The sequence below is a fragment of the Cupressus sempervirens genome, chromosome 11, assembly GCF_028749045.1.
Source record: "Cupressus sempervirens isolate cs-2001-9-10 chromosome 11, ASM2874904v1, whole genome shotgun sequence".
Taxonomy (NCBI): domain Eukaryota; kingdom Viridiplantae; phylum Streptophyta; class Pinopsida; order Cupressales; family Cupressaceae; genus Cupressus; species Cupressus sempervirens.
The window spans coordinates 779,180,034-779,324,212 of record NC_143128.1 but is presented as its reverse complement, the minus strand read 5'-3'; positions in this window follow the sequence as shown (position 1 = coordinate 779,324,212).

The following is a 144,179-nucleotide window of genomic DNA, read 5'->3' as shown; positions in this document are numbered from 1 at the left end:
AATAGACAAAAAAAATTATAGAGACCACCAAGTTTGACCTCATTTCAAAGGCTTTTAAGCCATAAAAATTGAGCTTGAAGTTTTTATACCAAAAATTTATACACTAAATCTGCAATAACTTTACTAATACATATGATATGGAAATAAAAATGATCTAGTAGGCTGGTATATCTAAGATGAACCTCCACCTATGAAATTAGAACATTGTGATCTCTTATGACCAAATTACTAAAAATAAAATCTTCTACAAATAGAAATGTTCCACTATAATAGCCATTATTGAAAAGACAAAAATTGAAATATTTTTGGGTGATGCAAGATTTCCCTTACACTAAGATGCTCCTACATAATTAAGTTCATAAAATAAAAATAAGTAAATATTTATTATTTAAATACACCAAAAAATTTTAATGATCCATGGAAGCCTTGGATATTAAATGGGTCCTAACTAAGGAACAAAATTATAGTGTTTACAATTTAGGACACTACAATAGCTATAAAAAATATATAAATGGTTTACCACTCACATGGTATCATGTAAAAATTCCACAACCACCTTAGACCATCCTATAATAATATAAATTATATCAATAACATCACATGGAATTCACATGGATGCAATTAAATACAACCCAAGATATTAAACATAACCTCAAGGAACTTTGATGTCACAAATTATGTGGGTCTTGTCAATTATATATTATTCACTACTCCTTGATGTTAGTGCATAGAATTTAGAAACTACATCTAAAGGATAGTACATATATACATAATAAATTAATTCTTAGTAAGCTAATAAACATATAAGGACACTTTACAATTGTGTCGAGGATATATTATTTATACATACGATGAAAAGGTAAATGGAAAATTAATCATAGCATTCTACCAATTTATAGGTTGTATATTAAAAATTCATCCATATGTAAATAACTACTTATGATTATTAAGGGGTGTGACCTTTCTAAACCAAGAGAACTTATTCATGGTCATTTAATTTGTAAGTGAATTTTCAAAATTAATAAAGCATCGACCTTATGTAACAAGACCTTATGATTCTCAACTATTTTTCATATTAAGTAATTCAAGAAAAAATTCATAGTATATGCATGATACATATGGTTTAACAAATAGTACTCTAATATCACATATGATTATAAAAATTTGAAAACCAATACTCATATTATCATTGTAACTAAAGCAACCTCTTTAGATGCATATATGGTCATGATGTAATCAATATACATGCATAATAGGGAAAAAAAGGTTCCAATTTAAGTAGGTAAATCAAATCCCTCCATTTTCTATAATCATTACATTTGGAAGGAAGGCTCAAGAGTCTCATAAAAAACTAATTGGGGAAAATAGTCCCTAACTAAAATGATAATTTTATTGGAGAAAATAGAGTGATAAATGGATGTAATTATGGAGATTTAGATACCAACTAGAAGAAGATGTAAAAAATTATAAATAATAGATAGAACCACACTTAGATGGGGTATAAAGTTACATATCTAGGTAACATAGATGAGAAATGGCCCATGGGATAAGTTAGAGAAGAAGATATTAGGAAGAGGCTTCCAATGATGTTCTTTTCCAAGAAGAGGTTTCCAATTGAAAATTTTTATAGGTAAAATAGGATGAAACATTTAGGGGTCTTTTATCTATACCTATACCATCTGATCCTAAATCCATAACTCCATAACCTACCATACATATAAAAATGGTGTTTCCTTGGTTAAACTCCTATTTATGGATCAATCTTGATATGAAATAAATTTCATAAATAATGAATGTTAAAAGGTGAATTTTTGGTTTACATTGTGTAAAGCCACATGAATGGATGTAGAAATTCCTCATATTCATGAAGCTTATTAAATGTTCATGGAATCCAAATATTTTAACTTAGAATGTGATTTAGAATCAAGAACTCCTTAAAAAATGTATGGATGCATGATTTCCATTCCTAGATCTTGAATGTTGATATGCCTAATAATGCTTGCAAAGAAGGAGAGAGAAGGTGGACAGATGAATAGATCTTCTTGATTGAATTGAAAATTCCTCTACTTATCCATCATGGGACAAAAACTATTAGAATGTTTAGAATAAATGAGGTGGGGGGGGGGGGGGGGGGGAGGGGATCAATTACTCAAGGTCCATTAGTACCAACTGGACAAACAAAACACTTAAACAATTTTCTATCTTACTTATCCTGCTGCAACTTAGTCTCTATTGTAATCTAAATAACAATATTAACTAGTAGAACTCATTGTCCTAATATAAAAAACTTATTTAATGTAAACATTTGAAATGTAAAACATCATAAAATATTCAACACAAGTTTGACACTAGGATTTTAACATGGAAACCCAATTTGGAAAAAAACACCAGCAACATGTCACCACTTTTTCACTCTTCTAAAGTGAGTCCTATTAGGAGCCAACCCTGTTAAAGGTCACAATACATACTATTAAATGTGACCTTGTTAAAGGATTTGATCATCCTGTTAGGAGTGGCCTTGTTAGAGGACTTTAGAACATTCCTTTAGAATGTCACCCAGTTAAAAGATTTACATAGATTGTTAAGTCCTTAATGATTGTTAGGTCAACCTTTGATTAAAAGGATTTCAATAAAAACTATTTAAAATGATTATAAAGAAAACATTAGGTTTTGATTTATATGATTATAACTCACTTTCCAGTTTTAGATCTCTATTCAGTTCATGTGTTGATTCTCTAATAAGCCTCCCTTATCATCTTGGTCCTTGAATTTCTTGGCAATCCTTCAAGCATTCACCCTTCTCTTCACAACAAAATTAAGCCTTCTTCTTAGATTTCCTTATCAACCTTAGCATATTTGTTCCATCTTATTGGATTTTTTGTTAACATGCACAACTTCTCCACTCTCTTCTTTTTTATGCATGTCTCTCTGGCATTCACTTAAATAGATAATTATGGTCCTTTTCCATTTTTTACAATCACCATAGATCTTATGGTTTATGATCTAATCCATCAATTTCATTACATCTATTCATCTCTATTTCTTTTAGAAACTTCTCATGCAATACATTCATTAGGTATCTTACCTAATCATCTCCTTGAATTAAATGATCCAACATGCCAACCCTTATCTTTAACACACTTCTTTTCATAACCCAAGAAATCAACTGAGTTGGCTTTAATATTATGATTTTTCATACACATTCAAAATAATGTAACTAGTTTGTTACTAAGTTTAGATACTCATTCATTGCTACTTTGCTCGGTCACTATAGAGCTTCTAGCTCGGCATCAACACTGTCACTCGATTGATATTGATGCTTGGTCAACAATAAATTTTCTCAATACTTATTGTGGCTCCATTGACACTAGTATCACTCGACATGAACTTCAAGTTCCTTAATCTTCTATTGTATTTGTCTGTCAAGCTTAAGAAGTCTATCAATCTCTTCTCATGTCTTTATAATGTAAACAATAAAATTATCTTGTCAAAGTCTAACTAATCAAACATCCATTGTAGCTTCCTTTTCATAATTCAACCTTTCCTCTAGGTACTTTTTTATGAGAAACTTCTTAAATCCTCTTCATTAATCAAATAGATAGGACATTTATACTAGATAGCAACATGTCTCATCAATAGATTTGATATCAATATCAACATAACAATTGTTTCAAATGTAGTTTCCAACAAAAACTTGCATCAATTGAAGAAAATTTCCTTTGAGTTGATTGATATTAAAGAAATAGAGACTTTGGAGATCTTGAATTGGGTGCTTGCCTTCAAATATTGAATCCAAATCCTTAATAAATCTTTCTTGAAAACTTGATGGCTTGATTTCTTGTTGGATATATTCAACTTGGTTGATTTTTTTTTTTTTTAAATAGTGCACTTGATTATGGATGATAAAACAAGGGGAGAATAAGGCTTTTTATACTTTACCCCTTCATTTCAGGATTCAAATTTGATCTAGGTTATCCAAAAATTAAGAAAACCCATTAAAACCCTAACATTGTCACTTGAGTAAAGTTTGGGCCAATATTACCAAAAAAATAATGTCATTGGAAGCCTCTTGTAGGGAGATGTCACATATGGTTGTCTTTTCCTTGGAAAATGTGTCCAAAATTTTAAGGGATGTTAGGAAGAAAGAAAGAAAATGGAGGGAGAATATACATATTTTTGTAATCAAGCATAATAAATAGTTTGAGCTTGAAATTGTAAAATGGGGCCTACTATGTCCAAAATCATCTAATTAGGGGTTCTAACAATTAGAAAGTAAAGTCCACCAAGATAACTAGGGGGGAGTGAATCAATTATGCAATTAAAATGGCTCTTAATTGTGTGTATGGATTGTAGCCTTAGGAGATAATTTAATTTAATTAAAGTATAAGTACTTAGAATTAAATTAAATCTTAATCAATAGGTTTAATGTGACTAATTCAAGTCAATACTTTAGGAATTAAATAAATAACACTATTAATGCAGATTAGGGTTTTTTGCATTTGACAATTGAGTCAAGCAATGAAAATCAAAATGAGAATTGCCTAGTGAAATAGGACTTTAGAATTGATCAAAATAGACTAGAATTGGTTGTCATGGTAATGAGCCATTTTGGGGTATTGCATTTTGCCTCTCTTTGAATGAATGTGTGAACAACACGTTCAATTCAAAGAAAATCAAAAAGCTTGATGCATAGATCAAGAGATAAGATTGGTTCCAAAATTGATTTCATGGAGATCAATTGATAAGCTTTTAAATACTATCTCTAGAAAAGAGCTTACTCTTAAGGGATCCAAATAGAACACCTAGATACCTAGATTAATAAGCATTTTAATGATTTTATCCAAAATGAAGCTTAACCTTAAAGGATCCAAATAGAAAACCTAGATACCTAAGATGAATAAGCTTTTAAAGATTATCTCTAGAATGGAGCTTAACCTTAAGGGATCCAGATAGAACATCTAGATACCCAAATGAATAAGCTTTTAAATATTATCTCTAGAATGGAGCTTAATCCTAAGGGATCTAGATAGAACACCTAGATACCTGAAATGAATAAGCTTTTAAAGATTATCTCTAGAATGGAGCTTAATCCTAAGGGATCCAGATAGAACACCTAGATACCTAAAATGAATAAGCTTTTAAAGATTATCTCCAGAATGGAGCTTAATCCTAAGGGATCCAGATAGAACACCTAGATACCTAAAATGAATAAGTTTTTAAAGATTATCTCCAAAATAGAGCTTAATCCTAAGGGATCTAGATAGAGCATCTAGATACCTAAAATGAATAAGTTTTTAAAGATGATTTCCAGAATGGAGCTTAATCCTAAGGGATCCAGATAGAACATCTAGATACCTAAATTGATATAATTAGCTAATAAACAGATGAGATATATGACAAAGATGCTAGAAAAAGGGGAAAAAGATGCCCATAGTAATGAGATGCCCCAAGTGGTGAGGACATAAGATGGGAACAAGATGCCCCAAGCAATGAAGATTCAGATTGATTTGAGATTCAAGTTCAATGATGTAATCATCTTGCCCCCTCGAGAGCGAAATCAAAAGATGACACACCAGAAATATGATGTAAAATACTAGATAAAGATATATGGAAGAAATATACAATTTAAAAGGTTATAGAAGAGATCAAAACAATTAGATGAAAATGCATAGTTGATTTAGCATGATTTGGAGGTCCAGAAGACCAAGTTTGACCAATAGTTGACCAAATTTGACCCTGGATGACTTTGTTCAGAATAATTTTTTAGAAATTTGAAGAATTTTGAGTTAAAAAGATTTTAAGATTCACAAAGTATTAGAAAAATTTAGAATGCACAAGCATTCAATTGTGTTTGTCCCAAAATTTTAAAATGCATTTTTGAGCTACTTAAGTGTGTCAGATTTCGAATTCAATCCCAAAAATGGATTTAGAGTAGTCAAATTAGCTGGTAGTATTTTGCACAAATCAGAGCACTTTGAAAAAGTATGTCAAAACCTATATATGGGACCAAAGGGTCTTTTTCAAATCATTTGTGCTTTTGTGTTTAGTGAAGAAGAGAGCTTTGAGGCTAAGATGGTAGTTCCTATGTGTATGCATTGATTTGAGCACTCTCGATGACACAACTGGCTAGCAGACTACGAACTTCTAGTGAGTAGTTGATAATCTTGCTTCACATTTAATTTTTCACACTTTTCTAGGTATTTTTGTATTTTTTTTTACATTTTCAAATTTGGGTTTGCAATTCTCATGCGAGGGTTTCATTCCTTGCACGAACCCAATTTATCTTCGCATGAAGATACACCAGATTGGTGTTTCTTTATGCATGCTGGTGGGGAATCTTTCTTGAGAGATACCCACCTCTCGCACAAGATGTGCAAGATTTTGGTCACATATCACCCACTGTTTCTTTGCTTCTCATGTGAGAATATGCTTTCTCGCGTGAAGATGTGTAATCTCACGTGAGAATGCACTTTCTCGCATGAAAAATTGGTGTCACTTTCAACATTTAAAGTTCAAATTTTGTTGTTTTGTTGGATTTTATAGCAACAACTAACTATTTTCCTGTTTTCATTGGTTGTGTGTGTAGGTTCTCTTCAATGAAATCACATTTAGGTCCCATTATCTACCCTACAAAGCTTTGTTGCAGAGTTTGGATGATGCCAACATGCCACATATTGATAGATTAGGGTTATCATATCTATGCTGGATCCTAGCAATGTTGGTAAATCATAGCTTATTGACTGCATTGGTAGAGCATTTCAATTCAGAGATGAACAATTTCTACCTACCCCAGGGAGAGATGACCATCACGCTAGAGGACATCTACCAAATTCTATATATACCATTCCATGGGTCATGATTGGTCTATGACACAATCTTGAGAATAGGTACAGAGGCCCTATGGACCATCTTCTAGAGAGACTTGGCTATAGGGTGAGCCATCACATGGGACAAGCTAGTCCATACATATTGACCCACTCACAAGTTGGCCTCAATTTTGGTGATCTTCATCATTTGTTTCCTAGTGCTAGACAGAGGGCAACATGGGTTGGAGTGTGATTGGGGTGTGATGCTGCAAAGGATGCTAGATGCTCTTGAGAGATTTTGGTGGGGACTGTGCATGCTCACCCACATGTCCATGAGATGCATGAGATTATGTACCATGAGTAGAGGAGTATGGCTGTTGGAGTCTATGTTTTATAGATCTAGGCATGGGAGCACCTGCCAGTCACTAAACCCATTTTTGATGATGCACGAGACCTCATGGAGCCATACATTTTCAATTATAGGGGCCAACTTACCCAGATAGGTCTGGGAAAGATTGAGCACTGGAGGGCATGTCTCGATGACTTGGTATCCATCATATGGTAGCCCTAGAGAGAGACTGAGGACTAGGATGATGCTCCTCAGGAGTGGAGCCAGATGTTTGTATCGTGGCCACTAATAGGCTAAGCCACATAGATTATTAAGAGATTTCCTATCGCTCACATATGGTGATAGTATAGGCTACCACAAGACATCTCACAGGAGTATTATTTATATGCTCGATTAGCCAGAGATGTGGAGTGAGGGCGGTTGATGAGATTGGACCTAGGGAGGTTGATGATCGATGTGCGCAACCTAGTTGTGACATAGTGGGGCTATCTTCTAGTTATAACAAATGCAGGGATGATGCCTACTTGCTAGGTGTATTTTTTCAGCCCTCCCTTCCCATGGTTTATAGATCCATTGGGGCTAGAAGCTCCCAAACTAGAGATACCTTAGCAGGCACCATTATAGGTTCCAACACAACAACCACCATAGGGACCACCATAGTAGGTGAGGTATCGAGTGAGGTAGGTACAGATTCCCCTTGATAGATGGGGTTAGATCCAAGTGCTAGTGGTAGGGCAGAGTAGGGTCAGTGATAAAGATCATGCATGGAGGAGTAGCCGTCGAATGAGCAGTAGGTTGAGCAGTTAGATGAGGAGATGTAGGACTATCCTGCTATCGAGCCCTAGGACACACTAAGAAGGGCCAGAGAATAGATTTGGTAGTCTTTTTAATAGCTAGGGGAGTTGTAGATATAGGTGGCCATTCATGACACTCAGATAGTAGAGTGGGATTGCAAGATCCTTAGTTTACGAGAGTAGTTATAGGTAGCTAAGTGGAGGGTAGAGTAGCTATAGGACAAGGTCTATTTACAGGTGGCTCGAGGAGCCTATTACTTTGTAGCTTACTCCATAGTGGTGCTTGATGAGGCTCAACAGGTACTTAGGTATTCCCAGTATGTGCAAGAGTCAGGGGGTGCGTGACCACCAGCCATGCTAGACATGTCGCTACCTCCTCCTCCTCCTCTAGGAGGTGAGGATATTGGATAGAGCTAGACTTAATGTTTTGTTTGTCTTTGAGTTTTGATCTGTCTATGTGTCAATTGGTGTGCTAGCACCATTTCATATCATTTTTTATCGACAGTACTCGAGTAGCGCTCATTTTTTTGTACTAACATATTCATTGATGTTGATATATATATATATGAGATTCTGAATCGAGTATCCTATGTACATGTCATTGTTAGTGTTCATCTTTTAATTTGATGTACATGAGGTGTTTATGTTGTGATTATAAGATGCAAAAAATGAAGTGATGTATGGATGCACATTTGATTTGATTTAGAGATGTTGTGTAGATGAGATAAATGATGATGTTATCTATGGAATGCAAATGTGAATGGACTGACACCTCATGTAGTGTTCCATGTTTTTGCTTGATAGTGATAGGTATTTCATCGAGGAGAAAAAGGACTAACCAAAGAATCAAACGCTTGTGAAGCCATGAAGAAACATAATACTTTGAAGATACCAACAATCCCTCATCACGAAGGATAGAAGTAGATTTGTAATCGAGCCATGTGCTTAGCCAAGCGAATTATGCAATGCAAACCTATGCTAGATTGAACCCTAGGTCTGGTTACCAAGCTTCAAAAAGTTTTTATCACTAAGCATATAGTGAAACCCCATATGTCATACAACTCCCATTGACATTGCAATCATGGAAATATGAATAGGACATATGTTCTAGTTTTGTTGGGATTAAATGTAAGCATTCGAGGCATAGGAAGCCAGAATGACTAGAACATTTGTCCCTTTTAATGTAGCAAGTTATATTTAGCATAAAAGTAATTCAAATTCTAACCCCCATAATGAGGAATTAGGAGCCTCTTATATAGAATTCTTGAAATCAATTAATGGTTGAGATCAACTCAGATCAATGGTCAAGATCGAAGCTAAGATTCGGTCAAGATGGAAAATTCCCAGAGTAGAGAGAGTTAACTCCTTCTAATCTTGAGTGTAATGAGAATTTAATTAAAATTCACTTAAGTATGAGAATGAGTGAATTAAGTTGATTCTAATTTGCGAGGTAGATAACTTGGAATTTCCATTTTTGAATTGAAGAGTAGAATTTGGGAAAGTTGTTTAATTTAATAAAATAAGATAGGATCTCATAAATACCTTTTTCATTTAATTGAATAGTCTCATTCAATTAATAAAAGTGAGCATAATTATTAAATACAATATTTTTAATTCCATAATACATTAGCCTTAGGAGATAATTTAATTTAATTAAAGTATAAGCACTTAGAATTAAATTAAATCTTAATCAATAGGTTTAATGTGACTAATTTGAGTCAATACTTTAGGAATTAAATAAATAGCACGATTAATGTAGATTAGGGTTTTCTATATTTGACAATTGAGTCAAGTAATGAAAATTAGAACCAGAATTGCCTAGTGAAATAGGACTTTAGAATTGATCAAAATGGACTAGAATTGGTTGTCATGGAAATGAGCCAATTTTGGGTATTACATTAATATCCTTATTAATTCTAAAATATATAAATAGTATATGTAGCAACCATAGAAAGATAAGCACACACAATAACACTAAATCTATTAACTAGGGAAACCCTTGATTAGAGGGGAAATCCTAGTGGGGGTGGTACCTACAAAATGTTGTACTAATATAAAAGTTCCTTGTGAAAGGACGGACCTTATCAGGAGTTAATAAAATACATTCAATACATATGAGTCCTTGTTATGAGACTTTGAATCCATGTTAGGAGATTCCAACCCCATTAGGAATTGTGCCAACCTTGTTAGTAGTTGAAAGGAAGATAGATGGATCCACTGTCCAAAAAACTTCAAAAATATCCTCACTGAATAATACAAATGTACATAACCAATTTTCCAACATAAACTTGTCTAGCCAAATGTAGTTCCTTCTAAGATCATCATGCCTCAACTACACCAATCTCTTCTCTAATCCAAAATATGTTTGCATGTAAGCTCACACAATACATAACATATCACATTATCTACACTAGATACTCTCTCAAGTTCATATCTTATAAAAGTGATTGCATTGATGATTACAACCAAGGAAAACATCTTTCCTTTATACCAAGTCCTAAAAAATTTATTGAGTTGGCCTTGAGGATTTCCTAATTTACAATAGTAATATAGGACCAACTTAACATATGACATTACATGTTACATTACAACATTACATCTTTTCACAATTAGAAGCAATATCTCAGGTCATAGTCTTCATAACTTGATATTCACTGATAATTTGAATGTGCATGATCAGCAAAAGAATCTTCAACATGTCTTCAACTTCTATCTAATATTTCTCATCCAGATTTCATATATGTTAGGAGATATAATAAAAATATTAGCACTTACTTTCCAGAAATGATCTTTGAAATTTGCCTTCACCATATCCTTTATAACACTATCCAGTCTTTATATCTCTATACACTCTCTTAACTTTAGCATCTAGGCATATTATAGAACATAATTCCAATTGTGCATAAGCTAATATTCAATACTTAGATTGTGTGAAGCCAAACATTGTCTACTGCTCTACCAGTCTTCACAAAATAACTAGTATGTTGACATCAATGACAAAATCTATCATGAATACAACACACAACCACTAAAAAATGTCTCCAACACTTCTAGGATACTCCACAATAGGAATACCATCAAAATTAATGCCAACACTAACTTCTTAGGAAAATACATCTAGGCCACACTTTATTTGTAGTATGAAAATCTCATATTCATGGTAAAGTATATCAATTCATTAAAAAAAATAGCAAGGTCAAGGAGACAAAGAAACATCAAGCCCCCAAGTGACTAAATTCTTCATCAAATCCAAAAAGAAAGATGAGAGAGGAATTGATTGAAAAAGAATGGAGAGAGAGAGAGAGAGAGAGAGAGAGAGAGAGAGAGAGAGAGAGAGAGAGAGCTTACTATGGATTAGTCAAAAGGGAAGCACTACAAAAGTTGACATTAAAGATTAAGAAACATGAAAGGTCAGTCCTTAAGGAAATCATTTGTCTCCATTTTGGGATCAAGAAAAGTGATCATAACTAAGAAAATAATTGTCTCATTAGGGATCAAAGGAGGATCAATCCTTAAGAAAGTATTATATCCATTAAGGGATCTAATGAAGGATGAACACAGGGAAATAATTATCTCCCTTTTCATATGAAAGAGAGGTTCCATTAAATTTTTTTGCACTTGTGTCAAATGTGAAATAATGAATGAAGTGTATGCTCCAATATTAAAGTGATTGAAAATACGTTTATAGGAGAAATGTCTTTAATGGAGCATGTTTTCACCCATAAGAAAAATTTCCACTGTGATATGTCCCAAAGAAAGGAAAAATCAAGGGAAATAAACACATGAAGAAAGAGATAACGAAAGGGAACTACTAAATTTTGGGTCAATATGACCATATTATAGTATGTGAGATATTATAATAAAATGAACTTTCATCATTACTCAAAGATAGTATAACTATAAGAACAATGGAATAATGACACAAAAGAGTTATGAAGGAGAGTGATTTTGGAATGACATCATGAAGACCAAAAATAATAGGAAGCTAGCATTTTGCATCATCCCCAATTAGACAACACAAAATGCACATTTAAATATAACGGTACATGCACAACATAGCATGTAGCAACATATAGAAGAAATGAGATACAAATAGAGGAATGTTTATTAAATATCAATTTCTTTATTACCTTGCACTTATGAAGTGACAAGGGTTTCTTACATAAGTCTAAAAAAAAATATAACATGAAGCACATCATAGGGGAAAAACATTACAATAAAAATGCATATAATCCACCACACAAGAGGATCTAGTCAAGCATATTGTCTACCCCTCCATCTCAGTTGTAGTGTTTAGGGAAGGTTAAAAAAATACAAGAGGAGTCATGTCAAAAATGATAGATGGAGGGATATAAAGTTACAAATAAGAACCATGTTTTGAATATGGTCACTTTTTTCAAAAGTGCAACTAAAAGATAACTACTATGAAAATATAGCTAGTAAATTATGATTAAAATGAATAAGTTAATACATCTATAATATGAATATCATTGTTAGTTTTATAAAAATATGCATCATCAAGAGTATCTTCTTATCCAAATTAACTTTAATAGGATCTACAGTATCAAGAAAATCATCGTATTTATTTAATTTAATTTTTTAAAATGAACTCTTTGCTTTGGGTTATGCATTGGTTGGCCAAAGGGGATCAAAATAGCCATAGGTATTTTTGGTGGATCATGATTTCAAAAAGCATATTAATGAGCTCTAGCATGAAATTTATGATGATGGTAATGAAGACAATGGTTAAATTTGGTTTTTATAGAAATTGGGTTTGGTTCAAAATCAATCAACATTGAGCCCCTTTCCTCTCTAGGAGGAAGAACATAAGGAGCCTCAATAGGAAAAGTGATGTAGGATCATATTGGGAAATTTGAAAATCTTGTATGTCAAAGTAGTTTTAACCTTGGATTTAGAGAGCTTAGTTGAAGAAAAGGTGATGCTCGATCATTATGTGGTCATTCTTTAGGAGTAGTATTGCCCAAGGAACTTAATGACTAAAGGAGATTGATAAATATTATGGTGCTCGGTTGATATTATTCTTGGTGGAACTTGTGCTCATTTTTTTGGCTCATTGAATGGTGTTCTTGTTAGATAATTGAGAGGGATGGGTGGGGGGAGAAAATTAGTTATGTCCAATTATATCATAGTCCCTTTCAAAAATTTCAACACCATCAAAGAATCATAAACATCAATGGTAATAATTTCAACTACTTGATATGAACATCCAAATTAATACATAACTTTTTTATTCACTTCTTTCCAAACTATTATCAAACTATTCCATACATTACTGACTGATAGTGAAATTCTAGTTATTACCTAGTGATATATTAGTTATTCCTGAGTTGTAGTAAACTATAAAACATGTAAAAAAACTTGCAACACAAATAAAAATCACATAATTAATACCATGATCTTAATGTAGAAACCCCATTAAGGGAAAAATATCAACTTGGGATCAGACACCCAAAAATTTCACTCTTTTGAAGTGATATTTGCTAGGAGACAACCTTGTTAAATGTTACATACACTTTTTTAAAGTGACCTTGTTAGAGGGCTTCATCTAGACCTTATCACTCCTTTTCCTTGACTAAAAAGAGTGGACAAATTTAAAAGATTTACAAACACCACTAATACATGTTACCATATATAATTTAATAGACTTGTTAGGTCTGCTTGGTACTTCCAATATTTTATGCTACAATGGTTAAACAATAATAGTATAAAGTGATTTGTTAGAATAGAACTACCTTTTCTTATTCAAATCTTTGTTCTTTCTCTTTCATCATCTTTGCCTCACTTGACTGATTCTCCCTTTCACCAATTATGTTCCTTATCTTTTCTCTTCTTTTCTCAGTTCACATGTCTCAACACTTTACTCCTTTTCATTCAATAACTTCACATTCACAACAATCTTCAATCAGATCTCTTTCAACTTCATCAAATCTTAACATCACAATGAAATCAACAACAAATTTAGACTAGCTCAAAAACTAGTAACCTAAAAGTGTCTCATTCTCCTCAAATAGTTTTTTGAATGCTTCCAAATCCTTCCATATTTTTCCACTTAATCAACATCATCAATATTAGGTTTATAACAAAATTCCTTCATACAATGAACTTAGGCACTTGTCAAATAGAAATTTACATAGAACTTTGTCTCTAACCTTATTCTCCTTCAATTTCTTTCATCAGATCCTTCTTGAGTTTTCTCAACTATAGATCTCTCAACAAATTTTGACTCATGCTTTATACCTTCTTAAACTTTCCAAAATTCTATCAAAATTCAGCCTTAATTTCTAATTTTCCAAACGTGTTCATCCCATTGTCACTCGGTAAACATAACATTTACTCAAGAAACATAACACTAAGTTAATACTGGCTCACTTGGGTAACATTATAATTTCCTTCTTCTTTTACTAATAGATCATACAATATTGTAGTCACTCGGTGAATAAAATTTCCCTTCATTACCCTTATGACTTAGTTAAGCTTGTGTTCTTCAATACATAGCACTAAAAGATGATTGCAAAATTATCAAACTAATATTACATTGTAATTTTCTAACTCATTGAAGTACCCATTGAAAACCTTACATATCACTTATGTCTTTATCATAATTTCTTCAACTCTTCTTCATCAATCTAATGATATGGTACTCTATTGAGTTAGCATATAGTCTAGCCAACTAATACTTTGACATAATTGACATTATAATAATTGATATGACTCTTTTACATATAGTCATGACATCATCACCTAACAATGTTCCATTATATATTATAATATCAATTGGGACTAATAGTTTTTGGCACATTGATTGGTTGACTTGGTGCATTTAATGTGCATAACATGTGATCATGGCATAGAGTGATCATATAGATGTGTGTGGATGTATTTGGGTCTTGTTTAATTGTCCTATGTGTATTTAAAGATTTTTGTAAGATGGCATATGGCATATGACATATTGGTTCTATTTGGGATCTAGATGGTTCAAATTACAACATGATGACTTGTGGCTATGCAAGTTTATAAAATGGGCTTGGGTAGAGTCATAGGCATTCAATTAGAACATAGAAAAGATTTAAGAAAGAATCTAGAGTTGAAAATTTGTAAGAAGAGCTAGTAGCTATGGTTTAGGAAATCAGGAGATTTCTTGGTGGCATGCAAGCCTAAGTTTAGATATTGCGTGGAGTTTCTACTAGATTTAATTTATGGGCTAGCTACAATTTGGGTTGGATCTTGCAAACCTATTACTTTATTTATATTTTTCCATAACTAGGAAGACCTTACAACTTGACACATTGCATGTAATTAGTTGCTTTAATGAATACATAGTTGAATTTGGTATCAAATCTTGCATTTGTGTTGTATTTATGATGTGTAGTGTTTTTTGGGAACTAAATCACCTCTACTGGGGGTACATCTAGTTTTGTGCTACATCAGGTGGTATCAGAGCATGTTTTCCAATGTGTATAGATAAATTATTGAAGGTGAGGTAGTTTACACCAGGACCCTAGGTTGGGTGAAATTTATTAGAGTGAAGGTTGATCTGGGTGGTGATTTATTGCCTTGGGTTTATGAAGATCTTGGAAGATGTCTTAGAGAAGATTGGACCCTAGGGAAATTATAGATCTCTATGATATTGTGGAGTCAAAGATTACAAAGAAGGTTTATCATATTTCAGATCTAAGATGGAATTGATGAAGAATGTTATGATCGGTAAGACCGTGAGAGATATAGTTGGTGGAATGAGGAATTTGGCTATTGAATATGGTTATGAGAAAGTTGATGAAGACTTTAATGTTTCTAGATCTAGTGGTGAGGATAGAGCTGATCAGATGGATATATCTATGGAAGATAGAAGTAGTTGGTTGGATAGATCTGACACTCAGTTGAAACTAAAAAATAAGATAGATGTTTCTAATTTCTTAGGTATTTTGAATCATGAAGACTTGATTGATTAGGTTAGTGAGTAAGAAGACTACTTTGAGTAAGAGGATATTGGTGATCCTCTCAGAGTAAGGTTGGCATGGACTAAGTTGAAAGAACAAGCTATTTTATGGTGGAAAGAATTGTAGAGAGATATAGAAGAGGAAGGTGAAATAAAAATCACTTAGTGGAGATTGATGGTGACTAAGTTAAAGGCTAAGTTCATTCCTATTGATTACAAACTTGATTTGTTTGAGAGGTTGCAAAATCTGAAGCATGAGAATTTGTCTATGAAGGATTATATTGGGGAGTTTTACAAGTTTACTATTCAATCTAGACATAAATTTTTTTTAAAGGAAAGGTGACTAGGTAAATTAATGGTTTGAGATTAAATATTCTTGATGAGATTGGTACACTAAAGATTGCTTCGGTTGAGGATGCTTATCAGTATGCTCTGAAGGATGAAGATACTTTGAAGAGAATACATCAAGGTGGTTCTTGAGGAAGGAAAAATAGGATCACTCAACAAAGGATAAACTAAGTGCAAAAGGTCAACCAAAGTTTGTTGAGTAGAATAGAAGAATAGGTAAGGTTGCATTTAAAGGTACTTTTTTTCATTGTGGAAAAGAAAAAACAAAGAGCTTTTGAATATTCCTAGAAGGATGTTGATCAAATAACTTCTATGGTGTATGAGACTATAGACTTGGTGAATGAAGTTGAGAAGGAGGGGGATAACTTATTGGTTTAATAGGTTTTTCTTATGTTGGAACCTTATCAGGGGTGGAATTTGTTCAAGACTCATTATAAGTCTAGAGGTAAATGTTGGAATGTGATTGTGGATGGTGGTAGTAGGGATAACCTTTTTCAATGAGGAGATGAATCAAAAATTTGGTTTAGAGAGAGTAAGACATCATTTTCCTTATAGTATTAGTTGGTTGCAAGATGAACATGCTTTGGAAGTGAGGGAGTAGTGCCTTGTTAATTTTTAGATTGGGTGGTATAAGGATTAGGTGTTGTGTTATATTGTGGACATGAATAGTTGTCACATTACTTGGTAGATCTTGGCAATATGATTATATGGAAATGTATGATTGTGTCAAGAATGTGTTTACCATTGAGAAGGGAAAAATGAAGTTTTCACTAATTACTTTGTAGGATAAAGAGCTTGGTAGAAGGAACTTAAGTTTTGGTAGATGAGTTGAGATGAAATTTTGAAAGGGTTAGGGGTCAATGCAGAAAAAAATATGTGGAACACCAAGGAAAGATGCAAAGAAGAAGATAAAATAGTTGTATGTTGCTAGAAATGATTCACATAAATGGAAGAAAAGGAAGAGAATGGAAGTTGATGACGCATGGTGGACATGCATGTCAAGAACTAGTTTGGAGTCTATGTGGTGAATCCTAGAAGATGTTGTTCAAGCTACTAAGAACATCTTTTCGCTCCTAGGGTGTCTAATGTAGGAGCATCCTAGGGAAGTTGGTAATCTTGTATGTTGTAGTAGTTTTGACCTTTGAATTAGAGAACTTGATTGAAGAAGAGGTGCCTAGTCTTTATGGGGTCATCCTTGAGGTGTAGTATTTCATGAGGAACTCAGTAACTAAAGGAGTTGAGTAAAGCTTGTGGTACTTAGTTGATATTTTTATCAGTGGAATGTGTTTTTGGTTATGGTTATGGGAGCTTGGTAAACATGCTTTCTCAATGATGCTTGGTTTTCTTAGTGGTTTTGTTGATGCTCAGTGGTTAGGCTCATCAAATGGCGTTCTTGAGAGATTGATTGACCAATTTGGTGCATTTAATGTGCATAGCATATGATAGTGACATGGAGAAATTGTAGGGATCTGTGTGGACCTATTTGGGTCTTGGTTATTTATCCTATGTGTATTTAATTATTATTATAAGCTAACTTATGGCATATTGGGTTTATTTGGGATCTAGATGGTTTTGATTGCACCAGGATAGCCTATGATTGTGCATGTATATAAGGAGAGATTGGGTAGATTCATAGGCATTCCTTTAGGAGGTAGAAAATATTTAGGAAATAATCTAAAGTTGTGAATTATAAGCAGAGCTAGTAGTTATTGCTTATGAAATAAGTAGATTTCTTTGTGGCTTGTGAGAACAGGTTTTGATCTTTCTTAGAGTTTCTACCAGATTTGTGTTCTCAACTAGATAGGGTTTGGGTTGGATCTTGAGGGATCTTGTAAAACTATTACTTGCTTTTTATTTAGCCATAATTGGAAAGGCCTTACAACTTGGAACATTGTTTGTTTAGTTTATTTGATGTTCATAAATTTGAGTTTGGTATCAGATCTTGCATTTGAGGTGTATTTTTTTTGTGTAAACATTCATTGGGAACTAGATCACCTCCATTGGGGGTACATCTAGTTTTGTGTTGCATTAAAAGGAGATACTATTGGTCAATATTCTTATAACATATAGGAGGTGGAAAAAAGGAATATATTGGGGGTGTAGGTGAAGTAGGGAGAATTCCAAGCTCATTGCAAGGAGATGGAACATCCTTAGAATTTCTTAGCTCACAAATATTTTGGATTTTATAACTTTGATATAATTGTAATAGATTATCTCTATGAGATTTTTTGGATTGAAATATACAAGGATATAAGAAATAAATATCAATAGAATCTCATGGTATAGAAGGTTGATAAAGATAATCATTAATAATCATGATATTTCTAATATGGAAAATGTTAATCACATTTGAATTGTAGCTGTTGTAGATTTCGTCAAGATAACCCAAGACCTAGTTTGAATTGGAATTGATCAAAAGTAAGGATGAAAATAAAGGTGACATCTAAAGTTTTATCACCAAATTCTATATAAAAATAAAGTGGATTCATAGGTAGGATAAAGGAAACAATTGCAAGTTTGGATCATAACATCATAATTATCATAAGAATCACATTGCAATTTTTTTCGTAAAAAAGATGTTCTTTAGTTATCCCATCCATCATAGAGGTAGGATAGGTAAGGATACTACAAGAATATAGTCCATTAACCTTTTCACCAATATAAAGAGGACCACTAGGTTCTTTAATTGTCTCAGCTAAGTCAAAGGTAGTAGAAAGCTTAGGCTTAGATTTAGGTTTAGGTTTAAAGGAGATTGATTAATGAGGTTTATAATGTTATTAAATTCAACAAAAGTAGAATTATAGTAAAAAATGAGTGTAAGAAGGAAAATATTGGGTAGACTCAACAATATTGGTCAAATAATGTGGAAAAGAGATGGTATAGATTTGCCTATTTTGATTAGGAGGTGTTACAGATTTGATTCCTTAATTATTAAAACCCTTAATAGATATGGTATTAGAAACAATTTGGTCTTTAATAATAGATTTCAAATGGTAACATGTTTTAGTATCATGATTGTGTTGATAAAGGTATTGGAAAAAATGTTTTATGATCAAAGTGTTCTTGGTCATAAATAGTTTTGACATTTGAATGTCAACACACTTAATCACTTTCTATGGTGAAGTCAAGTACACTATGTATGTTGAGCCATAGTGTGTGCCGAGTCAAAATTCCAACAAGTGTCAAGTGACTTCAAGTGCTGGGTAGTATATAAGTGTCGAGTGATATATAGGTGTCAAGTCATAGTTGATGCTGAGCAAGCCATAATGCTTCATATGTTGAGTGAGTCAGAATCATACATGTGCCGAGGAAGACAGAGTGTAATAGGTGCTGAGCAATCTAGGATAGTATGTGTGCCAAGCACCAGTAGTCCAGTATGTGTCGAGTTATAAAAAATTAGTATATGAGTTTGTGCCCTCACAAACTTAGATGTAAACTATTTTTGGAGCCGACATAGAGAGACTTCAAAAGAGAAAAAGGATAAGGAAAAATCTTTTACATTCCTTATACAATTAGCATGTAGCTAATAAAAAAAAATTGGAGAAGGCATGCAACCAATGAGAAAAATGCAAGGAATGAGTGAGAATTTGAGATTCAATATGGATATTAGATCCATACCTAACCCTAAGTCTTCACAATCTTTAAAAGGAGGTCAAAAACCCATTTGCATGTGTGGATGAGAATAGTGTATGGGGAGATTATAGTGAAATTTAGTGTGAAGGAAGAAAGACTTAGAGGAACAAAGCAACAATTTCATAATCAATTGATTAGAATAACACAAGAGACAAGGGACGCGATTAGATATCAAATCTCAGAGGATCAAGATCATAGAGAGTAGATCAAGTGCCTAAATCCAGCAATTAGAGATTGCATACCATTAGGTTTATTGTTCTAATACTTTTTTTTCATTGTATTAGAAGATGGAAATCCTATATTGATAGGTTAGCTTAATAGCTAGGTAAAAGAACCTTTGGAGAAGGTGATTGAAAATCCTATTGTATTAGGTGGGTTTAACAACCTATTGTAAATCCTTTAACTAGGTCACTATTGACATAGTGTAAAGCCTTTAACAAGGCAGGCCTTTCACAGGGTAGACCATCATAAGTGGTCAAACATTTATTATTGTAGTAATTTTTGTGGGTATCATCCCCACCCTAGTTTTACCTTCTTATTCTTGGAGGGTTTTTGGGTTACCAAATCTGGTGTTATGTGTTACTTTATGTTCATTTATATGTTTACATGCATGTAGTTTATTTTTCAACTATTTGATTTAAAGGATTAAAAAAAGGTTAAAAGTGTGGTACTTTTGATTCACCACCCCCACCACTCTCCCATTTTGAACATTCCAAAAATTGGTATTAGAGCCAAGGTTCTCACAAGGACAAGCCTAAAAACTTTGAGAAAAGGTTTGAAGATGGAAGACTTCAAACTTGGGAAGATCATAGACAATCAAGTGATTGATGTGCACCTAGCTCTACAAAAAGTCGAAGAATCCAAAGAAAAATTGAGAAAGTCCTTAAAAAGAAGGAAGGAGATAGCCATAGCTGAAAATGACATACACTGCAAGGAGATTGATACCAAACAAGTATTGTCAAATGGAGACTCCAAGGAATTTGATGCAGTAATAGCAAAAATGATGGAGAAAAATAGAGCACAAGATGAAGAAATCATATTACTCAAGCTTGAACAAGAATCACAAGCTATAATGCTTTGTGAAGTGACTGAACAAAAGAAGAGAGCTATTGAAGACAAGGCCATGATAGAAGATGACAAGATAAATCTTACCAATAGACTAGAAGAGAAGACAATTGAGTTTGACAAGATCTCAAACATGCAGCTAGACACCTTAAGGTAGATGATGAATGCTCATTATGAGCTAAACATCAAGAACATTGAGATTTCCACCTTGAAGATGCAGAATGAAAAATTATAGAATGAATTGAAAAGAAAGGAGGAGATAGAAAAAAGTTGCAAGAAACCCAATGAGGCTATCAAATACTTTGAGCAACTACTGAAATCACCAAGGGCTAGTAATGACACTTTAGGACTTGGCTACACTGACACTGAACAAGAAGAATCATCCAAGACTGCAGAAGAAAGGAATAACAAAGGTAAGAACTCTAAACCTACTTGTCATTTATATGGTAAAAGGGACATACCTCTAATGTGTGCAGGAGTAAAAATAGTCATCAACATGATAAGCCCAAAAATGTAAGCTTTTGTCACAAGTACAAAAAAGAAGAACATCAAGCACATGAATGTAGAACCAAGACTATGAGGACACCAAGACTTGAAGGTCATTGCTACAATTGCAAAAAGTATGGAGATAGAGCATTTGAATGTAGATCAAAGCCTATGTGGACACCTAATCAGTGTGTAAGAGGAAACAACCATGGTCATCACTAAAGTTGGGATTACAATACCAAGTATAGCTATATTGTTAGGAGTATGGACACATTCCTGAAAATTACAAAAGGAAACATTTTAGAGGAAGTTATGACAGATGGCCAAGCCAAACTACATGTTTCAGTTGCTTGAAAACTAGTCATATCAGTAGGAATTGCCCAAAAAAGTCAAAAGCACCCAAGACAAAAGTCAACAAAGGAAAAGAGAAGGTTTTCATTGAACAAATAAGAGGGAAAATGAACAAAACTTGGAAAAAGAAAGATGAGTACAACACATCAAATGGAGAGATCACTTCATCCAAATAAGTAAAAGAAAGGCGTATGAGACTGACATACAAAGTTGAATCCTACATCAGTCCCAAAGAACAAAGGAGTACTATAGAGAAGAAATCAGCATGAGAAAAGATGCCAAACAAAATTTTGAAGAAGCTTCTGAGTTACTCTTAGATGCCAAGTAAAGTTTCAATGGATGTCGAGTTTCTAATAGAAATCGAGCTGATAGTTGAAGCCAAGTGAAGTGAAAAACTAGTGGAAGCCAAGTAAATGAAATAAAATAGGAGTTGAGTCATGGTCAAACCTTCAAGTGATGATTTTACAGCTATATGCACGAAGCATTTAATGCTAGGTCTTTGACAGGTATAAGGTCAATTTTTGTTCATTTTCATGCCATTTAAGTGTAGAGCAAAGATGAGATGAGCAAAGAAGTGATCCAGAAGAAACTTAACAGCCATTTACATAGATTCCAATAGAAACTTAGCATAAACTCATTGATTAAAACGTATTTATCAAAGTGTTGAGCTATGCAAAGTCAAAGTTGTTAATACTTTTAAAACCCTAGTTCGGTAAAATGACTTCTAGCTCAAGAAATCCTAAAGGAAAAGAGAGTCATGAGATTCAACTAGTTAGTAATGAGGTCAAATAGCCTGAATTTAAGCCAATCCCTAAAGTTGCCTATAGAAATGACCTAGCTGGTGCATTATCCATCATTCCACCTAAGGTTGTCATGGTGCAAGATGTAAGAAAGTGCTACAACTACAAAATTGGTGCCATAGGTGATCTAGAAATCTTCAATGCCTATGATAAGCTATGTGACAACAAGATATTGAAAGATAAGTTCCAAATTGTTGGGAAGAAGGGTTTGACCAAAACCCTAATCTTTCCTACAGTGTTTAAGAAAGAATGGACTCGCATCATTCTGAGTTGAATTCATGATGGATATCTATGGCTGGAAATAAGATCTGTCAAGATCATAAAGAGAATACTTCATAGGGTTGCTGGACTCCCAACCCTAGATCGGCCAAAGACCTTGAGAAGTGACAGAAAGGAGGTCATTGAGAAGAATATAGGTGCAAAATGGAATGATAGGGGAATGACTATTGACACTATAACTAAACCCCTACTTGAATTTGTTGTGAAAATAATCTCACACAAATTTTATCAATCTAGTAGACTAAATAGTGCACCTTGCATAGCTATTGATGTAGCTTACAAGTTGGTGAAGAAAGATCATATCTATGATCTAGCAGAGCTAATGCTTCAACAAATTAATGAAAATTTGGGAGCAATAAGAAGATCCAAGGGAGAACAATGTAAATTTGGATCAGTATTAGTCTACATATTCTTTTATATAATGGAAGAATTCCCTTGAATTGGAAAGGTAAAATGGAACTCCATCAAGTCAGCAGTCACCCAAATTAATGAATTCATTGCTCAGATGGGAGATAACTTTGAGGCCCAGATGACTAGTTACTTTGAAGACTTTAAAAAGTCTATGAAGTAGAGAATGAGGATACTAGTTTCATTGGTAGAGAAACATGTATGTTTCTTGGTTGACATTGATTACACCTACATCCAAGTAGAAATACCAAGGGTAATATGGCTAAGGCCATTAGGATATGAACTTGATGTAGATGAAGCCTCAGTTGCAATCACAACATTGCTAGTAGAAGAAATAGACAAGAAGGCTCCTCACTGTGGAACATATGATGTTGTTAAGTCCAAAGTTGAGATTGAATTGAAAACAACCTTTGTTATCAAAAAGAAGGACAAGATGGTAAAGAAGATAAAGAAGCAATTCAGAGCAAGCATAGAAGGAGAAGTAGGTGAAGAAGAAGAAGTAGAAGAAGTAAAAGGAGACAGTGAGGAAGAAGATGAGTAAGGGAAAGGCCTAGAAGAGCTAACACAAGGCCTAGGAGAAGACAAGGAAGAAGGTGCCAAGGGAGAAGAAGCTAAGGAAGCACCTACACTTGCCAAACAAAAGAAGAGAAAGCCATAAACTTAGCTTGCAGCTCAGCCCAAGCGTAAAAAGGTTACCAAAATAGCTCTAGCAACAAGGGCCACTACAAGAGCATCTACTCAAAAGGATAAAGAGGCATAAAAAAAGAAGAAGAAAGCCACTACATAGCCTACTAAAGAACCCAAGAAGAGAAGAAGGTATGTGGCACAGTCAGATATAGATGATGAAAGAAAAAAGTCAGAGGACATTAGCCAGTTTAAAGTGGTAAGTCACCCTCTAAAATCTGCAATTGACAAACTTTCTGATAAGATTAAAAATTTAGATTTGAATGATTTAAAGTCTCTTAATTTCAATAAGCTCAGTAGGGAAGAGCAGAGTAAAGTAGAGGAATCTGTGTATGCCATGATGGTAGAATTTAAGAACACACCCCTAGAGCTTGACAATACTATGCCAAAGGAGCTATATGAAATAATTGAGAATAAGTGGCATTATTGTTTAAAGATGGAAAGGGAGATTAGAGAATCTACCCTAGCTCAAGTGAAGCTTGACATGACAAAGGCTCAAATAACCAAGGCAAACAAGAAACATAGTGGCAAGTTTGCACATAGGTATAGAACCTTTTGCATCCTTCAAAACAAGGTTGAGGATGTTGTGAATAAATCCACACAATTGTGGAAAATAATTTACAAGATTACTGATGATAAGGTAGAGGAAGCTAATAAGGCAAAAACTAGTGCAAAAGAGAAGGTAGAGGAAAAGAAAGAAAAATAATAGAAAGGAGAGGTAGAGGCAAAGGAAGCAGAGAAGAAAGAAGAAAAAAAGAAAGATGAGGAAGAGAATAAGGAGAAATAAGAAGAGGAATCAGCTAAAGGAGAAGAAATGGAAATAACTGATCAACAACAAGAAGAGGAATAGAGTGTGCAAGACACACAACTGCCACCTCCTAGCCCTCCTCACACAACCACTACACTTGTAGAGATAATAATCATTAAGGATTTTCTTGACAAGTTAGCTTAGAACATCAATCCACTAACTGCAGAAGATCTCTCCAAGATCCTTCACCAATCTACTTTACAAGCATAGTTATGCACAAGCCCTATACTGATGAGTGTAGATGAACTCCAAAAGGTAGTAGCTACACCACAAAGAGAAAAGGTGAAACCAAAGGTGCCACCTTTCACATACACAGCTACTAGGACCAAAGTTTTGATACTTCCACCACCACCTTCACCAAGTGCAACAAGTGATACTGATTAGATGCCAAGTGCAGAGGAAAGGAAGTCAGATGAAAAAGAGGATACAACAAAAGAAAAGGAGCAGGCCATAATTCAAACATTAGTAGAATTATCAAAGATTGGAACTCCTACTAAGACCATTTAGAAGCTGAGCATTGAAGCCATCCCCTTGCAATTTTCAACTCCAGGCTCGAGCTCAACCAAAGTGGCTAGGGTACTTCATTATGGAGACCCTTAATTAGATGAAGAAATTGTTATACACTCCTATGATTCAAAGACTATCACAATAGCACAAATGAATAAAATGCAAAATCCATTGGATAGAAGGATGAGGCAGGAGATATTGAGGAAGGAATTCAAACATAAGCAATCACTTTATGACATAAAGGACATCTTTTTGGATGCCTTCAGCTTGTAGTCACCAGATGAAGCAAACCCAATAATTGAGCAACTATTAGATATAGTTGACCAGGAGATAAATGAAGACCAGGATACCAATGTTAAACTCATGGAATAGTCAAAGAGAAAGTTTCAAGGAAAAGTGAATGAGAAGATATCAAGTGGAATAGCACTTGAACAAGTTGAGCTAGCCAAGAAAATAGATAAGGTCAATATTCTCCTTGAATTTTTTTTTTCATTATATAGGAAGCTGTGTAAATTTTCCAATTTCACACAAGAAACTAATCAAAGAATAATGAGCTTGGAAAGAAACTTAAAAATCTCTATCATGCAATTACCTAGAGATCCAACTCAAAGTGAGAAGCATTTTTCATAATCACTTCACACACAAAAGGAGTTAGCTATAGTAATAATAGAGGAGGCCAATATTAAGGCAAAATTGATGCAAATTCAGTCCTCAATAACCCCTCATTCAGAAGTCCTCCACAAGGAGCAAGTTTATCCTGAAATAGTTTTAAAGAAATATCCAAATATTTCTACACTTGATGGACTTGTACACCTTGCTGTAGAGACTGCCATCTAGCACAAGTCACTTGACATAGCTTTAGAGAATTGGGATGTAGCTCTGAAAACAATAATCAAGGTAAACAGTAATTTTTTGGCTAAGTATGGTATTGTTCCTTAGAGCCCTTTGACATAAGTATTAAAAAGGGGGAGATAATAAGATAGGGGGAGAAATAATAATAAGGAAAGGGGAGATATATGCTTTAAGGAAGATATAATAGAAGGGGAGAATACAATTTTGATAGCCAAGAGGGGGAGATACAAAATTTTGGCAATTATATGGATGAAACAACACATAGGTATAGAATACATGAACAGGGTAAAGGAAAAAGAGAATCAAACACATTCAACATAGAATTTTGATTGCAATAATGACAAGGAACAATCAACTCAGGGAGACTTACGGTATTTTGAACAAATTTTGAAATTTTGAGGATAAGGTACTCATAAGGACAGATTAGTAATGTCTAGTTAAGTGTTTTTGACAGTCATGTCAAAAGGGGAGATTGTTGGTCTTAAATAGTTTTGACATTTGAGTGTCAACACACTGAATCACTTTCTATGCTAAAGCCGAGTATATTATGTATGCTGAGCCATAGTGTGTGCCAAATTGGAATTCCAACAAGTGTTGAGTGACTTCAAGTGCCAAGGAGTATATAAGTGCCTAGTGATATATAGGTGTTGAGTCATAGTTGATGCCGAGCAAGCTAGAATGCTTCATATGCCTAGTGATTCAGAATCATATATGTGCCGAGCAAGACAAAATGTAATAGGTGCTGAGAAATCCAGGATAGTATGTGTGCCAAGTACTAGTAGTCCAATATGTGTTGAGTTATATAGAATCAATCTATGAGTTTGTGCCCTCACAAACTTAGATGTAAATCATTTTTTGAGTTGACATAGAGAGACTTTGAAAGAGAAAAGGGATAAGGATGAATCTTTTACATTCCCTATACGACTAGCATGTAGCCAATAAAAAAAAATGGAGAAGGCATGCAACCAATGAGAAAAATGCAAGGAATGAGCAAGAATTTGAGATTCAATATGGATCATAGATTCATACCTAAGCCTAAGTCTTCACAATCTTTAAAATGAGGTCAAACACCCATTTGCATGTGTGGATGAGAAAAATGTATGGGGAGATTATAGTGAAATTCAATGTGAAGGAAGAAAGGCTTAGAGGAATAGAGCAGCAATTTCATATCCAATTGATCAGAACAACACAAGAGACAAGGGACACGATCAGATATCAGATCTCAGAGGCCCAAGATTAGAGAGAGCAGATCAAGCACCTGAATCCAGCAATTAGAGATTACATACCATCAGGTTTAATTTTCTAATACTTTCTTAACATCATGATACCACATTGATCCTAGTAATCACTAGAACAAACCTCAATGAGCCATATATCACATCATAATCTCATAAATCAACCACAAGCATAAACAAAGCAACTGAAATAGTAACACAACTCCAATCACCTCAAGGGTGTAGACCACTCATGGTCCTAATCATGATCACTCACCAAACAAGATCATCAAGGTTGCATCCATTGGGATGACTTAGAAAAATCAAATGGGAGAGGCACTACATAAGTGGACACAATAGGAATATAAGTAGGGATAATGTAGGTATCAACACTTAAGTATGTGGGATAAGACCTAGGTATTAAGAAAAATATCTAATAAGTTTTACATTACTATAAATGAATAAGAGATACTAAAAAATATACTAACTTAATGCTCATCATTGTGAATTATCTTCCTTAAACCTTTTACAACCATTGTGATGTCAATATTTGAATTTTCTTGCCTAACCATTGTTCAAAATTTTCAAGATCATTCGAAAGGTCTTTAACTTGTATAGGAGATACTCTTAATGCCTCATATTCATCATAAGAATAATCATGGTAAGAGCTTTTTTAAGTGATAGGATTGATGTCACGAGGATGCATGTTGGTCTTATCAAGACTCCTAGAAAAGAAAGAAGACTAAGGATCAAAGGAACCCATAACTCTATAGCTTCTCCTAACTAAAATTATATAAGTAGGACTCAATGTGATAAAAATAATGCACAAGGGAAAGAAATATAAATTTTATCTAAATGCTAATGGTTTGATTTGAAAGAGATATGAAAGTTTAGAGAAAATGAAACTATAAAAACACACCTCACTATCAAGCTTAGAAATCTAGTGTAAAGCATATGAAGTATGTCTAAATCTAACTACCAATATGGGAAGTATGTCATACACAATGTTGAAGTTATTTCTCATAAGGAACATATCAAGTGGGTTTAAACTTAATACCAGGAAACAATAAGACATGGACAAGCCTAAGGAACAACTAAATCCTATATTTAGCAGGGCTAAATCTTAGTTTTGGGCCAACATTAACAGAGTCATCAAGACTAACTTCACTTTAGGCTCTACAAGGCCAAGGAAAGAAAACCTTAGGGATTAATCTTGCTAATTTGATGATCTTGTTCTTTAAAGATTGTTCCCTACAGTAGAAATGGTCAATATTCTTCTATGATTTGCGAAATAATTTTTTTCGACATAGTAGCTAGCTATAACCAAAAACTAGATGCAAATAAATAATGACCAACACTCTAGTTCTAAGTACATAAAATGGTAAATTGATTTGTTTGCTATGGATTTTTTGCAATCAAGCGAATCATCAACTTGTTCTTAAAATTTTAATAGACCAATGTCTTATCCATTGGGATACAAAGGCAAAGATTAGCAAACTTGGACCTTTTTAATCAACTTGTGATTAAAATTGTCAACTTTGAACTCTAAATTTTATTCTTACCATATCCTTTTCACAAACCCTAAACCTTATTAATTACAAAAAATAATTACCTAATTCTTTAAATTAGCAACAATCAGTAAGAGATATACAATTAGTGTGAATTGCATTAAACTGAATAAAACTTGTTCATATCAGTCTCAAGATTATGAATACATGAGAAAGGAGAAAAAACTCAAAGACAATGATATTTAAGGGAAATTTCTTCTTTTGAAAATGTTTGTAATACTAATAGAGACTCAAAATAAAACTCAGAAACAAGCCATTGGTACCAAATATTCACTTTTTATATTCAAGTATGCAAGAACTAAATTCATTCACATAATTATAGAACAAATGGACAAACTATAAAATAAAACATGATCTTGAGAAAATTCTACAGATAACCGACCTCTACTCCTCATCTTGGAAATCCATATATAGGATTGTAACAAGCTACATATGAGAGGAGGACACATGTCAAAACAAGAATGGATACATAGAAGATATATAGAACATTCTTCAAAAGATCAATCAGAAAAAGAAAAGTAGTTGAGATAGTAAGTTTTTGATTTTTCTCTTCTTTGTCCTTCAGTATCCTTAATGAGAAATATCTCAACTACTTCCTCCCGGCAAGGCTCTAATCTCTCCTACCAGCTCCCAAACATAAATTTCCCTTTTTGTGGGCCACTCTATTGTTTTGACCTCTTGTAAATCTTGAGTGGCTTTGGTCCTCCTAGCATCCATAATTGCTTTAGATTCAACAAAAAATGTATTCAAATATATTTCTGCCCTAAATAGGGAATCAATTAATTTATTGTATGGGACATCAGAAGTATCTTCAAAAACTAAAATTGTGGCCTCTTGAGTTAAAATGGCACCAAAAGAATTAGACCATTCCTGCCAATCTATCATTGTGTTAGTAGCATCAAATACTGATGGTATACATGGTTGTATTCCCTGAGATAAAACTTTTAATATTCCTTGTATAATCTATAGTTTACCAGTGAAGAAACCAATCAATTCCTTAACTATCTCCAAAACCTCCTTCACTATGATTATTTTGTTAGGAAAATCTAACTTCTTAGCCATTAGTACAATGGGCCTCTCCAAGAATCATGTGTATGACCCCAAAAGATTAAATGTGGGTGATAGCCATGAAAGTTCCTCAGTGCAAAATTGCTCAACACTTTGTAAAGAAATGTAAAAATTATGAGCCTGTTGTGACATATTTTTCAAAATTTCAATCCTATGGCTCATCAAGCTCTTAAGGATAGCTATCCTTATCTCATCTCCTTGCTGAGTAGATGGAGAATCAATGCTCATTCTCCTTGGTTCTATTGTATCCTATTTCCCTAAATCAATTGTTTGTGTTGGGGCTTCAATTGTGTTCCTAGTTGGCCATTTTTGATCTTCATGTTTCTATCCCTATCTTCCAACAAATACTTGCTCAGCCTCTACAAGTTGGTCTCCAAGAGATGCAACCTCATTCTCAAGTGCTTGGACCTTAGTCTCAAGCTCTCTAATCTTCTCCCTATACACATGACTCTTTCTAAGCTCATTTTCATAGAGTTTGCTCACATCAATTTAATCATGCATGGACTTAGAAAGTCTAGTCTCATTCTCCTCTACCTTGGCTTAATTCATAGATGAAAAATGTTTCATGGTCTTAGAAATCTCTATGTCAAAGGTGCCTTGTTGAGTCCATACAATCATGTTACCCTATTCAGTGATCTATACATCCATTAACTTTGGTTTATTTGATGCTAGAGCCATACTCCAAACTACTAAAGATTTAGTATCTATATTAAAACTTTTTCCTCATTGCAATACATCAATACCAAATGCTTCATATGAAATGGAATTTTCTCGCCTTCTTATTTGATCAAGCATAAAATCTTGCTCCAGATCCCATCCATGTGCTAATAATATGCCACTCCTGTATACAAAATCTCTTGCCTCCTCTAAAGTCATGTTCTCACTCTTAGGATCATAGGCCTATAACTTCCCCACCAGTTCTAGCTTCTGCTCATCTAATTCTCCTAGCTTCATCTTTAGTACCAGCTCACTCTATTTTATCTTGTATAGATTTTTTTTGAACTCAGTAGATTTGATGAAATCATCATCTTCTAGGAACTGTTGGGCCTGGATGATCCTACCATCTAGCTTTTCGACTACTAGTTCTATGTTAGTGAGTGTACCCTCAGCTACATTAATCCTATCTTGGAGGTAGTTCTACCTTAAGTTAGCAAAATATTGACTATTGCCAGGTAAAATCTGCAAAGTCCTATGTTTCACCTCTGCAAGGATATAGAAATTTTTTGTCTTTTATTTCCTTTTGTGACCCATGATGCTTCAGGGACATCATCTTATTCTATTTCTAGGGTCACATCAAGTTCAGGGCTATCTAGGCATCCCCTCTCTTCCTCTTCTATAGGTCCTTCAAGTATCTTGGCCATAATCTCAACATGGTTAGTGACCATCTTCCTAATCCTCTGAGGATAGGGGATATCCATATAGAATTCCATAAATTGGGAATTTTCTCTCTTCATTTCTCTTTCCACCCTCAAGACATCATCTAGCTTTGCTAACCTATCAACTGTCTCACCCTCTACAACTATGTTTGGAATAACATCTTCATGTGGTAATTCCTTGTTGCTAGGTAGTACATAATTTCTTATCTCTTTAAGGGTGAACCTCATCCAATTGTCAGGATCATACATTCTATAAGGACCAATTGATAGATTGTAATAATGGAGGAAAGCATGGATCTGGTCAAGGGCCTCTTTTCCAATTGTAAAATCCTCCACCATAAAACATCTACGCAAGAAAGTTCCCTTATGCACTTTGGGTCCTAGATACTCCCTATTGACCATAAAAAATTTCCATATGCATTCTATTATACCCAACCTAGGGGGGATAAACTTTGGTAATATATGGGGTGGTTGAGGAGAACCATAGACTCTCATTAAAGAAAAAGTTGGAAATAAGAAAATGTCCCCCCATTTATGATCTAACCTTTTACCCTTAAGAAGTAGGGCTGGTCTTAAAAGTCTTTTTAAAATCTCAGGTGCCCTAAAGTAACTTGGATCTAACATTCTCATTATTATAGCACTAAAATTATAAAAGAATAAAATAGAATCAAAAAAATGATAATTTCTATCCAATACCCATGTCCATAACTAAACTAATAGATCTCCATTTCCATCAAAAGTATGATCAATGATATTAGAACTCACATACCCTACATTCTTGTAGAGGATTAGGTGCATCAACAGTGAATAGTGATGGAACTTGAAATCTTTTAATTCTCCACTCTAAGCTCGGGCAATGTTTTCTTTCATCACCTCCAAAATGTAGTTAACATAGTCATACTCCCCCCCATGGTAGGAGTCGTGCACATCTCTGGCAATTATGAGTTTAGCTCCATATACCATGTTAGTTCCATCTTTCCCAATTACCTTGTGGACACCATATACTATTATTACAAAGTAAATTTTAAATTTGTCCAAAGGCATCATTTTTTCTACCTTCTTAGGGTAATCACCCACATTCTTTAAATCCATGGGAATATGTTGTAGCATAGAATTCCCAGTGTAGGCCTTGGTGTTCTCCTCAAAATTCCTCTACAAATCCTTCAAATCTATAGGCTGGCCCATGGCCCCATCCAATCCAAAAGCTTTAATGAATGATTCATGGTCAAGTGTACAAAGAATAGTTCCATCTTTCCTATGGAAATATTTGGTGGCCAGATTGTAGCAACTAAATAGGGCCTTCATCAAGTCTATGTCCACAAAAACTTTTGGAAAAATTAATTTAGCAAAGTTCTTCTTCCATGGATTACATATAGGAATCTTCTTCTCTCTATTATAGTAGAAATACTTGAAAAGTTTGGAACCAGTGACACTAGGGCATACATCATCTTTTCAAAGAGCATATGGGTCGACAAGGCATGGTTGTCTACAAGATTCGTGTTGGAAGAACCATGAAAAAACTTAATCCATTCTTCAACAAACCTATTAGGTTTCCTTTGTCATGATTTTCTTGCCTTAGAAGTTGAAGTCTTTGCAACTCCCGCATCCGATGCTTGAATTTCTTCTACCTTTTTATCATACATCTTGATAATATGCTAGCAAAAAATAGTATGGACTCCACTCTCAAGATCTAAAATCAATTATCTGTATACACTAAAAGCTCTAAAACTACTCAAAATCTCTTTCTCTATTAACAATGAAATACAATTGACAAATAGGAAAGCCTTTATAACTTAATGCATACTATCAACATCCATCTTTGCATTTATTTTTAGCATGCTTGAAACATAAGATCAACTTATTCTATCACCTTGGGGAGTGTCACCATTACTATCCAACAATGCGCTTTTTGTACCATATTCAAATTTGATTGTCTGAGAAGCTCATTGTTGCTTCTAGCTCAGAAAATTGACTAGAAAATTTCATGTTTGAGTTATGGTCTATGATATTGTAACCACCATTGAAGAAAATTAATCCTTGTATTATCTTATAGCTAATTTTTTTTTGCATGATGTTACAAAACCCTTGAAAGAACCCTTATTGGACAATTAGAAGCCATGGAAAAATCTTCTATGATCTTTTGGCACATTAGTCATCATGGCATTAGAGTTGACTACTTCTTCCTTTATGGTCTTATGATAGGTGGATTATATTGAAACAACATAGCATCTTACATCAACTTGGTTTACCTTACGATCTTATGATCATGGTCATCTATCATTTTGTAACATCTCTAGTTACCCTTCAAACTCTTGCGATACTATGAGAAACTATTACCTTTCTCTATCATAGCATCATGGGCCATGTCTTTTACATTAACGATCTTACAATCATGTCTTTTTTATAGAATCAAAGTATTTTATTTGTTAGCCTAAGATTTTATGATAAACTATCTATTGTAAAATTAGAGATCACATTATGTTTCATAAAAAACTTATACGACATAAAATTCTAGCCCCACTGGTCCAACTGAGCATCCACCTGGTGTACGTTTGATAGTTGGTCAATTAGAACTAGACACCTATCACCTATCTAAAAATTTACTATTAGTTTTCCCTATCATTTATCACCTTATTATCCTATGATCATAAGTGTCTTGTAGCATCACAACATCAAAAAATTACCTTCATGACCTTATGATGCCCATAGTTTCATAATATTGTAACACCTTGTTTCTCAATCCCTGATATCCCAATCACCTTCCTTGTCATAACATCATAGATGAAAAATTGGAAACTATTCAAAACAAAATACGATCATACAATACAAAGGAAATAGTTACATCAAGAATTCTAACTTTCTCATCCATGATGTTCTGGCACACAGCTCATCATAAGATTAGGACACTAAAAACATTTCACTGCAATCCTCCCCTAATCTCTTTGTTGTAACATCATAGAATATGATGTAAAAGAAAATTAAACTCATTTCTTAGCTATAAAACCTAGGGTTAGGGATAGATTCAAAAATTTACAAAGATCTCAAGAAAATTGTTGGAAAAAAGATCTTAGGGCACCAAAGAAAAAGTAGGGCGATAAGAAAATTAATTGGATTAGGGAAAAACCATGCTAGGGTTTTCCTTTGTAGATGAAAATAAATAATATATAACTCTAACATCAAAAAACTCCTTGCTTTTTAATATATTTTCACCATAAAATGGAAAATTTAAACTTAGTGAAAATATAGGCTATCACACACAATGTAGATCTAATAAGAATGATAAGAATGCAACGTATATAAGAAGATCTAGAAAAAAAATAGATAAACCTATTTATCTATATGTATACTATGTGATGAAAGTAATGATTAAAAAAATATATACAAAGTAAGTCTAGAAGTATAAAATGCATACAAAGGACATCTAACTACCAAAATCAAAAGAGGGAATGGAATATGCCAGATTCACCAAAAATTCATGGGGAAAAGGGTGCTAATGTAAATAAGTAGATCAAATCACCTCCCTTTTCTATAATCATTATTCTTGGAAGAAAGATGTCCCCAATAGGGTCAAGATGATACTAAAGCACTCATTAAGGAAAATGACCCTTCACTACAATGATAATTTTACTAGAAAATAAGAGTGTTAAAATAGATTTAATTAAGGTGATTTAGATACCAATTATAGAAGAAGGTGCAAAACAAATATGAATAATTGATGAAAATAGATTGAGAAAAAGTAGAAATTTATAGATATGGGTAGTAGAAATGAGCACTAACCCATATGTAATTCTTGAGAAAATAATAATAGGAGGAGACTACCAAATAAATTATTTCCTATGTAAAACATGTTGAAATATTTAGGGATTCTCCATGTGTACTTGCACTATCTAATTCCAAATACATGGATTTTTATCCTACCTTTAAACACATAAAAATGGGGAAATGGTTGAGCAAAAGGTTTTCCTTAGTCAAGCTCCTATTTAAGAATTAACCTTGAGATATTAAATAAATTGAAAAAATGGATGAATGTAAAAAGGATAATTATTGATTTACTTTCATAAACCCCCACAAAGGGATGTATAAATTTCTCACATTCATGAAGATGCTTCAATCATCTTGGAATCCAAAGAGTTGATCATGTAATGTGATGTAGAATCAAGGATGTCCTCACAAACACGTGGCTCTATGATTTCTACTCCTAGATCTTGAATGTTGATATGCTTGAAAATACTTGCAAATAAGGAGGGAGAAAGTATATGAATGAATAAATCTTCTTACTTGAATTGATAATTCCTCTACTAGGCTATCACATGAGAGAAGTTGTCATTAGTTTAAGAAGATTTAATTTTACTTTATGGATCTTGAAGAAATGGAGACTTCAGAGATCTTGAATTAGGTTATTTTCTTCAAATCTTTAATCAAAATATTCAATTTCTCTTCCCCAAGAACTTGATAGCTCTTAATGTCTTTATGGATAGTTTGCACTATATTAATTTTCATAAGCTTGCACTTCATAATTGATGATCAAATAAGGGGAAAATATTTCCTTTTATATTGTACCCCTTCATTTTAGTATTCAAATTTTATCCAAAATGACTACAAATCAAGAAATCACATTAAGTACCCAATGTTGGGCCTTGAGTAAATTTTGGGCCCAAAAGGCCTAAAAGAGGATGCCATTTGTGACTTCTTGGAGACAAAGACTGCTACCTTTAGCATGTTCCTTATAAAATAGGTCCAAAATTTTAGGGGATTCTAGGAAGGAAGAAAGAAAGTAGAGGAAGAAAATATAGGTTGTTGTAATCAAGAATAACAATAATTTCAATCTCAAAATTTCCAAAATGGGGCCTAATATATCTTCCAAAGTATCCAATCATAGGTGATAAATTTTAGGATAGTATAATATGATGAAAAAGGGGATCATATTTGACTTTATCAACATGCTACATCTTGAAATAGAGAAAAAATACAGCTTTAGAAAATATTTTATTGTGGAATTCACCTACCCTATTTGCATAAAAAAATATTTGCATGTCTAATGAATTTTCCAAATTACTAGTACCAAAATAACATGAAGAAAAAAATATTCCACCCAAATATAAAAACAACATTTTCAAAAAAAATCATAATGCTCTAGAAAAAGGTTAGACACAAACTAGCTAGAAACTCTCACTACTTGGGTGATTTTTCATCTATAGAAAACCATTGCATACACCAAACTATAAAAATTACTAATGTAAATCATGTTAGAAATCCCTAAACAATCATGAAATTTTAGAGACAAGTCTAAAGAAAGATTAATACCAACATAGAGTTTGATACACAATAGTTTACAACCTTGAATATTAAAATGTCACATAATGGTCTCCACATACTTCAACTTAGCCAAAGCTTTCTATATACTTCATCCCTTTTGATCTTCATCTCAATTTTTTTCTAATTTTTAAGCTCCTTGTTAAGGACATTTATATTTGTAGACACCTAAAATTGTCCAAATACCCTTAACCTGACCAATTAAATAAATATTCATTATTTATATAATTCCCCTACCTTAATTAAATAAATTTTACATTTATTTAATTATGTTTGCCTTACCTTGATTTAAATAAACTAAGGTTTATTTAAATCCCGACCCATTCACTTTAATTAAGTACTTCATTTACTTAATTAATCCCTTTCCTAATCTCATTTGGAATTAAATATCATGTTTAATCCTATTTGAGCACATGGCTCCTACATTTAACCCTCACCTAACCTCACTAGCCTACTTAACCCATCATGCTAAACCTACCCACTTCCTTAATCATGCTTGATTTGCATAATCATCCTAGCTAATCTCCTTTTAATCCTAAGTGTGTGCTCACACATGTGTGAGAGATGTTCACACTTTCCTCATCCCTCATGTCTTACATGCCTCTTGCACACTTGTCCTCTTGCATGAGATTCAAGTTGTCTCACACATGTGTGAGAAGCCATGCCTTCTCACACCTCTTGCACACTTGTCCTCTTGCATGAGAATCAAGTTGTCTCACACATGTGTGAGAAGCCATGCTTCTCACACCTCATTGATCATGTCACCATTAGAGGTTTCTCACACATGTGTGAGCATATGTCCCCCTTTGAATGGTTAAAACCCTAATCCACTTGGAGTTTACTTGGCCTCCACCTCATGGACACCTTATCGATCCTGAGAGATCCTTGCCCTTCATCTTACATTCAATCTCAACCATCCATTGCATCTCATTTCCTATAAAAGGAGAGCTCTCTCCTCATTTCCATAAGCACTATCTAGCCTATTGTTATGCTGCAATATTTGTGCGCAACCACATCCCACAACAATGTGAAATCATCAATCACTTGGTGATTTCATGAGGTTTGCATTGGTGCTATTTTCAATAGTTTAATGCTATTTTCATTTCATGTTATCTTTGTTTACATGTTTTCTTACATATTTTGAGGTTTGCATAATCATGTAGGAAGATGCATTAGTTGCTTAGTGTTATTCCTCTTATTACATTTTTATGCAACACTACCCTCCCCGCGGCCACCAACTGCAACTTCCTCCGCCATTCCACTGCAGACACCCATCATCCGCTCCACTTACACCACCCTCCTCTCTACTTAACCTCCCCATGTTGCTATCCTTCCCTGCATTTTCCAGCTGAGCTCCACCCTCTGCATCTGTCGAACCAGCCGCTCACAGCAAGAAACCCTCCTCTACAACTAGTAACCCTTCGGCCCTACCTCAAACTCCTCAGCCCGTAGCCTGAAAACCACCACACCTCTGCTCAACTGCCAAAACACAACCACCTGCACTTGCTGCCCACTTCTTTCCTTTATTTATTTATTTTTTTTAATCTTTTATATTTAGATTAAACTCATACAGCTTTAATGGTTTTTTAATTTTAATTTTATTATTTATATTTTTTAAAAAACCAAAAGAAAAAATTCATCTTTTTAATAAAACTTGTGGTTCTCACTATTTTTTTTAGCAAAAACATCAAAAAACAAAAAAAATTTTTCCCGACGTGCTCCTAACCGTCAAATTTTTGCTTGCAGGTCACTGATGTCAACACTACATCAGCAGTCTACATGTCCTTCTAAGTCATACGGAGTAGCCTTTGGTTTTTTGTTCATAACTTGAGCATATGAGCTCCATTTTATCAAAATGAAATATCGCCGAAAAGATGATTCTGAGCCCGTCGTCATGGTGCTGGTTTCATGAGGTTTTGATGTTGTTTATATCTCTTTTTTTCCTATCAAAGACAAAACTTTGTGCTAACTCTTTCATTGTAGGGTTGTTTCATGTTTGTCCTACATTTTTGCTGCCCTAACTTGTGTTTTTTGCAGGGATATTTTGATCACTAACCATATTGCTTGCAGGTTTTGCTTTAAGTTTATTTTGGAATGAAATTGTATGCTTAAACACTCATCTTTGAATGCATGATTAAATGCTAAAACAATCAAATTCAATCTTGAACGCCTTAAGGGAACTGGCATGTATGTTTAGGCTAGCAAACATTTGGAATTGGTGCTTAAAATGAACTCACACAATCTTGAATGACTTAAGCAATTGATTTCATTTTCAACAATTTTGCCTATGCACATGCTCAATTTACTTTCTTGTTGACGAATCCACACTTTCATTTATGTTGACGACAATTTCAAGTTGGAAAGAACATTGTATGCTTTAAACACATGTGTCTTCAAGTAGATTACAAAATCTAAAGTTTCATTAGGAAAGAACGCGTGTCTTTTCAACCCCGAGGCCACTTATGTATTCTCTCCCCTCGCGTCTTCGAGTGATCTTGGGTACACAAAAAATAAGTGGTATTCTTTTTCATTTTTAGGAGGTCTGCTTGGGGATTTCATCACCCCTTGGGATGACCTCAACTCTAGTGTTCTGGCAGAGTATAAATAGCGGGAGGTGAATCAAAAGACACCTCTCTTGGAAGTAAAATATTGTCACTCTTGGCTAAGCCCCAAAGAACTTTATGCCTTTGGGAAGTGAAGGAGGAGATTTCGGTTACCATCTCCCCTCGGCTATGTGGTAGTATTTTCTTTCATCTATAGATCTGGGCCTCACGTACCTTGTGTATATCGAGGACACCCTCTAGTTGATCCTTGTTTATCCTAGTCAAAACCTTATAGAATTGTTGGTGTGTTTGACATTCTTGAGTGTTTGAAACACACTTGCCTTGTAAATATTTCATTGTATATATTTTGCATCTCAAATTTGAGAATCCAAAAAACATCATAAAACATAAAAATCCAAAAAATCATAAAAGTTCAAAAATCCAAAAAAATCAAAACAAATTTCAAAAACAACAAAAACAAGTCTTGGTTTAGCTCCTCTTAGTCAAGTTGTCCACATCAATTCCACGTCACTTCTTCTTTCCATCAAAGTCATCACCCTCATACATTTCGTCTTCATCATTCAAACCATTCCTCCACATCTTAATCATCTCCATTTGTCCACATCATTTCCTCATCATTCAATCTCATTCCTCATCTTCATCCTAGTCATGCTTCATCATCATCCAGATCCAATTTCCTTCGCCAATCTCATAATGCATTCTTAGTTCATTCCTCCACATCATCATCCTTCTAATCCAATCCCTTGTCAAATCCAGTAATTTCTAATCAATTCTTAATTCAATCCATTTACATCTTCATCCATAATCAATCTTTCTAATCTCATTCATTCAAGTCTTCTTCTAATTCAATTTTGCATCACATCTTCTACTTTGCACATAGGAGCATTGTCATCACCATTGGACTTTCATTCAAATCTCACATTCACTTGTTCACAATCTCATAGGGTTTTTATCAAATCAAATCAAACCCTCATCCAATCAAATCAAATCAAATCAAATCAAAATCAAATCCAACCAATATCAAGTCAAATCCAATTTGAATCAAGTGACAATCCAAGGCTCCTAGTCCTAAGTTCATATCAAATCTTTCGTCACTCTTCTTCTAACATCTATGGATTTGAATTTGCTTAATCAAATGGTTGACAATCTTCAAAGACAATATGGAGTTCTACCTCTTGTTCAACCTGCATATCAAATCTATCCTCAACACTTCATATCTAACTCTAATCCATCTCATGTTCATCATTCTTCTACCTTTGACAAGGGAAATCCACCTCATTATCCTTCATCTACATACACTTCTATTCATAGCCCACACACTTCCTCCAACACAAATACCCTTGCCATGGAAATGGAACAATTAAAGAATTATCTCTTAGAAAGTCAACAAAAAGAGTCCAACTTCCATGCCATGTGTCCTCTTCCCCCATGTTTCGAAGACCATAGTCCTCATGTCCCATCCAACGTCAACCCTCCATGGAATCCCCTACCCATAGTTACACCTTCACACAATCCTAATCCTCCAAAATCCACATCATCCCCACCTCGTAAGGGGTATTTCCCATCATTCTTGGCAAAGTATAAAATACAAAATGAAGTAGGTCAATCATGCAAAGTGATACCCCCAATTCCATCTCAAGAACTTCCTCCAAAGCATGATATTATAGATGCCTCTTCTCCTCTAGATCTAAGAATTTTTGCATCCCATTGTTCCCCTATCCCTCAAGATCCATTTATCCCTCCTAGTGCATCTCATGATTCCCCTTCTAACCAAGATCAAGACATTCCATGTACCACACACATTACCAATTTCTCTCCATCTCAAGAGTTAGCATCCTTCCATCCTCTACTTCATGAAGAGGTTCATTTCACTCCATCCACCAATATTCCCCCATGTCAAGATCAAATCACTCCATCTCATGATCCTCTTCCATCTCATGATCCACTCATTCTACTACATGATCCTCTTTTAAGTCAAGATAAAAGCACCCATTCCTTTTCCTTTCATGATCCCACTCCATCTCCAAATCCTATTATCCCCCATAATCCCCTTCATGATCCTAATCCTCCACATGATCCTATCCCACCTATCCAATCCACTCATGAACCCCATCTACATGGACTCGCATCTTGTGTTGAAAATAATAAATATCCCATTAATAAAATAACGTCTCAAGATGTTGGTACACCTTCCACTTCTCCCAATCCCACAATTCCTCCTTCCAAACCTAAAGCTTCCCATCATTCCTCTTCCAAATCCATTTTAGGACCTTATATCCATATTCCCATTCCTTCCTCACTTCTGTCCATTCTAGGTCCTTTTGTTTCCTCGTCAAAACCTTCATCCCTTCCATCCATTTTGGGTCCTTACATACATTCATCCACCATATCCATGTCTCCCACTTCATCCCCTCATGCTTCTCCTAATTAAGATCAACAAAGGCACATATCCTTGAATTCATTCCAATGTCCACCATCCATACATTCTCCATCTCATTTACCTTCATGCATCCATACCATGGCCAATGAAAGCAAATTGGATGCCAAATAAAAAGAAAATAAAGCTAAAAATCCACAAAAGCCCAAGGATCAACATGTCCCTTCTAAATGACATGTTCAACAAAAGAAAAATCTGATCCAAGAGCAAATCAAAAGGCCACAAAATCCAAAAATCAAAAATGAAAAAATTTTGTGGATCCCAAAGCTACTTAATGTAGCAATGAATCTCAAAAGAAAGATTCCAAATAACATCCAATTTTGCTAATCCAAAGGCTTCCCTCATTCATAAATCACCCCAGCTTCAATTTTCTAAATCCATTTTGGGTCCTTATGCCCCAAAATCCACCATCCTAAATCCATCATCTCCTTCATCTATTTTGGGTCCCTATGTCCCAAAATTCAAATCCACACTTTCCCCTACATATCCTCCACAATTTCCTCCTTTCCAACACCCTTCAAGGTGTGTGCCAATGATGATCTTTTTGCCTCCTTCATCCACCCATCCACAATCCTTCCAACCTATCATTCATCAACCATGTATTCCTCCCTCCCACTCCACCCCCTTAATCCAACCTTTTTCATAAGCCATTTTCCTCCCTTCACTATCCTATCAACATCTAGGAGAAACTAGTAAAAATTCCTTGAGAATAAAAAAAGAAAGAATAAAATCAAGGGATACCATCCACATAACTAGATTCTTGAGTCCTCCCTTCATTTCCCTATCATGTATCCATTTCCTTCCACTTCCCCTTATCCTTCCATATATTCACTTTTCCTCTTCCACTTGCACTCTACATTGGGGGCAAGCTCCATCCATACCACTCTTCTTTACATATCCTCCATACTTCCATCATCCTTTTACATATTTGATCTTGACATGCTATCAATATCTTTCATTCCATAGTCCTTCTCATGTTCATCCATTTTCCATCCATACTCCTATATACTTCCATACCCCTTTCATATGTTCTCGATCTTGGTTATCCCATCCATTCCCTTCCATTTCATATCCCACATTTCAATCATACCCTTCATATCATTATCCCTATTTCATACCCTCCCTCAAATTTTCCTTATTCATTGCACTTTCATGCCCATGCTCATGATCAATAATAGAGGCACAATACAAAAATGTTTATACATGCTTTGGAAGAGCACATGCCTTCTCTTCCTCCATCCACTAGCCTTTACACTATCCTTCCATTTTCATGCATCCTTTCTCACCACATTTTCTTCCATTTTCCTATCCTTGGTATGGGTCATTTTGACTCCTTCGAAACATGATCCTTGTCCCTGCATTTTTTTGCCACCATATCATTTGGCCCCTCCTATCCTTTCACTATTCCTTGCATCCACCAACATCATGTTGCTTTTCCTCCATTTACCATACCTTGACCCTCCCTTGTCATTGGTCCCAATCCATTCTATCCCGTCTTCATTCAATCAATTCATTTTTATCCATTCTATGCATTCATTCATATCAAATTCAATCTAATTCTTCCAAATCACTTCAATCAACTTCATTCATCCTCTCATTCAATCAATTTTCTCTTCTTCTAATTCGTTCACATCAAATAAATTCTAATCTAATCATTCTTCATCCTATCAACATCATTCTTCCAATCTCATCCATGTTCATTTCAATTTCATCTATTCCTCCAACTCCACCATAAAATCAAAAATCAAAAAACATATCAACTATGCAATCAATACTAATTTAATCAATCTAATCTTGTAATCTTGTACATCAATCCCTAATCGATTCATTAATTTGACCGATCAGCTGATAATCCATTGAGCATATTCAAACATCATTATCATGGGATGAACCCTTCCCAATCCTTGGATGTGCATTATGCTTATCATTAGCTTTGCCATCCTTAATCAATCATCATCAATTAATCCATTAATGGGTTTTCAGCTTGACTAGGGGCAAAATGTTGGTTTGCTTTTGGTTTTTTGTGCATGATTGCTTGTTACTTGTATGCATTAGTATTTTTTGCATTTATCATGGTCTTTACATCCCATTGTCCCCAGGAATCATGGTCTTCCATATCATGGTTTCACAAGGCATATAATTGTATTAGACCCCTATTTTCACGTACTTGACACATTCTCATCTTGGTTCCTCATACCTTGGTGCATAGTGTTGAGTACAATATCAAACTTAGGTTGTTCACACCATTGCAACATAACTTTTCCACTCCCTTTCATCTTCCTATCCATTTTGAGAGAACATCTGTGTTCTCCTAACCTGCATGTCTTCTTGAGGGGGCATACCCTTCCACCTTCGTCAAACTTCATCATCCTTCCATGGCTGGGGCATCATGCTACTAGTCTTATCCTCCTAGCCACTATATTTTATTCTTCTTTGATATAACATTACTAATGCTATATCAAAGAGGGGCACAATGTAGACACCTAAAATTGTCCAAATACCCTTAACCTGACCAATTAAATAAATATTCATTATTTATTTAATTCCCCTACCTTAATTAAATAAATTTTACATTTATTTAATTATTTTTGCCTTACCTTGATTTAAATAAACTAAGGTTTATTTAAATCCTAACCCACTCACTTTAATTAAGTACTTCATTTACTTAATTAATCCCTTTCCTAACCCCATTTGGAATTAAATATCACATTTAATCCTATTTGAGCACATGACTCCTACATTTAACCCTCACCTAACCTCACTAGCCTACCTAACTCATCATACTAATCCTACCCACTTCCTTAGTCATGCTTGCTTTTCATAATCATCCTAGCTAATCTCCTTTTAATCCTAAGTGTGTGCTCACATGTGTGAGGAATCCTCATAAGTGTGAGAGATGTTCACATTTTCCTCATTCCTCATGTCTTGCATGCCTCTTGCACACTTTTCCTCTTGCATGAGAGTCAAGTTGTCTCACACATGTGTGAGAAGCCATGCCTTCTCACACCCCTTGCACACTTGTCCTCTTGCATGAGAGTCAAGTTGTCTCACACATGTGTGAGAAGCCATGCTTCTCACACCTCATTTATCATGTCACCATCCGAGGTTGTTCACACGTGTGTGAGCATATAGCCCCCTTTTAATGGTCAAAACCCTAATCCACTTGGAGTCTACTTGGCTTCCACATCATGGACACCTCATCGATCCTAGCCCTTCATCTTACATTCAATCTCAACCGTCCATTGCATCTCATTTCCTATAAAAGGAGAGCTCTCTCCTCATTTCCATAAGCACTATCTAGCCTATTGTTATGCTGCAGGATTTGTGAGCAACCACATCCCATAAAAATGTGAAATCATCAATCACTTGGTGATTTCGTGAGGTTTTCATTGATGCTATTTTCAATAGTTTAATGCTATTTTCATTTCATGTGATCTTTGTTTACATATTTTCTTACATATTTTGAGGTTTGCATAATCATGTAGGAAGAAGCATTAGTTGCTTAGTGTTATTCCTCTTATTACATTTTTATGCAACACAATATTACTAATAAATAAAAATTCTTCCACATACAATATAATGATTCATATTTTTAATAATTTTTTGATTATGAAAAAAATGTCTTATAGGGACTTGAAACCCATTACAACAAAAGAAATATTACAAAAATTCAAGTCCATTACAAACATATGTGCTAGGAGAGACAACAATAGAATATCTAAAAAACCAATTTTCCAAAAAACAAAAAAACATAATAAAACATATTAGACCAGAACTAGAAACAAAAATTAGAGAATACAAAGACCAAGAAAAATATAAACAAGCTACTTCAAGGTGCATTATACCTTGTTCCTAACCCCAATCATTCTCCTATCCACTTTCTTTAGGTCTTTAAGATCATCCACAATAGTAGTAGTCAAAACCTTGTTCTTTCTACATTTTGTACACTTATCTGGGCTAGTAGAATTGCCTAACTCTTTGTCCATGTCAATCATCACAACCCTCCTTTCGGTGTTACCTTCCAAGTGATTGATCAATGCATTCATCTTATCTGAAGAAGATCTCATAATCTTGAGGTTATGTTTCAATATGTTCTTCAGGGTGCCCTTAGTCTTGTAAACTTTGGCAGAAATATCTTCCAATTATTATTCCAACATCACTCTAGAAGACCTTTCTAGCTCCACTAAATCCATGATTAATTTATTTTCCTAAGTGGTCCATAGAGTGTTTTCCTCCCCAACCATAGTCTTGATATTCCCCTTGTTCTATAAATTACTCCATATGGCATAGAGATCCCTATACTTAAGATTCATTTTTTTAAAATCTCATAAAATTTCCACCTATTAACTCTAAAACCATATAGAGCTAGTCTACAACACACCAAAGGTGGGATCATCTTTGTCCACCATGTCTTCAAACCAAAGTTCTACAAAGACCTCCTCAGGCATCTAATCCTCCTCCTCCTCTAAATTTGGTGGTGTGGAAAGGATATCATGCACCACTTTTCTTGCAATATCATTAAGGAGTGGGACCTTAACCTCCTTATCCTTTTTTTTTATTAGAGTTTCTATCAACCCAAATTTGATTCTTATGTTCCTTCTAATGTTGGGCCTTGGTAGGGATCCAATACAGATATCTCTAGAATAATTTTTGTACCAACAATAATTTATCAATATTGGGCTTCCCTCCAACAACAGTCATCCCAAGAAAATTTCTTTGAGCTAGACCAACCATTGGGGACCTATCAGAATGGCTCTCCTCATCACTATCCTCTATATGATTCTTAGATTCATCCTTAAATTTCTTGTATTTTGGCTTGGGATTAGGAGTACATTTTCCCTTTTTCTTATTACATTTCTCATCCTTCCTATCATTAGTACAATCCCCCTCACTACCTAAAACCCTTTATGGTTGGTAGAACCACTTTTTTATCCAATATTCTTTTTCCCTCCCTTAAAGCCACCCACCATCAAATTTGAACCAGACTTACTCTTATTATGAGGGTTAAAAAGAGGCTCCCTACATTAATCCTCCTTCCCTTTAATTCTAACAGAGGGGTTCTCATAACATTTAGCCCTCAGATAATTGTACAAAATAAAAATGAATCATTGATGTCACATAATTTTCTTGGGATTCTTCTTATTTTCATAAATACTCAAATTTAAAGAAGAGTACATGTAATAGGGAAATAAATTTGATCTTTATACCTAAAGTAATTTAGGAAGACAAAGTGATAAATGTGCAAATGAAAATTCCTTCTCTCCACCTTAATGAACTCCATAATCACTTTGAGCATTATCTTCCAGTAAGGCTTCAGATACTTAGGGTCATAATATATGTGGTTTCCCTTGTCAAGCACATCACTCTCCTCCCATGTCTTAGGAAATTTAAAAAAGGATTTTGATGCCATCTTGTGGTCATTATGAAAAAATTCCCCTATCATCAAAATACTAGTATAAGCTACCACCACCTCCTCAGTGATTATAAATGTCTTCCCCTGAATGGAGATAACACTATTATCCCATTCATCAACTAAGATTTGGGTCAAATTCCTATCGAATCCATTCAATTTATCAAGGAATATTGTCACCCCACACTTAATTAACTTCCTTAAAATTTCCAAGTCTCTTGTAACATTCTCATACATTCAAAGCTCATGTCTACTAAGATCTCCACCCATCATTTCCACTTCACTAGCAAACACAATCTCAAATCTCTCCACATTAAAAATACAACTATATAAACTAAACCATTACTTAATGTTTTCCCCACCCAAAAATTGTGCAAGATGGAGGAGATAATAATGTTACCTCACCTTACCTTAATTACTTTCCCATAACTAATATCAAATAGGTGTTGTGGCTATTAGCCCTACCAATCACATTGGCATGATGAAGGAAGTCGGTGTTTTAAATTCTTTATACACCTAAGTTTTTTCATTGATTGGAAATTAGTCAAGAAGAGTATAGCATATTGTGTACTAGTAGACCTCTAAACCAATGTGTATTAGAGATGAAGACAAGTTGAAAATTGTTACAATCAACATGAAGAGTCATCACTGTGACATGGAAGATGCAAATATGGAAAACATTCAAATGGGAGTAGCAATCTAAAATCAACATGATGAAAAGAAAAAAGGCCAAAGGAGTTGAAGCTAGAAATAGAGAAGACTTGTAGAGCTACTATTCTAGACCCTATGATGTAGGTGTCATAGGTTGTTCATGAGCCACACTATGGTGGAATTAACATTTTAAATTCACTAGTTTGAGAAAAATAACTTTCTAGGGTTTCAACACCCAGAAATAAAAGACTTCATACATTTGATAGTAATGTGTGAAGAGTAGAGAAGTGTGGAGAGTTTACATGTCTGAATATATGCATGAGTTTGTATGAAGAGAAATAAGGAGTGTAAAGTTGGCAAGATGAATCAATTTGAAGGAAGAAGAAAAAGAAGAACAAGAGATGTTGAACAAAGAATTAAGATGAAAGGTTACATCAACCCAAAAATAAAGTTATGCATTATAGAAAGACGTAAGGAGATAAACAGAAGAGTAGTGCTATAGGGACTATCACATATTTTTCCTAAGTGGCAAGAGGAGATCAAGTTATCTCCTAAAGGTATACACTAGATATCTATCAGGAAATGTGTGCTACATATATTAGATCACATATGGATTCTCTCTAACCATTGTAATCATTTTATATGCTCTTTACCAAGCATGCTTAAGTAGAAAGAATATGATCAAACCACTAACCACCTGCGTCTCAAAAGGAGTCCTAAAATTCTTTAACAGGTTGATTGTAATCATAACATGTTGTAGGAATTATTAGCAAGATTTGTTCTTAGAAGGAATAAGTTGTATCTCTTAATCGGGCAACCTTTTATCTATAGTAAAAGGCTAGTGGGTATATTATCCCTACTATGGTTTTCATCCTCTCATTGAGGGTTTCCACATACAAATATATGTGTCCATGATGAATTCTTTTTTGTGTGAGTTTATATGCTTTTACTTTACTGCATTTATAGTTATTTTGGTATTTAAGTGGTTATTATTTTGTATCTTTTAAATGGTTAGGAGAATAAATAGTTTTAGAGATGGCAATGATTCACCCCCCCTCTTACTATCAGTTGGGACCAACAATTGGTATTAGTTCTTGGATCCTAAGAGCTACAAGCCTGATAGCTTGAGAAGAATCAAATAGTAGCCATGTGTTGGTATAAATAGGTATTTACTATTTCCACTTTACTTAAGTTTACTTAGGTTAGTGCATTATTTTATTATTTTGCATTATTTTATTATTTCTTTTTATGAGACACTTAGGAGTTTGCACATCTTCTAGAGTTGTCATGTAGACAACACAAAAGTACGTAACTCTAATTGAGCACATGGTGTCTACAACATAGGAGTTTGCAACATTCATTGAGTTGTCATGTAGACAACACAATTTTTTGCACTCCTAATTTAGCACATGTTGTCTACAACACTGATGTGTTTGTTTCACCTTTGTAGGCTTATCCTCTCATCATCACACTTAATTTTGTGCTTAATGGAGGATAACCCATATCTGGTGGACATGTGCCTAGTTGTTGGACTTATCATGATGCTGATTCTAAGGCATTCTAGATGCATCACAGAGGCCTTTATATTGAGACATTCTTTGTGTACTTGTACATTGTATTGAATACTATACAATTATTCTTATCATACTCTAGTCTAATTTGTGCTTGTATTTTTAAGTTCCTCAGTCTTGGGTAAATTTTTCCCTAAGGCAGATTTTTACATGGTATCAGAGCTATGGAGGAAGAATACAATTCATTGACGAAAAATAACACATGGGATTTAGTTAACCTTCCTAAGGGAAGAAAAGTGGTTTGATGCAAGTGGATCTATCAAACCAAATTTGCAGTGGATGGAAGTGTTGATAAGCATAAGGCTAGAATAGTTGCCAAAGGTTTCTTGTAGGTTCTAGGTATTGACTATATAGAGACTTTTGCACCAGTTGCCAAGATGAACTCCATTCGCCTGACACTAGCAATTGCTACATCTCAAGGTTGGGTTGTACACCAAATGGATGTTAAGAGCACTTTTTTGAATAGTGACCTTCATGAGGAAATATATATGGAGCAGCCACAAGGGTTCGTACAGGATTCTACTATGGTTTGTAGATTAAAGAAGTCTATTTATGGTCTAAAGTAGGCTCCTTGGGCTTGGTATGCCAAAATGGATTCCTTCCTCCTCTGAGCAGGTTTCACTAGATGTCACTCTGATTCAAATGTATACATTCTTCAAAAGGATGACTCTCACTTTATCTTAGTTCTTTATGTCGATGAATTGATCATTATAAGGAGTACTTCATCCATCATAGCTAGTGTCAGGACCTCTCTACAAGATAAATTTTCCATGACAAACTTGGGTTTGCTACATTACTTCCTTGGCATAGAGATCACACAATATTTAGCAAGGATCACACTTTCATATCCTAAGTATGCTCTTGACTTGTTTTCTTGGTTTCACATGAGTGACTGCAAGCCTGATCCTACTCCCTTCCTATCAGGTGTCAAGCTAGAGGCTAAGTGCACCACTCCCCTTCTTGATGCTATCTTATACAGACAGTTAGTTGAGAGCCTTATCTAATTGACACATACATGCCCTAATATTGCTTTTGAAGTTGGTATGTTTTCATGCTTTATGCAAGAACCTCATGAGCTTCATTGGAAGGCTACCAAGCACATTTTGCACTACATCAAGGGTACACATACACATGGGATACATTATGTAGCAGGTATAGGGCTTCAGTTGATTGGATATAGAGACTTAAACTATGCAAGAGACTTAGAATCTCAGAAGTCTACTTCAAGGTATATATTTCACCTTGGTTCTAGCCCTATTTGTTGGAAAAGTAATAAGTAGAACAATGTTGCTCTTTCTTCCATAGAGGTTGAGTATCAAGGAGCTATTAATGTAGCTATAGAGGCTCTTTGATTATAGCACATCCTAGAGGAGTTTGGATTTGATCTACCTGAGCCTACAGTTATTCATTGTGAAAATTAGAGTGCCATTGAAATCTCTAAGCATCTAGGTCAGCATTAGCAGATAAGGCACATTGAGGTTCACATGCACTATATCAGAGAGATTATACATGAGAAAATCATTGCACTACAGTATTGTCCTACAGTAGAGCAGGTCACTGATATCTTCACCAAGGTCAAGTACACTTATTTGCGAGATCTCTTGGGGGTGCAAGATGTTGTAGAAAGGGGAGTCCCTTGACTTCTCTCTTCTTCTTTTTTTGGGAGGGATTTTTTCCTCTTCTGATGTCTTCTTCTCTCTCTTCTTCTTTATTGTAATCATCTCTCTTTTTGGAGGAGGGTTTTTCCCATGAAGTTTTCCCTCTTTCTCTGCTTTATGAGAGATTTCAATGCATTATTTTAGCATTTCTTTTGTACATGGGTACCTAACATGGCCTAGTAGCTAGGATCCATTATGCATTAGTAAGCTTAAGTGCACTCCCCTAAGTTGCACTTAAGGGGGGTTGTTGGTGTAAATAGGTATTTACTATTTACACTTTACTTAAGTTTACTTAGGTTAGTGCATTATTTTATTATTTTGCATTATTTTATTATTTCTCTTTATGATACACTTAGGAGTTTGTGCATCTTCTAGAGTTGTCATGTAGACAACCAAAAAGTACGCAACTCTAATTGTGCACATGGTGTCTACAACATAGGAGTTTGCAACATTCACTGAATTGTCATGTAGACAACACAATTTTTTGCACTCCTAATTTAGCACATGTTGTCTACAACACTGATGTGTGTGATTCACCTTTATAGTCTTATCCTCTCATCATCACACTTACTTCTGTGCTTAATGGATGATAACCCATATCTAGTGGACATGTGCCTAGTTGTTGGACTTATCATGATGTTGATTCTGAGGTATTCTAGATGCATCTAAGAGGCCTTTATATTGAGGCACTCCTGGTGTACTTGTACATTGTATTGAATACTATACAATTATTCATCATACTCTAGTCTAATTTGTGCTTGTCTTTTTGAGTTCCTTGGTCTTGGGTAAATTTTTCCCTAAGGAAAATTATTACACCATGAAGTTCAAAAATTAGTAAAAGGAATCCTTTGACACTATTGATGATTTGAAAGATAATTTAAGAGAATCATTGGATAAAAGAAATAAATTCAATGAAAGCCATGAGATTATGGAGTGAATGGAAGAGCACAATGACATAGATAGTTTAGACAAAACAATCTCTAATGTCATTGCTAACAAAAAGAAGCTAAAAAATTCTCTCAAAAAGTTGCAAAAAAGGTGGAAGAAGCAACAAAGAATCTAAGACAAGAACATAAATAAAAAGGTGACACATCATAGGCACTTGTAAAAGTTGAAAATACACCAAGGGAAGCACTAGAAGCTAAGAGAATGATCAAAGAGAATTATAGATAGAAGGATGAGTAGATTCAAAAGTTGACTAAGGAACTTAGGAGCACAAATGAAAGAAATGAGAAGATGAAAAGGTTCAATTATAGCCTTGAGAAGATAGATGAACAAATTAAAGCTCAGAGGAAGACTAAATGCACAATCAGTCTTGGCTATGAAGGTGACCATAAGAATGAAAGAGGTGAGAAATCTTGAAGTAAGAACTAAACCAAAAAAAGACAAGGGAAAACATTATCTAAAGGTAAGAAGCCTAAGAAATCAACTTGCCATTCTTGTGGTAAAGTAGGTCACACCTCAAATGTGTGTTGGCATTGAAAGGTTACACCCACAACACGTAATAACTTCTACAGGTATTGTCACACATGCCACCATTATGGTCATTCTTCTCAAGTGTACATATATCATTCACATGATAAAATATTTGATGGGTACTATTACTTCTATAACAAGTACATATACAAGATTTAGATCAGTAGATCAAAATAATGGTCAATCCAGTAGTCTCAGAGAACCTCTAGTTCTAGTTGGAAGAACAAGTTCAACACACCTATATGATCAACCTATTATAAAAAAAGGACATATGAAAAATTATTGCAAGATGAGAATTGGTTCAATAAATTATGCAATAGCATGGAGAGGAATGGGCATGACTTGTTATTATTGTGGAAAGATAGGTCATTTTCTAGAAGCTATAGATCAAGAAGAGAAGCCCAAGTATAAAACTTGGATAATAAAGGAAAAATAAAGATTGTAGAAAAAAAGGAATCCAAAATATACTTCAAGAAAGTATGGCCAAATAAGGTCAGCAAGAGAAATGTGTCCAAGTCTGAAGAAGTTGGAATCTCAATAGTTGGGGGTGAGACTTCTAAGGAAAGCTAAGTTGACCCAAGCTTAGAAGGGGTTATCTAAAAAAGAAGATATCATAGACTAGTCGCATATTAAAAATTAGTAGAAGGGTATAAGAACAAAACATAAGAAATCCATGACAAGATATAGTGTGTAAGGATTATGGTCATTGTTGTATAGGTCATTGGCATTAATTGGATGAATTATTCAAAATTAGTAGAAGGGTGTATGAAAAAAGAATTTTGTTTACCATTGGGAATTAATGTTAACCTAAGTATTATATTTTGAAAGGTATAAATAGTTAAAAAAAGTGAAACTAATCACTTTGCAAACTCAAATTCTTGAGCTAAGAAAAAATTAGAAAAATCCAAGTTGAGCTATTATGCACCAATTTACTTGTAGAGAAATCCCTAACCTAAATGTGTAGAGTTAGAAGTAAGAAAAGAGAATTAGTTGAAGAGTAACACACATGACACCTTGGAAAATAATATTCATAAGTTTGAGCTAATTATAAATAAGGAGCTTAATGAGATAGATTATGCAGTCACCTCGCTAAGGGGTGACATAGGGAACTAGATAGTAGCACTATCCAAGCACTACCTACCGATGTTCCATTTAATAAAGATGTGAGTGAATATTTGAAGTTCAAAATCATGGAGTTGGGAGTAAAGAAAATTGATGAGGTATTCAATACATTCTTGGAGAATGGACAATTGAGATGGGAAAGCGAACACCTGCTAAATACTATATTGCATCATGCAACAAATATTCATAACTTCTTTCAGGAAGAATGGGTGAGACTTTTACTAAGAAGGTGCATATAAAATACATGTAGCTCGATGGGCCATAAAAAATCACAAAGAAAATAATCCAAAGGTTAACATGGTTTAACAAAACTAGAGAGAAGCTAAACACAATAAAGGTCACACTTGAGAAAGTTTCTAGAATGACTGGAGAAAGGAAGGTCATTAACCATAGATGATATACTAGACCCTAAGATGAGGTTTGTTGCTATGGAAATTTCATACCAACATTATTTTCCTAGCAAGATGAACAATGCACATTGTAGAGTTGTACATGGAGCATACTAAATCACTCAAAAAAATACTCCACTTGACCTTAGTGGATGGTTATATGAGAAGTTGGCGATGAACCTAGAAAAGATTAAGGAGAATCGCAAGGTACATCCATTCAAATGTGGAGCTATACTAGTATGTATATTCTTTTAATTTAAGTGAGAATACCTTGGACAAGGTTCAGTTAGCATGTTAAGGGACAAGCCCATTACTACACAACAAGGTAAGATCTATATGATGCTAGGTGGAAATAAAGGTGATTTATGTAAAAGATACTTTAACAGATCCAAGGAAGTAATAGAGACAAGGGAAATGATACCCTTTACTCTAGTACATGAATATAAGAACTAGCTATATTTTGTAGCCTGTATGGATATCTATGTGATACAAACTATGAAGCTCAAACTTTGGCTTAAAATATTTTGGTATGAACTAACAAAGAAAGAGGCTAGACCTTGTATTCTACTGTCAATATTTGTTGACACCAAGATAGAAATGTGCGACACATGCATGATGAGGAGAAGTAAAATAAAAAGAATTGAGAAGGATAAGGATGAATCCATAAATAAAGCAAGGAGGGAAAGAACAATGAAAGATGAAGATAAATCTCAAATTAGTTCAAGCAAAAAGAAGAAGGCTGCTGGTAAAAAGACACCAAGCCCAAGGAGGTAGGAAGTTGAAGAAACAAACAAAGACTTGAGAAGAGAAGTATCCTCGCCTGACAAGTGAAGAAGACATTACCAAGCAAAGGAGTAGTGAAGGAGAAGAAAAGAAGAAATAAGTACCTATTCAAAGGAGACCAACTTTATCCATAGGTGAACTAATTCCAAGGATGAAAAACCCTATAAAAAGAGGTAGTAATCCAACCCCTCCAGTTTCAATTGAGGATTTTGTAAAATATATTTTTCATAATGGAAATTATAACACAATAAATTATAGATATTCATGAATGAGAAATTAGGATAAGAATAGTGTCATAAGTGTTATATTGATTAGCATGAGAGCATATAGGTGGTCACCTAAAATGGTAAAAAGTGAGTTACCAAAGGAGTTAGTGATTATCATTTGGAGAAGATGGCCCAAAGGAATCACTAAACTTAAAAAAATCCCAGATGATGCATTGATCAAGGTTAGCCAGAATATGTTGCATCAGAGAGAAAGATGTATATGGATGCATATTTTGAAGAGTTTGGAAAAGAAAATGTGGCATTGATAACTATAGGAGGAGAAAATTATTTTTTTAAATTTGTAGTATAAATATGGAAGTCTATAGAAAAAGAGATGGAGTTGATATGTACCCAAAATAAAAGTGATCAAGCTAAAGCTCAAACTTTGGAAAATTCAAAAGGAAAGGGCATCCAAATATAGGAGAAGAAGAAAAAAATTAAGCCCATTAGATCAAGTAGAGAAGAAAAGAAGAGGGATATGTTGAAGAAATTCTAGGTATATCTATTGATTTAAACTTACATCATTTAGGAGAGAAGAGTATGCTACCACTCATAGAGGAGTTGTTCCAGAAAGTCAAAGATCACTAGGAATTATCAATATGAAAACCACTCTAGGAACAGTGGAATAAGTTGAGACTACCAAACAAATAGAGCTACCACAAGTAGCTGATATAGAAAAATCATGCAGAACACGACATGAAGAGAAAAAGGAGAAAAATGCTACTCAATTGAGTGCACAAGAAAAAGATCAACAAGAAGAGTGGACCCCTATAGTAGAAGATACAATATAAACTACCAAGGATGCAACACATGTGCTAATTACAAGGAAATTATGTTGGCATGGAAATGAAAAGTCCAGAAAAGATGATGACTAAAGATGTATATAAGGACCTAACATAAGAAATCAAGAAATAAGAAGTTGACCAACTAGTCAAGCACACTACTCTAGAGAAGTCAAGAAAGACAATTGGAGTAACTTAAATGCCTCAAGAATCAACTAAGTCCAAACCTATAAAGAGGACACTACTATTGGAAAAGGAAGAACTAGCAAAAGGAAGGGAAAAAAGAAGGCAAAGGAGAATATTTTCATCCCCATCTTCATCATCATCAAGCTTTAAAGATGAAGGAACACTATTTAAGAAACATGCTCAAGAAGTGGAAGATCTAGAAATAATTTAGGCAGAACTAGATAAGAATGTAGGAAAAGTAATAGAAATGAGCAAGGAAGAACTTGATTATCATCACAGATTAATTTGAAAGCTCAAAGAAATTAATCAATTATTCTTGAAGAAAGCATGAGAAAGAACATTGATGAAGGAACAATAGGTGATCATAGGTATACTTATGGAAGATAAGTATGATATTGATTCATATCTCATAGATCAACTTGAGTAATGACTCAAGAATGTATAAATCAAAGAACATAGGAAAGAGGAAACAAGAAGAAAAAATCAAACACTTCATTGAGTATCATACAAAGGATCTTGTGAGAGAACATAATGCTTCAATATATTTGTTGAATATTGTTTGACTCATTTTAATAAGGATGTCAAATTCACAAAATTATATGATATATTTTGATGAAACTTTAAAAATAACTCATGACGCACTACAAGTCACCCAAACATCATTTGACATCATAACAAGCTCAATGATTGAGTATATAGGTCAAATACAAGAAAATTTTCATCTGATTATTAGGGTCACATTTGAGCAACACAAGAGAACATCTACACTCTTTGATCTCCAATGCTTTCTATCCCTAGTGATAGGAATCATCCAAGGACATGTATAAGGGGCACAAAAATTACTATCAACCAACCCCATCAATACCATCAAAGATATAGAGAGTCAACTTATTGATATCACAATTCCTACAATAGCACCTAGGAACCTACACTAGTCATGGAAGACACACTTGGATGTGATAAAGATGAGATACTTGAACATTCTATGACCATTTATCATTAATGAAAAAAAGGTTGAGATAAAGTGTAGAAAGGGGGTGATTATTGATGGTAGGAGGTATTGAAGTTGATGAAAGATCAACCCCATAGCTCCCAATAATCACCTACATGCAAAAAACTATCACAAAATAGAGAAGAAAAAAAGCTATGGAGGCTAGAGTTGCTAGATCCATAGATGAGATATTCTTGATGAGAAAAAAGATAAATTGCTATAATCAAAACTAAATAAATTAATGATTACAAAGAGAGATCATCCTTACAAAGGAGATCAAAAATTTCAAAAGGTCTAACCTAGGTTGCATAATAATAATTAATAAAAGAATTAATTATTAGATGCCTAAAGTTTAGCTTAAGAAAACTATAGTTAATTAGAAAATATCTAATTACTCTAACACCCCCCGTTAAGATAAATTTTTTGGAAATACAAGAGGAGTAACTGAGAGGGGAGGGGTGAATCACTCACTACAAAAATAAATCCTAGATCCCTCAGATGTCAGTACAAATCAATACTCTAATTAAACTGTATTCTATTGTAACTCAACAAACACACATGCACTCGATTTACTCTAGCAAATATTGTAACTTGATAATAACTAAAATAACAATAATAAGTTAGCAATTGAAAAACATAATATGTTTTCTATGATTTGGCTTAAGATTAACTTAGTTGCATACACATAAAATAAATAGCATTAACACAAGTGACACCAAGATTTAACATGGAAACCCAATTTGGGAAAACCACCAATTGCAAGTAGTTACTGATTTTAACTCTTTTAAAGTGAGCCTTATTAGGAGCCAACCCTATTAAAGGTTATAAAACACACTGTTAGTAGTGACCCTATTAGAGGTTTTGATCACCCTATTAGGAGTGGCCTTTTTAGAGTTCTTTAGACACTTCAAATAGAAATGCCACCTTGTTAGAGGATTTAGAATAGTTGTTAAGCCAACTTGGTTAAGAGATTTAGATCACTACTAAAATGGTTAGAGAGTAACAATGAGATAAAATAATTTATGACGCAACTAAATTTCTGATTACATATCTCAATTCTAGCTTGTATACTTGATCCATCTTAATCAAATGTATCTTTGCAGCTCAACAAGGATATTCTTCTTATCCTTCTAATTTACTTCCTCTAAGCATCATCAAATCTTATATTCTTCCACACATTCAATCCTCAACTTGACCTTATAATTATATCTTACTTATTGTCAAGTTGACTTGAATATAAATTAGAATACTTAATATTCAACTCTTCAGTTGTCTAGAACCAAAAACTAAATCAATTGAACTCAATATGCCAAAATAAGAAAATCTTTCATTAGCTGACCATGCTCGATAGACACTAACTTAGAAACAATTTTCCTTTGTTAACCAATTGAACTTAGTTAACACTACATATCTACAAAGTTCCTTTTGTAACCAACTGAGCTCAATTAATATTGGTTCCATCCAACATTTTCTTAATTAACTAAGTGATCTTTCTTAACACTCAACTTTTGCAACTTCTCTTTGATGACTGAGTTAACTCAATAGACACTTCTTCTGAACTAGGTAAACTTTGGAATACTTGACAGACACAAGAAACTATCTTCATCACCTAAGTGAGCTTGGCATGCATCGATTGGCAATGATATGACATTTTGTGTAACATATCCTTAGTTTCAGTCTAATTCTCATCCACGAGAACTCCCTCTATTAGTGCAAACTCCCTCTGTCTTCAATTTCTCCCTTTGTCATAAAAACTCTATCTCAAACATCTTTTTCTAATAGCAAACTTCTTTCTTTGATATCAGACCAAGTTCTCCTTCTTTGACATCTCTGAAGTAATAAAATTTTGTAAGATATGAAAACAAACTTCTCCCTCTTTGACATCTCATGCCAAAGAAAATATTAAGTGAATATCAGTGTACCTCATGTATTGATTCATTTGCAATGTGCCCTTTTCAATACTGCATCAACTATCTGATTTTCAACATGCTCTAGTTGATGCATCACTAAATTGCACTTAGTGAGCTTCAAATAGGGGAATGACCCCTAACTTATGTCTTAGATACAAAAATGCATCCTTAGGTAATGGCTTAGTGAATATATCTACAATTTGTTCTTTTGTATTCAAATATTCCAATCTTACCTCTTTATCTTGTATCAATTCTCTTCAAAAATGATATTTAATAGCAATGTGCTTGGTTTTGGTATGCATCACAGGATTCTTGGATATATTAATTACACTTGTGTTATCACAGAAGATAACCACTAGATCCTTGATCTCTATCTTCATACCTGCCATTAGTTGCTTGAACCAAACAATATTAGAACAATTAACTACTACTGCCACATATTTTTCCTCTTTTGTGGATTGAGAAATACAATTCTGCTTCTTATTTGTCCAAGATACTAGTCTTTTACCAAGAAAGAATGCTCCACCACTTGTTTTTTTTTTCATCAACACTTCTTGCCCAATCAACATCTGTGAATGCTTTCAAATCCAAATTTCTTCCATTTTTGTACCATAATCCATAGTCTTTAGTGCCTTTTAGATATCTCATGATTCTTTTGATTGCCAATATGTGATTTTTTAAAGGATTTGCTAAGAATCTTGCCACCATACCAACTGCTAATGCAATATCAGGCCTTGTGTGCACTACATACTATGATTTTCCAATCATTGATCTATATGTGGTTTGATCTACCTCTTTTGAATCTTCGACTCCGAACTTCTTCAATATCTCCTTGATATTTTTAGATTGAGTAATATAGATGCCATCTTTGTTCTATTGAATTTGCAATCCCATAAAGAATTTTATCTCTCCAAACATGGACATCTCAAATTCTTTACTCATCTCTTCTAAAAATTCTTTCCATAAGTCATTATTTCCTATAAATAAAGTGTCATCTAGAAATATTTCTACTAACACAATCTTATTGTCTGGTCCTTCTTTGATATACATACTGTTGTTATCATTTGTTCTTTGAAAACTAATCTTTATCAAGTAGTTATGAAGTCTTTCATACCAAGCTCTAGGAGCTTTCCTGAGACCATACAATATTTTGTGTAATTTGCATACCATATCTCTTTTGTTAGGATCTAAAAAACCTTTAGGTTGTTCTATGTAGACTTCCTCATCAAGAATTCCATTGAGGAATGTAGACTTTACATCCATTTGATAAAATTTAAATCCTTTGTATGCTGCATATGCTAGTAAAGTTCTAACACCTTCTAATTTTGCAATAGGAGCAAAAGTTTCACTAGAATCAACACCTTCTTCTTGAGTATAACCTTTACAAACTAACCTAGCTTTATTTCTTGAAACTTCTCCATCTCCATTTAGCTTATTTCTAAATGCCCACTTTGTGCCAATTACATTTTTATCCTTGGGTCTAGGAACAAGAGTCTAGGTCTTATTCCTCTCTATATGTTCTATTTTTTCATTCATAGCTTCAATCCAACTTTCATTATCCAAAGCATCTTTAACATTTCTAGGTTCAATTTTAGAAAGCAAACATGTACCTTTCAATTTTTTTCTTGTCATTTTTCCATCTGACTTGTCTCCAATAATCTAATCAAGTGCATGATGCCTTCTTACATATCTTTCTAACATGTGTACTTTGGATTTAGAACATGTTCCATTAATCTCTTCATTATCTTCTATATAAAGCTCAGGTCCCACTATTTGTGACTTGGGTCCATTAGACTTGATTTGCTAAGGCATTAGCTTAATAGCATCTAATTGTGACTTGGGTCCTTTAGACTATGACTTAGGTTACATTGGTTGCAACTTGGTAGCTTTTGGAGATTTTGGGGACTCGAGAGGTGAGGCCTCCTTACTTCCAGATATATCAAGGTTCTTACACAATTTATGATGGATTTGTTCCTTCTTTTAGCTATACCATTCTACTGAGGTGTAACATGCACTAATACTTTTCTCTTAATTCCTTTTTCAATCAAGAATTTATTGAACTCATTGGAAATGAATTCACCACTTCTACTTGATCTCAAACATTTCAGCTTCTTTCCAATTTCTTTCTCTACTCTTTCCAAATGTTACTTAAAATTTTAAAAAGCTTCTAATGTTTCTTTTAGATACATTAAAGTCATCATTCTAGAATAATCATCAACAAATAGAATAAAATACTTACCTCCACTGTAGCTCTCTATTCCAATAGGTCCACATAAGTCTATGTGTACTAGCTCCAAGACTTCTTCTGAATGATAGTCTTTGCTTTTGAAACTTGTCTTGCCCATCTTACCAATTTGACAACTTTTGGCATAGACCCATATCAAGTTTTCTCAGACTAGGAATACCTCTTATTCTTCTATTTTTTCTTATCTTGACAATATTATCAAAGTTTACATGACACAATATTATATGCTATAACCAACTTTCTTCTATTAAGAAGGATATTGTTGAAACATATTGTTATAAGTATGATATATTTGTTTCAATCATTTTTTTTTCACTGATGTCAAACCTAATTTTTGTTGGTAAGACAATTGCTTATATGATTTAAATACTATCACCTATTCGATTGATGAAGAGAATTTGATCAAAATATGTAACAATAGCACCTAGAGGAAAGGTTGAGTTATGATATAAAAAGGAGTATAAGAATTAGCTAAGATAATGATATCATGGTGCATTGATAATCTACTTAAGGTTGCAAAAGTTGGTTACACTAAGAAGGGTTAGAAGAACAAGTTAACCAAAGTTTGTCTCCTAAGCTTGATTGAATGGATAGTAGGTGCCAAGCAAAGTTAGTGCAAGCTGAGTAGAAAATTAGTTGGAGCAGAGTAAAAGTCTATTTTAGTGTATGTCGAACAAAATAGTGGATTTCGAGTAAATTTTAGTTGATTTCGAGCACCGATAAACTTTACTTTGTGCTAAGTGCTTTTATAGTAGATGTTGAGCAATGCAATATGTGCTGAGAATCAGAAGTAAGTTAATCTCGTGTGTCAGCATTATTAGAAAGATCATGAATTTGATGGATCTAAGCTGACAAGTTTATTTTCTTGGATTGTGTGAACAAGGTGGAAGATAAGATTGATAAGTTTGTGGTACAAAATTCATGGTAAACCATTTTGAGGTGAGTTCAAAGAGGAATAAAGGAGAAGTTTCTAGAAATGATATGAAATGAGGGGTAGATTCATTGAATCCTACCTAATCTATCCTAACCCTAAATTTGATGATGGAAAATGAATGGAAAAAGGTTGTCATGTGTGAGAACCTAAGAAAAATATGGAGTCGATTATATTGCTTCATTTAGTGACCTAATTGAGAGTCTACATTGGCATGTTAAGCAAGAAGGCTTAACGGTATGGATGCATGAAGGATGAACAAGCTATCAAAGCTAAAATGTGTAAAAGCCAAGTAGAATGGAGGACTCATATAAAGATCTATAATATACAAATGGAGTTGTAATTTGTTATCAGATCAAGCCTTAATGTTACTCTTTAATCATTTTATTAGTCTAGGGTAAATACTTTGGATTAAGGTTTACCTACTAGTCATTTGTAAATCCTTTAACCGAGTGACATTCCAAGTGAATGGTATAAAGTCCTCTAACAAGGCTTACTCCTAACATTGTGATTGAAATCCTTTAATAGGGTCACATTTAACAATGTGTATTCTAACCTTCAAAAGGGTTGGCCTTTCACAAGGCATCACTTCAGAAGAGTGAAAAAGAGTAGCATGTTACTAGTGGTTTTTCCAAAATTGGGTCTCCATGTAAATCATTGTGTCAAGTGTGTTACCAAATCTATTACTTTTCATGTTTACATTTCTACAAATTGATTTGATAGTAACCTACAAGTTTTAAGTGATTGCATAATCTAATGGATGCATGCATGATGATAAATGTTTTATGGGTTCACTAAGTTGTGAAAAGATTTATTTATACATCTAGACCTTGGATAACTAATTCACACCCCCTCTCAGTTATTCTAAAAAATTATAACAATTGGTATCAGAGCCATCTACTTAAGAGGACTAGTTTGAAGGTACTAGAAGCACAAAGATCAAGATGTCAAAAAGAGATGTACCCAAGATTAATAAAGATAACTTAACTGCATGGAAAAGTTTGATGAAGCTACACCTTGGAGGACTTGGAGATCATGCACAATCTACCATTACTACTAAGCATATTGATCTTTCTAGAGCTCTAACTGTGGAGGATCTGAAAAAGAAAAAAGAACACAACCAGACAATGTTGGAGATTACGACTGCCCTAAACTATGCTAAATTTGATGATATCAAAAGTCTTGATAGTGCAAAGAAAATGTGAGATGCTTTACACACCATCTATGCAGGAGACAAGAATTTTATAAGAGGGAAATCTAAGAGCCTTAGAGGTAAGTTTGATGATATGAGAATGCAAGAAGGTGAAAATATTTCTCAATATTGCTCAAGGATAAAAGATGTTGTTAATGCAATAAGAGGAGTTACGATTAGAATAAATAAATAATTATTTATTAATTATTCATTCTATTTACTTAAGATTACTTAGGTTAATGTATTTATTTAATATTTAGTAGTTAATAGTTGTAGTGATGAGTAGTTGACAACATAGGAGTTTGTTCCCTTCTAGCATGTTCCACCTTTTTGTGGATGCTTGGTTGTCAACCTTATCTTCTACCACTTTCCAGCTTGTTCTACAAGTTTCCATGAGGCTTTTATATTTGGTCTCTCTCATCGTATCTCATATCACATTTTCATTGTAAATACATTTTCATTATTTTGCAATATGTTCTCTTTTATGTCCGTTTAGGGGTTTTCCAAACTCCACCTCTTCCTTCTTGATTTTCCTTTGACAGGTTATTTTCATGCAGGTGATCTTGGTGAGCTTTGGAGTTGGATTTCATCAACTCCTACATGATATCATAGCCTCCCTGATGCTTCTTGCTTGAAGGATATTTTTAAGCCACGATTCAAAGACACAAACCCTAGTTTGTTTATGCATTTTTCTTCAATTCGGAGGAAGGGCATTTTTTCAAAGCACTTTGGGCCCAAACAAATGCTGCCATTGGATCCAAAAGGTGGTTTATAGTTAGGATACTTGAACCTTTGTATTGTTCATGAGATCCCTATTTTGATTTCCACACCACATTCAGTTGAGGTCTTTTCTCTTTAGCAGGATTCTTCTTCTGCACTGCTTGATCCTCTAGCTCCATTCATTGAGCCTCCAAGTGCACCTATTGCGGATTCTACAAAGGACATTCATGAAAATGTCATCACACTTACCTTGTGGATTCCCTTTTAGGATACTCATACTTTCTCCTTTGAGCATCAACTAGGCCTTCCAGTTTCCCCTCTCATTTAGGGGTTCCCTTGTTCTACTCCCTTGTTTCTTCCACATTGGAGTTTCATTGGTTTAGGGGCTCCATTATTCTGGGGGGGCTTTGGTGCCTTTTCTATCTCTCATGGGGGGTGGGAGCGGTGGTGGTACTTATGGTCTTGAGAGAGTCTCTTGAAACATTTCTAATGGAAGTTGTTCTTCCTTCCTTCATTTTTTTTTGCATAGTTGTACTTACCTCTTTTTGGGGGAGGGTTTTTCCCATGAGGTTTTCCCTCTTTCCTCATTTTTAGAGTTTGCATTTCTTTGCATTGTACATGGGTACCTAACATGGCCTTGTTGTCAGGACCCATTCTGCATTTTCATCTTAGTTTTGTGAGCTTAAGGCATTCCCCTAAGTTGCACTTAAGGGGGGGTGTTAGAGTAAATAATTAATTATTTATTTTATTTACTTAAGCTTACCTAGGTTAATGCATTTATTTTATATTTAGTAATTAATAGTTGTAGTGATGAGTTGTTAACAACATAGGAGTTTGTTCCCTTCTAGCATGTTCCACCTTTTTGTGGATGCTTAGTTGTCAACCTTATCTTCTACCACTTTCTAGCTTGTTCTACAAGCTTCCATAAGGCCTTTATATTCGAGCTCTCTCATTGTATCTCACATCACATTTTGATTGTAAATACATTTTCATTATTTTGCAATATGTTCTCTCTCATGTTTGTTTAGGGTTTTTCCAAGCTCCACCTCTTCCTTCTTGGTTTCCCTTCGATAGGTTACTTGCATGTAGGTGATCTTGGTGAGCTATGCAGTTGGATTTCATCAAATCCTATAGTTACTAGTACAATATATGATGATATTATTCTAAGAAAAGTTTTAAGAACATTGCTACCTATATATGCTATTAGAATTTGTGCAATACAAGAACTGAGATGTATACTAGGGAATACTCTATCTCTTGAAGGTTTGGTAGGTAGACTCACTACTTTTGAGCTATCTAATTTTGATAATTACAAACCTAAAATTATTGAATATTTTTTCAAAGCTAAGTTTTCATTAAAATAACCTAATGTAAAGAAGAAAATGACAAAGTATGTATCCAATGACAGTGATACAAATGAGGAAAGTTTAAAGGTAAATTACCTATCATTTCTTTCAATTGCAATGAAGTTGTTCATATTGTTGCTAGATGTCTAGAGAAGAAAAACTATAGAGGTGGTGACAAGCATAAAAGTAGAAGAGATGAAGACAACAAAGATTACAAAGACAAAGACAAGAAGTCTTGCTACATTACTAAAGATGAAACAAAAGATGAATCTGATGAACATGATGATGAAGTGGTATATATTGTAATGAAGGATGAATCTAATGAAGATGAGAAAACCACATTTGTGTCTTGTTTGAACAAGAATGATAGATGGATCATTGACAATGGGTGTTCACATCACATGACTAGAGATAAAAGTAAGTTCATTACCTTGAATTGTTATGATAGAAATAGTGCAAGATTTGGTAATGATGCACCATGTTTGATAAAAGGAAAAGGTTCTATCAAAATCACAAAAAAGATTTTATATGACAATGCATACTATGTTGAAGGACTTAACTATAATCTATTGAGTGTGTCACAATTGAATAATTCAAGATGTAAGGTTCAATTTGAAAACAAGATTGCTAAGATATATTATACTAATAGAAAACTGATTGGAAAGGGTGATCAAATTAGGAGTAATCTATTCTACCTTGATATAGAGGATGATACTAGTGTAATTGTAAAGTTTGATGATGTGTCGCTATAGAACAAGAGGTTATGTCATGTTAATTTTCATAACCTAGTTAGTATCAGTAACATGAGAAAAGTTAGAGGTTTTCCTAAGCTGAAGATGTTGACAATTGGCTAATAGTGATATGTAATTATTGTCATTTATGGCAACACATGATGTACATGCTTACAAGAACCCTCAGAAATAAAGATACTTAGTGTTTGGTAATCAAAAAATTGTGTAAGTATAGAATTTGATTATAGTAGTATATTATTTTGTTTATAACTTGTTACTAACATCATATTATGACTAGGAAAGTTAGGTGGAGATAGTATACATGTTGACGATCACATGTATAACCTTGGAAGTTAGTATGGACTATCTAGAATAGAAATAATCTTGTTTGAAGAAAAATAGGACAATGGAATTGAAGGAAATGATTACTTGTCCAATTAGGGCCAACATCCTAGATGTTTACTCTAAGTTGGAAAAGTGGATTGTGGTCTTAGCTGACACACCAAAAATTTGTGTAAAGGCATGGTATTTATACAAAGGACATTTTGCGATAAGAAGTATGAATTGTGAAACAAGTTAATTGTGATTATGATTGCAAGTGCTATCTTATAATTGTGATTATATGCAAACTTTTGTGAAAGTGATATTTGCAAAGTTTTATATGAGCTATTTGGAAATCCAAGATCGAGATGAAAATTAGAGATTGGTCAAGGAAGAAAATATAGTACCTATTCCATAAGTTTGATTACTTGTTTGGGCAGTGGGCTCATCTTGCATCTACTGTACCACAACTCCTAACAGGGGTTGCCTATATTGAATTTTCTCATTGAATCCTAATAGGGTACATCCTCTAACAAGGAACTTATATATTAGTATATTATCTAGTGGGTATCATACCCATCGGGGTTTTCCCTTAGGAAGGGTTTCCCTATTTAACAAAATATGGTGTTATGATTTATCTTTGTTCATTATTACTATTACTATTCATCATTACTTTATTGCTTTGTTATGCATGGTTTAAAGTAAGAAATAATATCCATTTGGTGACTAAAGTTTCTAGATTACTGATTCAACCACACCCCCCCCCCCCCCCCCCCGCCTCTCAATAATCCCTATTTCTAATAGAAGAAGCCTGATAATATACTATGCAAACAATGTCAGTTAGGAAAAATAAGAAAGTTAAGTTTTAAGAGTAAAAATCATACCTCTAAAGGAATACTAGAGATTATTCATACTAACTTGTGTGGACCAATTGAAGTGTAAAGATACAAAGGAGATAAGTACATTATGCTACTTGTTGATAATTATTATAGAATGATGACAGTTATGTTTCTGAAACAAAAATATAATGATTTCCAAATGTTTAAGTGGTACTTAGCAAGAGTTGAGAAGAAAACAAGTAAAAGTCTAAAAATTTTGAGATCTGACATAGGAGGAGAATTTAAATCAAATGAGTTTGAGATGTTTTGTAATCGCAGAGGAATCAAAAGATAGACATCTGCTCCTAGAACCCCTCCACAAAATGGAATTGTTGAAAGGAGGAATAGTTTTGTAATGGACTATGTTAGGACACTCATGATGAAGAAAAATGTTACTTTGAAATATTGGAGAGAAGCTATAACTACAATTGTCTATACCCTAAAACATGTACAAGTCAAGAAAGTTACTCATTCAACAACTTTTGAACTATGGTATGGATACTCACCAAATGTAAAATATTTTAAGGTATTTGGAAGAAAATGCTTTATTCTTAAAGATTTCAAGAATGGTAAACTAGATGCAAAAAAGTAAAGAAGGTATATTCCTAGGCTATTCAACAAGAAGTAAAGCTTATAAGTGTTTAAATACTAACACTAACAAAGTTGTGGAAAGTGAAAATGTGAAATTTGATGAATATACAAAAATATATGATGTTGAGACTATGAATGAATTAGAAGAATATAAATCATTTGTGTATTTTTATGAAGGTATGCCTATTGAAGAAGATGTTGCAAATCAAGCTACAAATCAACAACAAGTTTCAGTGACTGCCAAGTCACATACTATGAATGTCAAGTTGCATTTAGGAAATGAGCTACATTTAGATGTCAGGTTACAAAATGAAGTTGAGGCACATTCTAATTCTAAGATTAGTGTACATGAGCAAGATGCTAAACTAATTGACAAAGATGTACCTAGTGACTCTAAAGTAGATAGACCAAATGAAGAAGCCAGAGCTGAACCAAGATTGTCCAAATATGTCAAGAGACATCATCTTGTTGCACAAATAATTGGAGATAAAGATGCTAGGCCAATGACAAAGAACAAATTGAGAAATGATACATGTTTTTTAAGCATGAAAGAACCCAAAATAGTAAAAGAGGTCTTAGATGATGTAGACTAGAGTAAAGCCATGGAAGAAGAGATTGAACAAATTTGAGAAAAAAAGGACATGGACTCTAGTTCCTAGACTGGACGACAAAAATGTGATTGGCACCAAGTGGGTATATAGAAATAAGCTAGATAAAAATGGTGAAGTCACAAGGAAAAAGACAAGATTAGTCTGCAAAGGATATGCATAAGAAGAAGGAATTGACTATAGAGAAACATTTCCTCCTATTGCTAGAATGGAAGGAGTAAGAACTCTACTTGCTTATTCTGCATACAAAGGTTTCAAAGTTTATCAAATGGATGTTAAATATGCATTTCTAAATGGCATATTAGAGGAAGAAGTTTACATAGAATAGCCAGAAGGATTTTTTGATGTTAACAATAAGAACATGGTATGTAGATTACACAAAACTTTATATGGTTTGAAACAAGCACCAAGAGCATGGTATGAGAGACTTCATAATTATCTTTTGAAGTTTGGATTTGAAAGGACTAATGATAACAACAATCTATACATGAAGACATAAAGGAAAAGGCATTTTGTTATCTGAAATTTTTGTTGATGATATCATATTTGGAGGTCAAGATGCTTTATGTAAGGCTTTTGCAAATGAAATAAAGCAAGAATTTGATATGTCTATGTTTGGAGAGATCAAGTTCTTTGTGGGTTTGCAAGTACATCAGATGAAATATGGTATATATATCACTCAGTCAAAGTATGTTAAGGAGACTAAAAACTTTTGGAATGAAGGATTCCAAACCAGTAAGTACACTATGGTGATAGGACATAAATTGTCAAAGAATGATGATTCAACTAAGGTGAATCAAACATTATATAGGTATATGAATGGAAAATTACAATATGTAGTACATAGCAGACCTGATATTGCATTATCTATAAGGATAGTTGCAATATTGTTTGTTAATCCCAAAGAGAATCATTTGATGGTTGTAAAGAGAATAATGAGATATCTGAAAGGAATAGAGGAATACGGTCTATACTATAAGAAAAATGAGAAATTTGAATTAAGAGACTATACTGATGTTGATTGGGCTGGAAACATTGAGGACAAAAAAAATACCAGTGGAGGAGAATTTTTCTTAGGCAAGAGGCTAGTTACATAGACTAGCAAGAAACAAAACTGCACTTCACAATCTACTATTTGAAGCTGAATATGTTGTTGCTATTGTAAATTGTACAAACTTTATATAGATCAAACAACTACTCAAAGGTATGAAGGAAGAGATCACTAAACCAATGATACTTTATTGGGATAATACAAGTACTATAAATGTATCAAAGAATCCTGTGATTCACACAAAGACTAAGCACATTGTAATCAAGTATCATTACTCGAGAGAATTAGTTCAAGATAAGGAGGTGAAGATAGAATATGTTAACAAAAGAAAAAATTGCTGATATCTTCACAAAAGCATTATCTAAGGATGCTCATGAGTATCTAAGAGTTAAACTATGGGTGATACCCCTATCAAAGGCTATCTAAGAAACAAAAGGAGTGCCCTACATCAAACAAGCTTATTAACATATATTACACATTGATGTAGTGGATCTTACTTTATGAGCTGCCTAAAGTAATCATAGCGCTGAAACTACAAATTAGTCAAAAGCAAGATGACTAAAGAGAAATCGAAGAAGTTCATATTTTCATATAAAGATGGCAAGTCTTTGTCATTGTTATCAAAGAAGGATAAATACAAGAGATTAAACTAATCCTAAAGGGAGAAACACAAGATATTGAACAAAGAGGGAGAAATCCTAGCACACAGTATGAGGGAGAAATGTTGACTGCTAAGAAAGAAAGTATATCTAATGATAGCATCTATCTACCTAGTAAGAGGGAGATACTATAAAAGGGAGAAATAAGAAGTAATTTAGAGGGATTCATAAGGATGAATTGATTGTTGATTGTCTATTGATCAAAACATAACATAATTTTGTAACCTATTTAGAAGATGAAAGTTGTTGATAGAGGGAGAGATTCCAATACAAGGAATTATTTTCTTTTTGGTATTTTGTTGGTCATACTATTTTAACTGAGTCAGTTTGGTTGATCAGTTTGGTTTTCCATCAATGCCAAGTAGGGAGATTGTTAAGAAGGAGATTGTTGAAAATAGATTGTTACAAGTATGATAAATGTGTTTCAATCATTGTTTTGTCATTGATGTCAAACCTAATTTTTGTTGGTAACACAATTGCTTATATGATTTAAGTACTATCACTTATTTGATTGATGAAGAGGATTTGATAAAAAGATGTAACAATAGCACTTAGAGGAAAGGTTGAGTTATGATATAAAAAGGAGTACAAGAATCAACTAAGATAGTGATATCATAGTGCATTAATAATCTACTTAAGGTTGCAACGGTTTGTTATACTAACCAAATTCAGAAGAGTAAGTTAAACAAAGTTTGTCTACCAATCTTGACTGAATGGATAGTAGGTGCCGAGAAAACTTAGTGCAAGCCAAGCATAAAATTAGTTGAAGATGAGTAAAAGTCTATTTTAGTGTATGTTGAGAAAAATAGTGGATGTTGAGTAGAGTTTAGTTGATATCGAGCACCAATAAACTTTAGTTCATGCCGAGTGATTTTATAAAGGATGTCGAGAAATGCAGTATGTGTCGAGCATCAGAAGCAAGTTAATGCTAAGTACCAACATTATTAGAAAGATTGTGAATTTGATGGTTCTAAGCCAACAAGTGTGTTTTCTTGGATTATATGAACCAGGTGGAAGATAAGATTGATGAGCTGGTGGCACAGAATTCATGGTAAACCATTTTGAGGAAAATTCAAATAGGATTGAATGAGAAGTTTCTAGAAGTGATATGAAATGAGGGGTAGATTCATTGAATCCTACCTAATCTGTCCTAACCCTAAATTGGATGATGGAAAATGAACAACAAAAGATCTTAATTCTCTATTTAAAGGGATTGATGGTTAGAAGCAAGGGTTGTCATGTGTGAGAACGTATGAAAGGAAAGGATTCAAGGGTATTACTTCATTCAATGACCTAATTGAGAGTTTTCATTGGCATCTTAAGCAAGAAGGCTTAAGGGTATGGATGTTTTAAGGGTGAACAAACTGTCAAAGCTGAAATGTGTAAAAGCCAAGCAGAATGGAGGACTAAAATAGAGATCTGTATTCTACAAATGGAGTTGTAAGTTCTTATAAGATCAAGCCTTACTGTTACTCTCTAATAGTTATATTAGTCTAGGGTAAATCCTTTGGATTAAGGTTGACCTAATAGTCATTTGTAAATCCTTTAACTGGGTGACATTCCAAGTAAATCATCTAAAGTCCTCTAAAAAGGCTCACTCCTAATAGGGTGATTGAAATCTTTTAATAGGGTTACATTTAATAATGTGTGTTGTAACCTTTAATAAGTTTGTCCTTTCATAGGGCATCACTTTAGAAGAGTGAAAAAGAGTAGCATGTTACTAGTTATTTTTTCCAAATTGGGTTTCCATGTAAATCATGGTGTCAAGTGTTTTGTTGAATCTTTTATGTTTCATGTTTACATTTTTGCAAATTGATTTGATAGAAACCTACATATTTTAAGTGATTGCATAATCTTATGGATGCATGCATGACGATAAATGTTTTATGGGTTCACAAAGCTATGAAAAGTTTTATTTATACATCTAGATGTTGGATAATTGATTCCCCCCCACCCCACCTCTCAATTATTCTAAATAATTCCAACATCTTCTACTTGAGCAAAAAAACATCAACATTCATTGAGATCTACGTAGAATAAGTTACCTTTTGTTTGTTTACTAGACCTAACTAGATTTCCTTTTCCATCTAGTAGTTTGGCCTTCCCATTCATGAATTTTACCTTGGATCTAATGTTATTCAATTGTGCCACACTTAATATATTGTGCTTTAGTCCTTCAACCCAATAAGAATTGTCACATCTAAGTTCATTAGTTACTGATATAAAACCTTTTCCCTTTATGCAACAAGGTTCATTTTTTCCAAATCTCACACTACCACCATTATAATGTTCCATGTGTTCAAATTTTGTTTTATCATTAGTGACATGATGTGAGCAACCACTATCAATAATCCATGTATCATTTCTTCTAACATGAGAGATAAGTTCCATTTTATCTCCTTTATCATCATATTCATCTTTTATAGCAATGTAAACCATTTCATCATCTTCATCATTATCTAAATCTCTTGCCATAAAACAAGATTTCTTACCTTTGTCCTTGTAGTCCTTGAAGTTTGTAAAATCCTTCTTGCCTTTGAACTCACCATGCTTATTTTCCTCTTTGTCTTCTCTATTTGGGCACCTTGTAGCAATGTGTCCAACTTCTTCACAAGAGAAACAATTTAGAGGAATCTTACCTTTATACTTTCCTTTGCCTTTGGGATACCTTCTTGCAAGAAATGCTTCAATAGCTTTAAGATCACTATTAGAACTACCTTCCTCTTCACTTCCAGATTGTTTACTTTTAGACCTTTTAGCTTTCTTCTTGAGTGATACCTTAGCTTCAAATACAAACTCAAGATTTCTAGAATGAGGAGTATAATTATCATAATTGTCTAGTTCAAATATTGTCAATCTTCCAACTAGAGCATCCAATGTTATAGTATGATTTGGATTACATCTCATCTCTTGAATCAAAGAGACTCCAATTGTATAGACAAGAAGACGATTTTTGAGTACCTTTCTTACCACTATTACATACTCAATTTTTCCTCCAGAGGCTTTTATAGCATTGATACTGGCTTTGATTCTATCAACATATTTTGTAATATTTTCATCCTCTCTCATTTTCATCTAATTAAACTATCCTCTAAGACTTTCGGCTTTGTCTCTCATTATATTATCATCACCTAAATAGATATCCTTCAATTTGTATGACATTTCATGAACAACTCCACAATCTTTGACTTCATCAAATTTGACATAGTTGAGAGATGAAGCAATATTAATCATCATGATATTATGACTTTTCTTTTCTACAATTTCTTCAATAGTCATAGTTCCAGTAGGAGCCTTGTATTTGGTGTCTAGGTTCTTTTGCCCCACATCTCCAATGGTTGCCAAGTGTAGCCTCATGAGTTCTTTCCATTCCTTGAAGTTATCTTTGTTCAACTTTGGAATCTCCCTTTTGTAAGACATCTTGATCTTTATCTTAGGTCCTTGAAACCTTTTCTGCAAGCACCAAAAGGTCTAATACCAATCGTTGGAAATATAAGATGAGTAACTAAGAGGGCAAGGGTGAATCAATTACTAAAAAAATAAATCTTAGATTCCTTAGATGTCAATACAACTCAATACGCTGATTAAAGTGTATTTTGTAGTAACTCAACAAACACACATGCACTCGGTTTACTTTAGCAAATATTGTAACTTGGCAATAACTGAAATAACAACAATAGCTCAACAAGTGCAAAACATAAGATGTATTATGTGATTAGGCTTAAGATTAACTTAGTTGCATACACATAAAATAAATAGCATGAACACAAGTGACACAAATATTTAATGCGGAAACCCAATTTGGGAGAAACCACCAATTGCAACTAGTTATCGATTTTCAATCTTTTGAAGTGAGTGCTATTAGGAGCCAACCCTATTAAAGGTTACAAAATAGACTATCAGGTGTGACCCTATTAGAGGATTTAATTACCCTATTAGGAGTGGCCTTGTTAGAGTTCTTTAGACACTTCAAATAGAAATGCCACCTTGTTAGAGGATTTACAAATAGCTTCTAAGCCAACTCGGTTAAGAGATTTAGATCACTACTACAATGGTTGGAGAGTAACAATGAGATGACCTAATTTCTAATGCAACTAAATTTCTGATTATAGATTTCAATTCAAGCTTTCATACTTGATCTTTCCTAATTAAATGTATCTTTGTAGCTCAACAAGGATATTTTTCTTATCCTTCTAATTCACTTCCTCTAAGCATCATCAAATCTTCTATTTTTTCACACATTCAATTCTCAACTTGACCTTATATTTATACCTTACTCATTATTAAGTTAGCTTGAATACAAATTAGAATACTTAATATTCAATTCCTCAGTCGGCTAGAACCAACAACTAAATCAGTTGAGTTCAATATGCCAGAACAAGAAAATCCTTCGTTGGCCAACCATGCTTAATAGACACTAACTCATAAACAATTTTCCTATGTTAACCAAGTAAACTTAGTTAATACTGCATATTTACAAAGTTCCTTTGGTAATCAAGCGAGCTCAGTTAACACTAGTTCCATCCAACATTTTTTCATTAACAGAGTGAACTCAATTAACAATCAACTTATACAAACTTCCCTTTGACAATAGAGTGAACTCAGTATACACTATCTTCTAAACTAGGCAAACTTTGGAATGCTTGGAAAACACAAGAAACTATCTTCATCACCTAAGTGATCTCAATATACACTGACTGGCAATGATATGAGATTTTGTGTAACATCAAAGACAATACACAACTAATCAATTATTTTCAACAAAATTTAGGGAGTAGCTGAAAACCTAGAAACTACTATAGAAAGTAGATTTGAGTCCTGACAAAAAATCCTGATGAGGTACCCAAGAACAACCAAATCTATGAAAAGAGGAGAAATAGAGAAAACCACATTGGAAAAACCCTACTCCAAAAAAAGATGGAAATAATTTTGAAAATAACTAGTGAAAGATTGAAGAAGCCTCCAAACTAGGGAATGTCCTAAAAGATAAGAACAAAAGGTGATCGTGAAAAACACCATTGAAGTATGTAGAAGTTGCAAAGCTCTATCAAAAGTAACTATTGATCTAAAGAATCTCCACTAAAATAGAACCTAACTAGGTAGAGAAGAGTGCAATCTACATCAAATTAGTAGGCACACAAAAGTAAACAACTAAACTCGAAGATACAAATGACATGAAACACCAAAGCCTAAAGAATTGATCAATTAGATAGAGAAGGCTGTAACCAAAGTAGGAATGAAAAGAAGAGTGTCTATATGGTAAATGATCCATCTCATCAAAATGCATAAGTATCCAGCCACTGTATCCACATAGTGCATAGGAACAAAAACTAAATACATAGATCACTCTATCAAACCAAGGGGCACGAGAAACAATAGAAGAACCCCCCCAATGCAGATAAGGGTGAGGTGATTGACAACTAGAAAAGTAGGCCAAAAGAACTACATGTCAAGGAACCATGATCAAGATGCATAAAATAATACATATCTATGCGTTGAGGTGATCAATCTCAGGCACATCATGTGGCTAATATCTTAGAAGGGAAACTCACTTGACAAGGGAAGATGGAAAACATAGGCAAACAATCAACCCCCCATGGCACTTTAATCAAAGTAGAACATGCACAATAATGCAAAAGATATGATGAATCCCAAGAATAAAATAATTTGCATGAGTTTCCTCAGATGACATTGCTTGAATCAAAAGGAAAAATAAGGTAAAACTATTGAAACAAAAATACAGATGCAATATGACACTTTATCTCAGTGCATTTGCAAAAATGCATACAAATGATGTCTAAATAGACCAGAAGAGATCTAAGACTAATATAATAGATAGTACAAGTCATGAAAAATCATGTGAAGTAATGAAATTGATCCCTAAACCTAAAACAACCAAGATATGTACCTAAATGTAAAAATGCAAAAGTTTGATTAGAATGTGCCTGGATCAGAATATAAAAAAACAACTAGCATCATTGGAAAGAGCTCGAAAAGACCTTTCCAATACTATAAAGATTTCCCAAATTGAAGATTAGATGTTCAAGATATATCTCCAAGAGTGAAAAATGTACCCTTGACTTTGATAGCAGAAAAAGCCATAAAAAAGAATCCAAACTTAAAAATAACTATACTGCTATGATGGGCTCAGAACTGGCTTTTTGGAAATATCTTATTTTTGGAAAACAAGGTCTGTATGCTTGAGATATGAGCAAAACACAAAGGTAGGTCCAAATAGAGCCTAAAGGGGTGGTAGGAAATTGATGCAGTCCTTACATGGCACTGACATTAGCAAGTGACGAGCCCAAATTCGATGGGCAAATGGTTGTTGAGGCAAAAAAATTCTTGAAAAAATGATCCTTGTTGGAGAAAAATATCTAGCCACTAGAAACATGATAGAAAACCAAGGGTCAATGTTGGAACAAAGAACTAGGGGCCAATAAATAAAAATGTGGAAAATTTTTTTAATAAAAAACTTCAAACCACCCATGGATTGGCACAAAACCATTGATCAAATCAAGAAATCTACTAGTGAAATTCTCCAAATCACATGCATAAGTGGAAACCACTATATGTGGCAAAAAAAAAGGCAGAAGGAACATGAAAAATTGTCAATTACCCCAATCTACAATTAAAAAATGGAATTGACCAAATAATGTGGCAAGGAAATTGCCAAGTGGCACCATCTGAAGGTACAAACCCTTGAGAGGAGGACCAGTAATCAGGCACCTTCCCACATATATTTTGACTTTATTTCTAAGATCTACATAGTTGAGTCAATGTCCAACTCAAACTTAAGATGGTGCCAAAAAAATTTTCACCAAAAAGGTTAGAAGAAGCTAAAGAAGACACAAGAAGTCTATTCATTTCCCAAGAAGAAGACATAGAAAAAAACTATAGAAAGCCCCAAAAAATGCCAATGAAAAGACCTAGAAATCAGAGAGGAGGCATGAAAGTAGGGTCCACAACCACATTTCCCATAAAGGGCATGCAAACTACCACCAAAAGGCAATAGGCCACGTGACTAGTGGAGGAAAAAATTGCTGGTAGAGGTCAAAGATAGTGGGCCAAAGGAAAAGGTGCACCAAAAAAAAATGTGCTTCCTCTAATCAAATAATGTGCCTTCTCCAAAATGGCTTGAAAAAACTCATAAAAAAAGGTATTCATCCAAAAATCATGAGCCTAAAAGAGGCCATCAACCAATAGAATCCACAATCTCTAAACTTGATAACATGGCCTAGGAAAAGTATAGGCCAGTGTGTGGCCAAAAAAAGTTGCCCAAAAAATTGAGCTATCACTGGTTTAAGAAACTACTTCCAAAATGCATGGGGCTCTATGCTTGCAAGCCAAATAATTCATGTGTTTCCCAAAAGGAATGTCACAAGCTCTTACTACCAAGTACCCTATGTATGTAGAGACTGAGAAAAAAGGTACCACCCATGCTCTAAAAAAGAGGCAAGGTGCTTCAAAAAGAGATGCTTAGCCAAAAGGATTGTTGATGACCATTAGGAGAAGTTCATGGGTCAATGCAGGGGCCCATAGATATGTACAACATAGGTAAGGAGTGTGTTGGTCAAGGTATCCAAAGAACATGGTACCAACAAGGAGTGCCATAATGACATTTGATAAAAAAAATCCTAGATTTTTTTTTTTTGAAAAAATGAAAAAAATAATTATTGTCTCGATTCACATGCCTAAGTCAAAACAACTTGGGTGTAAATTTTTTTTGCCTTAGATTTCAATAATGTCCAAACTAGACCTATTTTATATGGAAATAGGGGTTTTCGAGGGCTTTGAGCTCAACAGTGATATTTAGGCTCAAAGTGCTCTAAAAAATAGGTCCCCCCCAAATTGAATACAAAATCCTCTAAAAGCCACAGATCTAAAAACTGATATCAAATATCACACAAACAAAATAGAAGCATGAAGATCTAAAGCTCTAATACCATGTTGAAATTGATGAAAGATCAACCCCACATCTCCCAAGACTCACTCTCATGCAAACACCTATCACATAAGAGAGAAGCAAATAGCTATGGAGGCTGGAAATTTCAGATCCATAGATGAGACATTCTTGATTAGAAAAAAGATAAATTGTTATAATCAAAAGTGAATCAATTAATAATTACAAAGAGAGATTGTCCTTATAAAGGAGATCAGAACCCTAAAATGGTCTAACTTAGTTTGTATCATAATAATTAATAAAAGAACTAATTATTAGACGCCTAGAGATTAGCTTAAGAAAACTAGAATTAATTAGAAAGTATATAATTACTCTAACAGAAGGAGATAAAGTATAAAGGGGAGATAATGAATGAAGGGAGATGAAATATAGAAAATAAGAATCAATAGAGAGAGAAGAACTGACAAACACAAAGAAAATGAAAATAGACCTATTGGAAACTACAACTGAAACAATTGTTATGTTGTCATTGATGTCAAATCTATTGATGAGACATGCTACTATCTGATCTAAATCTCATATCTATTTGATTGATGAAGAGGATTTGAGATATTGATCATAACAAAAGTACCTAGAGGGAAGGTTGAGTTATGAAAAGGAAACTACAATGGACATTTGATTGTTTATACTATGAAGACATGTAAAGAAACAGACAAATTGCATAAGCTTGACAGAGAAACAAAGTAAAAATTAAGGAATTTTGAAGTCTATACCAAGTGATTCTAGTGTCAACTGAGAAATTGTAAGTGTCAAGAAAATTTAGAGTTGACCGAGCATCAGTGCCAATTGAGTGATAGTATTGATGCTAAGCTAGAAGCTCTATAGCAATCAAGCAATTTAGTGATGATCGAGTGTCAAAACTTAGTATTGGTCATCAAGCAACATTTTAATTGATTGTAAGAAATCATCATTTCTAGCCAACTCAATTAATTTCTTGGGATATGGAAACTGTGTTGAAGATACAAATAAGGAGTTGGATCATTTAATTAAAGAAGAGGATTAGGTAAAATACCTAATGAATGGATTTCATGAGAAATTTCTAGAAAATAAATGGAAATGAACAAATGTACTGAATCTATTGGATCAGATTATAAACCCTAAGATCTATGGTGATTATGAAAATGAAAAAGGACCATAATCATCTATAGACACAAAGGAAAACTAAACAGAGTGCAAAGTGTGAGACACAAAGAGAAGGAAAGAGTAGGGAAGTTGTATGTGTTTCTAGTAAGATGAAACAAAGTTGCTGAGGTTGATAAGAAAACCTAAGCCAAAGGCATAAGTTTGTTGCAAAGAGAAGGGTGATTGCTTTAAGGTTTTCCAAGCGAATCAAGGAAAAAGATGACAAGGAAGGCTTCCAAGGAATCATCACATGAACTAAATAGAGATCTAAAATTGCAAAGTGATTTGTAATCATACAGATCAAACCATACTATTTTTTTTTCTAATTATTGTAAATAGTTTGTATAGAAATCCTTTTAATCAAAGGTTGACTGTGATGTCCCCTTCTAGCTAGAGACATCACTTTAGCTGGTGATTAGCCTATCAGAGACCCTCGCAGGCTAATAAGATTGGATAGAGGGTCACCTTGGTGTGGAGATCCTCCAAGGACCAGAGCAGAGTACTCTTCTGGGTTGCCAGAGTTTGTTTATGATGAGTTTTCCTTTGAGTTTGGCTTGGTCAGGCTATTTTTAGCAGTTTTGGAGTTATAAAGATAGACCCCTGCTATTTTTAGAAAAGGGGTATGGTCATATGCAGTTCTATCATGTTAGCTCCCAGTCCAAACGACATTCAAAAATGTTGAGTAATAATGGAGATATTAATGTTTATTTAGTTAAAATAAACATTATTGGTTTTGAGCCTATATTGTTAAGTTATAATATATAACTTAAGTGAGGGTCATGATATCATAAAAGGGGCCATCGTTTCAATTAATTGTGGGTCCAAGCTTATGGAAAAATTAAAAGGGGTTTTCTAAGTTTTAATGTAATAACATTTTTTATGTTATTATTATATCTTTTATCCCACATTGAGCGTGGAGACTCATTCTGGAGTTGAGGAGTCCTTATAAACAAACCTTGTCTTCCTTCAAGAGCAGGTTATGAGAGTTGCTTAAAAACTTTGCCTTGTGAAATTTCTTGAGTTGTGGCAACAAGGGTTTCTACAAGTTTAAGAAGAATTCAGACTGCAGAGAACGTAGTATCTTCAGAGTTGATGCAATTTGAGGGTGTGAAATATCACTTGAATTTTGCCTGTGAGTTGACTTCATTCTGGAGTCAATATTGTGTTTAGTAGGAAAGAATTTGGATGAATCTGTTACAGGTTGGAAGGGGTTATAATAGCAGCTACAGTGTTGTGAACAGTACAGCGCTACAGTGAATCAGAGATTTAATATTGCGGTTTTTGATAGGCGCTGCCCAAGGAGGAAGCAACCAGCAACGTGGTTGCGTATCAGAGACAAAAATTAGGTTTTTTTTTCAACTATTAATGATGATGTTTTTAATGTATGCCTCCAGCAATAAGTATTGTACAAAAATTAGGAGCCATTTGAATAAATGAATTTGATCAGATTTGAGTTATTATTTGAGGTAGATTAGTTTTCAATATTTGAATTTTCTTTTCATCAACTCAAAAACCCAAAAACAGCTTAAAACATTCAAAAACAAACCAAAAACAATTATTACACCCAGGGAAACAAACAGTGATCAGCGTAGAGCCTATTTGGGGTTCTTACATTGACCTAACAATTATTAAGGACTTAACAATCTATGTAGATCCTTTAAGTAGGTGACATTCTAAAGGAATGTTCAAAAGTCCTCTGACAAGATCACTCCTAATAGGGTGATTAAATACTCTAACAATGACACATTTAACAATGTGTATTGTAACCTTTAATAGGTTGGCTCCTAATAGGGCCCACTTCAGAAAAGTGACAAAATGGTGACATGTTGTTAGTAGTTTTTCCCATATTGGGTTTACATGTTAAATCCTAGTGTCAAACTTGTGTTTAATGTTTTATTTTGTTTTACATTTTAATTTTTTTATATTCATCAACTTTGCTATATTAGGACAATAAACATCTAGTTAATATTCTTATTCATATAACAATAGAGACTGAGTTGCAGGATAATGTTAAACAAGAAATGTTTAAGTGTTTGATTATTTATTTGGTACTAAAGGACCTTGAGTATCTGATTCAACCCACCCCCCCTACTCAGTTATTATGAACATTCTAAAAATTTAGAGTACTAGTGCTTATCAAGAGAAGTTTGAAGGTACTCAAAGCTAAAGATCATGACTCAACTCACAAAAGGGAGGTACCAAAGCTGATCAAGGAGACCTTTTCTGCATGGAAAACATTGATGAAGTTATACATATCCAATATTAGTGATGTTGTAATAAACTTTTTGGACAATGAATATGTGAAGATAATAATTGTTCCTCTGATTGCTCAACAATTGAAAGAAAAGAAAGAACATAATTAGCTAATGCTAGAGATTTCTTCAGCCCTAAGCTATGCTTAGTCCAATGACATAAAATATTGTGATAGTATAAAATAAATGTGGGACAAGTTGAAGACCATATATGGAAGAGATGACAATGTCTTAAGAGCCAAATCAGAGAGCCTATGAGGTAAATTTGATGAAATGAGAATGATGGAAGATGAGAACATAGTGCAATATTGTACAAGAATCGAGGAAGTTGCAATGCTATTTGAGGTGCAAATGGAGAGATTAAAGATGAAACAATGATAAGTAAGGTATTGAGAACTCTACTTCCTATATATGCCACTAGGGTTTCTACAATACAAGAGATGAGATGAAATCTAGGTAACAATTTGACTTTGGAAGGTGTGATTAGTAAACTTACTACTTTTGAGATGTCTAATTTTGATAACTACATACTTTCTACTATTGAATGTGCTTTTAAGTCACAATTATTTTTTAGCAAAAGAAAAGGCAAACATATGAAGAGTGATAGTGACACTTCTGATGATGAACTTGAATTAGTTATTGCAAAAATATTTGGAAGAGGTAGAGGTAAATACAAAGGTAAATTACCTATTATTTGTTTTTCATGCAACAAGGTTGGTCATATTGCTACAAGGTATCTTGACAAAGAAGACAAGCATGAGAGAAAGGAAAATAAGTACAAAGGAAGGATATATGATCGAGACTAGAAGAAGAACAAGAATGACAAAGGTAAGAAATCATGTTACATTGTTGAAGAAGAAACTAATACTGAATCTGAAAGTAACAATGATGAAGTTGTCTATGTTGCTATGAAAGAAGATTTTGATGAAGATGACAAACCTACTTTAATTTCTAATGTGAACAAAAGTGATAGATGGATAATTGATAGCAATTTATCTAATCATATGACCGGTGATAGAAAAAATTTGAGGACATTGGACCATGGAAGGGTGGTTGTGTTAAATTTGGTAATGGTATTCCATGTATTGTGAAAGGTATAGGGACTATTCAATTGACTGACAAATTCAAGTGTGACAATGTTTACTGGGTGGAAGGACTTAACTATAATTTGTTAAGTGTTTCATAGCTAAACAAATCAGGATACAAAGTTGAATTCCATTAGAGAAAGGCCAAGATATATGATGTTGATGACAAGCTGATTGGAAGTGGTGATTTGTCAAAAGATAACTTTTTCTATCTAATGAGACATATTTGTTTTCACAACAAGAAGATGTTTGGTTATGCCACAAAAGGTTATGTCATGTAAATTTTGACAATTTGGTTAACATATGTAAAATGAAGAAAGTAAAAGGGTTTCCAAAACTAAGGAATCCTAACAATGCTATGTGTAAACAATGTCAATTTGGAAAAATGACAAAGTCTAGTCTCAAGAGCAAAACATACACATCCAAAGATATTTTGCAATTGGTCCATATTGACTTATGTGGACCTATTGGTGTTCAAAACTATTGTGGAGATAAGTATTTCATTCTATTTTTTGATGATTACTCTAGGATGATGATTGTCATGTTTCTCAAAGCTAAATATAATGCTTTTCATTTATTTAAGTGGTATTTGGACAGAGTTGAAAAAGAAACAAGGAAGAGTCTTAAGTTTCTAAGATCTAACAAGGTGGATAATCCATTTCCAATGAGTTCAATACATTCTGCAATGACAAAGGGATCAAAAGATAAATGTAATCACCAAGGACCCCTCCCCAAAATGGGATAGCTAAAAGGAGAAACAAGTCAAGCATGGATTGTCCTAGAACATTGATGATGGTGAAGAATGTTTCACAAAAAATATTGGAGAGAAGTTGTTAGTACTTTTGTCTATACCTTAAATAGAGTGGAAGTTAAGAAAGGTACAAATGCTACAACTTTTGAACTATGGTATGGATATGCTCCTAATGTGAAATATTTCAAAATCTTTGGAAGAAAATGCTAAGTATTTAAGGATAATATGAATGGAAAACTTGATGCAAAGAGTGATGAAGGTATATTCCTAGGATGTTCCACCAAGAGTAAAGCTTACAAGAGTTTAAATACTAACACCAACAAAGTTGTGGAAAGTGCAAATGTGAAAGTTGATGAATTTATAGAAAGAAAAGATGTTGAATGTAAGAAATAACCTAAAGATTATAATATATTCATATATGTGGATGATGGTGCTCCAAGCACTCCCACTAAGAAAGAAAACCAACCTATAGTTTCCTAGTAGACAAGGAATTCTGAGGTGCAACAATAGGTTGTTGAGTAACAAGCAAAAGATGCTAAGTCTCAAATAGAAAATGCCAACCATTAGGTAGATACTAATAATCTTGTAGAACCATAACATGAACTAAAAAAGAAAGAGATAATGAGCTTGATATTATTTTTCAAGATGAACCTATTGAACAATAGAGAAGGAAACCACCTATGCTACTAAGTATGTAAGAAGACATCATAAACCTAAACAAATTATGGGAGGTGCAAAATCTAGTGTTGTGACAAGGAAGAGACTCGAAAGTGATGCATGCTTACTTTGTGAATATGAGCCCAAATCAGCAAAAGATTCTTTGGATAATGAATATTGGATTTAGGCAATGAATGAAGAAATTGAACAAATTGAGAAGAATAACACTTAGACCCTAGTACCTAGACCAAAGGACAAAAATGTTATTGCAACAAAGTAGGTTTTCAGGAATAAGATAAATGAAAATGGTGAAGTTAAAAGGAACAAGGAAAGATTGGTATGTAAATGGTATGCTCAAAAAGGAGTTGACTATGAAGAAAAAATTTCTCCCATAGCAAGATTGGAAGGATTCATAACTTTTCTTGCATATTCAGCCTACAAAAACTTTAAGGTATATCCTATGGATGTCAAATATGGATTTTTGAATGGTATACTTGAGGAAGAAGTATACATAGAAAAATCTAAAGGATTTTTGGACCCAAACAATAAAAATACGGTATGTAAACCGTGTAAAGCTTTATATGGATTGAAACAAGCCCCAAGAGCATGGTAAGAAAGACTACACAATTACTTAGTAAAGACTGGTTTTGAAATGACAAATGATAACAATAATCTATACTTGAAGACTGGTAAGAATAATAAGGTACTATTATCTGAAATCTTTGCTGATGACATTATATTTGGAAGAAAATAAGTATTATGAAAATCATTTGCTGGTGAAATAAAGAAGGAATTTGAAATGTCAATGTTTGGTGAAATCAATTCTTTGTTGGTTTGCAAGTATATCAAAAAAAATCAAATTCATTACTTAGTCCAAATATATCAAGGAGATACTAAAAACTTTTAGAATGGAACAATGAATACTAGTGAGCACACCTATGTCTATAGAACATAAGTTATTTAAAAACGATGAATTTGTTGATATAAACCAAACACTATATAGATCAATGATTGGAAAAATAAAATATATTGTTCATAGTAGACATGATATTGCATTAGCAATTGGGACAATTGCTATAATTTTAGCAAATCCTAAGGGGAACCATATGATGGTAGTGAAAAGGAGATATTGAGATATTTGAAAGGTACAAAATACAATGGATTGTATTACAAGAGGAGTCATAGATTTGAACTGAAGGTATTCACTAACTCTGATTGGGAAGGAAATATTGATGACAAAAAATGCACTAGTGGTGATACATTCTTTCTAGGACAGAGATTGGTGTCATGGACAAGCAAGAAACATAACTATATTTCCCAATCAAAAACTAAAGTCGGGTATGTGGAAGTTACATTGAACTATTCAAACATTATGTGGATCAAAAAATTATTGAAAGGAATGAAAGAAGAAATTATATATCTAGTGGTTATATATTATGATAACACAAGTGTTATCAACATATCAAATAATCCTATGATGCACACTAAAACAAAGCATATTTCTATCAAGTATCACTACTTGACAGAACTGGTTCAAGATGAAGAAGTGAATTTAGAATATGGTCACACCAAAGAAAAAATTGTTGACATATTCACAAAATCCTTATCTAAATATGCTCATGAATATCTAAGAGGTAAATTGGGGGTTATTGCCCTAAGCAAAGTTACCTAAGCTACAAAGAGTGTTGAGATAATGGGTGTTGCACACATTGCATAATATTGTTATTTTATTATTTTATTTTATTATGTAATGTTGTGCCTAGATGGACGTGCAACATGTAAAGATTCTCATGGAATATTCTTGATGAGTTGTATTGTAACATTGTGATAATATTTCATGTAATTATTTAATATTGGGGAAAAAGAATTAAATGCCCAATATTAAATGTGGGGTCAGTGGGTTAGGTAGCACATGGTTTTAGCACATGGTTTATGTAATACCACTTAGTGGTTTTGTGGGACTTGCTACTATATAAGCAACCACAAGGGTAGTTGTTGTATAGAGAGAGAGTGACAAGGAGAAGACAAAAGGCAAGAGTCGAGCGGGACAAGGCTTGATAGGTTAGCCAAGGGAGCATTTGTGAAGGTTGAAAGCATGGCATGGGATGTGTGGATTCATGCTTGTTCACATAGTTTGCTTGGTTGTGGCTATGGCCATGAAGGCTTCCATGGTTGTATGGCAATGGTATTTTTGCTGAATAATACATGGTGATGGATGCTTTAGGAGGCTGAGTTTTTCCCTCAATGAGGGTTTCCCAGGGTATATCGTGTGTCACATTTTGTGGGTATGTTGTCTATTCTCTTGCATGTGGATTTTAATTCTGTGTTTATTTCAGATCTATTATGGGTTATGTGAAAACGATTATATTCTTTGTTGCCAAGTTTCCTTACAATTGGTATCAGAGCCTGGTTTTGGCCTGGTCATGGGTTCAAATCTCTCCGGTGCCTTCCCGACCCGTGTAAGCACCTGGTATGCACGTCGAGGGGGAGATTTTTGGGTGATTCGACGCGCTCCCCTGACCACAGGTGGTTAATTATGTGGTGTTCCATGTTCACTAACAGTCATGGCTTTTGGTGCAACGACAAATGGGTCCTACAAAGAGGCACTACATCAAATGTGCTAATCATAATATCTTATACATTGATGCATATAATTCTACTTTAGGATATGCCTAAGGTAGTCAAGTCAAGTAAAGAAGAAGGATAACAACATAATAAATTAGTCACTTATAGATGACAAAATTCAGCCCTGACATGTACTTAACTACATAATCAAGATGAACATGAAGAAAATGAAGCCAAGAGAGATAGTGTTTTTGGCATTGTTGTCAAAGAGGGAGAAGTACTAAAAAGGGAGATAAAGTATTAAAATAAGAGATTATTTAAGGGAGAGATTGTATCTAATATGTAAGAGGGAGAATTTATAGAAGCATACTGGCAAAAATATCTATGATAGAGGGAGTCTGAACTAAAAATTTAGAGGAAGTTTTTGAAATTTTTTGGATGAGAATTAGAATGAAACTAAGGATATTGGTTACTTGTGGTAGTGAAATTTTATGGATTATATGGTAACAAAGAGGGAGATTGTATACATAAAGAAATATACTTGAGATGTTTTGAGGAGTTGCCATCAATGCCAAAGAGGGAGATTATTGGAAACTACAATTGAAATAATTGTTATGTTGTCATCGATGTCAAATCTACTGATGAGACATGTTGTTATCTAATCTAAATGTCATATCTATTTGATTTTTGAAGAGGATTTGAGAAATGTCTCATAACAAAAGTACCTAGAGGGAAGGTTGAGTTATGTAAAGGAAGCTACAATAGAAATTTGATTAGTCAGGCTATGGAAAGATAATTTGATTGTTTATACTATGAAAACATGTGAAGAAACTAACAAACTACATAATCTTGGCTAAGAAACAAAGTAAAAATTAAGGAATTTTGAAGTCTATGCTGAGTGATGCTAGTGTCAATTACACTACTATAAGTTTCGAGAAAATTCACTATTGACCAAGTGATAGTATTGATACTAAGCTAGAAGCTCTACAGTGATCGAGAAATTCAATGACGACCAAGTGTCAGAACTTAGTATTAGCCAAAAAAGAACATTTTAATTGATTGAGAGAAATCATTATTTCCAACTAACTCAGTTGATTTCTTGGGATATGGAAAGTGTGTTGAAGATAAGAATGATGAGTTAGATCATTTAATTCAAGGAGAGGATTAGGTAAGATACCTAATGAATGGATTTCATGAGAAGTTTCTAGAAAATAAATGGAGATGAAAAGATACAATGAATATGTTGGACTAGATCATAAATCCCTAAGATCTATGGTGATTATTAAAATGGAAAAGGACTAGAATTATCTATTTAAGGAGGCACAAAGGAAAACTAAACATAGTGTGATGTGTGAGACACAAAGAGAAGAAAAGAGAAAAGAAATTGTGTATGTTTCTAGTAAGATGGAACAAAGATTCCGTGGTTGATAAGAAAATCTTAGTAGAATGCTTAAGTTTATTGTGAAGAGAAGGGTGATTTCTTGAAGGGTTGCCAAGAAAATTAAGGACAAAGGTGACAAGGAAGGCTTATTAGGGAATCAACACATGAACTGAATAGGGATCTAAAACTAAAAAGTGAGTTGTAATAATGCATATCAAACCCTATTATTTTATCTCTAATCATTGTAAATAATTTTTATCGAAATTCTTTTAATCAAAGGTTGACCTAACAATCATTAAGGACTTAATAGTTTCTATAAATCCTTTAACTGGGTGACATTCCAAGTGAATGATCTAAAGTCCTCTAACAAGGCTCACTCCTAACAGGGTGATTGAAATCTTTTAACTATGTTACATTTCATAGTGTGTATTGTAACCTTTAATAGGGTTGGCCTTTCATAGGGTATCACTTCAGAAGAGTGAGCATGAGTAGCGCGTGTTACTGATGGTTTTTCCCAAATTGGGTTTCCATTTTAAATCATTGTGTCAAATGTGTTATTGAATTTGTTATGTTTCATGTTTACATTTCTACAAGTTGATTTGATAGTAACCTACAAATTTAAGTGATTGCATAATCTAATGGATGCATGCATGAGGAAAATGTTTTATGGATATGAGTTCACTAAGATGTGAAAAGTTTTAATTGTACATCTAGACCTCGGATAACTAATTCACCTCCCCTCACCCCCTCTCAGTTATTCTAAAGAATTCTAACATCTTTGACCGATTTTCATTATATGCATCACATGGTTTCTTAATTTTATGAGATATACAATCATTGACCTCTTTACTGAAAGAGATATTATATATTCAACTTCCACTTATAATATATAGCTGTGAGAAGTTAAAGCTGCATATCTATTAACCCTTTCCTCAAATTTGCAAGACCACATAATGAAAAAGCTCCTATTGTAGCCTGAAATTCTTTAATACTTAATAAAAAGACACTCCTCTCTATTAAGAATCATTAGCTTTGATATGAAATATTGAGAAAAAAGTTGAACTATTGGAATAAAATCTTCTACAAGTGTATTCAAATATAAATCCCTTTTTCATATTTTGCATTCCTTCCTCGTGAATACATAAGATTACTAATATCAATATTCTTAGAGAATCTAAATAAAATTAATTGCCATTTGCACTTGAGAAATCCAAGGATACAAGTTGTAAGAGTGTTGAAAACACATGAAACTATAAGGTGGTGAAATAGGGCTCACTAGCGTAAGCATGCAAACTAGGAATCTCGACTCATTTCACACTTTTACATTGGATAGAGAGTGATCTACTTGGATAAGATATTTGGAAAAAAATTGATTCAAGGGTTCTTTATTGGGATTTGAAAATGACTATGTGATTATGAAAGATAAATGGGAGATCCAAGGAAAAGTATGGTAAAACAGATTTATTTAACATAACAATTTAAAGTTTTTTTTTTATTAACTTGACTAATTTTTAAAAAGTGGACATTATTACCCAAATCTATGCAAAAATATGAGGGATTTCAATGAGTGTGGCATCTTATTGCTAGAAAACAAGTGAAGTGACCTAGTCCCAACTTTTGTGGATCTATGTCTCTATATCCTACAACCTAAGAGAGAATTTGTTGAGTTGATGGTGGTTTACCTAGGTCAACTCTCAAATTATTAATTAAAATTAAAATTAAAATAACTCAAAATGAAAATTAAAGTATGTTAATATGTAGCAGAGCTTAGATCTAAATTCAAGCCCAAATTGTTGGAATTAAGTCTCCTTCGATGACCAAGTCTTAGAACCAAGTCACCCCTGGTGATCCAGTTCTCCCAATATTGGTAGGAACAAGACCTAAGGTCCTAAATGCAAAGAAGAATCCATGTTTAAATCTAGAATCAAACATGATCTAAGATAGTGGGTCATAAACACTAAAGTGAGGCCTAGGTGAGTGATAAGTTACACATGGATACAATTTGTGACACTACAAAAATACTCATAGGATTGTATTTAGTAAATGACATCGTTATCATAGTAATTTTCCCTAGTAGAATCAAGGTGAAAAAATCTAGCTTTGGAGAGTAATTTTCCTTCTATTTCACTATCAATTGTTTGAGTATAGATTATTATAGTGCCAACATAGCTATGATAAGATCACATAATAATGTTAGAGTTTCTACTATGCTTGCAACTCACTCCCACCTTACTCAAAGTTGCGCACACACATTCTTTGACCTTAGATATGAACTTCTACCACCAAATAAAAGAATCAATGGTTCTTAGATGTAGGGAGGTAACATGTGACCTTTTCAAAACCTCATAAATGTGAGAATATAAAACCAATTGATCAAATAATATTTCAATTTCCACTTATTGCTCACATTAGGACATGTTCATCACTTTTCATAATGAAGATTGTTAGACATGTTGCAATTTTTAACTTTCCAAAGAGGGATTTCAAAGTTTTAGTGTTCACAACTTCGAATAAAGACTTTTTAGATAGGTCTTATTCTATTCCAATTGACCTCAATAAGTAACATAGTATTATTGCATTTTTAATGATAAATTCCTTCTCTTAGCTACCTAACAACACTCCAACAAGCTTGAACATTATGATCTCAATGGTGGAGAATAATTAAGTTTCATTGTAAAAAATGATCATTATATAGTTTAACTGTGTCTTTTTTTTTGCAATTTGAAGCCTCATTTCTAAATGCCAAAGAAAGAGAACTCAATCTCCACCCATAATTGAAGAGCACAAGACAACATTAACTTTTGAGAAAGGAGATGATAACCAAGACAAAGTTCATACCATTGAAGAGGTTCATCCACCATAAACTCCTATTGCTTTCAATATCTTTTCCTAGAGGTTGGTAATAACACAAACACCTTTATTGAGCAATCATATACTTTTAGTCAAATACACTTTTGCTAGATATTTATAGAAGACATTAAGAAGATTTAAGAGTGCAAATTTATATAAGACAAAAATCAAAGCTATCTTCATCTCAATACTAGTTTTAGTAATATTTTTCAAATATTTTTAGACAAAAACACGTACAATCTTAAAGAACATCTTAAAGAACATTGTAGCACTAATGAAAAAATGACACCCTACCTAATTAAAAATTTCTAGCATAATAAAACTCTTAAGAAATACAAACAATTTTCAATTTTCAATATGCATAAACAAATCTCACAATTTCAATTATCAATTCTACACATAATAAGACTTCAAAAAAAATGAACTCCACAAACATCTTTAGATTTCCAACATATATTCCATGAAACTCTCAAAGCTTCATAGATTCATATTTGACTTATAAAATCTACTCATGATTTATCCAATGTAAATTAGACCACATTAAAAAGTAAAGCTGCATAAGAAAATTAATGAACACTTAAAATCTACGTGTCAGAGAAAGGCTTTCAACTTAAGAATAGGAATTTGGTAGAAGTAATCTAAGAGAAGAGAAGGTAGCTAAACTGTCGCTCCACTCACCTGCCGACCTTTTTGGCTTTTTCTTCTTTTGGATATTTAATACGCGAAAGCGATTTATTTATGGCGAATTTTTACGCTATCGTTTTTAATGGAAATCATTGTACCCCGAAAGCAAATATCAGTTCGTACACTCCGTTTTTTTAATAAAATGGAATTAAGAAAAAAACAAGGGTTAAGGCAAGAGTTATACATTCCAAGTGGTATCTTGAGAAAGCAATAGAAAATGGATTTTGAGATGAGAAAACAATTTAAATGTTGACTTGGGCAATAGTAGGAATGGCACTTAAAAAATAAAATAAAATGTATTTGTAGTTATATTTTAGTAGAATATTTAAATATAATATAATTTTAATTCAAATATAAATAATCTTTGTTTGTTATTGATGTTGATAGGCACTCTATATGGTAGAATGGGTGGAGTGGGAAGGTATGAGTGTGTTAATGTTAGCATTTATTTTCTACGTTAAATTTGACAACCATCTACATGTCAAAATCTTACTATTTATTATAAGTACGGTATATTTTTAAAAAATAATTTAATAATTATTTCATAGAATATTTGCTAAAATTATAAACTTAAGAGATATAAATAATAATTTTAAAAAAATTGAAATTAAAAACTTCAGTGCAAAAAAGAATCGAAATAAATTTTTTTTAGATGTCATAAGTTAAATTTTAATTATTTTTATAATGGATATCTATCACATTTCTTTAGATAGATTTATTTAAGATATCTATACTAGTATCTATAAATGTTTAACAAAATAATTATAAGTTAATTTACTACATCTAAAATTATTTATATTTCCTTTATCTCCATTTATTTATGACATGTAGATGGTTGTCAAATTTAACCTTAAGAATAAAAGTTAACATTAACACACTCACACCATCCCACTCCACCCATTCTACCATTGTAGAATGCCTATCGACATTAATAAATGTTCAACAAAATATTATTAGCATAGGTTAAATTGTGTCAAAGTAGACAATAATAGTAACAAATTATTCTTTATAGAATACTCTCAGTTTATGTTAAAATTGGACAATTGGAAAAGCATATGAGAATCTGTAAAAATAGAAAAGATAAAAAGAAATTAATTAGGTATTCTCCTTATTATTGCATTAGAATACATATATTAGAAGATATGTGTTGTTTTGAAATATTCACATCTAGATCTTTGCACAACTTTAATGAAAATATTTTGAATATTTTGGAGCAAAAATATTTTACAAATGTAAAACTAAACATTGAAACCCTTTTCAATATTATCGTTGTAGTTGCAAATGCCTTAGTAGGCATGCAAGTGAAATGTAAAAGCATAGGCAATTAATATTAGCAAATGATTCAAAGCTTGAAATAAATGCATTTTGATGAAAATTCTAAGTAGATTGTGCACAAGCATAAGCCATTATTAAAAATGGAACTTTATAAGATGTAATTCTAAGTACCACTTTTGATCACAAAACCTTTTCCAAGAACAAATATTTATGAAAAAGAAGTTTCATGTATATTTTTGGCTTGTACTCTCTCTATAAATTTTAGCACTTGCTAGATATTCTATGTGTTAGCATGTTAAAATATATTTGTAACTTGATTTCAAATGGTCAACTTGGCATAGGAAAAGCATAATGCATCACCAAATGTATCAAGTCCCTAGTTGACCAACTCTCTTTTGCTAGGAGAAAGGTATGGATGCCTATCAATGAATTAAACTAATTGAATTGTAAAAATTGTGTGTGGGTGTGTGTGTGAAATCAATAGCAATACAAGGGTATTGACCCATACAAAAGAACAACCCATGGTTGTACAATAACACTACACTAACAACAAATATACATCAAAAGTAGGATAAGATAACTAGAAAAGGAAGTAACCATAAGGCATAGTTAGTTAACCTATAAGCCTCAAAATTTCAACTATTGTATGTATCAATACAATTAATAACAAAAATTACCCAAATCCTACTCCTATTACTGAGAGGACAAAAACAAAAAGATGCCCAATAGACAACCAAACCAAGAAGTAAATTATTCATAAAAACCCTAGAAGAGTAAGGGGCCACAACCTTTACCAATCAATATTTAAGCAATACTAAAGGAACTAATGTCACAACTTGATAGCTATAACACATGGCTCCAATTGTCTATGAGGAAGTTAAAACAACTCTCTCTTCATCTTATCCAGCTTCACCTAGAATCTTATGTCACAAAAGACATAAGGAAGTCATAAATTTGTGCATCACCCAAAGGCTAAACCTAGATATGATCCGCATCTTTCGTTCCATCTCACCTAATTTTTTGTTTAAGTTTCCCACCTTACTGTGTAGGTTATTCAATTTCAAGGCAAGAGTCAAGTTGGAGTTAGCAGGAATAGGATTTCATCATCTTGTAGCATGTTCATAGTAAGATCAATAGGCTCCTCCTTTGCATTGTTGGATATGCGAGTAGAGCTATTAGAAGTATAATTACTCGAGCTACTAATAGCACCAACTTCATTTTGTTCACTCTCTATAGTCATTATTTTCATTTTCCCTCTCAACTTGCTAGTTTCCTTATTCAATGTTTCCTTCCAAATCATAATCAACTATCATTTTTGACTAAATTAGTGGAATATATATTATATTTATAATGGATAACGTGTTCCTCTTCCACCTCATCTTCATTGTTACTATTCACCTCTTGGACAAAAAAGTGTTTACTTGTTATAAAGGTTCTTTTGTTCAAAATCTTGTTCTTGTTCAATTTATTGTTTTATTTCCTCTCCAATATTTTTCTTGTTATCCACCGTATGTATCAAAACCTTCATTATCCAAATGTTTGGAAACTTGTCTCAGAAGAAATATATCATATGGATCTTTGGCACATCTAATGAATGGTTCAAACCACAATCCTTACCAACACTTAAGTCTTCAAATTAGTAATTAGATCTTCTAATCCTTGGAAATGATGACAAAAATGATGGGTGAGGTCGTTGATGTCATAAATCACATCATTTACTTTCTCAACTATTAAACCAGGTGTGTCCTAGGGATGTCTATGATATGGATTGTTTTTATTTAGGGGATTTTTACTATAAAACATTGGCAAGTCTTTGGGTCAAGCTCTTCTAGGAGCTCTTAGAAGTTTCTTGTGACCAACTCAAAATAGCTTTAAATGCTACTCAAACTTCTAATTATCAATTCTAAATTCAATAGATCTTCTTCCTAAGACACCTATCACTTCATAAATATTAAATTGTAAAACAAAAATGACATGATTTAACTAAAATTTCCTATGGAATTCTAAATGGAAATAAAGTAACTAAACATTTAAATAGAAATTTAATTAATAAACTCTAATAAATAAAAATAATTTAATTACATATAATCAAACTATTCTAGAATTAATGTAGATAAGCCTAGTTACACTTCCAAGAAATCAAAAAAATACTTATTGCATATAGTTACTTCTAAATTCCACATTTCATTCAGTAAAATTTTGTTCAAGGTGATCACAACCAACATTCATCATTGATACATCATATTATTGATTCTAGAAGACTCAAATAATAGAAACAACTCATCTAAATTGTATTTACTTACTAAAACTTGAAATGATACTGATCTAATAATATCACATCAATTGTCAAATTAACTAAGCTAAAATGAAATCTACTTACAACATTCAAATTGTGCAAATTAAGAGATAACATACTATATGAAGATAAAATAAAATTCTCAAAGCAAATAATACAAGATTGCATCTCTTTGATCGAGGAAGCCCCACTCTTCCTCTAGTGGCATCTTAACACAACTTTCGATCAACAAGTGTTATTTTCATAAAATTGACCCCTCTAAGGACTTAAAACAAGGTTTATTGCTTACAAATGAAAATCACTACTTTGATAAATGAAATAATGACTAAATCCTATGTTGACTATCTACTAAGTTATAAATACGTTCTTTTATTTTTGAATATACCTACACAATTTCTCACTAATCAGGTAATGACTACAAAGGTTCAAACCAAATTGAAGGTTCTATTGAACAATAAAATAACTAAACTAAAAGTAGACTCCAATAGTCCACCATGTGTCCATGGCTCTACGACAACATTCCCCCTTCATAATCATCATAACCACCAAAAGAATCATTTACATAATCAATCACCACAATTAAATCCTTCAAACTAACATTCAGATCTTTAGAATAAAACTTCATTAATGTATTCAAGGAACAAAGTTCATCAAGCAAGAGAATCAAATTCTAAAATAGACTCAAGATCAAAGAGTTTAATCACAAGATATCATTTACATTCATGTAGTTTAAACTAAAAAGCTAGGTATTTATTTTAGTATATCAATTTTATTATGTATATAGTTAACTAAACATGTGAAAATAGGATGCATACAAATAGATATGTCATCACCGCATCACTTAATTATCAAAATGTGATTAGTCTTTATGGTTTAATCTGTATTTCTTTAGACCCATTATACACCTATCATTGCATATATTTTGCACTATATAAATACCAATGTATTCTACATAAATTTGTTTATCAAATTTGTGTAGATCTTTAAAATGTGTTCTAGTAACCTCTTTGTCTCTGAATCTTTTCTTTTAAATTGTACAATCTAGATCTATGAATCCTTGCAATAACTATTTTTTACATAAAATATTGTATCATATTGACTCTATAGATCTTTCTACTGTATATATATATATATATGTATGTATGTATATATATGCATGTATGTACATGTATACATATATGTACATGTATACATATATGTACATGTATACATATACATATACATATATGTATATATCTATATATATACATATACATATAGATATATGTATACATGTACATATATGTATATATATATACATATATGTATACATATATATAGATATATATACATACATATATATATGTATATGTATATATATGTATCTATACATATGTATAGATATGTATCTATACATATATATATATATATATATATATATATATATATATATATATATATATATATATATATCTATACATATACATATACATATACATATACATATACATATATATATATATATATATATACACACACTTATATACATATGTATGTATATGTATAGATACATATATATATGTATATGTATCTATACATATACATATATATATACATATATATGTATGTATATGTATCTATACATATACATACATATATATATATATGTATATATATATAAATGTATATGTATAGATACATATGTATATGTATAGATACACACATATATATATATACATATATATATATATATATATATATATATATATATATATATATATGTATATATATATATATATGTATGTATGTATATATATATATGTATCTATATATATATATGTATCTATATATATATACATACATACATATATGTATATATATATTTATATATATATATGTATATGCATACATATATATACATATATGTATATATGTATGTATATATATGTATGTATATGTATGGATATATATGTATGTATATGTATGTATATATATATGTATATATATGTATATATGTATATGTATGTATATGTATGTATATATATGTATGCATATATGTATATATGTGTATATATACATGTATATATGTATATATATGTATATATATACATATGTGTGTATATATACATATATGTGTACATATACACATATATACATATATATGTATATATACACATATGTGTATATATACATATATATGTGTATATATACACATATATGTATATATGTTTTTTATCCATTGAACATACAATATTCTTTCTTTATGTATATCTAAAGTCACATAAAATATCTTTAAAATAAAATATTTGCAATGCCTTCTATTCTAAAAACTTGTCAAAGTAAGAAAATAATAAAACTGAAATTGGTAGTTCATTTTAACCTAAATAGAATAATCTTTCAAAAATGTTGTGCAATTGAAATAATGGTGTGTCCCTTTAACAAATGAAATTATTATCAATAAAGACTTTAGAAAGATAAATATGAGATACCCAAACTCAGGTTAAAAAATATAATTATTTACTACCATCAAAAAATAAACTATTAAGTACAATTTAAACATTATTAATCAAGCAACCTTGAGGATTTGTATAGGAACCTAGCCAGGGTCTACAAAATTATAAATTATAAATAAGAAAGATGTCAATGGGAAATACATGCATTACAAATTTTTTAACATAAGCTCAAAAAAACCCAAACACATTACAATCCACATGGCTAGGAAAACAAAAGATTTAAAAGTATAAACATGATAACCAAACTTAGATTTACACACATAGAATGCACAAACCCTACATAGGGACTCAACAACATTATATGCATATTAATAAGATACTTAACCCTCAACATATAAGGTTCAAACTAAAGTAATATTGCTAACCAAAACCATACCCTTCAAAGCATAATATGAAAGTTGTAAGCAAATTTAACTATACATTCTGATAACCACACAAATCTTAATAGTAGATGGTGGCATAATGATGAAGATTATTTTGAAAATAGATTGATACAAGTATAATAATGTGTTTCAATCATTGTTTTGTCACTGATGTCAAACCTGCTACTTGCTAGTAAGGCAATTGCTTGTATGATTTAAGTACTATCATTTGTTTGATTGATGAAGATGATTTGATCAAATAAGGTAACAATAGCACCTAGAGGAAAGGTTGAGTTATGATATGAAAAGGAGTACACGAATCAGTTAAGAAAATGATATTAATGTGCATTGGTAATCAACTTAAGGTTCCAAAGGTTGCTTATACTGATTAAGTTTAGAAGAACAAGTTAAATGAAGTTTGTCTTCCAAGCTTAACATTTTGCACATTAGGTGCTAAGAAAAGTTAGTGCAAGCCAAGTAGAAAATTAGTTGGAGCCAAGAAAAGTCAATTTTAGTGTAAGTTGATTGAAACAATATAAGCTGAGTAAAGTTTAGTTGATGCTAAGCACCAGTATAATTTAGTTTGTCCTAAGTGTTTTGACAGTGGATGTCGAGAAATATAGTATGTGTCGAGCATCAGAAGCTAGTTAATGCTGAGTGTCAGCATTATGAGAAAGATCAAGAAATTAATGAATTTGAGTAGACAACTTTGATTTCTTGGATTGTGTGAACTATGTGGAAGATAAGATTGATGAGCTAGTGGCACAAAATTCATGATGAACCATTTTGAGGAAAATTCAACGAGGATTGAAGGAGAATTTTATAGAAGGGAATGAAATGAAATGAGGGGTAGATTCATTGAATCCTACCTAATCTAACCTAACCCTAAAATGGACGATGGAGGATGAATGAAAAAAATTCTTAATTCTCTATTTATAGATATGGTTGGTCAGAAGAAAGTGTTGTCATGTGCAAGAATCTAAGGAAGACAAGGAGTCTATGGTATTGGTTTATTCAGTGACCTAAGAGAAAAGATTTCATTGGCAAGAAAAGGAAGATGACTTAAGGGAATGGATGCTTGAAGGGTGGACAAGCTACATAGCTTAAAAGTGTGAAAGCTAAGTAGAATGGAGGACTGAAACATAGATTTTTAATCTACAAATGGAGTTGTAAGTTGTTATTAGGTCAAGCCTCACTGGTACTCTCTAATCGTTATATTAGTCTAGGGTAAATTATTTTGATTAAGGTTGACCTAATAGTCTTTTATAAATCCTTTAACTGGGTGACATTCCAAGTGAATGATCTAAAGTCCTCTAACAAGGCTCACTCCTAACAAGGTGATTGAAATCCTTTAACTAGGTAACATTTAACTTGGTGTGCATTGTAACCTTTAACAATGTTCACCTTTCACAAGGCATCACTTCAAAAGAGAGAATGAGTAGCATGTTATTGGTGGTTTTTCCAAAATTGGGATTCCATGTTAAATCATTGTGTCAAATGTGTTATTGAATCTGTTATGTTTCATGTTTACATTTCTGCAAATAGATTTGACAATAACCTACAAGTTTAAGTGATTGCATAATCTAATGGATGCATGCATGATGAAAATGTTTTATGGATATGGGTTCACTAAGTTGTGAAAAGTTTTATTTGTACATTTGGACCTTGGATAAATGATTCACACCCCCTCTTAGTTATTCTAAATAATTCCAACAATTGGTATTAGAGCCATCTGCTTAAGAGGACTAGTTTGAAGGTACTAGAAGAAAAAAGATCAAGATGTAAAAAAGAGAAGTGCCCAAGCTTAATAGAGATAACTTTCCTACATGGAAAAGTCTAATGAAGCTACACCTAGGAGGTCTTGGAGATTATGCACAATCTACCATTTCCATTGAGCATGTTGATCTTGTTGGAGCCTTAACTATCAAAGATTTGAAAAAGAAGAAAGAACACAACCAAACAATGTTGGAGATTGCCTCTGCCCTAATCTATGCCGAGTTTGATGATATCAAAGGTTGTGATAGTGAAAAGAAAATGTGGGATGCTCTACACACTATCTATGGAGGTGAGAAGAATGTTCTAAGAGCCAAAGCTGAAAGTCTTAGAGGTAAGTTCAATGATATGAGAATGCAATAAGGTGAGAATATTGCTCAATATTGCTCTAGGATAAAAGATGTTGTTAATGCAATAAGAGTAGCTATTGTTAAAATAGATGATGATACTATAGTAAGTAAGCTTTTGAGAACACTATTGCTTATTTATGGTATTAGAGTTTCTACAATACAAGAACTAAGATGTATGGTAGGGAATGATCTAACTCTTGAAGATCTGGTAGGTAGGCTCTATTGGTGTTTTGAAATGCCATGCTTTAAATTATCCCAGTGAGAACAAGATACATATAGGGGCAACTACTTTCCATGTACAACATACCCTTTCAAACACCAGGCCAACTATAAGGCTAGACCCTACTTCCAGGCTCTGCAAAACCTAGGTGGGTGGACCTATTAGATTCTTCATATGGTACTAGTGTCAAAAGCATACAATTGATTCTAGAAAAAGCAGATAAAACCCTTATTTCTCTTATACTCATGCAATCACAAAGATATGCAATAGAAAATTTCAAATTTTGTAAAATCCACGAGCTGAGTGAGGACGATTCTTTTCAACTCTTCAACATGGAAGGGAAAAGATTTTGATTAATGATGTTGAATTCAATAAATCCCCAAATATGAAATAGTAAGAACAAGGTGATCCTATAGATGATCATTGCCTTATTTATTAGGCAGTTCCACAAATCACACACATACATCTATGATACCAATGACATATTCCATATATTAAGATATCAGATCTATCCTATCACTTTGTGAATCAAACATCAATGTTCATAAAGACCTCATTCTCATGAAATACCCTTCTCTAATAACTATCAACCCTGTCAAATACATCAAGAATTTACTTGGCTCTTTGTTCCAACAAAAAAACATATGAGACATACAACCTTAAGGGAATGCAAATGGGTCTAAGTTTTTTGTCTCTAAACTATAAAATAGTGCAAATTACAGAGATGGCAGATGAGAATCAAAATGAAACTAAGAAGTTTCCTGCTCATTTGAATTCATTTCTTTGAAACTAGACATTCAAGATGCATGTAAATAACTCTTGAAACCACTAAATAGATTAGAACTATCTCTATTAGCTTTATTTACTATTGTTCATACAAGAGAGAAAGCTAAAGAAAGATGTTATCACAATAATAAGACTAAATTGGAACCATCCTTGCAATACCACAGTTGCAGGAATGAAAATTGGAACCTTATGGTCTTATAGTAAAAATTGGAACCTTTTTAATGAATGAGAAAGAAAAAGATATAGGAAAGGAATGAAATCCTAGCTATGATTTGGAAGTGACATGTGTCCACTTGAATCTTCATTCCTTGCTATTACAAAGAATCTCTCTTCTCTCTACAACTGAAAATTGATATGATTCTCATCATTGTGTATAATAGACTTGAAAATATCTCCTATAACTGATGAGAAAGCCTATCTTTGACAAAAAAATCACATATGCATCTGGAATGCTAATAAATCATTCATTAAATTGACATAGAGGTGATAAAATCCATCCCTAACTACATCCCTAGTACCTCTAGTGTTTACACAATTCACCATTTCATCAGAAATCAAATCTGAACTACTATAACTAAATGTGGTTGAAATTTGAGTATATGGTACAAAACCCTTTATAACTCAAACAAGTGGCTTCCTATGTAGAAACAAACCACAAAAATATAAATTTTGTTTCTTGCTGATTCCAACGATATATAATAGTGCCATATTTGCTGATCTAGAATGCCTAGGGGATCAATTTGAAAAACAAGCTCCTAGTATGGCTTTCTGGTCTGCATCTTATTTCACAAAGATTTAACTTTATTCTTAAGTTAAACCTATATAACATAAAAAAAGTTAATTTAAAACATTCTTGTGTACATGCCTTTTTTTAGAAAAATAATAAAATATTTAATTTTGTGCTTTTTAGTTTTCCCTCTTGTTTTCCATTTAGGTCAACTCAAGTTTGACCAACTGACGCATGTCACCTTTTGATTCGTCAACTCTGCACCATCATCTACCATTTGGATTCCATGTGGTACCCTTCGATTGATCCAATGAATTGCCACATGCCACCTGACATGCTGCCATGTGTCACCATTTTATTGGCTTTCCTTCCCTATGGTCAATGCTATGTTCTCATCTACTGGGAAAACTTACCACGTCATTGCCATGTGGTGCTCTCTAATTGGTTGACTGGACTACCATTTCCACCCAAGCCCACTACCATGTGTCATCCTCTCACTTTCTCATATTTGTTAACATCTGATTATCATCATTGCATGAGATAGTGAGGATTGTTAGATTTTCCATGTGGCATGATCTGGTGCACCTACTCTATTTGACACCATGTCATCTACTAGCACTACATGTCTTGCTCTCACTTTTTTGCATCCTAATCACCAACTTGCCACATGGCTTGGAAGAATGTAAGAGGACTCCACGTGTCATGCTCTACCACATCACTACCTCAATTTCTATGCTAAGCCTAGAAGCCTCTACCACATGTAATTTTGTGTCACCTTCACATCACCACGTGTCCATTTTTGATCATCGAGCTACCACATCACCGCCTAGTTTTGACTATTCAAAATTACTTTATATTTCTCCCCAACATCCCATTTATGGACTACCATTTCTACCCGAGCCCACTGACATGTTTCATCCTCTCACTTTCTCGCATTTGTTAACATCCAAGCATCATCATTGCACAAGCTAGTGAGGATTGTTAGATCTTCCACATGGCATGATCTAGTGCACCTACTCTATTTGACATCATGTCATTTGCTAGCACCATATGTTGTGCTTTCGCTTTCTTGCATCCTAGTCACCAACTTGCCACGTGGCTTGCGAGAATGCAAGAGAACTCCACATGTCATGCTCTACTACATCACTACCTCAATTTCTGTGCCAAGCCTAGAAACCTTTGCCACATGTAATTTTGTGAGTCACCTTCACATCACCACATGTCCATTTTTTATTCATTGAGCTACCACATCACTACCTATTCATAGGTTTAACTATTCAAAATTACTTTGTATTTCTCCCCAACATCCCTAGGCCCCATGCGTAGGTAGCTTTGTGTCTCAAAATGTGTGAGCTTTTGGGACACTACACTATCATGTGTTGGCACATTTAAACATTAGCAAGAACCTCTGCATGATAAATGTGGGATTAATCTTTTAACTTTTATCCCAATATGTAGCTTACTTTCATAGTGTCCATTCATATTTTGCTTGCTAGTCATGGACATTATCTAGTGTATTATTATAATGAACTATAATGGAATCATTTTCTCCTACAACTTTGTTGATTGCAGGCTATAGTCACACTTGCATCTCATATTCACCCCTGTAATGAATGGAGTTCTAATTCACTAAGAAACTTAGATTGAAACCAAGCTTTGTAATGCTATTGCGTGTTGATAGCAGTGCACAAAGGTTGGAAGCCACCAAAACTAATCCACTCCTTCTACAGTTTTCAAAATACAACTCAATAGGGAATACTGCCACTTGTCTTGTAAAAACCTCAAATTGTCATTGCTCATGTGGACCCATATCTTTAATGCAATCTCCTCCCCTTAATTCAATGGTGAAAGACTTGTGGGGAAAATCAAATGAGATTCAGGCAAATCAGGCAGAGTGATCATAGTTTGTTCTATTTGCTTTTAAATTCTGATCCATCGATGGCTTCTACTACAACATGAGCATCATCCTACCTCTTAGCTCCCCAAGAACTTGCTTGGTGTCTCTTTATAGTGAGATTTTACATCACCCCTTCTTTAAATTAAAAAAAACATGCACTATGGTGCTCACAGATCATGCAATGGAAAGAAGACATTTTAAATCCACCTTTTCAGTTGAATGCTAGTGATAGTAAGCAATTCAGGGATGACTACTACATTTACCATACCATCAATGGAGTCAAACATATATTTATTAATTCTAGTTGAACCAACCAATGCTATCTATGAATCTGAATCATATGACTAGACATGTATTAGAAATGCATTGGTGGTAATGACTTTCGTTCCAAATTTATGGCTAGCATGAGAGTATTGACAGATAGTTTAGCAAAACATAAGATACACCACTCTACACTATGATTAACTTTTACATTATTGCACCATCAATTCCTTGCATTTTGGTCGCATAAGCTCCTTTACAACTTGAATTGTCAATGCTTCACCTTTGTTTTAATTCCTAATCTCATACACATAATGAGAAATTACGTCATATTTTGTACATGATCATTTATGATCAAATCTCCACTAAAATAGGGGAGAGACCCCATCATGGCCTTGTACTTGCCAACACCAACTAGTAGCATTTGAAGATGGAACTCATGGCTCCCCTAATCATACTACTACTTCACACCTAATCATCTACAGATGTCATGGCTATTCTTGGCAGGATGACCTCATCTAATTTCTTTGGAAGATAGAGGATACTTCTAAAACATCACTCCAAGAGATATCAAACAATGCCAAGAAACTCACAAAATCACTATCCCAACTCATGCCTTCATGAAACATATATAGTTCCTTATATACTTTCTTTTTCATATAATTCATTGATGTAGAAAATCCAACATCCTCTTGTTATGAAAAATAATGTAATAGATATCATTTGGTCCATCCTTTATTCGGGTTACATAGTTTTCAACCTCTAAAACATTAATGACCTTCACTTGGCCTCCATTATTTTTCTCTATGTGGGAAACAATTGCATATTTCACTTCACTCTACATCTCTCCCCATATGTAACATCAACATCCATTTGATCACTACCAAGATGACATATATACACTAAAAAATTATGGTGATTAAAACTATTATAATCCCCCTTTTGTAACATCCTCAATCTCCCAATGCTTTGACCAGTCAGGTGAAGTCAGTCAGGCCCCAAAGTGGGTTCAACTAAAAAAAAAAATTGAACTAAAACACCTAACTCTTGGGATTAATTCAATGAGCATCTAACATTGATTATAATCAAATTTAAACCTTATTGCATCACTAAAATATCAGTTAAAACTCATTTTACCATTTATCTGCAAATTGCCAATTTCATGCCAAGGGGTCCTCTAACTGGCCTTGATAACTGATCCAAACGGACAATTGGGCACTAAAAGTTGACATGTTGATTCTTTGTTTCACATACTTTTACCTTGCCAAGTCTTGTAACATGACGACTTTGGGGTCAAAAGATATTGACTGTCAAAGTTGCCTACCTGAAACTGCTTGTAAACAAACATATGAGAAAACCATAAGGTGCATTCAGTTTTGGCTTCGAAAATAGGTCAAATTGACACTTGATGGCTCAAAAATTAGGGCATTAGTTCACTGTCATAAGGAGAGTATAAATCTATGATTTGGGCTCATGACGAATAACTGGGTGCATTTGGAAAGTGTTCAAAGTGGGCTACTTGGATTTATAGGACTATAAACAATGGTAGAAAAGTGATTTTCTCAAACGAAAAGGACCTAGGAAAGTGTGCAAAAAAATTCATCAAGACTTGAAAAATGAAACACTTAGAGAATTTTTTAGAGTATAACATAACGATACAATCCATTTGATCTCACCTATCATGAATTTTGAGTTATGACATCCCAAATAGGGGTACTAATCAATCTACATTTCTTGACACCAGTAAAACTTTAGAAATTGCATTCAAAAACTAATCAAACGATTTTTTCAAGGGCTCAAATCTAAAATATAGCAAGCTTTTGATCTATAGAATGCAATGAAAAAGGAATTTTCTCATTTTAGTCAATTGGGTCAAAGATACAACTGGTCAAATAGGGTCTCCCAAAATTCTGAACAATTTACATCAACAAGACAACAATAAACAACCGACTTTGAGGGATTCAAAACCTAGTCAAAAAATGTCAAAACAACTTGAAATTTGAAACATAGGTTCTTTGATCTACATACTAAACATTCCCAAAGAAGTGAGTCATCAAATGTTTCTGGGTTCAAGATATTCAATTGCAAACTAGGCTACCTGTCGTTGTTTGACACTTAGGCAAAAATATAGATTTGAACATTGCTCAAAATGAAACTTCACAGAATGACTTGGAATGAAAATTTATCTTCATGGGACAAGTGGATATGCTGAATGAAAGGTGTTAGAAATATTAAACACCTCTTAGGCCTCAAAAGGATAGTTGGGTACACGTGCATTTAGTGTGCTCATAAAGCTCAAAGCTTGGAATGGTACTCAAATCCTGAAGGCGATTTTGAGTCCCAACAGTGGCTCTATCTAGGGATGCATGTCTCTTATGGACATGGAAAGGATTTAGATCTCTAGAAGAAGCAGACCACACACTTGACAAAAAAAGCTTCTCTCGAATAGCTTATTGAAAGCAAGGAAAAATTACTCCTAAATTGTACAAATGATTGCCCCAGGCCACCGAAACTCAACAAAAACTTTTACCTCTACCATATACTTGATTTTCATTTGAAATTTAATGAGGTAAGCTAGAAACATCATTTCTATTAGTTTCAACAATCAGATTTACATTCTAAATCAAATCACTTGGCAAAACAGAAATTACATCTTCACTTTCATAATGCATATAAAAGCTAGGATTATTCTCTACAACTTGCTAATTATAAAAGTATGGGTCATCATGCTCAAACATATCAGAATCAAACTAAAACCCCTCTTAATCAAATGAATCATGCATGCTATCAATCTTGAATATGATAGTTTCATATTCAACTTGGGGAAAAGGATCACATATACCTTGAGATTGTGTATCCTCATGCATAATTGAATGGTACTCGAATGAGCAATCTAATTTATTATCAAAAATGTCATCCATGTTAATGTCTAAAACTAAGCCAGAGTCCTTTAATGATTCTTTGCAAGTAGAAAATGGATTAGCCATCACATTAGAGTATTCACCATAAAACTCATTGTAAGGTGCATGAGTATCTTCAATCACAAATTCTTCTAACACCTCATTTTCGACATCACAAGATGTAACATCATTATCATTGTCACTATAACATCTAGAAAAAAAAATCTGATCTCTTACAACAGGAGGATAGTGTATGATCATCAAGATCAAGAATAACCAAATCTGAACATTCCATGTGCTCTTCAAAAAGTGGGTTGATAACTCAATGCAAAGCTCCCTTGTATAGGTTATAACAAGTGATGTGCTGATCAACATCAAACTCCTCACCATAGAACAAATTAGTGTAAACTTTGAAACCATTTCTAACATCATTATCATGAACACTTTTAGCATATGAAGAAGAAAAATCAAAATTATCACTTGAAGACACACCATCTACTCCATCAATGAAGCATGTGGAATATAAATCAATGGTACTCTCATTGTCTTTTTGAAAATAATTCATATGTCTTGAAGATAAGTCATCTTTTATTTTATCAATAGGTGCTGATGCATTAATCTTAGAATCAATTATATACTGCTGATTACTACTAAATGCAACCTCTTAACATTCATCTACACAACTAAGTAATTCATCCTTATAAATGATCTCCTTATCCTCATATTGTGTAGACAACTCTTCTTTGAAATCTTCAACCTCAAGTTGATTCATACACTTTTGAGATGGAACTTCATTTTTAGATCAAGAAAAAGAACTCATACCTCTACTTACATAAGAGTACTCACTATTCTCATTGCTCTCTTCTTCCCAATTTGCATAAGATTCATATGAAGGCGAACATGTGTTATCTCTGTCCTCTTCTTGACTCATGTAACCAATCTCATCATCCTCTTCATATGATGTTTCTTCATATAATACCAGATCAACAACCTTTCCTTCATTACTTGAAACATAACTTTCAGCTTCTTCGTCCTCATATTGTGATAGATCTCCTTCAACTTCATGATTAGTAACATTTTCAACATAAAGAAAAACATCAATAGGAGGAGTGACTAAAATTTCTTCTTCCACATATAACCTATCAAGTGAATAAACTCTGTCATCTACTACTATAATACTAAAAAACATGTGCACTATGTTCAATAAGAAAAGGATCACCTCTTCTTTGCAACAAAGAGATTTCATCTTCACACATTTTTATTTCTAAATTTTCCACAAAATTATTTACAATAGCAGGGATACCTATATGCTAATATGAAATTGAACACTCTTCATGATATTGGTTTCTTCTTTTGACTTCACCTTGCTGACAAACATTTATAGAGAAATGACCCCTAGTTAAGCCATACTTTATATTGTTCTCAATCTCCATTGGTGTCATGAATGCTTGATGCAAAGTCTCAAGTTCTTTATCTCTAAATAGATAACTCACATTTTTACCAAATGCATCAAGATAAACTAGTAAACACATTTGATCATTCGGCCTACAATTTCCAAGAATCTCATTTAAAACTCTTGCAAATATGATATTGAATTCAGGAACTAATTCATCATTCCTAATTTGGATCTTCAAAAAAATTCAAAAGAATCAAAGATGCTTAGTCTTTCCCTACATTGCTTCATGAAGGCTGAATGTAACTCATTCTAGGATGAAATAGAACACGCTGGTAGAAAGAAAAACTAATCTCTAGCATCATCTTCTAAAGTTTGAACAAACAACTTCATGTGCACGTCTTCATGAGCAATTTCAAATTCACCAATCAAATCACTGGACATCTAAACATGATGACTGGCTAAATCCAAATGGTTCCTATCGAACTTAGGCAAATGCTTTCTAAGATCATATGGCATAGTATCTGCAAAACCATGTTGCCATCAAAAAGTAATGGCATGTACCTCTTGGTAGAAATAGATCTACAGTGTCTATCAATGGGCTACATAGTAGGCGAAAAGAAATTTTCCATTTCTTATAAACTTACAACTCATTCACTAAATTTAAATTTAGAATTTATTACTTGTAGCATATTTGAAAATTCTTCTACCAAATTCAATTTCCAAACATACTTCAAAATGTAAACACATTTGCTGGATCTAAATTTGACAAGTATGTTAAGATGCATTAAACAACTCTCCTATTTAGTCCTAAAGACACCACTCGATGAAGAAACTTTTGCAGAGCTTAATTTCATGGAAAAGAAATCTCATGAAAGTGAAAAAATACCTTGAGTGTTGATGCCTAAAAATTCAATCACTACTGTGATTCATTCTTAACACTTAAAATTCTTATGATAGAAAATCACATACAACAACTCGTATATTCTCTCTTCTTGCCTAGATCTTCTTACAAACTTTCAAATCTACACCACTAAATTGAAAACTCTTGAAAACATTTATATAGAACCAATTTGCACTGGTATAAAGATCTTTTGGAGAGTCACTACTCACAATCATGAGAAAGATTTAAAACATGATTTATCACTTGACAAATTTGAACTAAACTTTCAACTTATGGACCTTGCAAATCATCAAACACTTAGAAAAAAGAAAAACATTTGATCAATTCTGACTCTAGTTTTACAATAGTACTTCAAAAACAATACCCAACTGAACTGATTGAAGATAGTATCACTAGTAACAATACAATTTGCATCTAACCTTCAAAGCTACTACTACAAATAAATAAAGCATCACTGGGGTGCATGATATTTGAGTAAGAAATTGGAAAACACAACAGAAAACTTACTACTACAAATTGTTTCATGCACTTCTCCTACTCTATTGAATCTCCTTTTTTCAAATTCTCAAGGTTTGTCTACTATTTAGATTCATTATATTCCCTAGCAAAGTCTCTATTTTGTTGGTGTTTTGAAAGATCATGCTTCAAATTATTCCAATGAGAACAAGATACATCTAGGGGGTAGCTACTTCCCATCTACAACATACCCTTTTAGATATTGGGCCAACTATAAGGCTAGACCCTTCTTCTACTTCAGGCTCTGCAAAACCTAGGAAATTGAACCTATTAGATTCTTTATATGGTACTAGTGTCAAAAGCATATAATTAAATCTAAACAAAGTAGATAAAAACCTTATTTCTCCTATATTCATGCAATCACAAAGATATGCAGTAGAAAATTGTAAATTCTATAAAATCCACAAGCTAAGTGAGGGAAATTCTTTTTAGCTCTTCAACATGAAAGGGAAAAGATTTTGATTAATGATGTCGAATTCAACAAATCCCCAAATATACAACAATAAGAACAAGGTGATCCTATAGATGATCACTGCCTTATCTATTGGGTAGTTCCACAAATGACATATTCCTTACATCAAGATATCAAATCTATCCTATCACTTTGTGAATCAGACATCAATTTTCAAAAAGACGTTATTCTCATGAAATATCCTTCTCTAATAACCAACAACTCTGTCAAATACATCAAGCATTTACTTGGCTCTTTGTTCCAATAGTAAAACGTATGAGACATATGACCTTAAGGGAATGCAAATAGGTCTAAGTTCTTTGTCCCTAAACCGCACAACAATGCAAATTACAGAGATAGGAGATGAGAATTAGAATGAAACTAAGAAGTTTCTTGCTCATTTGTATTCATTCTTTGAAATTATACATTCAATATGTATGTAAATAACTCCTAAAACCACAAAATAGATCAGAACTATCTCTATTAGCTTTATTTACTACGGTTCATACAAGAGAGAAAGCTAAAGAAAGATGGTATCACAATAACAAGATTGAATTGGAACCATCCTTGTAGTACCACAATTGCAAAAATGAAAATTGGAACCCTATGGTCTCACAGTAAAAATTGGAACCCTTTTAACAAATGAGAAAGAGAAAGATATAGGAAAGGAATGAAATCTTGAATCTGATCTAGAAGTAACATTTGTCCACTTGAATATTCATTCCTTGCTATTGCAAAGCATCTCTCTTCTCTCTACAACTAAAAATTGATATGATTCTCATCATTGTCTATAACACACTTGAAAATATCTCCTCTAACTAATGAGAAACCCTATCTTTGACAAAAGCATCGCATATGCATCAAGAATGTTGATAAATCATTCATTAAACTAACATAAAGGTGAGAAAATCCATCCTTAACTGCATCCCTACTGCCTCTGGCATTCACCCAATTCACCATTTCATCGAAAATCAAATCTGAACTGCCATAATTGAATGAGGTTGAAAATTGATATCAGGTACAAAACCCTAAATAAATCAAATAGGTAGCTTCATGTGCAAAAATAAAACACAAAAATAGAAATTTCATTCCTTGTCAATTCCAACGATATATAATAGTGCTATATTTTCTTATCAAGAATACCTAGGGGATCAGTTTGAAAAACAAGCTCCTAGTGTGGCTTTCTGGTCTGTATCTTATTTCACAATGATTTAACTTTATTCTAAAGTTAAAACTATATAACATAAAATTTATAATTTAAAACATTTTTGTGTACACCGCCTTTTTAAGAAAAATAGTAAAATATTCAATTTTGCACTTTTTATTTTTCCTTCTTATTTTCTATTCGGGTCAACTCAAGTTTGATTGGGCTGACACGTGTCATTTTTTGATTCGTTAGCTCTGCTTTGTTATCTACCATCCAGGCACCATGTGGCACCCTCTAATTAATCCAGTAAATTTCCACATGCCACCTAACATGCTGCCATGTATCACAATTTTATTGACTTTCCTTATGTAGGGTTAGTGCCACATTATCATCTATTGGTTGCACCTACCAGGTTATCACCATGTACCACTCTATGATTGGTCGACTAGACTACCATTTCCACCTGAGCCCACTGCCATGTGTCATCCTTCACTTTCTTACATTTGTTAACATCTGAGCATCTTTAGTTTGTGAGATAACAAGGATCGTCATATCTACCACATGGCACGATTTGGTGCACCTACTCTATTTGACACCATGTGGCTTGCAAGAGGCCACCACATGTCACACTCTACCACATCACTACCTTAAATTCTATGCCAATCCTGGAAACCTCTACCACCTATCATTTTGTGAGTCACCTCTGTGTTGCTATGTCTTCATTTTTGATTCATTGAGTTGCCACATCACCACCTAGTCATAGGTCTGACTATTCAAAAATTAGTTTATATTTCTCCCCAATATCCCTAGGCCCCACACAAAGCTAGCTTTGTGTCTCAAAATGTGTGGGCTTTTGAGACACTGCACTATTGTATGTTGGCACATTTAAACATTAGAAAGAGCCTCCGCACAACAAATATGGGATCAATCTTTTAACTTTTCTCCAAACTAACAATGTGCTTTCATGGCATCCATTCATATTTTTCTTGATAACCGTGGACATCATCTATTGTATTATTTTGATGAACTACGATGGAATCATTTTCTCCTATTTCTTTTTTGATTGTAGGCTATAGTTGTACTTGCATCTCATATTCACCCCGATAATGAATGGAGGCTTCAATAGTATAATGCCCCTTCTTTCACCATTTGACATCCACTACGTGAGAGTTTTGAGTCACTAAGAAACTTAGATTGAAACCAAGATTTTTAAATGCTATCATGTGTTGATAGCAATGCACAAACACTAGAAGCCACCAAAACTAATTCACTCCTATGGTTTCAAAATACAACTCAATAGGGAATTCTACCACTTGTCTTGGAAAAACCTCAAACTATCACTACTTACATGGACCCCTATGTTTATTGCAATCTCCTCCCCTTCATTCAATGATGTTATACTTGTGGGGAAAATCAAATGAGATTCGAGAAAATTAGGTAGAGTGACCATGCTTTGTTCTATTTTCTTTGAAATTTTGCTCCATTGATGGCTTCTACTATAGCATGGCTGTCGCCCTACCTCTTAGCTCCCTAAGAACTTGCTTGATGTCTCTTTATAGTGAGTTTTTATATCACCCCTTCCTTTACAAAAAAAATTCACTATGGTGCTCATGGATCATATAATGCAAAGCAACCATTTTAAATCCACCTTTTCATTTGAATGCTGGCGATAGTAAGCAATTTAGGGATGACTACTACATTTTTCCATGCCATCAATGGACTCAAACATATATTTATTAATTCCACTTGGACTAATCAATGTTATCCATGAATCTGAATCATATGGTTGGACATGTATTAGAAATGTATTGGTGGTAATGGCTTTTAATCCAAATTTATGGCTAGCATGAGAGATTGACAGACATTTTACTGAAACATGGGATAGACCAATCCACACCATGATCAACTTTTACATTCTTGCACCATCGATTCCTTGCATTATGGTCATGTAAGCTCCTTTACAACTTGAATTGTCAATGCTTTAACTCTTTTTTAATGCCCAATCTCATTACACATAATGAGTAATTACACCATATTTTGCATGGGCTCATTTATGATCAAGTCTCCACTAAAACAAGGGAGAGACCCCACCATGGCCTTGTGCTTGCCAACACTGACTAGTAGCATTTGAAGATGGAACTCATGGCTTGCTTAATCATACTACTACTTCACACCTAATCATCTATAGATGTTGTGGCTATTCTTGGTAGGATGACCTCATCTGATTTATTTACAAATGTCATGGCTATTCTTGGTACATCTAAAAAATATTTCTAATAGATATCAAACAATTCCAAGCAACTCAAAAAATCACTGTCCCAACTCATACCTTCATTAACATATTCGGTTCCTTATATACTTTCTTTTTCATACACTTCATGAATGGAGAAAATCCAACATCCTCTTGTTATGAACAATAATGTAATAGATATTATTTGGTCCATCCTTTATTTGGGTTACATAGTTTTCAACCTCTAAAACATTAATGACCTTCAATTGGCCTCCATGGTTTTTCTCTATGAGGGAAACAATTGCATATTTCACTTCACTCTACATCTCTCCCCATATGTAACATCAATATCCATTTGATCACTACCAAGATGACATATACACAGTAAAACATTATGGTGATTAAACCTATTATAATCCCCCTTTTGTAACGCCCTTAATCTCCCAATGCTTTGACCAATTGGGTGAAGTCAGTCGGGCCCCAAAGTGGGTTCGGTTAATTTTTTTTTTGAATTGAAACACCTGACTCTTATTCAATGAGAATCCAACATTGATTATAATTGAATTTAACCCTTATTACATCATTGAAATATCAATTAAAACTCATTTTACCATTTATCTGCAAACTGCCAATTTCATGCCAAGGGGTCCTCTTACTGGCTTTGAAAACTGACCAAAATAGATAATCGGGCTCTGAAAGCTAACATGTTGATTCTTTTGTTCCACATAATCTTATCCTATCAAGTCTCGTGTCATTATAACTTTGGGGTCAAAAGATATTGACCATCAAAGTTGCTTACTTGAAACTACCTGCAAATAAACATGTTAGAAAACCATAAAGTGTGTTCAATTTTGGCTTCAAAAATAGGTCAAACTGACACTTGACAGTGTAAAACTAGGGCATTAGTTCACTGTCACAAGGAGAGTATAAATTTGTGATTTGGGCTCATTAAAAATAATTGGGCGCATTTGGCGAGTGCTCAATGTGGGCTACTTGGATTTATGGGACTGTAAACAATGGCAAAAAAGTGATTTTCTCAAACAAAATAGACTTGGAAAAGTGTGCAAATGGATTCATCAAGACTTGCAAACTAATACACTTAGATAATTTTTCAAAGTAGAAAAAAAATGGTACAATCCATTTAATCTCACCTATAACAGATTCATAGTTATGACCTCCCGAACAAGGGTACTAATCAATCTGCATTTCTTGACACCAGTAAAACTTTAGAAACTACATTTGGAATCACATTCATAAACTGATCAAACGGATTTGTCAGGGCCTCAAATTTGAAACATAGTAAGTGTTTGACATTTAGAATGTAATGCAAAAGAATTTTTTTCATTTTGATCAATTGGGTCAAAGTTACAACTAGTCAAATAGGGCCTCCCAGAATTTTAAACAATTTACATCAACATGACAATAATAAATAATTGATTTTGAGGGATTCAAAACCTAGTCAAAAAATGTCAAAACGAGTTAAAATATGAAACATAGGTTCTCTTATCTACATAATAAACACCTCAAAAGTAGTGAGTCATGAAATATTATTGGGTGCAAGATATTCAATTGCGAACTAGGCTACCTATCATTATATTACACTTAGGCAAAAATGCAAATTTGAACATTGCTAAAAATGAAATTTCACAAAATGACTCAGAATGACAATTTATCTTCATAGGATGAGTGGATATGTTGAATGCAAGGTGTTAGAAACATTAAACACCTCTTAGGCCTCAAAAGGATAGTTAGGTAGAAGTGCATTTAGTGCACTCATAAAGATAAAAGGCTTGGAATGGTACTCAAATTGGGAAGGTGATTTTGAGTCCCAATAGGCTCACTACTTTTGAGCTATGTAACTTTGATAAATATAGACGTAAAAATATTGAATCTAGTTTCAAAGCTAAGATATCATTAAAGGAACTTGATGAGAAGAAGAAGAAGATGAAGGCAAAATATGTGTCAAGTGACAGTGATATAGATGAGGAAGATGTAGATCAACTTGAAGCACTATTGAAGAAGATTTTAGAGAGGTAAAGGAAAGTTTAACAGTAAGTTATCTATCATGTGGTTCAATTTCTATGAGGTTGGTCATATTGCTACTAGATGTCTAAAGAAGAATAAATGCAAAGGTGGCGACAAGTACAAAAGTAGAAGAGATGAAGACATCAAAGACTACAAAGACAAAGACAAGAAGTCTTGCTACATTATTGAAAAGGAAAGAAAAGATTGATCTGACAATCATGATGATGAAGTGGTGTATGTGGAAATGAAGGATGAATCTGATGAAGATGAAGCAATTGCACTAGTGTCTTGTGTAAACAAGAATTATATATGGATCATTGAAAGTGGGTGTTCACATCACATGACTGGAGATAAAAGTAAGTTCATTACCTTTAATTATTATGATGGAAATAGTGTAAGGTTTGGTAATGATGCACCATGTCTTATAAAAGGAAATGGTTCTATCAAGCTCATAGAAAAGATTTTATGTGACAATGCTTACTATGTTGAAGGACTTAACTATAATTTGTTGAGTGTATCACAACTAAATAATTTGGGATATAAGGTTGAGTTTGAGAACAAAATTGATAAGATCTATGATACTAATGGAAAACTAATTGGAAAAGGTGATCAAACTAGAGGTAATCTATTCTACCTTGATATAGAGGATGTTACTTATTTAGTTGTAGAATTTGATAATGTGTAGCTTTGGCACAAGAGGTTATGTCATGTTAATTTTTATAACTTGGTTAGTATCAGTAACGTGAAAAGAGTAAGAGGTTTGCCTAAGTTGAAGAAGCTTGATAATATAATTTGTAAACAATTTTAGTTATGAAAAATGACAAAGTCAAGTTTTTAGAGTAAGACTCATACCTCTAAAGGAATATTAGAGATTGTTCATAATGACTTGTGTGGACCAATTGAAGTGCAAAGCTACAAAGGAGATATGTACATGCTGCTTGTTGATGGTTATTCTAGAATGATGACAATTATGTTCTTGAAACAAAAATATGATGCTTTCCAAATATTTAAGTGGTACTTAGCAAGAGTTGAGAAGGAAACAAGTAAAAGTGTGAAATATTTAAGATCTGACAGAGGAGGAGAATTTACATCAAATAAGTTTGAGATGTTTTGTAATGGAAGAGGAATCAAAAGATAGGCATCTGCTCCTAGAACCCCTCCACAAAATAGAATTGCTAAAAGGGGGAATAGATCTATAATGAACTATTCTAGGAAACTCATTATGGAGATATATGTTTCTTTGAAATATTGGAGAGAAGTTGTAAGTATAGCTATTTATACCTTGAACCGTGTACAAGTCAAGAAAGGTACTCATTCAAAACCTTTTGAACTATGGTATGGATACTCACCCAATGTAAAATATTTTAAGGTATTTGGAAGAAAATGCTATATTCTCAAAGATTTCAGTAATGGTAAATTATATGAAAAAAGTGAAGAAGGTATATTTCTTGGTTATTCCACAAGGAGTACTACATATAAGTCTTTAAATAATAACACTAAAAAAGTTGTGGAAAGTGAAAATGTGAAATTTGATGAATATATAGAAGTATATGAGGCCAAACCTATGAAGGAACCATAAGAATACAAATCATTTGTATACTTTCATGAAGTTATGCCTGCTAAAGAAGATGTTGTAAATAAAGTTCCAAACCAACAACAAGTTAGAGTGATTTTCGAGTCACATACTATGAATGTCGAGTTACATTCAAGAACTGAGCTACATTTAGGTGTCAAGTTACAAAATGAAGTTGAGGCACATTTTGATTTAGAGATTAGTGTACATGAAAGAGATGTTGAACTACCTGATAGAGAGGTACATAGTGATTTAGAAGTTTAGAGACCAAATGTAGAAGCCAGAGCTGAACCATGATTGTCTAAGTATGTCAAGCAACATCACCTTACTGCACAAATCATTGGAGATAAAGATGCTATACCAATGATACGGAACAAGTTGAGAAATGATACATGTTTTCTAAGCATGCAAGAAACCAAAATAGTGAAAGATGCCTTAAAAGATGTGGACTCGAGTAAAGCCATGAAAGAAGAGATTGAACAAATTGAGAAAAATAAGACATGGACTCTAATTCCTAGACCAAAAGACAAAAATGTGATTAGCACCAAGTGGGTATACAGAAACAAGTTAGATGAAAATGGTGAAGTCACAAGGAACAATGCAAGATTATTCTATAAAGGATATGAAAAGGAAGAAGGGATAGATTATGGAGAGACATTCACTTCTATTGCAAGGTTGGAAGGAGTAAGAACTTTGCTTTCTTACTCCACATACAAAGGCTTCAAATTTTATCAAATGTATGTTAAGTTTGCATTTCTAAATTGTATATTAGAGGAAGAGGTTTATATAAAATAACTAGAAGGAGTTTGATGCTAACATCAAAAACATGGTATGTAGACTACACAAAACTTTATATGGTTTGAAGCAAGCACCAAGAGCATGGTACGAGAGGCTTCATAATTATCTCATGAAGATTGGATTTAAGAGGACTGATGATAACAACAATCTATACTTGAAGATAGAGAAAGGTAAAGGTATTTTTTTATCTAAAATTTTTGTTGATGATATCATATTTGGAGGTCAAGATACTTTATGTAAGGCTTTTGCAAATGAAATGAAGCAAGAATTTGAGATGTCTATGTCTAGATAGATCAAGTTCTTTGTGGGTTTGCAAGTACATCAAATAAAATATGGTATATACATCACTCAGTCAAATTATGTTAAGGAGATACTAAATTTTTTTGGATTGGAAGATTCCAAGCCAGTAAGTACAGCTATGGTGACATGACATAAATTGTTAATGGATGATGATTCAATTGAGATGAATCAATCATTATATAGGTCTATGATTAGAAAATTACAATATGTTGTACATAGCAAACCTAATATTCCATTATCCAGAGGGATAATTTCAAGATTCTCTACTAATCCCAAGGAGAATCACTTGATGGTAGTTAAGAGAGTAATGAGATATCTAAAAGGAACATAGGACTATGGTCTATACTATAAGAAAAATGATAAATTTGAATTGAGAGCCTATAGTAATACTAATTGCGTTGGAAATATCGATAACAGAGAGAACACCAGTGGAGGAGCATTTTTCTTAGGCAAAAGGCTAGTTACTTGAACTAGAAAGAAACATAACTATATATCTCAATCTACTGCTGAAGTTGAATATGTCGCTACTGCAGTAAATCATACCAACATTGTATGTATCAAACAACTAGTCAAAGGTATGAAGGAAGAAATCACTGAACCTATTATATTTTATTGTGATAACACAAGTGCTATAAATATATCAAAGAATCCAGTGATGCATACAAAGACTAAGGAAATTACAATCAAGTATCATTACTTGACAGAATTAGTTCAAGATAAAGAGGTGAAGATGGAATATGTTAACACAAAAGAGAAAATTACTAATATCTTCACAAAATCATTACTTAAGGATGCTCACTACATCAAACAAGTTGATTGAAATATGTTACACATTGATGCAATGGATCTTACTTTAGGAGTTTCCTAAAGTAATCAAAGAGTTAGAACTACAAATCAGTCACAAGCTAGGTGATTGAGGGAGAAACTGAAAATATTCATATCTGCATATGAAGATGACAATTCTTGTTAGGATTAACCTTAGACAGAAATAATGGTTACATGCAAATATAACCAATATCAGAAAATAATAGATCACATAGAAAAGAACACAAGACACCAAGATTTAACATGGTTCACCTAATCCCTAGGCTACATCCACCAACAACAAGTCCAATATTATTATTATCTAGTGATTACAACATGATTACAATCTATAATCCCTTATAGCTCAATACCACCACAAGAACCAATTTTTGCATCACACATTATGAAAATCCCTAACCCTAAGCCTTTTTATACAAGCTTTTTGCCCCTTACAAAATTAGGGCTAGAATAATAGAAAAAATAGTACACAACACCTTTTACAATATAAGGTCATTTTTGGCTTTGAGGGCACTACCCCCAAAAGCCCCTACAAGGGTGTTACCCCTCAACCCCACCCTGTATAGTGATAGGGAGCGCACCTAGGGAACTTCCCTAGGACCCCGCAGGGGTGCTTCCCCTTGACCCCATCTTGGCGGCATTGCTACCAAACCCCCATAGAAATAATCTAGAGGGAAATTACACTGAATAAAACTTTGAGTTTGATTAGGCTCCACATTACAACAATATAACATTTGGAGACTGATCATAGCACTACTAAACCTATGGCTCCCATTGGAATATCAAATCACCCTAGACTCTACTATCATTTTATTTTTCTCTATCTAGAAGACCAATCAAAGCCAAAGAGGAGTTTAGCTTCTCCCTTGTTACTACCTTGGTAAACATATCTATTGGATTATCATTTGTATGTATCTTTTTCAGCTTTAAGTATCCATCATCCAAAACTAATCGAATGAAATGGTACCACAACTGTATGTGTTTTTTCTTTGAATGCAAAGTTAAATTATTTGCAAGATGAATGACACTTTGGCTATCTATAAACAAATAATTATCCTTCTAAGGGTGTCCCAATTCTTCTAAGAAGAACTAAAGCCATATCATCTCCTTGGCTGCCTCTATAGCAGCAACATACTCTACCTCTATAGTGGATAATAAACATTCTATAACCTAGAAACCCAACTCACTATTGCCCCATCAACAAGAAATATATAACCTGTAGTACTTTATCTGGCATCAATATCCCCTGCCAAATCTGAGTCAACATATCCTTGGAAATTAATAGTAGATCCCCCAAAGTGTAAACACTTACTAGATGTACCTATCGAATATCTGAGAATCCATTTAATTACATTCCAATGCTAAATTCTTGGATGACTCATATACCTGCTAACAACTCCCACTGCATGTGCAATATCTGGACTTGTACATACCGTAGCATACATCAAGATTCTTATAGCTAAAGCATAAGGTACCTTAGACATCTTATCCTCCTCTTCTTGTGTCTTGGGATACATCATCTTAGTCAACTTTGAATGACCAGGTAAAGGTGTGTTGACAACTTTAGCATTCTCCATAGAGAAACGTAGCAACACCTTCTCAATATAATCAACCTAAGATAAAGTCAATTTCTTGTTCTTCCTATCTTTGCAAATCTTCATACCAAGGATTTGTTTTGTTGCCCCCAAATCCTTCATAGCAAATTCATGTGCTAACTGGCATTTCAACCCCTTAATGTGACCCATGTTAAACCTATCTACAAGCATATCATCAACATATAAACATTAGTTGTCATCATCCAACCTCTTAAAATAAACACAATGATCTGAGTGACACCTACTATATCCGTGCTCATGTATAAACCTATCAAATTTTAGATATCATTGCCGAGGTGGTTGCTTCAAGCCATATAAACTTTTCTTCAATCTACACACTAATTTCTCCTTACCTTTGACCTCAAATCCCTATGGTTGTGCCATATATATCTCTTCATCCAAATCACCATGAAGGAAGATTTTTTTAACATCAAGCTGCTCTAAATGCAAATCTTCAATAGCCACAATACTTAAAATAGTGTGAATAGAAGTCATTTTAACAAGAGAAGAAAATATATCATCAAAATCAATGCCTTTTTTCTATGCAAATTCTCTTACAAATAACCTAGCTTTAAATCTTTTCTTACCTCCATCCTCTTCTTTTAACATGGAAACCCATTTATTTAATTAAGGGTTTTTACCTACATGCAACTTGCGTAAATCCCATGTCTTATTTTTCAACAAAGAGTTCATTTCATCTTTCATCACAAACTCCCACTGAATCTTAGTCTCCACTTGGATAGCTTCATCATAACATTTAGGTTCACCAGCATCTATTAGTAAAATAGAGTACAAATAAGGAGAATATCTTTCTGGAGGTCTACTTATCCTTGTTGACCATCTAACATTCATTGGGGTGTATGGTATTTGTTGTTGGAGTTTTTGCACATCATGAGGAATTCTGCGAATATCAACTTTTGGAGTATCATCCAACACTACATAATCATCTTTTTTCTTCTCATATTGCTGCAATAGATATTTGTACAACACTTTCTCATTGAATATGACATCTCTGCTTCTTACAATTTTATGATTTTCAAAATCCCAAAGCATATAACTAAATTCATTAATACCATATTCAAAAAATACACATTTCTTTGACTTAGCTTCCACCTTGGTTCTATTTTCATAATCTATATGAGAAAAAGCTTCACAATCAAAGGTTTTGAGAAAAGAATAACTCATCTTCTAACCAATCCATGCTTCCTCTAGAATAACACAGCCCAAAAGAATAGAGGGACCTCTATTAATCAAATATACAACAGTATTGATAGCCTCTACCCACATGTTTAAGAAAATCCCTACATGCAACCCCATGCTTCTTGCACGGTCTATTATAGTCCTGTTCATGCGTTCAACCACTCCATTTTCTTGTGGAGTTTTTGAAATAGTTTTCTATCTACATCAGATTTCTGTTTAAGGAAATAAACTCATATTTTTCTAGTTGCATCATTAATAAATGTAACATAATAATGAGAGCCACTAAGAGAAGATACGTGACCCAGTCCCCATACATTTGTATGCACAAGCTTTGATTTCTCACTTTTCTTTTCCTTCCCAGTCTTCACAAAACTCACTCTCTTTTGTTTTCTATACACACAACTTTCATAGAAATCCATATTAACACATTTCAAACTTGGTAAAACTTTCTTTGAATGAAGTAATTTCATACCTTTTTCACTCATGTGCCCAAGTCTGTTGTGCCACAATGTTCTATCCGAATCTAGAACAACTATTTGTTCTCCTTGCTTAACTGTAGCAATTGTTCTTGAACATTCATTTTTCTTTGAAACAATCAAAGTAGAAAGAACAACATGACCTATACAAAGATATAAGGTGCCTACTTTCACACCTTTTTCTACTACAAGTGAACCTTTTGAAACCTTCTAATTTTTATCATTAAAAGTAATTACACAACCCTCATCACCAAGTTGCCCTATTGAAATTAAATTCCTACTCAGCCTTGGAACATGTCTTACCTCATGTAGTAGCCAATGACTCCCATTCTGTAACTTAATCTTAACTTTTCCCTTTCTAACAATCTGATAGGGTTCATTATCTCCCAAATAAACAAGCGTAAAATTCCCTTGGACATAATCAATAAAATAACCTCTATGAGATGTAGCATGAAATGAAGCACTATAATCTAAAACCCATGAATGATCAACACTTTTTAAAGATAGAAGAAAAGCATCCTCTTTGGATTTGTTACCACATTTGCCTACTTGTTCCCTTCTAGTTTATCTCCTTCATTGTTCTTTTGAGTCCAACAATCTTTCTTTTTATGCCATGTTTTACCACAGTATCATCAATCTCTTGGTCCTTTGGGCTGAGACCTCTTCCCCTTTCACTTTCCTCTTGATTTTTCAAAATTTTTGGAATTAATTCCTCTCTTAGTCATTCTACCTTTTCTTTGTGTGGTCAAAGCATTGGATGATGTAGATCCACCTAAGGTTTTCCTATGATTTTTCTCACTCAAAATAACATCGATCACATCATCATATTTTAGGGTATTAGATCTAGAAACAAAATTACTCATAGCCATTACCAAGCCATTTAATCTTTTAGGTAAAGAACACAAAATCAAGAGAGCCCCAATTTCTTCATCAAAATTAATACCCATAGAAGATAACTAACTACTAACAATATTAAACTCATTTAAATGATTTGCAACAGATCCACCTTCTGCCATTTTTATATCAAATAAATGCTTCATGAGAAATACCTTATTTGAGGAAGAGGGCTTTTCATACAATTTCGCTAGGGTTTCTATCAACTCTTTTTTCGTCTTCTCTTTTGTAATGTTAATCGTTACTGATGGTACTAAGTATAACTAAATGTTTCCAAGTGCCTTCCTATCTAAAATATCCCAGTCCTCATTTGTCATAGTTCCCTAATTTTTAGTTTTTCCTTCCAATGGCTTCTATAAATCCTTTTAATAGAGATAGTCCTCCATTTGCATCTTCCATAACTAAAAGTTTTTCCACTAAAATTGTCAACCTTTAGCTTACCCTCATTTTCCATTGTTCCCACTCAACTATGAGACCTTCCTTTAGAGAAGCGTTAAAAAAAATGATGATTGTCTGGCTTAAAAAAATTTAAAATGATGACCATCTAGCTCTAATACCACTTGTTAGGATTAACCTCAAACATAAATAATAGTTACATGAAAATATAACCAATATCAAAAAATAACAGATTGCATAGAAGAGAACACAATACACCAAGATTTAACGTGGTTCACCCAATCCCTGGATTATGTCCACCAACAACAAGTCCAATATTATTATTATCTAGTAATTACAAGCTGATTACAATCTATGATCCTTTACAGCTCAATACCACTGTAAGAACCAATTTTTACATTAAACATTATGAAAATTCCTAACCCTAAGCCTTTTTATACAAGCTTTTTTCCACTTACAAAATTAGGGGTAGAATAATAGAAAAAATAGTAGTTGATGCTTTTTACAATATAAAGTCATTTTTGGCCCTAGGACCCTATAGGGTCACTACCCCCAAACCCCTATAGAAATAATCTAGAGGGAAACTATGCTAAATAAACCTCTAATTATAATTAGGCTCCACATCGCAACAAGTTTTTGGCATTGTTGTCAAAAATGGAGAAACTATACTAAGAATGAAAGTGTACTGGGAGATGAAAGCTAAGGGAGTAAGTGTGCCAAGGGAGAAAGTGTACCTATTGATTACATTGATCTAGTAAGAGGGAGATAATGTTAAGGGAAATATAAGAAGTGATCAAGAGGGAGTCATAAGGATGAGTTGATTATCTATTGATCAAAATAGAATTTTGAAACTTATTCAGAAGATGAAAGTTGTTGATAGAGGGAGAGATTTCAATACAAAGAATTATTTTCTTTTTGGCATTCTGATTGGTCATACTAATTAAGTTTGGTCAATTTGGTTTTCCATCAATGCCAAAGAGGAAGATTGTTGAAAATAGATTGTTACAAATATAATAATAAATTTCAATCATTGTTTTGTCACTAATGTCAAACCTTCTACTTGTTGGTAAGACAATTGCTTATATGATTTAAGTACTATCATGTATTTGATTAATGAAGAGGATTTGATCAAATAAGGTAACAATAGAAACTAGAGGAAAAGTTGAGTTATGATATGAAAAGGAGTACAAGAATCAGTTAAGATAGGGATATTATAGTGCATTGATAATCTACTTAAGGTTACAAAGATTGGTTATATTGATTAAGTTTAGAAGAACAAGTTAAACAAAGTTTTTCTACCAAGCTTAATATTCTACATAGTAGGTGTTGAGCAAAGTTAGTGCAAGTCAAGCAAAAAATCAATTGGCATTGAGCAAAGTCAATTTTAGTGTAAGCCAAGTGAAAAAGAGTAAGCTGAGTAAAGCTTAGTTGATGTCAAGCACCAGTAAACTTTATTTTGTGTTGAGTGTTTTGATAGTGGATGTTGAGCAACACACTATATGTCGAGCATTTGAAGTTAGTTAATGCCAAGTGTCAACACTATGAGAAAAATTGAGAATTTAATGAATCTAAGTTGACAAGTTTGATTTATTAGATTGTCTGAACCATGTGGAAGATAAGGTTGATGAGCTATCGGCATAGAATTCATGGTGAACCATTTTGAGGCAAATTCAAAGAGGATTGAAGGAGAAGTTTTTAGAAGAGAATGAAATGAAATGAGGGGTAGATTCATCTAATCTTACCTAATCTAACCTAACCCTAAAATGGATGATGGAGTATGAACAACAAAATATCTTAATTCTCTATTTATAAAGATGGTTGGTCAGAAGCAAGTTTTGTCATGTGCGAGAACCTAAGGAAGACAAGGAGTCTAGGGTATTGCTTCATTCAGTGACCTAAGAGAAGAGACTACATTGGGAAGAAATACAAGAAGTCTTAAGGGTATGGATGCTTGAAGGGTGAACAAGCTATCAGAGCTAGAGAGTGTGAAAGCCAAGCAAAATAGAGGACTAAAATATAGATATGTAATCTACAAATGGAGTTGTAAGTTATTATCATATAAAGCCTTACTGTTACTCTCTAATCATTATATTAGTCTAGGGTAAATCCTTTGGATTAAGGTTGACCTAATAGTTATTTGTAAATCCTTTAATCAGGTGACATTCCAAGTGAATGATCTAAAGTCCTCTAACAAGGTTCACTCCTAATAAGGTGATTAAAATCCTTTAACTGGGTCACATTTAATAGTGTGCATTGTAACCTTTAATAGGGTTAGCCTTTTAGAGGGCATCACTTCAGAAGAGTGAGAATAAGTAGCATGTTACTAGTGGTTTTTCCCAAATTGGGTTTCCACATTAAATAATTATGTCAAATGTGTTATTGAATCTGTTATGTTTCATGTTTACATTTCTACAAATTGATTTGACAATAACCTACAAGTTTAAGTGATTGCATAATCTAATGGATGCATGCATGATGAAAATGTTTTATGGATATGGGTTCACTAAGTTGTGAAAAGTTTTATTTGTACATCTAGACCTTGGATAACTTATTCACCCCCCCTGTTAGTTATTCTAAAGAATCAAAATAGATTATTAAGTTAGTAAGCACAAAGTTTTGAAGTGGTGTTGTTATTGATGAAAACCGAACATAATCAAAGTGATGGATCAACCATATCAGACGTGGCTTGGATCAAATAGACAAAGTTTCTAAGTACACTATAAGTTTCGATCATCAAGATAATAGAGAGCAAGAGATGCATAAAAAAGTGAGTTATAGACGGGACTAACTAACAATATAAATAAAAAGAAGAAAAGGCACACAAAATGAGAAAAAATAAAGCACAAAAATATTATAATAATAAATGATAAATGATTAAAAATAAATAATAAATACAAATAAAAAGAAAGAAAGCATGAACAAGAAAGAAGAATACAAGGTAAGTTAAACAATGATTAAAATAAAAAAGAAGCCAAAATAAACACACAAAATTACAAAAAACACAAAAAAAGAAGATAAAAATAAATTAAAAAATAAATGTTAATTAACTATATTAATAAGTATAAGCTAGCATTTAGGGTGAGTGAGTAGTTGATTTGGTGTGAAGGCAAGTCGTGAGGCATAGTGTTGGGCTTATGCTCCCAGTGCTATACAAAAACTATGGTTTGATTGTCACTTAGTCACTACAAACCCTTTTGTAAAGGAAGAATGGAAATGCTCTAATGTTGTGGAAGCTCTCATAGTGCTAAAATTTCTCAACCCTTCAACACTTCTCTTGGTTTAGAAAATTATGGCAATAAATGGTGCATGTTAGATGGGATGGATTTTTTGGTCATGTTGGTCATGCAATCCATGGTGTCAACCTCTACAAAACCACTATAAATATTGAACCCAAGTAGTAAAAGTTAGGCTATGTTGGTTTTAAAACTGGCTAATCTTCTCTTTTTGTAAATGGAAAGCATGGACAATATATTCATATTTATGGTGTGAGGAAATGGCCAAATACCCACCAGAAGATTAACCCCTACATGAGATTAGTGCAACCAAAATGTGGGTCAAGGGGGAACTAATGGTAGCCTTCCTATTAGTGACAATAATTTAGGGAGTTGTAGGAATTTGGGATTTGCCCTCAAACCAGTATCTAAGGCTTGTTTGGTTATCCTAGAGTCCAATTTGGTTGAAGAGGTGGATCATAATGTAGAATTTTTCTCAAATCTAAGGTTGATTTTCCAATTTAGGGGGCTTTGGATAAGCTTGATGGAGTCACAGAAGTGGATTTCAATGAAATGAGAATTGATCATTAAAGGCTATTTTCATATTTATCCTACAACAAAGGGTTTCTTCATTGTTATTGAGAATGCACATAATAGAACCAAGTTTCTCAATGAATTTTGATGGTGCTAGGACAATAAATTTTCTTTAATGCTAAAGGTATGACATCTAGATTTTAACCATTTTATGAATCTTTAGACAAAATTCCATTATGGGTGTGACTTCCTAATCTTTCATTGCATCTTTGGATTTATTTGTGTAAAGAGGTTGTTGTTGATGCTATAGAAGAATTTATGTTGTTTGGTGAAGGTTCTTTGAATCTTTTGTATTCTACATTTGCAAGGATACTGGTAAAAATGAATGTGGCTAAAGGGATTCCTTTCAAGATTTTTTTCAAATTTTCAATGGGTAGTTGGGTTCAACCCTTGGATTTTAAAGGTGTCCCTTTTAAATGTAGCATTTTCCTCTAGACTAGACATGTGACACTTCAATATAATAAAATAAGAGTTCACAAGACCACTTCATGGTGGAAATATGCCTCTTTCCAACACTACATAGTTGAGAAGAAAGGAGAGAAACAAAAGATATTTTCTCATGTTGTATTAGAGGAGTAGACACATGTACTTTCTAAGGTGGATAAGGTTTAACAAACCTCAAATATCATTGATAACATGAATACTATGGGTTGGTTGCATAATAATGAGGTGGATGCTTCATTTAGAAAACACAAAAAGATACTGGGTGGGACTCTAGAGATGAGGGTTGACTTGGTTGAGGAAAGCCAATCCTAAAATGGGGAGGGCAATGTTATGGTTCAAAACCAAGATATGGATTGGGGAAATGATATAGCTAGAGTGAAATATGGTTGGAAAGTTGTGAAGGCCAAAAGGACACAACCTGCACAAGTGGGGAAAACTGATATGACTATTTTCTCCCACATGAAAAGAGTGATGGACGGTACTCCCCTTAATACTAAAAACACATAATGGAAATAGAGAAATAACAAAAATTTGCAAGAACATAAAATGCACTTCTCATTATCTCCAAAAGTATGGAATTACAGATATTGAAATACAATATGTAAACCCACATGGACACTTTCCTTAAAATATTTTGTAAGATAGATCAACAAACAACCACTTAGAACTTCCCTAGACAATCTTACAAGCCTTACATATATAAGACATATTTCCACCACCTAGGAAGGTTCTAGAAATTCAACCCTAACCCTTGAGACTGACCAACTCTTAAATTTGTTAGATAACTAAGAAGGGAGGTGAATTAGTTATAACTAGTTAGCTTATAGGCCTTAAAAATACTTTTGACTAATTCAAACACTTTAATCTTGTATATTATTAACTTAGTAACTAGGTCTAACATCAAAATATAAACTGACATGAACTTTGCACCAAACTATCAACTTAATAAACCAAGTATTAGAGTAATTTTCTAGCTTATACTGAGTTGAGTCAATAAACATGAAACATGAAATAAAATTGTAACATCATAAGCATCCACACAAATTTGACACAAGTATTTATTGTGGAAACCCTGTAAAGGGAAAAACCATTTGGGAACCAACAACTCGAAATTGTCACTCTTATAAAGTGAGCTCTTTTAGGAGTCAACCCTATTAAAGGCTACACACTATTTTAATGTGACCTTGTTAGAGGATTTTCACCAAAGATCATCTAGACCTTGTTCATTCTTTGAAACTTTTAAATAATGGTATAATCTAAATGATGTACAAAACATTCAATAGAATGTCACCATATAGGATTTCAAAAGACTATTAGGTCCACTTAGTTAATAAATTTGTGTACTTCAATTATTAGAGAGTAATAATGAAATGATCTATGAGGTTTAGCACTATCTTTCTTGTTTAGATCTTTGTGTTGCTCAATCTCTTTCTAATCACTTTATGGTTGATTCCCACACTTCACATATCAACTTAGCACTTTCCTTGCATGATCTTCACAATGCAATTTTGCTCGGTTCTCCTTGCTTCTTCAACTTCTCCAACAACAATGCAATCAGTGATATTGACTTAATTAGAAACAACCATCAATAATAAACATTTTTTTGATCCTTTGAATATAATTTTTTTGTCATTCCTCTAGAATCTTCCAAGTTTTGTCACTTAATTAAAATCGTTAGATCTTCATCAAATATAAATTCATTGAATCTAGATGCTCAATAAATATACTTCCACCTTGAACTCTAATTTGTACTCCATTTCCAATTATTACATCTCCTTCATTAGATTTTCTTTGAATTTCTTAAGCAGTAGATCTCATAAAAAACTTCATCCTTATCCTCAAAAATTCTTGAGAAATATTTATTTTCATCAAATTTCACCTTAGGATTAAATATTTTCTCAAAATAAAAATTTGTGTTCATGCTTGGTTAACATTACATCTTTCTCAATCAACACTAGACTCAATTAACATTGAAATTGCTTGGTTTACACTACATTTTCTTCATTTCTTCATCAAGTGCTTGGTGACAATTGTAGTAGCTTAGTTAATACTATGGTTCTTCATTCACTGACCAAACTATCTTTCTTATACTGCATCTCTGTTGGAATATATATATATATATATATATGGTGGGAAACACAATACTGAGAGGGGGGTGGATTGAATTAGGATCTTAAACTTTTGACTTTAAAAGCAATATCATTATATCATACCTAATTCACCATTAAAACCGTAATACTAAAACATAAAATAAGTTCATCACATCCATAACACAATGATTTGGTTACCTAGAAATACTTTAAGATGAAGTTAAAACTAGGGTGGGGATGAAACCCAAAATCTTCACTATTGCAACAATAAGGTTAACCTATTAAGGTTACAATGTTTGATCATAAGATATGATCTACCTAGTGAGAGGTATATCTCGTTAAAGACTAAAAGACTATTAAGTCTTCCTTGTTAGAGGGCTTAACACTTACAATAAAGTAAGGACTCAGTTAGGATATTTACATAGGCTTGTTAGGACCACTCTATCTCAATTATAAAATAATTGATTTAGTACCTGACCATCGGTGTGCTCTATAAGATGATCTTGAGTCTCCTCTTTCCTTTGTCTCTAATTTGATCTAATAAATCTATTCAGTCCTTCACTACTATGATTTCTCTCTCTATTGGAATTGACTCTTCAACTCCTTCACATGCATGTTTTCTTTCACATTTCATCTCACTCATGATTCTAGGATTAGAATCCTCTTTAAATAGGTTTCATGTGATGCTCTAGATCTTGATCAACAGTTTAAACTTCATCATCATTTTCCATTTATGTCCCTTTTTTTGATTAGTTGAATTGTTTTCCTAGGGATCATTACCTACTACTAATGACATGTAAATATAATATGATTTGGCTCTACATATATTAAATCTTATATAAATGTCAGCCATAATGATTCACATATGATTTTGTGCCCTTACAAACTCACATAACAAAACTTTATTGCTCGGCACTTGAGTGCTTCTAACACTCAGTCATGTATGTTGTTGTTTGGTTTCTATAAGTCCATGTGCTTGACACTTGATAACTTCTCAAATGGTTTGGTTGTCATGAAATTAATTAGCTCATACTACATTCATTGACTCACACATTTGTTCGATCTCTACTAAATGCTCAACAATCATTGTTTTGCTTAGTCTAAGTGTAACTTCCTCAACCTTTACTAGATAACTCAGTCATAGTGATGACCTTGTAATCTTTCCTAGTAAATGACTTGTAAACATTTAGTCACTAATCAAAAACATAGGCTTAGAGATCAACAATCTCGCCCTTTGACATTAGTGGCAAAAATGCTTTGTCATGAAATCATTCCTTACAAAAATATATTCCCCCTTGAGACCAAAAATAATTGCATTTTCTTACTAGTATCTTCTTCTTCATAACTTTCTAACTTGTGAGTCCCCCTTACTTGTTACTTCTCCCTTCTTACCACTGTAATGTCTCCCTTTGTTTTCATCATTGATGGCAGCTAGGGCTATTGGGGTGAGTTGGAACTTATTAAAAAATCTATGATGACCTACTACAATATTAGCATAGCCTTGGTTCCATCTATCTTGTACCTTGTCCAAAATTTGAAATTAAATCTCTTACTCGAAGCCTTGGTCAATAAATCCTACAATGTGTGCAAAATTTTTGTCTTTGTGCAAAATTTTCTTAGCAATAGAAATAACCTTTTGAATTATCTCTATGTATGGAAATAACTAAAGTTGAATTAATACCAACTTGTTTCATATGTCTACATCTTTAAATGTGAGTTTAGATAATCTTGTTTGATTAGTATAAGTTCACTAAAGAAGATGAACTTGAACTTGTGTTCTTTCTCAATGAGTGAATGCTAGTCTTCATACTTGGATGCAATAATTGTAATGATCAATGAGTATCTACTAAAAAGAAATATACATCACACAATCTCAAATATAAAGATTTTATTGTCTTCAAAATTGTTTCTAGTTGTGTAATAGTTGTAGAAAGGTTGACTTGTCACTGTACAAGTTCATGCAAGACTTTCTACAAAACTTTATGCTCCATTCTCCTTTCAAACCATTGTAACAACTTCTCATTAGTTTCTATGTCCTCTGTCTACACTTTATCAACATTGTATACGAGTTGATCCAAAATTATATGCTAATGATTGATATCTGTAATGCCAAAAGCATTTGTAAAAATGTCTCTGACAATATGCAATACTTGTCTTCTCTTCTATTCTCTCTTTATCTTTTCTTGTTTGGCCTTTTGATGCAACAAAATTTTTAGTTGATGCATTTTATCTAAGGTAAGATTATTCAAATTAAATGTAGATAAAGTAATTACCTTATTCAGGTCTACTGACTCATCATCATCCTATTCTACACGATTCATAGCCTGAGATCTTGAGGGTTTATCACTTGGTAGTGATAGTTGTAATTGCTTCCCTTTCTCACTTGATCTCTTCTTTGTTTTTTGCATTGGTGTAGATATCATCTATTGTATAGGTGTTAGTAGGGTAGGTTATACAAACTTTGCACTCAACATTTGAATGAGAGATTAAATAGCCTCTTTCTTTTTCTATATAATTCCTTCATCTATCATCAATATGCTTGAAACTTTCTCAGAATTCTCTTCCTTCTTCAAAATGTGCATACAAGTCATTGGTGGAAAACATACAATCAATTCCTTGCCAAGGTTTTCAATAATTTTAGCCTCTATAACTAGTGTGACTAACTCATCATCAGTCTTCTTAACTTCAAGCTTTGGATACTCAATTACTTGTAACAAAATTGGATATGTAAATAGTTTTCTTGATTCCTTCATCAATCCTTGAATTTATTCTTTAGTGAGTACAGTTGGATTAGGTGGAGAGATATTAGTATCATATTCAATTTGTTGAAAACAACTTTTCAATTGTATATTGTCTCTAATGTTACACAAAATGTCAAGTCTTTACTAGTCAGTGTCAACTGAGCTCACTCAGGCGATGAAGATAGTTTCTAGTTTCTATTGATCATTCCAAAGTAAACCAAGATCATAGATAGTATGTTCTAAGCTTCATTTGGGCACCAAATGAAGTTTTTAGGAGGAAAATATCTACCAAGTTCACTCAGGCATCAGAGAGAAGTTGGCATGGAAAAGTATTAACCAAGCTCACTTGGTTACCAAAATAATTCAGTTTAGGCTACAGTGTTAAACGAGTTCACTTAGTTACCAAAGTAAGTTTGAAGAAAGTCATTTTTTAGTTAGTGTTGACTAAGTTGGGTCGGCTAATGAAGGATATTATATATATATATATATATATATAGTTTAGTTTGATGAATTTATTTGTTAAGTATATCTAACTTAAGGGATGAATATTGTATATTTGTAAGTGTATTCAAGTTGACTTGACTAGGAAAAATATATAAGTATAAGGTCAAGTTATGGGATTGATAAAAGCATGGGATTGAAAAAATAAACCAAGGAAGCGAATTGGAAGGATAGCAGAGTATCCTATGTTGACCAAGATGCAAAGTTTTATTTGATCAAGGAGGATCAAGTATTCAAGCCAGAAAAGAGATATGAAATCAACAATATAGTTGCATCAACAATTAGGTTGTATCATTTTTACTCTCTAATAATTGTAGTAGTGTATCAAATCTCTTAATAGAGTTAGCTTAACAGTTATTTTCCAGATCCTCTATCAAGGTGGCATTTCTAGATTTAAGTGTCTAAAGACCTCTAACAAGGCCACTCCTAATAGGGTGATTAAATCCTTTAACAAGGTCATGCCTAACAGTGTGTTTTGTTACCTTTAATAGAGTTAGTTCCTAATACGGCTCACTTCATAAGAGTGAAAAATAGTAACTAGATGCAATTGGTGTCTTTTTCCCAAATTGGGTTTCACATTAAATCCTAGTGTGATATGTGTTCATGTTATTTGCTTTCTATTTTGCAACTAAGATAATTGTGTTTAATCATATTAAACATCTTAAGAAGCATTTATTTCACATAATTGTTGAGCAACATAGATTCTTAGTGTTTGTTGAGTGATTCAATGCTAACAGAGTTACAACAATATTTTTCAATTTCATCAGAGTTTGGTTATAATTTATATTGACATCTAAGGGATCTAGTATTTATTTTTGTGGTAACTAATTCACCCCTCCCCTCTTAGTTAATTCTATTATATTTCCAAAAATTGGTATCAGATATTTTTGTGCTTGCATAGAAGATTTCAAGGACCTAAGCTAAAGATTAGGATCTCTTATAGAAGGTATATCCCTAAGCTAAACAAAGATAACTTCAAGGCATGGAAGGAACTCATGAGATTACATTTGGAAACCATTAGAGACTCTAGCCTAATGAACCTAGACACCAAGTATGTGGAACCCAGTGGAACTATGAATGTTGAAGAAATTGTAGAAGAAAGAATCATAACATTATGATGATTGGTATTGCTTCAACTCTTGGCTATGTTGAATTTCATGAGGTCAAAGACTGTGTACTACTTTTGAGATGTGGATCAAGCTGAAAGCCATCTATTGAGGAGATGATAATGTAAGAAGAGACAAGATAGAAAGTCTTAGAGGTCAATTTGATAAAATAAGGATGAGAGAATATGAGAACATTGAAAAAATATAGTGAAAGAATCAAAGCTAGTGTGTGTGCAATCAGAGCTTTAGGAGGAAAGATTGAAGATGAGGTTGTGGTAAGAAAAGTTCTCAGAACAAATCTTCTTATATATGAAATTAGGGTGTCAAAAATTCAAGAGATGAGATGCAATCCCAAGAATGATATATCATTGGATGTAGTAGTTGGAAGGTTGACAACATTTGAGTTAGATAACTATGACAATTATGTTCCTAACACTAGAAACCTTGAGTTTGAATTTCAAGCCAAGCTATCACTTAAGAAGAAAGATACAAAATCTAAAAGGAAACCTTATAGTGAGGATGAATATGGGTCTGATGAAGATATTGAAGTCAATGAAGAATTACTTTCAAGAAGATTTCCCAAGGGAAAAGGAAAGTACATAGGTAAAATTCGATTGATCTTTTTTTCTTGTGAAGAAGTTGGTCACATTGCTACAAGGTGTCCAAAAAAAGAAGGAAAAGAAGAAAGGATGAATGAAAAGTATGAAGGCAAGAAGGATTTCAAAAGCTACAAAGACTATAAAGACAAAGGTAAGAAATCTTGTTACATTTCTAAATATTCTGAGAGTAGTGAAGAAGAAGATGAAATGGTCTACATTGCTATTAGGGATGAATCATATGATGAAAATGATAAAATGACACATATCTCACATATTAGTAAGAATGATACATGGATTATTGATAGTGGTTGTTCTCACCATATGACTGGTGACAAATCTAATTTTGAGAATGTAGTACACTATGATGGTGGAAGTGTTAGATTTGGCAATGATGAACCATGTTATGTGAAAGGTAAAGGTTGTATTGCACTAACCAATGCTCTTAGATGTGATAATTCTTATTGGATTAAGGGACTAAAGCATAATCTACTTAGTGTGGCTCAATTGAATAACATTTGATTCAAGGCAAAATTCAAGAATGGAAAGGCTAATTTGCTAGATGGGAAAGGAAATCTAGTTGGGACTGGAAAACAAACAAAATGAAATCTATTCTACCTAGATCTTAATGAAAGTTCATGTTTCATTGCTGAAGTAGAAGAAAGTTGGTTATGGCATAAGAGGTTATGTTATGTGAATTTTGATGACCTGATAAACATAAGCAAGTACAAAAGGGTTAGAGGCATTCCAAGCCTAAAGAAACCTCACATAGGCATGTGCAAGAATTGTCAAATTAGTGAGATGGGCAAGACAAGTTTTAAAAGCAAGAACTAGCATTCTGAAGAAGTGTTGGAGCTGGTCCATATAGATGTTTGTGGACCTATTGGTACAGAAAGCTACATAGGAGATAAGTACTTTATTTTATTTTTTGATGACTATAAAGAATGATGATTGCTATGTATTTGAAGGATAAATCAAAAGCATTTCAAAAGTTCAAATGGTATTTGGCTAGAGTGGAGAAAGAAATAGGAAAGAAACAGAAATGTTTGAGATCAAACAAAGGAGGAGCATTCATTTCTAATGAATTCAATGAATTTTGCAATGAGAGAGGAATAAAAAGACATGTGTTTGAACCTAGCATACCTCAACAAAATGGCATTGCTAAAAGAAGGAATAGGTCAATCATGGATTGTGCAAGGATCCTTATGATAGAAAAGAATGTTGCAAACTAGAAGGAAGAAATCAACACTGTAATTCATACCTTAAACCAAGTTCAGTTGATGAAGGATTCAAATCAAACACCCTTTGAATTATGGTATGGTTGTAAACCTATTAGAAGCATGAATGCTGATGATATTCCAATGGGGGAGTATTGTAGATATTTTATCATGATGATATGTTACATTCCTAACTATGTTTGTCATTGATGTCAACATAGCAATTTTCTGTGGTATTTGATAGAAGAATAGCAGAAAGATCAAATTGGTATGGATAGATCCTAGCATACTTTCAGTAGTGAGCTTAAAGGGAGATACTACTAAGTGTCTAGTATATGTAGCTAACCTCAAAAGCACAAGATATTAAGTCTAGAAGAAGTTATGCAAGTTTTGGTAAAGACTATTTTGAGATAGAGTTTACAGAGGCATGTTCTGGTAAACTTTTTATATGTCTTACTAGATTTGTTATTCTAAGAAGCCAAAGTTAAAGATGTGAACAAGAAATGTTGGTGATGATGTGCCTAAGTTTTCTCATCATAATATTATGTGTATGGAAAAATATTCAAGTTGCAAGGTGGAAGATTAATGTTATTGCTGAGTGTAACGTGTTCTTAATGTGGTCCTATAATAATTAATTGAGAAGATTTAATAGCTAACTTAGAGAATTTTTTTATGGATTCAATATAAAGAAAGGAAATTTTCCTTTCTCATGAGTATCAAAGAGAAGTGATTGTAAGAAACACGAAGAGCAGAATGTGACAGAGCAGAGTGAAAGTGAAGGAAACTTCATTGCCGAGGTTTTATTGAATGATTAGAAGTTGGATACTTGGATCTAAGGTTCATGACCTAGTCTAAAAGGTCTAATAGTGATTGGTTTATTTAACAAAATAGAGGAAAAGGGAACTTAACAATAAATTACTCTTTTGGGTATTGAGCTCTTCTTGTAATTGAAATTGCATGCTTGGGTAGTGGGCTCTTCTTGCATACATTGTACTACAACTCCTAATAGGTTTGGAATCTCCTAATAGGGATTCAAAGTCTCCTAATAGGGACTCATATGTACTAAATATTGTAATAGACTCCTAATATAGTCCATCCTCTAACAAGAAATATTTATAATAACACATCATCTTGTGGGCATCATTTGCACTGGTGTTTTCCCTCTGATCAATGGTTTCCCTAGTTAACATATCTGGTGTAATTCTCTATGTACATCTTGTTATATTTGTTGTTTACTTTGGTTAAGTGTATAAGATTGTTTAAGGTTGATAAAAAAATTAATTGTTGGATAACTGATTCACTCCCCCCAATTATCTTGGTGGACTATTGTTTCTAACAATTAGTATCAGAGCATTAGGTTCTTGAAGATAAAGTTTAACAACTTTGGGAGATCCAAAGTGAGCATGTTTAGAAAAGATATTCCTACATTTGATAGAAGAAATTTTGACACCCAAATGGTGCAAATTCTTGGTGAGTTACCATATTTTTGTAAAGAATAGAACATTGAGTTTTTGGATCTAGAATCCTTCTATTGTATACAAGAGAACATAAGCACAAGAAAAGATAGATCTAGATTAGAAGAAGACATAAATATAAAGGAAGGTATTGATCTACTTACAAAGAGAGAACTAGAAGGTATGAATTTTTTTTTTGGTTAGACATTTAAAGAATTTGGTCATTTTTCAAGTAGATGTCCTAAGAGACTAAGAAAAGCTAGAAAGAATCTACTTTCTAATAAAGTTGAAGAATTTAGAGAAAGCATGGAAAGATCCTTGAAAGACTATATTAATGACTCTAGATTGGTTAATGAAGAACAAGTATTAGAAGAAACAATTTTGGAGACTATTATGGAAAATGCAAATGTAAGAGTTGATGAGAAATTTAGGATACAAGAAAGAGTAGTTGATTATAGTTCAAATGATGATGTTGTTACTAAGCCAAGGAATTATAAAGTATTCCTTGAGACTAATAATGATTTGTAGAATGAAGGAGACCCAAGGTAGGAACAAAGCTCAGAACCTTTAGTAGAGCCAAGAGTTGAGATAACAACTCCTACTTCAAGTAAGAATGTGACGAAGAATCATCCACCTAACTAGATCATTAGAAGTAGAGATAAAGGTGTGATGACAAGAAGAGGAGAAAATGAAGAACTATGTTTGATATCTCAATTTGAACCTAAGAATGAGACATGGGAATTGGTCCCTAGACTAGTAGACAAGAATGTGATAGGAACTAAATGGGTATTCAAAAACAAGATGAATGAACAAGGTGAACTTGTAAGGAACAAGGAAAGATTGGTATGTAAAGGTTACTCACAACAAGAAGGAATAGACTATGATGAGACCTATGCTCCTATGGAAAGAATAGAAGTAGTAAGGTTATTCTTAGAATATGCAACACATAAGAAATTCAAAGTGTATTAGATGGATGTCAAGTCAACATTTCTAAATGAAGAACTTAAAGAAGAAGTATATATAGAATAGCCTAAAGGTTGTCCTTTGACATATGACAAGGACATAGTATGTATATTAAAGAAAGCATTATATGGCTTGAAGCAAGCATCCAGAACCTTGTATGCGGGTTGGAAAAGTATTTGACAAAGCTTAGATATAGAAAATGTATGGTAGATAGTAATCTCTATTGGAAAGAAATTGATGATTTTGGTAATATTCATTGATGATATCTTATTTGGAGGAAATGATGATGAAAGAGACAAGTTTTTAGAAGAAATCAAGAAGGAATTTGAAATGAGTATGATAGGAGAAATGCAATATTTTCTAAAATTATAGATTGTATAGGATAAAGAAGGAATGTTTATTTCTCAGACTAAGTATTTGAAGGAATTACAGAAAATGTTTTGTTTGGAAATGTATAAACCTATTGGAACACTGATGATAACTAGACACAAGTTATCTACAAAGAATGAGACACCTACTATTGAGAGAAAGAAGTACAGATCTATCATCGAAGGATTGCAATATCTAACTCACACAAGGCCGATATAGCAAATGTAGTTAGAATTGTTGTAAGATTCCAAGTTGATCCTAGAGAAGTACATTATGTTGTAGTCAAAAGGATATTTAGATACCTAAAAGGAACACCAGAGTTCAAATTGTGGTATGATAGATCTAATGATTTCACTCTAAGTGCTTATACTACTACTGATTGGGTAGGTAGTATGGATGACAGAAAGGACACTAGTGGTAGAGCCTTTTTTCTTGGAGGAAGATTGGTATCTTGGCTAAGCAAGAAGTAGGATTGTACCTTACAAAGTATAAAAAAAGTAGAATATGTTCTAGTAGCAAACAATTGCAATCAAGTTGTTTGGATGAAGCAGATGCTAAAGGATATAAGGATAGAAATCAGTGAACCTATGAATCCAAGCACAAGCACAATAAATATGTCTAAGAATCCAATGTTGCATTCTAAGACCAAGCACATTTCTATTAAGTATCGCATGTTGAGAGAGAAAGTTGTAGAAAAGGAAATTAGATTGGAGTATGTGAGCACTAAAGATCAAATTGTAGATATCCTTGCTAAGCCTCTTTCCAAAGAAACTTTTGAGTATTTACAAGGTATGCTAGGGGTTATGCCCCTTCCTACATTAGAGTAGATGATGTAAGAGTGTATCAGTCCAATGTAATAGAGCACTATTGTTTGTTTGGACTAAATGTTGATGCTTCCTATATGGGGGAGTATATATGATGGAAAGAGTCATCTAGGACTCTTGTTGGATGTTTTATTGAATAGTTTATTTGGACACTTGAGCTAGTAAGAATCATTTGTCACAGAGATTGTTGGTTGTTGAAACCTTTGATATTGATCTCAATGGGGGAGAAGTTTAGCATGAAAAATAATGAAAAACAACCAAGGACAAGTAAAAAATGTTCGAGAGAAGATTAGCATAAAAATAATTTTAGATGGAAAAACATAAAGCACATTGAGGCATATCAATGGGGGAGAATGATTGATGAAGAGGATTTGAAAAGAAAGATTAACAATCTTTTGCAATTGGTATTCTTGGGAACTAGATGATTTTAATCTATGTCACCATCAATGCCAAAGGGGCAGATTATTGGAAGTATGAATGCTGATGATATTCCTAAGGGGGAGTATTGTAGATATGTTATCATGATGATATGTTACATTCATGACTGCATTTGTCATTGATGTCAACATAGCATTTTTTTTTGGTATCTAACAAAAGAACAATGGAAAGATCAAGTTGATAGAGACAGGTCGTGGCATAATTTTAGTAGAAAAGTTAAAGGGAGATACTAATAAGTGTCTAGTATATGTAGCTAACCTCAAAAGAACAAGATATTAATTCTAGAAGAATTATGCAATTTTTTGTAAAGACTGTTCTGAGATAGAGTTTACAAAGGCATGTTCTGGTAAACTTGTTATATCTCTTAATAGAGTTGTTATTCTGAGAAGTTGAAGTTAAAGATGTGAAGAAGACATGTTCATGATGATGTGGCTAAGTTTTCTCATCATAATATTACATGTACAAAAAGATATTCAAGTTACAAGGTGGAAGATTAATGTTATCGCTAAGTGTAACATGTTCTTAACATAATCCTATAGTAATTAATTGAGAAGGTGTAATAGCTGACTTAGGGAATTATTTTATGGATTTGATATAAAGGAAGGAAATTTTCCTTTATCATGAGTATCAAAGAGAAATGATTGTAAGTAGCATGAAAATCATAATGGAAAGTTGAGCAGAGCAAAGTAGACGTGACAGAAACTTTATTTCTGAGGTTTCATTAAGTGATCTGAAGTTGGATATTTAGATTTGAGGTTCATGACCTAGTCTATAAGGTCTGACAGTGATTGGTTTGGTTTATAGAATAGAGGAAAGAGAAACTTAACAATAAATTACTTATTTTGGTAGTGAGCTCTTCTTGTAATTGAAATTGCATGTTTGGGCAGTAGGCTCTTCTTGCATACATTGTAATACAACTCCTAACAGGGTTGGAATCTCCTAACATGGATTCAAAGTCTCCTAATAGGACTCATATGTACTAAATTTTGTAATAGACTCCTAATAGGGTCCATCCTTTAACAAGGAATATTTATATTTGTACATCATCTTGTGGGCATCATTCCCACTAGGATTTTCCCTCTCACCAAGGGTTTCCCTAGTTAACATATCTGGTGTAATTATCTATGTGCATCTTATTATGGTTGCTATTTACTTAGGTTGAATGGATAAGTTTTTTTAGGTTGATAAATGTTTTAATTGTTGGATAACTAATTTCAGTCCCCCTACTCTTAGTTATCTTGGTGGACTATTGTTTCTAACAAAATTTAAAGTGTGTTACTTCAAAGTATTTGGCAATAAATGTTATATTCTAAAGGAGTCTAGGAAAGGGAAATTTGATGTCAGAAGTGTTGGTCTCAAAATGGTTTTGACAACTAAGTGTCAACAAACTTAACCACTTTTCATAGAGGAGCCAAGTACACTATGTATGTTGAGCCAAAATTCCAACAGGTGTTGAGTGACTGCAGGTGTTGAGCATTATATAGGTTCTGAGTGATATATAGGTGCCGAGTCACAATTGATGTCAAGCAAATTAGAATGCAACATGTGCCAAGTGAGCTAGAGTCATACATGTGTTGAGCAAGACAGAATGTAATAGGTGCCAAGCAAAGTAGGATAGTGTAGGAGTTGAGAATCTGACTCCGATAATGCACCAAGATCACCTACAATGCAAATAACTTGCTGAAGAGAAACCTAGGGAGCAAAGAGCTTGAAGCAAAAAATGAACAAGAGTGTTTCACAATAGGAAATTAGAATTGCTATGTGAAAAATGGAATGAATTTACAATGAGTGAGAGACTGCTTATAAAGGCCTCATGGAAGCTTGTAGAACAAGCTGGAAGGAGGTAGAAGATAAGGTTGACAACCAAGCATCCACAAAAAGGTGGAACATGCTAGAAGGAACAAACTCCCGTGTTGTCAACAACTAACCAATACAACTATTAAATACTAAATATTAAATAAATGCATTAACCTAAGTAAGCTTAAGTAAATAGAATAAATAATTAATAAATTAATTATTTACTCTAACACCCCCCCTTAAGTGCAACTTAGGGAAATGTCTTAAGCTCACAAAACTAAGATGAATGCAGAATGGGTCTCGACAACGAGGCCATGTTAGGTACCCATGTACAATGCAACAAAATGCAACCTCTGAAAATGGGGAAAGAGAGAAAACCACGTGGGAAAAACCCTCCCCCAAAAAGAGGTAAAAACAACATGCTGAAAAATAAAGGAAAAAAGGAAGGAAGGAAGGAAGGCCTCAACAAGACCCCCCAAGGACAACTTCCACCAGAAATGTTTCAAGAGACTCTCTCAAAACCATAAGTACAACCAACCTCCCCATGAGAATAGACACCAAGGCCCCCACATAATGATGGAGCTCCTATAGAAATGATCGAACCAATGAAACTCCAATGCGGAAGGAACAAAGGCACGTAACAAGGAAACCCCTAAGTGAGAGGGGCAACTGGAAAGCCTAGCTGATGCCTAGAAGAGAATGTATGAGGAATCAGAAAGGGAATCCCCAAGGCAGGTGTGATGACACTGTCATGAATGTCCACTATAGTATCCACAACAAGTGTACCTAGAGTCTCAATAAATGAAGCTGGAGGATCAGGTAGAGTGGAAGAAGAATCCTATAGGGGAAAAAGACCTCAACTGGATGTGGTGTAGCAGCCAAAATAGGGATCTCAGGAACAATACAAAGGTTCAAGTATCCAGACTGCACCACACGATGCTCCTGTGAAAGAGAAGAGCCATGCTCCAATAATGGAGATGGTGGACCAAAGTGTGAGAAGGTGTAGAGATGAGTGGAAGGATCAACTGCCCCTGTAGCAATAAGATCTCCTATAGCATGATCTTGAATGAAGACTGAATCAGTAGTGAACTCAACTGTCTTCCCTGATCCACTACGTGTAATCTGAGAAATTGAGAGAAGGTTGGCATAAAAAGATGGAACATACAATACATCATTGAATATACCATCTTGGATGTGAACTAAACCTTTCCTGCAGACTGGTAATGCAGTTTTATTCCCCATGAGAATGTGAGGAATAGGAGAAGCCTTAAGAGTGGAGAAGACACCTTGAGAAGATGTCATATGGTGAGAAGCACCTGAATCTAGTATCCAAGGAACCTGTGAAGGAGATGCAATGGAAGCTTGTAATGCATGACCCTTTCCAAGATCTGATGTAGATGTTGAAGAGGTGGAAGAAGCCTAAAAAGAAGACATCTGTGAGGAAGAAGAGGATGGAGAGGAAATAGTGCTCTTCTGAAGGAGAGCTTGCAAATCAGCAATCTGTTTCTCATAGCCATCACATCTCTTCTGAAAACAACATGCCTCATCATGAGATCCTTTCCCACAATAGGAATAGGTAGGAATTACGGTCTTCTTTTTCTCCTTCTTGTTAGAAGATGATGAACTAGTAGAAGAGGGATTTGATATCTGCTTCAACTTCTATTCCTGTGTATCCTTGGAAAGAAATGCTTGTGACTGTGAACTTGAAAGTGAATCCATTTGAGTAATCTTGGACTGTTCACGGGTTAATCGATCACAAAATATCTCAAATGAAGGCATCCTGTGTCTATCACCCAAGGCATCCATAGTGGAGTAGAAAGTGGAAGAGAAGATTTGATACTATCCCTTTAACTTTTAGAGTATCAAAAAGATACACTCATTATCTGTTTTGTTCTTCCCACATCCCTGCAAAAGTGTACATAGAGATTTGAACTTCATCAAGAAGTCTTCAATGGTGGGAAAGCTATCAGGTGTCAAAGAAGTCAACTCTGTATCTAGCTGAAGTGCCCGAAACTCATTCATTGTGCCAAAAAAGTCTGGAATTTGAGCCAATAAGCCCGTGGAGTGGTCAAACCATCCAAGTGAAATAGTAGATTTTCTGAAATATTCAATGCAATCAATCCCATGGCTTCATCCATTTTGTTCCTGTGCTATAGAACCTCAAAAGGGCATGTAAGAGCAGGTTGATTCTCATCCAAATAAGACCATAGACCTCTTGACATAAGAAGCCTAGTCATTTGTGCCTTCCAGGTATGATAGTTGTGCGGAGTAAGACGGGTCATAGATGGATCCGCCATTGAGAGAAAGAAGAAGACAGAAGTAGAAGGGT